Source organism: Juglans microcarpa x Juglans regia, chromosome 1D (genome assembly GCF_004785595.1).
Source record: "Juglans microcarpa x Juglans regia isolate MS1-56 chromosome 1D, Jm3101_v1.0, whole genome shotgun sequence".
Taxonomy (NCBI): domain Eukaryota; kingdom Viridiplantae; phylum Streptophyta; class Magnoliopsida; order Fagales; family Juglandaceae; genus Juglans; species Juglans microcarpa x Juglans regia.
Genome location: NC_054594.1, coordinates 5,187,210 through 5,309,105, shown reverse-complemented (window position 1 = coordinate 5,309,105; position 121,896 = coordinate 5,187,210). Strand labels below are relative to the sequence as shown.

General features: G+C 37.3%; 7 protein-coding genes, 1 long non-coding RNA gene and 1 pseudogene across 8 annotated transcripts; 1 reads left to right on the top strand and 8 right to left on the bottom strand.

Moving 5' to 3' along the window:
- Positions 1–1,749: 1,749 nt before the first annotated feature.
- Positions 1,750–27,504, bottom strand: LOC121251057 (anthocyanidin 3-O-glucosyltransferase 5-like). The gene is made up of 2 exons (XM_041150364.1): positions 27,440–27,504; positions 1,750–3,344 (listed from the first exon to the last, which is right to left on the bottom strand). Exons 1-2 carry the CDS (start codon positions 27,456–27,458, stop codon positions 1,885–1,887), a joined length of 1,479 nt encoding a protein of 492 aa, XP_041006298.1. The 5' UTR covers positions 27,459–27,504; the 3' UTR covers positions 1,750–1,884.
- LOC121251074 lies at positions 25,858–71,120 on the bottom strand (annotated as a pseudogene).
- Positions 25,978–27,458, bottom strand: LOC121251066 (anthocyanidin 3-O-glucosyltransferase 5-like). The gene has a single exon (XM_041150375.1). It carries the CDS (start codon positions 27,456–27,458, stop codon positions 26,040–26,042), a length of 1,419 nt encoding a protein of 472 aa, XP_041006309.1. The 3' UTR covers positions 25,978–26,039.
- On the bottom strand, positions 53,688–55,069 carry LOC121255908 (uncharacterized mitochondrial protein AtMg00810-like). The gene is made up of 3 exons (XM_041156495.1): positions 54,953–55,069; positions 54,705–54,899; positions 53,688–54,605 (listed from the first exon to the last, which is right to left on the bottom strand). Exons 1-3 carry the CDS (start codon positions 55,067–55,069, stop codon positions 53,688–53,690), a joined length of 1,230 nt encoding a protein of 409 aa, XP_041012429.1.
- LOC121251081 lies at positions 55,211–55,524 on the top strand. Its single transcript, XR_005937915.1, has 2 exons — positions 55,211–55,341; positions 55,378–55,524. It is a non-coding gene; the product is annotated as an uncharacterized LOC121251081 (long non-coding RNA).
- Positions 71,121–83,459: 12,339 nt separating the features above from the next.
- Positions 83,460–83,897, bottom strand: LOC121255821 (protein PELPK1-like). Its single transcript, XM_041156387.1, has one exon. The coding sequence runs from the start codon at positions 83,895–83,897 to the stop codon at positions 83,460–83,462; it is 438 nt and encodes a 145-aa protein (XP_041012321.1).
- Positions 83,898–87,049: 3,152 nt separating this feature from the next.
- On the bottom strand, positions 87,050–87,490 carry LOC121255744 (protein PELPK1-like). Its single transcript, XM_041156272.1, has one exon. The coding sequence runs from the start codon at positions 87,488–87,490 to the stop codon at positions 87,050–87,052; it is 441 nt and encodes a 146-aa protein (XP_041012206.1).
- A 16,356-nt stretch (positions 87,491–103,846) lies between these two features.
- LOC121251037 (protein PELPK1-like) lies at positions 103,847–104,776 on the bottom strand. The gene has a single exon (XM_041150344.1). It carries the CDS (start codon positions 104,673–104,675, stop codon positions 104,160–104,162), a length of 516 nt encoding a protein of 171 aa, XP_041006278.1. The 5' UTR covers positions 104,676–104,776; the 3' UTR covers positions 103,847–104,159.
- A 16,145-nt stretch (positions 104,777–120,921) lies between these two features.
- On the bottom strand, positions 120,922–121,801 carry LOC121251047 (protein PELPK1-like). The gene has a single exon (XM_041150351.1). The coding sequence runs from the start codon at positions 121,707–121,709 to the stop codon at positions 121,209–121,211; it is 501 nt and encodes a 166-aa protein (XP_041006285.1). The 5' UTR covers positions 121,710–121,801; the 3' UTR covers positions 120,922–121,208.
- Positions 121,802–121,896: the final 95 nt, after the last annotated feature.

The following is a 121,896-nucleotide window of genomic DNA, read 5'->3' as shown; positions in this document are numbered from 1 at the left end:
TACTTCTACTTCTACTACTACCTCGACTAAATTTGATCTCAGGTTAGAGAAATACCTTCAGAAGCAAGGGTTTATGAAGTTTAGATCAGAACTAGATAGGTATTTGTTGGAGGGATGTGCACAAAAATCACCCAGTTTTGATATTTTGGATTGGTGGAGAGTTAATGCCACAAATTATCATGTCCTTGCTGAGGCAACACGTGATGTGTTAGCCACCTCCATTTCCACTGTTGTCTCGGAGTCTGCATTTAGTACTGAAGGACGCATCTTGGATTCTTTTAGGAGTTCATTGTCTCTAGAGACTGTCGAAGCCCTCATTTGCACTCAAAATTGGTTAAGAACCAAACCGGTCGACATCCGAGAGTTGGAAGAATACGTACAGTCGATAGACCTTGAAGGTAAGTTTGAAACTTGAAATATTTTTTTAATATCTATCTATTTCGATTTATTATCTAACTCATTTTTAATATTTTTTTAGATGATCATCTGTCTTCATCTTCAACAGAAGCTGCTATGAGTCTCTCTTTCCATTCATGCTGAAAAAAATCTAGAGTACGTACTTTTATATTTGTTATGCTAAATTGTTGACTTTAAATTTAACAATAATTCATGTAGATGCACTGTACTTGAAGAATGTGACATTTCCTGAGAATGGTGAAAAATCTTGTTTTCACTGGAATACATTGAATAGCACACTTTTGTTTTGAGTCTTTTTGGAGCTAATGACTTCTGACATTGGAAACATTGATTGGAATCTATGTTTAGCATTGTCACAATTTTTTTTTACATGTATCTATCTTGTAGAGAAAGAGATAGAATCACTGATGGAAAGATTGTACTGCTGATTTTGTAACTCATTTATTATAATTTTGTGTTTGGTAATGTAATTTATAAATATAAATAGTATAATATGTAGTGAATTGCATTGTGATGCATGCATAGATAAATATTTGATTTGTTTTTTTGTTTTACATGCATTTAGTATTTTTAGAACACAAATATTATGCGTTTAATGAACATGACTTCTTAGAAAAAAAATTTAATAAAATAAATGCTTTTACTTCAAAAAAAAAATCTAGGTACAATCCGAAATTCGGATTTCTGAATTTTAAAAATTCGGATCCATTCGGATTTGACCTAGACCAACCCGGTCCCAATTCTGGCCCAAGTTTAAAACCCGAATAATATATCCGGATTGAAACCCAGATAGACACCGCGATTGCTTCTTCAAATTTGATTCGATTCGATGCAAACTAAACAAAAGCAACTCTCTTGCGGAACACCGAATATGTTACGAAAAATCAACGAATTTAGTGATGTCACCAATCCATGGGCCCTCTCCATTAATTTCCAATGCAACTAACTCCGGCCCTCTCCATTATTTTCTCCCAATTGAGTGCTCACGATTTCCTCCTATCTAGTCTCCGTACTAAATACAGCTCGGTACAAGTTGTGGGATATGTGTGGCATTTCTAGGGAGGTGTGGGTGGACAGGACAGATTAGAATGCATGCAGAAATATCTGTCGCACCTCTCCACATTAATTGCCACCAATAATATGCATTCGCGATGCTTTTGGCTAAAAACCCGTATGGCAAATAGTCTTCAGAAACTACAATTTGCTCATGTCGAAGCCATTTCTGCAGAGCTTTCTGGAGTCTATTCTTTGCGTAGTACTCATCCAAATTTAGGTGCTGGCATCTGAAGTATCTTCTTAAAACTCAGTTACTATAAAGACACAAATTAAGCCTGGATAAACCACTCAATCAACTAGAGGACTCATATCATGATTACTGTGATTCGGAAATTATTACAGTTTATGATAAAGAAGGAAAACATTGCATATGGGAAAGAAACACAACAAATTTAAGTGGTGGGAGTACGATCAGTTGGGCTTTATTGCTAAACTCACATAGCCCTCAGTTTCGGTCGGTCGTTGCATGCTAATCTCATTAATCTGCTGTGCCAGCCGGGAAAGTGCAGTATAGGACGAACCACCCTTACACAGAGCTTTCTCTGCACTGTACTTCAGCTCCTTCACCCTCGCCCTTCTCGCATTCTTCCCTTCTTTGTCCTCCATGATCTGTCTCACCGTCTCCTCTATCTCTTCCCTTCCCACCACTTTCTTCGACGGCAACACCTTCGGACGCACGGCTACCCCGAGCTCCTCCGCCAGCAGCGTGGCGTTCATCCTCTGCTCCGAATATAGTGGCCACACGATCATCGGCACTCCGTTGGCGACGCTCTCGAGCGTCGAGTTCCAACCACAGTGCGAGAAGAACCCACCGACAGATGGGTGGCTCAAGACTTCCACTTGCGGGGCCCAAATGGGGACCAAAAGCCCCTTGTTCTTCGTTCGTGTCAGGAATCCGGCCGGTAAGTAGGTTGATGGGTCGTCGCCACTCGACACGGTCCCGGCCGTGAAAAAAGCGTTATCTGCAGCTGTTCTCGTTGGAGGACGCACCACCCAAATAAATCTATGCTGGCTCATCTCCAATCCCCAAGCCAGCTCAGTCATTTGCTCGTATGAAAGCGTCCCCCCGCTTCCAAACGACACGAAAATCACCGACTCGCTCGGTTGCTTGTCGAGCCAGTCGAACAACTCGCTCCTCGAACCGGACAACGGTCTGGTTAATGGACCGATGGGATAAACTGGAGTCTTACTGAACCGACCAAAGAGAGTCTCATCTCTAAACGCTGCAAGTGTTAGGGGCTGCAGCTCCTCCCATGTATTCAACAAAACCCCATCACTCGTAGGGATCTCTTTCCCCACCCGCACGTATTCAATATACTGCTGGTTGGTCCGGTCCAGCATTGGGTCAACCACGTCTTCAGGCCGGACAGCCCTGCAACCCGGGATTCTCAGCGGCTCTGTTTGGTCAACATACTCTCCTTCCACCTCTCTGTCTAGGAATGGCACACGTACAGTCAAAGCAAGGAACCATGCATTCGAAGGGACGAAAACATATTTGAGCAGACCAAGTTCCTCAGCTATGGGAAGTGACTCAGTTCCAAAAAGGTCGACGATCAGCGCTGTCGGGCGGGGATTCATGGAAGATATCGCGGAACGGAGGGCTGGACGGGCTTCCCGCATCATAACGGCGATCTGTGTAACAACCGTGGCGTTGGCATCAACTAGATGAGAGATGTCAACCGGTGGGAGTTGGACAATGTCGAAGAGCTTAGGGCTCATGGAAGACTGGATAACTTGGGACTCTGCCTGCGACATGCGGCAGCTGACGACGAAGACTGTGACGGTGAAATCGTGGTGGGTCACGAGGTGTTTCCCGAGCTCCAGGACGGGGATGAGGTGGCCCATGCCGGGACTAGAGAGCAGTGCTGCATGTGGCTTTGAGATCTCCATGTATAGGGGATCGAAGAGACGAGAGCGAGAGAGGGATCGAAGAGACGAGAGATATAATCAAAACAAGAAGAAGTGCAATATTTTTTAGCTAGATGAAAATAGTTAAAATTAAAGTTAAAAAATTAAATAAAGTATTATTAAAATATATATTTTTAATATTATTTTTATTTTAAAATTAAAAGAAAAAGAAGAAGTGTAATGATTTTTTAACTATTAAAAATTTAGATAAAATGAGAAGAATTGAGATTAAAATTAAAAAGATAAATAAAATATTATTAAAATATATTTTTTTAATATTATTTTTATTTTAAAATTTAAAAAAATTAAATTATTTATTTTATTTTATATATAAATTTAAAAAAATTATAATAGTAAAATGTGATGAATTGAAAAATTTTAAAAAATTTTCAAAGGAGGCTATTTGAGCTACTCTCCGGACACGGCTGACAGTACTGCTGCATAGTTTGAGTGATACATTAATTTTTGTTATAAACTCATGGCTTTTACCCAGACTTTTAACTATCATGTTTTAAGATGTTAAAATCGTGGCAATGGTTTTATATAATATTGAGTTTTATTATTAAAAAATTAATTTTTATATGAATTTTATTTTTATTTATTATTTTAAAAATGATTGCATGCTATTTATCTATTTTATGATTATAAATATTATTTCTCTTTTTATAAATGAATTTATTAAAATATATCATTTTATCAAAATACTCTGATTTTAAAATAAAGTCGTGAAAATAATTATGTATAGCCGGTTTGTTTTTATTATTGCTCTATTTTGTTAAATAGAAATGATATTTGCAGTCATAGAATGTGTACATTCATTCTGAAAAAAGTGAGTAAATATAATATTTATATAAAAAAATTAATTTTTTAATAGGAGATCTCACTCGTTTTCAAATAGAGTGCATAGCGTTTGCACAATCCATGACTGTATCTAGCATCACTCGACTATCCTTTCCTAAAACTAAGATTCTTAAATAAATGTTTAGTTCCTAAAGAGATCTAATAAAATTTACAAAGTAATATAACTTTTTTTTTTTTTTGTAGGCACAAAGTAATATAACTTGTTGTGGTATATCACTGATCTTTTTATTATAAAGTAAATCTAACCTATCGCCATTTCAATTTATAAACTTTTCTTTTATAAAATCTTTGCATGTAGTGAGGACTTGTGACCAACGAGATGACGCCTGAGAGAGACAGGGTGTGTACCCAACTAGATTCCCTAAACAAATTTGAACAACTTAATTTTGAGTGTATTAGTTTAAAGGGATATGGGTCGATATGGTAAGCTTTCTGAACGGATAGTTTGTCCAAATGATCTTGTCATATGGGGCTAGCTGCGCCTACTTCCAAATTATTTTGGAAATAGTTGTCCGAATTCCAAAGTTTATTTGTATGACTTGTGTTAATGTCGTGTTTCGTGAGACCTAGACAACTTCACGCTGGCAGCATTCGAACTCTTCCCTGCAAGGAGGAGAATGGGGGAGCTAGGAGACCGTAGTACCTCTGACGCTCAAGTTAGTTCAAGGTTGAAGATGAAGAGAGAAAGAGAGAGCTAGAATGAATAAACAGAGAAGTGTTCAAGAATATAAGTGTGAATAACTCCCCTTCTTGGTAGAGGGGGGAGGGTATTTATACCTGGTCGGGGTTTGTCCCTAGGTGATGGTGACTAGTGTGCGGTTCCATATTGGGATCCCATGTCCCTGCCAACCTCCTGCTGCCAATCCTACCAGGCCTGGCCAAGGTCGTTGCTGACAACTAGGAGGGCATGCCCGTTGTGTGCCAACCTCGAGGGTGTATTGAATGCAGCGTGGCCCTGCCATGCGCACTTGGTCCTGTGTCATTAATGCAGCGTGACTCTGGACGGGCTCCCTGCTCTCTTATGTCATCCGGACATTAGTGTTAGGGATGGGGATGCCCCTGACGGTCGGCCAGTTTGGGGTGTCAGGCTGTCCCGTTGTGTCAAGGTTGGGGGTACCTCTGTCAGTGGTGCCAGGGTACACATTCTCTCGTCCTCTTGTCAAGACTCTTGCCTTGTGTCTTCCTTTCTAGGCCTTCTCGGCCCATCCTGGTTCTCATACACGTGCCCGGGCCTTATCCTAGGCCCGGCCCTTGGGGATTTCTCCCCTCACAGTACCCTATGAATTCCTAGCACACATGTGTGGTGAGAATTTAAGATCTTCTCCTCCTTGCGCTCAGTGTGATGGCCACGTTTATTGCCCGTCTAATGCTTGACCTTCGGTTTCGGATGGTGTCTACCTCAACTCCTCTCCATCACTCGCTTGTTTTGAGTCACTTGTGCCTCCCAAGGCCACTTGTTGATGTCAAGTGCTGCCTCTATTTTCGTGCCACTTCATCTCCCGACAGTTGGAAAGGCCAGTGCCTGTTGGTCTGCGTGCTAGGCTCATCATTAGTGCTGACGTCGCCCGCTTAGTGTCCCTTCGTACTACGTTATTCCCTGTCGTTTGGGTTTCCCGAGGCCATCTGTCCCACTCATTAACTCCAGGGTTCCCTGTCACCTAGAGTTCCTGATGCTCTTTGGTCTTCGATGGTTATGCAGTGCATGTCACGTTTGCCTACGCCCGAGCCCTTATTGGTTCGTGTACTCCACGAGATTGTCGTCGGATTCCCACGTTCCTACAACACTGCGCCGTTTGGCCTTCCTGAGGTCACCAACCCATAACATCAAGCGGCTCCTTGGTTCGTGCACAAGCCTATATAAGGCCTTCTCCTTCCTCACCCTTCACCATTTGCTTCCTCCTCCATTTTTGCCTTCACTAGTTTTCTTCTTCCTCGTTCTGTTTCTTGCCGTTTAGTTCCTTCACTGTCTTCAGCCGCATCCTTAGTACCTGTTCCTGCTGCTTCAATGGCCCCACGTGGTTCTTCCTCCTTGAAACCATTGTATTTCGTCGTAAATAATTGGGTTTCGTCAGTCACTGAAAACGACCTTCGAGCGTTCAGGGTGAAGTACAATATCCCCTCTTCAGTGGTTTTGGAAGTTCTTGACCGTCGTGAGTCCGCCTTTTATGTTCACTGGATGGTGGGCCGCGTGGCCCTCTATCCCCTCATGTTCGCAAATGGGCTCCAACTTCCCTTCTACCACCCTATCCGCGACGTCCTCCACTTGTTGGGGTTGGCCCCTGCCAACTTCATTCGAATGCTTGGTGTCTATTGGCAGCCAACTGCATTATCTATCGGCGAGTGCTTTGCACCAGTGGGGAGGAGTACCTCGACCTGACAGATCATGCAGAAAAAAATCTACCTTTTAGGTCAATCCACTCATGCAGAAAACAATTACCTTTTCTCTTGCTTTACTTCAGATCAGCTTCTGTTTGAAGATATATATAGTATTCCACCACCACCATCATCATAACTCATGATGATTATTATGGTATCATAATGCTAGTTATTCTCAAAAGAAGATTTCGATTAGTAGGTGCCATATGTGGTGGTCGATGCCAATAATAAAAGATAGAATTGGAACTTACAACTTGAGCAGTAAAATATATAGTGTTGTACCTAACAAATTAAACCCAATGTTTATTTGTATTAACGATCGATCGACTATTAATCAATTAATTAAAGCTGAACAAACGCCGAATATATATATATATATATATATATAGTTTGATTATTTCAACCTGTCAACGTACGTTTGCATGAAGTGGGGCTCAATTGAAAGCAACCAATTGACAAGTACTCCACAAAATGAGGGAAGGAATCATGCAAACTCGATCTAGCCAGTTTCTTTTTACTTTCCTAAACTTTCTTCTTAACTGACAGATCATGAGAGATAAAAAGGATCTCTCTCGTACGTTGAGAAGGCCTAGGGTACAACCAAATTTATAAAGCTTGGTACACACGAATGCCCTCAATAGATAATTATTTGAATTATTGAATTAAATATACCATTTTAAGCTTCATTATCATCAGTAATATTTGCAATTTTGATTGATTGACCAGTCTCTAATTCTTTTTTAATTGATGGGTATGGGAATTAAAGCTCAGTCCCATTAAACATAAATTATAGTAATCCCTAGAGAAGTACTAAAACATTAGTGTGGTGTTAGAAGGGAGATTGTATTGAGAACTGGTCTTAACAAAATATGTAAGAGGCCCGATTCCTTTGCTTCCCTCAAGGCGAATCAAGTCTATGCTTTCGGGGAGGCCTGACGCCTCTGGGATGCGCTGATGGAGTCGGAGAAGAGGGAAGACGATCTCCAAAATGGGGTTTGCACACTCCAGGGGAAAAGGAGTCAAGTGGACTGGAAGTTGGCTGCGGCCGTCAGGCAACGCTCCTAACTCATGTTCAGACACTTTTCCTTTGTCTGGGAGGTCCAGCGCTAGAGGGGTGAAGTTCAGCGGAGGGAGGTCTTGATCCACAACCTCATGGTCAAGCTGCAGCATGCTAGCGATACGATCTCTGACCTTCGAAGCAGCATCGAGCGTATCGAGGAAGTCAAGGCTTAGATTCGGCATGGTCGGGCTATCCGTGATGCTGCTTGGGGTTACGGCTACAAGGAGGGCCTCGAGCAGTTTCGAAACCCCATGAGCCTGAATCCCGACGTGGACCTCGATACCTTGGATCTGATGTCCTTGGAGCCGGACCCTCTAGCCTTCGCGTTTGTTAAAGAGCTTGGGAAATCAGGAAAACCCTCGTTCTTGCTGGGAGATTCGCCTCCGTCTTCTTAGGCTTTCCTTTTCCTTTTGCCCGACCCATCGGCCTTTGTAATCTAAACTTTTGTAACTTGGGTTTGCTTATATAAACAAAGCTAGCTTTCTTTTTATCTTCGCGTTTGCGCTCGTATCTTCTTTGCATTTCCTTTCTTTGTTGTTTTGCTTGGAACCCTCGTTTTAGCGCGTCGAGCCTTACATAGAGTCCCCACTGATGGTCTGCTATCGATTTGTTGGTGCGCTAAGGTCGGCGTGCCAAGGGACTCGTGCCCGACTGGGCTGTAAAGGGGAAAGCTAGGGAGGCTTTGGCCCTTAGCCAACGCATCGTGACCATGCATTGCGCTAAGGTAGGCGAGCCAAGGAACTCGTGCCCGACTAGCTATGAAGGTGCGTGGCTCGGTAGGATCTGGCCCTTAGCCAATGCATCGCGGCCAGTCGAGGGACTGAGCTTGTGGCGCATGAAGGTCGGCAAGTCAGAGGACCTGTGCCCAATTGGCTGTGAAGGGGAAAGCTCAGGAGGCTTTGGCTCTTAGCCAATGCATTGTGACCATGCATGGCGCGAAGGTCGGCGAGCCATAGGGCTCGTGTCCGACTGGCTGTGAAGGGGCAGGGCTCGCGGTGCCTTGGCCCTTAGCCAATGCATCGCAGCCAGTCGAGGGATTGGGCTTGTAGGGCACGAAAGTCTGCAAGTCAGGGGACCTGTGCCCGACTGACTGTGAAGGGGAAAGCTTGGGAGGCTTTGGCCCTTAGTCAATGCATTGTGACCAAGCATTGCACGAAGGTCGGGGAGCCAAATGACTTGTGCTCGACTGGCGGTGAAGGAGCATGGCTCGATAGGTTCTGGCCCTTAGCCAATGCATCGCGGCCAGTTAAGGGACTAGGCTTGTGGTGCATGAAGGTCGGCAGGTCAGGGGACCTATACATGACTGGCTGTGAAAGGGGGAAGCTCGGGAGGGTTTGGTCCATAGCCAATGCATCGTGACCATGCATTGCGCGAAGTTCGGCAAGCAATGGAACTCGTGTTTTACTGGCTGTGAAGGGGCAGGGCCCTGGGTGCCCTGCCGGGGTGGGTCCTAAGGTGATGGTGACCGGTGTGCTACTTCGTACTGGGATCCCATGTCCCTGCCAACCTCTTGCTTTTCGCTAGTCTTGCCATGCTTGGCCAGGGTCGTTGCTGACACCTAGGAGGGCATGCCTGTTGTGTGCCAACCCTGGGGGCGCATTAAATGCGGTGTGGCCCTGCCATGCACACTTGGTCTTGTGTCATTAATGCACACTTGGTCTTGTGTGATTACACACTTTGTAGTTTGGACAACAGTGTCTGGGACGGGGATGCCTTTGATGGTCGGCCAGTTTGGGGTGTCAGGCTGTCTTGTTGTGTCAGGGTCGGGGGTACCTCTGTCAGTGGTGCCAGGGTACACGTTCTCCCGTCCTCTTGTTAGGACTCTTGTCCTGTGCCTTCCTTTTTGGGCCATCTCGGCCATCCCGGTTCTCATATGTGGGCCCGAGTCTTATCCTGGGCCTGTCCCTTGGGGATTTCTCCTCTCACAACTTGTATATGAGAAATTCTTTATAGAAGTCTTACACTACATACTTCCACCTAATCAACATGTAAGTTTTCATTCTATCTTAATGCTTAAATATGTGTGTTTAAATAGAAAGATAAAAATGATAAATCATATGTTTGTTAGGTGGAAGTGTGTGGTGTAAAGCTTCCCTGTAGCATTTATCGTAGATCAGATTATGCCATTGTTAAGGATTCAACTATTAAACCTCTCTTACAAGGGAAAGTCAACCTATGATCCTCCATTATAGCCTCTGTCACAACATGTACAATTGCACCATTAGTGTCCAGATTGTAGCTTGTAAATCTTTCTACATTTAGACTTGAGATTGTAATCCTTTATAAAAATCATTATATAAGGAATGCAAGAGCGCACACCATTTTCAAGATTGAAAAAATCACAGGCTTCAAATCTTTTCATGGTATCCGAGCCCTGAAGGATTAACATCCATTTCCATATGGCTTCCTAATCTCCCAACCCTTCTCCTTCTATTATGTCCTTCAATACCATGATACACATATTTTCTATTAAGGTTACTTCTACAAACTATCTTCTTTGGCGTTGTTGCCTCTTATATGTAGCGAAAACCTCTTAGGCTACATTGATGGTTCCTTCCCTAGCCCATCTCCCACAATTATGAATAACAATCTTCCCATTCCAAATCCAACATATGTTTCTTGGGAACAAATTGATCAGCTCATCCTTAGTCTCATTTACTCCTCTCTCTTTGAAGAAGCAATGAGTGAAGTGCTTGGATTAACTACTACTAGAGATGCTTAGACATCTCTTGAGAATTCATTCTCTCATAAATCCAAAGCCTGTGAACTCAGACTAAACGATGACCTTCAGCTTATAAAAAAGGGATCTCAGAGTGTTGGAGAATACTCTCGAGCCTTCAAAACACTTTGTGATCAGCTTGCATCCATAGGCTACACTGTTGATGACTCTGATAAAGTCCATTGGTTCTTACGTGTGACTGGGACCTGAATTCTTGACTTTCTCTACCACAATGTTATCATTTTACCTTGACATCATTTCAAAGGTAGAGAGTCATAATTTCTTCATTAGATCTCTTGAAAGACATTCAAACACTGTAGTTACATTCACTGCTCAAAGAGGAAGTCGTCACAACAATCGTCGTGGTTGTCGAGGGGTCATCGAGGGAATCGTACCAAAGGTTCTCAAAGTGGACATCGTCATTCCACCAACAATAAAAACTTCTCCAACACCCAACAATCTAAACTTGTTTCTAGATCTGTCGAAATATGGTCACACCACAAATATTTGTTGGGAACAATATAATCAAAATGGACATGAAGCCAATGTTGTTGAAACCTTCTCCTCCTCTGACGATATCTCTGACTGGTATACCGGCAACGGTGCTTCCTCCCACATGACCAATGATTCTACACACTAGATACTTCCACCACCTACACTGGTTCTGATCAAATTCTAATTGGGAATGGAGTTTCACTGCTTGTTACACACAATGGTTCACTCCAACCTACTCTCTCTATTTCTCTTCGTGATGTTCTTGTCGTGCCTCATATTACCAAAAGTCTTCTTTCCATTAGCAAATTAATTGATGACAATCACTGTTACATTAGGTTTTTTGATTTTGGCTTTTTCTTACAGTACCTGCACACGGGAATGGAGTTGGGAACGGGTAAATGCATTGATGGTCTATATGTTCTTGACCATGGACACCAACCCTTTCTTGCTTCTCTAAAAAACAATAAACTCAGTGCACCATTTTCTCTTTGGAATGCTCGACTAGGGTATGTATCAAATCGTGTACTTTGAAAATTTAAATAAAAGTGGTGATTTATCTGTTACATCCATTTTTCCAAATCCAACTGTCTGTTGTAGTTGTCAACTTGGCAAAATTCACAAGCTTCCATTTCTTACAAATGAGCATCGCAGTTCTTTAGTCCTTGACTTAATTCATTGTGACTTGTGGGGGCCTTCCCCCATTCCCTCTTCTTCTGGCTTTAGGATTTATGTGATCTTCATTGATGACCACTCCAGATTTACTTGGTTCTACCATTTAAAAACCAAAGCAGATTTTTATGATACTTTCCTTCATTTTTAGTGGTTTGTTGAAAATGAATTCAACTAAAAAATAAAAACCTTCCAATGTGACGGAGTAACTGAATTTACAAACCTTCACTTCAAACATCACTTAAAAACTCAAGGTATTCACCAACAAATGTCATGTCCATACACTCCTGCACAAAATGGCAGAGCAGATCGTAAACATAGGCACGTCACAGAAGTTGATTTAACTTTGTTGTTTCACACTCATGTTCCTTGCTCTCTGTGGGTTGAAGCATTTTCTACTGCTGTCTTCATCATTAACAGACTCCCAACTCCCATTCTCAAAGGCAGCTCACCTTATGAAATCTTGTTTGGTAAGAAGCAATCTTATTTTTTTTTTTTTCTGAACATTTGGATGTCTTTGTTTTACTTTTTTTTACGTGATTACTAGTCTCACAAACTAATCCCAAAGAGTTCTCCTTGTGTCTTTCTTGGTTATAGTTCTACTCACAAAGGCTTCTGTTGTCTTGATCGTCGAACACATCGTGTCTATATTTCCAAACTTGTCACATTTGATGAATATAATTTTCCCTTTGCAGGAAACTCTCCTGCAATTTCGTCTCCCATTGACTTTGTCTCTTATTTTGATACTCCACAGGTCTCTGTCTCCATCACTCCAAGGTCTCAGTTCTCCCATTCTCATTCATCATTTTGTTTTCCATGTGCACTCAATCCATCCGATGCACCTCAACATTCACAAGTAGCTTACATTCCAATTTCTCGTGACTCTTCTACATGAACAAACTGTTCTAATGAACTAGTAGTCCCATCTTCGTAAAACCTGCCCTCACCATTGCCATATGCTTCTGTTAACACCTATAACATGGTAATAAGATCCAAAGTTGGTATTTTTCGACCTAAAGCTTATCATGCTTTCATTGCTTTGCCTCCATCTCATTTTGTCCATTCCTTATTAGCTCTTAAGGAACCCAAAGGCTTTAAATCAACCTTAAAACATCTTGAATGGATTTTTGCCATGGATGAAGAAATTCGTGCACTTAAATACAATGAAACTTGGATTTTGGCTCCTTGTCCACCCAATTAGAACATTATTGGCTCTCGATGAGTTTTTTGAACCGAGTTTAGACCTGATGGTAGTGTGGAACGCTACAAGGCCTACTTGGTAGCTAAAGGCTAACTACATAAAGCACTCTATGAATTGAAACAAGCACCTCGTGCTTGGTTTCATAAGTTCACCAGCTTCTTAATACAATTTGGCTTTTACTATAGCCATGTTGACCTTTCTCTATTTGTGTATCATAAATCTGCAGTCGTTATTTATTTGCTGCTCTATGTTGATGACATTGTTGTTACAGGGAACAACACTTAGGTTCTTAACAGTTTTATTGATAAACTTGGCCATACCTTCTCCATGAAAGATTATATACACTTGACCTACTTGATCGAGTAGCAATGGTTGACAGTAAAGTAGTTACCACTTCCATGGTTGTTGGGCAGCATTTGTCCAGTATTGGTCAACCCTTCTTCGATCCATCCTTATATCAGTCTATGGTTGGTGTTCTCCAATACCTCACCATCACATTGACTTTTCCTACTCAGTAAACATGGCATGTCAGGTCATGCATGTGCTAACTGATGATCATTTCAAAGCTGCAAAACGAATCCTACGTTACTTTAAAGGAACTTTGCATTTCGGCATCAACAATTTCTCACAAAGCTCTAATAATATTGTAGCTTACTTTGATGCTAACTGGGCTGGTTGCCTAGATACACGACTATCTGCGTATGGATATGCAGTCTTTCTTGGCTCAAATATACTCTAATGGTGTGCTAAAAAGCAACCGATTGTTTCTTTCTAAGTGCTGAGTTAGAATACTGGTCTCTTGCCCTTACATCAGCTGAAATCACATGACTCTTTCATCTCCTTCATGAACTTCATATTGATGTACCACAACCTACTACTCTACATTGTGATAATGAAAGTGCAATTTTTATGTCTACAAATTCGGTCTTTCAAGCTCGGTCCAAGCACATTGTAGGACTATCATTTCATCCGTGAGTAAGTTGCTGCATGAAATCTTAGTGTTAAATTTATTCCATCCCATCTGTAGTAGTTTGCCGTTATATTTACCAAAAGTGTCTCACTCTCTCAGTTTGTTTTGTTTGGTCCAAGCTCACTGTGGCACTTCCCCAGTCAGCTGGGGGGGGGTGGTTTAAACCTCTACTGTAAGGAAAGTCAACCTATGATCCTCCATTATAGCCTCTGTCACAGCATACATAACTGCACCATTAGTGTCTAGATAATCTGTCTACACTTACTCTTGAGATTGTAATCCTTTATACAAATCATTATATAAGGAATGAAAGAGCGGCCGAGCTCAAATACCGGGCACGTAACTGATAGAGAAAAAAATTTAGATAATTAATTGAGATGAGACGATGAAATGGAATGAAAATTAAGTAAAATTATTATTATTAAAAAAAAAAAAAAAACGCAATGAAAGAGCGCACACCATTTTCAAGGTTGAGAAAATCATAGAGTTCAAATCCTTTCAGCTATATATCATCATGGATAATAAATAATTTGAAATCAAGAGCCTGTAATCATTTGTGCTGTTTGATATATTAGGCATGCCATGCACTAAAACCAATGATAACGTTAATGCTAGAAGAGCGAGAAGTATATTACATCAACAATCATTTCAAAAGAAAAAGATAAAATAAATACTGTGAAATCACTTAGTTTTAAAAGTTTAAGCGAATATAATAGGTAAATTTTATATTTTTAACACTTATCCTCACGTGTAAGCTATACTCTCATTCAATAAGTGAATTTAATATATGAAATATTTAATTAATTGAGTGAAATGTAGAGTCACTGTTCAAACTCAAAATCCCTTGATATTATGTGAAATCACGAATTGTTCTAAGAGTTGAAACTAATAAGAAGAGGTAGATTTTATTATGTATATGGAAAATGATATACAAAATAATTTTTACAACTATTTATTTAATTAAATTTTAAATGAAGAACATTTTTTAAATAATTTATAAAATATCTCATTTTATAAAAAGATTCTTATTTTAAAATACAATTAAATTAATATCGTAAAAAGAATTGCAAGCGTATTGTTATATTTATATATCTGCCAATGGAAAAAATGAGATCAAAATAATTGATTCAGTCTGAGTTTGGATTGAGAAACACCTCAACCAATCTCATCTCACCTCATCTTATAATTACAATTATCACAAATTCTCATATAAAATATAATAAAAAATTTAACTTTTTCAAATTTTAAAATAATAATAATATTAAATTTTTTTTAATAATATTTTATTTAATTTTCATCTTTCATCTTCACTCATTTCATTTTAATTCATTATCCTAACCTAACCATATAGTGGGCTAGCTAGCTAGGTGACTGTAGTGAAAGCGATTATTGGGAAGGTGCCTCTGAAATATTTATTGAGAAGGAAAATGCTTGCTTATCATCCAAATGCCTTTTCAAATTAGGATTGTTTGAGATTTCGGGGATTTTAAAGGCATGTAACTAATTAAAGGCATGTCAAGCATTATATATATTATATATATATATATATATATGTATAAAAGAGTTAGTTTGCATACAATCTTTAAATGAAGATTGTTCATGCATTTTTTAAAATAACGTTTTTTTTTATCTCCATTATATTCATCAATAAGACTACATACGTAATCTCTTAGGACTGTAAATAAAATTTATATATATATAATCATATATATTAATATAATATGATTTGTCATTAGCAAGAAAGCATGTGATCAGTATTGGTTGTTCCAGCTGTTCACCGATGCCAATGAAGATCGAAATTCACAACAGATGTCAGTGATCCAAGAGGTAGATCAATTTCTGGAGACGAAGTGATTATCTATTTAATTAGCTGGCTAAGCTTCTACAATCATGTCAATGTCAATTGCCTGGTTGTTTTCAGAATATTATATGTGTTTGATTTTGATGATGATGATCCTTCAAAGAATTGCTGATTAATAAATGTTGTAAGATCTATCTTTTTGGAGTTGGAGGAGTCGATGCCACTTCTACAGGCTAGAACCGAGAGAGATATAATGCAGCACAGTTGCCTCCTAAAAAATATGGAAAGTTGATCTGATGTGTCTGTATATATTAGTTTAAAGGGAATATCGATATGGGTATCTCTTAAAAAAAAATCTAAAGGGAAAGGCTTGTATATATGTATCTGCATGCATTGACTTAAGGCGCGGGGATTGCGTGTGTTACGATACAAAATAATTTGAAATCTTGTCATTTAGCTCTAATCGATCGATCCCATGCAATGCTGTCATGGCATAACTTCAGATAATTCTTTGCCTTTTGTTTTTAATAAATGTGTCAGCCATAATGCCCAAGGAATGGACCCATGAATTGAATAATGTGGAATCTGATTAGCAAAAAATTATAAACTGGATTTTGTTAATATGCTATCACTCTCGAATGTTGATATTATTCTATATATAAATGACGAGTTCGTTTTGTCTTTTACAATCCTTTTAGATCAAATTAATTAAAGAAAAGGTCACTGTATTTGGGTACCTTGTCTTGACCGGTATGCATTGTTTAAATTGAAAGGAGAGGCTGCTTTGGCTCAATCAAAGAGTGTTAGGATCGATCAAACGGCTCTGTAAAAATATTGCTCTGAATTCTATAACGTCTATCTATGAAAAGGACGGGCTAAGATTAGACCAAATATTTGTACTATAAGATCACATGCACGCTGATTGTCCACTTGTATTATAAGAATATTAGACCAAAGATGTGTTAGGAAAAATTCAATTTACAAGTTGAAAGATACAATATTGACTCAAGTGGATGCATGTGGTCACGAAATCTTACCTAAGCCTAATTATATATTTATGAAGCAGAAGGAGAGTCATTAATGGATGCTTAAGTCAAGTATGACCCCCACAAAGGGGCGAGAATTTAGTAATCTGCACTATAATATGCATGCAATTAATTACTGTCAAACTCGCAACTCATGTGCTCATTATCAGAGTAGCATGTGACTGGTTCAAATTCACCACCACCATCGATTTGTAGGATAATTAATTTTTTGTTGAATAAACGCTTAAGATATGGTAAGAAATTGAGAAAAATATTGTAAACATTTGACTTTAATTTAAGAGGAAAGAAGAGTGTCTCTAGTAAATTGATCAACAAAGGATAGATAGTATTTAAAACCATTCTTAGAAACATAAGGGGCTGGGTCCCACAAATGTGCACATAGTAAGTCCAAATGGTTAGTCGCCTAGGCCTGATTAGTATGAAATGAGAGTTGGTGGCTTCCGTGGGGAGAATCGGCAAACAACTTCTATGCAATATTCGAGAGACTAGAATGAGAGATGGGTGACCTAAACGGCGGTGCCACTAAGCCATAGAAGTCCTCTCGTTGACGTGAGTAGAGGGTGATGAAGAGGAAGTCGACGCAGAGGGGAAAACGTAGAGTCCATTACATGTAGGGCATGTGTGGAGTAGCTTCCCTGTCAAAGTGTCCTTCAAAGAGAAATGAGATGCATGAAATTTAAAATAGCAGCCATTGTTAGTACAAAATTTACAAATGGAAATGAGACTTTTGGTGATTAAAGGCATATGGAGTAAATTGCGAAGAGCAAAGGAAGAAGAAGATGAGGAAATAAATGAGTCACCGATGTTTTGTATAGGTAGAGCCGAACCATCACCCACTTGGATTTATTCACCACCATTATAGGGTTCTGAGGAAGAGATTTAGCTTATGCAAATCATTTGTGATGTGGTAAGTTGCCACTAAATTGGGATACCAAGTAACATCAGGGAAGGTGTTTTGTGTTGTGAAATTTGCAAAGAAGGAAGGTGGGGCTTCATATTGATAGGAATGGTCAAAATGGTGACAGCATTGCAGTGCTACATGCCCAAATTTGTGACAAACTTGGCAAGTGGGTCTAGAACTTGAGAACTGCTGCTGGGTATTTGGCGAGGATAAAGAGAAATTTCGACCTCCTCATGAAAATGATTTGATCTGCCTCTACCATTACAACCATGTCTGCACCTCTCATGAAGCCTCTCGACCACATTGTTCACGGCCTCCAGTGGTAGTGAAGTGAGCTAAGGGCTCAACAGGGGAGATAAGACTCCGAGCATTTGTGGGAAATGCGACTCTCATGCACAAGCAATACTTGAAACAATTCATGTGAGGAGATGGGCTCAACTCTTGTGGTGACATAAGTGATGAAAGATTTATAAGCAGGGCTAAGACTAGTGAGTAAATAGGTAACAAATTCTTGATTAAGGGATTACTAGTTGATGCTAAAGTGTTAGCTAGAGAGCGAACTTTGCCAAAGTATGATGTAATGGATTGATCTCCTCGAGTAAGATTCGCAAGTTGGAAGCACACTTGGAATTGTTTTGCTTGTGAATGTGAAGTGAACATAGAGGCTAGGGAATCCCATAGGTCCCAAGAGGTGGTAGCAGAAAGCACATGCCCTATAACAGATTCAGAGAGGGAGGAGAATAAAATGTTGAGAATGAGTTGTTCAATTCTTTTCCAAGAAGAAAAATCTGGGTTAGTTGTTGGGATGGTGGTTGTATGGGTAGTCAAAAACTCTGGTGGACAAGATAGAGACCCATCGACATATTGGTAGAGATCTTGGCCTCTAAGATAGGCACTGATTTGAACTTTCCATAAAAGGATAGTTGTTTGTGGTTAATTTTGTAGTGACAAGATGGGAGAAGGAGGATGCAATAGAAGGATTGGGAGGAGGAAGGGATGAAGAAGAAGAGAGAGCCATGGATTAGAGTACTGGTGGTCGAAATGCTCTAATACCATATCAAAGTAGCATATTTGTTGAAATTCTTCAATGTTTTGTATTGTATTTCCAAGTGTTTTTATACATAGTTTTACAAGAGAATATGGAATAAAAAAGGAATCAATGTGGTTACAAATATTGGAGGGAATAACAGAAAAGTTTCATATGGTTATTTTAGAATGTGTTTAGTGGTATCATCTATGCTAATACTCGTACTCGGAGAAGTGGGCTACAATTCCTTTTTCTATAAGATCATGGCTAATTCCTCTAGGACTTGCGCAAGACTAGGGATGCAAAAAAAAAACCATTGAATCAGACTATCTAATTTAAAATTGGTTTGGTCGGATATCGGTTCCAATTTTTTTAAATTGGCCAAAATCAGTTTGGTTTCGATTTTTTTTCTCTAACACCGTACTGAATCGGACCGGACAGGACCGATTCATTTAAATATATTTTAATTTTTTATATTATATTATAAAATATTATATATATAATTATATATAAAATAATTTTATATTTTATGCCAAATTGCTAATTAATATAACATTAAATTTTAAAATCCTATTATTTATGTGTAATAATAGTCTAATAATATAAAATTAATATAAAATTTGATATAACATAAAATTAATCTTAATATAACATTTGATCATATGTTATTAATATAAACTATATACATATATATATATTAAGGATAAATACATTTTATAGCATAATAAATTATAATATATATTCTTTTTGATAAATACATTTCTATACATTTGATCATATATTATCATATAAAAAATGTATGTAACCATCATATTATCACTAATATATATGTAACCAAGCATATTATCACTAACATATATATATATATATATATATATATATATATATATATATAATAGCATCATATAATGATATAGTATTTGATTATGTATGCTAGTGATAATATGCTAGTGATCATAATATGTTAGTGTCTAACTTATTTATATATTTGATTATATATAACTAACATATATATATATATATATATATATATATATATATAATAGCATCATATAATGATCATATAGTATTTGATTATGTATGTTAGTGATAATATGCTAGTGATAATATGTTAGTGTCTAACTTATTTATATATTTGATTATATATATACACACACACTAATACTAATACTATTAGTAATCCACTATATATAAATAACTATATATTATCACTATAGTCTATAGTATTAGTATAATATACTATAATATATAATATATTATAACATACTGTATATATATATAATATACCGAAAAATCGGACTGAACCGGATCGGAACTGGTAAAATTGGAAGTAATGGTTTAGTGGTGTAACTAGTGCGGAATTAGTTCTTCAAATTTCGAAACCGGTGTATACCGGTTTAATTCTAAAATATGTCCAAAACTGAACCAAATCGAACTGGACTGGCCTTTACACCCCTACACAAGACTGAGTTACTGTTTACGCGCTTCTACAAATTAGTTGTAATAATTTGACATTTTTAATAAAAAGAATTAGCACTTTTAATTAAGTTGCAGTATCATCTAAAACGAATTGAAAAAATAACTTTACATCGTCATTGTTGCTTAATTTTACGAATTGTAGGTTGCATTCGGCATCTTTTTTGGAGTCACAGGAGTTGCATGGGAGTTTCGAACTTTCGAGTCGTTGGGCACAGCTTTGCTTGGTGCCAGATGACTGAGATCCACATGATAAATCTAATCATGCTATCGATGCAGCAAGTACTCGATCAGAAGGCGATTTTGATAATGTTTTTCTCGGTTTTCTACCTGATCAGGACTACAAAAAGTTCCTCACTCAAGTGTAAGATGTTCAACGTTAATTCAACTTATATAGTTGAACTGCTATTAGTATACAACTTTCCTTTTTCCTTGGTTTTTGTGATCTATCTGCAGTGAGTGAATTATTAGTTTTTTCAAATATTTGAAAAAAAGAGAGTGCAATCACAACTCATCTTAACTCACCGAGTTGGCAAAGTAGGCAATGGCGTGCTTGGCAACGGTGGCAATGTGGCTTTAGGCAGCGTTGGCATAGATGGCAGGGCAGACAAGGTGGCCTTGGGCAGGGATGGGATTGTAGGCATGCAGTGTCAATGCTGGCGGCGGAGCAGCTGGTGTATCCAAGAGGTGACGAGCAGCTAGACCCATCTAGGTGCTTGAGAGTAACAATGCCATGATAGTAGACATAAGGAAACAAAACTTATGTTTCTGCATAAATTAAATAACAACTTAATTAAAGCAGCTGCATGTTTCTGCATAAATTACAGCAGCGGTGAGAAGTAAGAGGAGGCAATTTGTTTAGTTTTAATGCAATCTTAATTTGTTAGGGGAATTAAATAACAACTTAGTTAATTACTCGTTAACAAAGTACGTATAAGACATTAGTAATACATGATAGACCAAGTAATATTTCTATATATATATACATATATATACATTTTAGACATTTTGTGCAACTTTTTTTTTTTTTTTAGTTATTTAAAACCGATTTTTTCAGGTTTTGATTGATTTTTTTTTTTTCACATTTAAATTCAATTCGTCTTTTTTCACACTTAGGATTATAAGAACTAGTAACAGGTGTTCTCACCCTTGAAACAAATTACGTTTTCAGCTCTAAGTGCAAACCGGTCAAGTTCACAATAAATTTGGCCTTTTCTCGTAATTTTTTCAAAAAGACACTTGCACACTCCACCTCCTAAAAGCTCGTTAGTATTTTCTTTTTGAGAAGGGCTTTTGTTCATCTACCATATAAAAAAATGCGCTCAAAAGTTGTGGGATTAGAGATCTTTAACTATTGTCTCAAGGCATCGAGTCATCACACACTTTCTTATTGTGGAATCTTTTTGCAATAGATGTTTCAAGCATTCCTATCAATGGAATTCTCTAGTTATGTTATATACAGTCACTTTTTTATACTTCTTGCATATTGATTTACTGATGTGATTGGTAAAAACAGTTATTTTATATTTAAAAAAATAATGCAGCCAATCATGTTAGTAAAGTGCATAAAAGAGTAAGCAAAAGTGACTGCATATAGAAATTTTATTGTCTAAAAATTTTTTCGTGACAGTTTATCAGACCGATTATTTGATTCCATTTCTCAATTAAGTTTTAATTTTAATTTTTGTGTTATATCTAATTTATGTTGGTGTTTTTTGGGATCCTTGCCCCTTTTTATGTATTTCCATTTTATTTAGTAATGAAGTTATCTTGAAAAAAAAAAACAATGATCTATAGATATCTTTGTTTAAATAAAATAAGTAGAATTACGCTTGCAGTTAACTGAAATGTTCCTTGTTTCCTTTTACCTCTTAATGAAATTCTTCATTGGATTTTCCAACTTTTTGCATAATCATATGTTATTTGTTTTCAGGTGAGTTAAACTACAATGATGTATTAGAGATTAGATATTTTAATTTTAATTTTTCCGCTCATTTTTTTCCTGTATATAAAGAGACACGTGTATTTTCGAATAGTTCAATTAATACAAGAAAAATTTTTCTTTGTATGGTATCAGTTGTTTTCTTCTCAAAGCACTAACGGTGGCTTCATCTTCTCTTTCTTCTATCCTCATCTTCCTCATGCGGATGCATCAATTCCTTACTATCTTCATCATGGTGACAGTCCAAACACTTTATTGGTCACTCAAGTTCTCACTAGCGATTATTACCACATTAGGTGTCGTTCCATGTTTATGGCTTTAACTGTGAAGAGCAAGATTGACTTTGTGGATGGATCTATCTCACAACCTTCTATAGATGGAGGAAAAAAAGGCCCCATATATCACAATAAACAAGTCGAAATGAAATAGAATATTAAATTGTCTAGGTCTGATGGTGCCCTTCTTGATGATCCTATAGTTTATAGAAGACTTGTGGGTCGTTTATTATATCTTACAATAACTAGGCTAGGCATTACATTTGCCATTCATACACTTAGTTTATGGACTCCTCTCGGCAACCTCATCTCCATGTTGCACATCGAGTTTTACAGCACTTGAAGTCATCTCCAAGTCAAGGGCTTTTTTTTTTTCTGCTACCTTATCCATCCATTTGAATGTTTTCATAGATTCTGATTGGGCTGGATGTAATGATACTAGACATTCTATAATTGGTTTTGCATTTTTATTGACCTCTCTTGTCTTCTTGAAGTCCAAGAAGCAAGCCACAGTCTCCCAATTCTCAGTTGAGGCAGAGTACCGTGCCATAGCAAGAAGAAAATGTTAATAAAGATTACAATACCTTTTAATTTTTACTCACTAGATATGGATTCCATGCTTCTATATAGCTCGAATCTTTCTCTGTCGTATATTGTCATAGTATTGCTACATGCGCGTATTGTAATGGTTATGCTTCTTTCTTATATTTTTCAGTTCTTGATCATGGGTACCATTCCATTATTGATTTAGTTGATCTATTGGATTTGGAAAATCAATTATTTTCCTTAAAACTTTAGATTCTTCTTTTTATAGTTTGTTTAAAATAAATGAATTTTGGACTGACCATTTCTTGTTGCACATTGCAAGAAAAGTTATTGCGAAATTTAGTAAAATATTAAGAAACACTGATTTTTTGTATCTTCTTTTAAACACTATGAGCTTGTGTGAGCCTGTCTGGAGAGTGAGATGATATGAAAATTTCGTGAATAGTAGTAAAATAATTTGTGAATAGTCTTGAGATAGTTTGAATTGAGTATTTTTTAGATTTTAAAAAATGAGAGAAACAATTAAATAAAAATTATTATAAAATTAAAATATTATAATAATATAATTTTATAATATTATTTTTTGTTTGGAGATTTCACATCTCTTTCTATCTCTCTCCTAATTTATATCTCTAACGAGCGCCTAGCCTGCCCAGCCTTGTGCCACCGAGAAGCACCATCACGCACTCTACCATCAGTTCACATAAGTTCACTTCATGTAGGCCATAAATTGGAGGTTACAGGTGTCACCGGCAACTTGTATAGATGGGTGCAGGCTCGGGTCATACAATAGGCGTTAAGGGCTGGTATGATTGTGTTCTGGGTTTATGCAGTTTTAAATGGGTTATGGACTTGGATTATAGGTGTTATGGGTTGAGTGATGTATAAGGAGTTATGTGAGTTCGGGCCTATGAAGGGTTAGATTATTGTGAGGATACTTATAGGAAACAGAAGTTGGATTCATGAACACGATGTTTATGGTTTTAACGTTGATATTTTAGAGTTAATGTGATTTTAGGGTAATGGTGGTTTTAGACATTTCGAAAAATATATCATTAGTATTTCAGGTCTTAATTGTAAAAATGTGCATAAGCAGGAATTTTCGTATGATTGAAAATTGACAAAGTTATGTGCCTATTTTTAGGTGACAATATTTGTTTGGTAGAGATATGAAGAAATTCAGAAAAGTTAAAAAGTCTAGGTAAATATGGCTCTTTTGCTAGATTTTGTATAAAAAGAATTGAACGGAGATGATTTTATGAAAAACATGCATATTTTTTTATATAAAGAAACTTAAAACAACCTCGGTTATTTGATCTGTAAAAACTCATGAAATCTGTATAAAAGATAAAATTATTTTCTGTTATGACTGGTGTAAATATGATTTATTTTTGGTATTTTGTTCTCAATTGTATAAGAAAAACGAATATGAAATTTGAAAATTTTGCATGATTATGAAAAGATGATTTTGAATCTATTCAATACTTTGTCATGATATGGCGTGACATTTGAAAACTTTTGGCATGAAATTATGTTTATGTTCTGCTTTGACCTTATCACGGGTGTAAACTTGTTGCCTCTGTTTGGGTTAGTATCAACTTTTCTGTTTTTGGTACACCAACTTTGAAAATAAAGTGATTTCTATGTGGTCTTTTTTGTGTGCACATTCGGGGCTCCGACTTCGTGAATAATAAGAGAAGAATTTCACATCTATTTCTACTCGGTTGGTCGTTAGGGTCTACACACCCCTACCATGGGGTTTAAACATAGAATTCTATTCGTATATGATAATGTTTCAGTTATGTTATGCTAAAAGTTTTGAGTATAAATATTTTTGAATTATTAATCTAATATTTTTGAGAACATGTTTCGTTCTGCATTCTATTATAGGCTCATGTTTACACACTGATATATGTTCACTACTTATTTAGTTGTTGATAAACTTGTCCCTTATCTCTACAATATTTTAGATGTTTTGGATATTTCAATTGATGATTAATAATAAAAAGTAGGGTGAGACTAATTGAGTATTGTGGATCTAGTGCCAAATGGTACTACAATTATTGGATTGTGTTATTTAATAAATTTATTTTGTTCTGCTGACTTGGTATTTTAAAAGATTGATGTTTATTTTATGATTTTGTAGAGTCATAGATTAATTATATTAGAGGAGTTGGTTTGAACCAACGAGTTTTATGTTACATTGAGACAGGAGTCTATCATTGTATTATTGAGACGTGATTTCAAGTAACAGAAACAGATAAACTCTTTAACCTTTGAGTACGGGACTTTACAATTTTTGACAAACCCGTATGGCAAATAGTCTTCAGGAACGAGAGTGTTGCTAGAGAATGGCCAGGGTACACTAGCCCTGCAGCGCACCATTTTGACGATCCGGATGTCTAAAGTTTCTAATTCTCTAAATCTTAAAAAATAATTAATTTTTTTTTTTTTTCTAAAAACTCCTCTTCATCCGGTTTCCTATTTTTGGAAAAAGATTTTAGAATGTAAACAGTAACTCTTTAAATATAAAGAGTTATTATTCATTCTTAAATCATTTTTTATAAATATTTTATTCTAACAAATAAAACAAATTTTCTTCCAATCATCTAAACTTTCTCTCATGCTAGTATTTTTATAGTTTTAAGTAATAATTTTAAAAATAATTTAAATTTTTGTTTAAAATATTCACTAGAGAGTAATAGTTTAAAACAAAAGAAAAAATTAAATAGTAAGTAGTTTATAAGTTTTTAAATGGAAGTGAGAGAAAAAAGTAATAAAGAAATAATAAAAAAATATTATTTTAATAGAATAAAAAAATGATAGAGAATAAAATGTAAGAGATTTTTAAAAGATGAATAAGATTTAGGAAGAAATTTTAGAAAGTATATTTTTTAATCAAATTTTAGAAAAATTTATAAAATTATCTAAAAGTGCCACTGCAAAAGTTAACGCCATAACAAAATCTTAAACCATAAAAAGTCAAGAGAATTGCCTCGTTGCACCAAAACAAAATCTTTTGCTCTTTCTTCCGAAAGGCCTTGAGTTTATCTCAATAAGGACGTCTTCTTTTACTTCAAACTTGACATTTTTAAAGCTGCACTCCTGGGCTAATGCACCTGGATAGTTCTCCAGAGTTATTCATTACAGTAAAATACTGATAAAGAAAGAACACATTCCTTGTATAAACCAAAAAAACTGGCAAAGAAACACAACAAATTTAAGTGGCGGAGTACGATCAGTTGGGACTTTATTGCTAAACTCACATAGCCCTCACTTTCTGTCGTTGCATGCTAATCTGTTATCTGCTGTGCCAGCCGAGAGAGTGCATTATAGGACGAACCACTCTTAGACAGAGCTTTCTCTGCACTGTACTTCAGCTCCTTCATCCTAGCCCTTATAGCATTCTTCCCTTCTTTGTCCTCAATGATCTGTCTCACCATCTTCTCTATCTCTTCCCTTCCAACCACTTTCTTCGACGGCAACACCTTCGGACGCACGGCTACCCCGAGCTCCTCTGCCAGCAGCGTGGCGTTCATCCTCTGCTCCGAATAGAGTGGCCACACGATCATCGGCACTCCGTTGGCGACGCTCTCGAGCGTCGAGTTCCAACCACAGTGCGATAAGAACCCACCGACAGATGGGTGGCTCAAGACTTCCACTTGCGGGGCCCAAATGGAGATCAAAAGCCCCTTGTTCTTCGTTCTTGACAGGAATCCGTCCGGCAAGTAGGTTGATGGGTCGTCGTCACTCGAGGCGGTCCCGGCCGTGAAAAAAGAGTCATCTGCAGCTGTTATCGTGGGAGGACGCACCACCCAAATAAATCTATGCTGGCTCAGCTCCAACCCCCAAGCCAGCTCAGTCATTTGCTCGTATGAAAGCGTCCCCCCGCTTCCGAACGACACGAAAATCACCGACTGGCTCGGTTGCTTGTCGAGCCAGTCGAACAACTCGCTCCTCGAACCGGACAACGGTCTGGTTAATGGACCGATGGGATAAACCGGAGTCTTACTGAACCGACCCAAGAGAGTCTCATCTCTAAACGCTGCAAGTGTGAGGGGCTGCAGCTCCTCCCATGTATTCAACAAAACCCCATCACTCGTTGGTATCTCTTTCCCTATTCGCACGTATTCAATATACTGCTGGTTGGTCCGGTCCAGCATTGGGTCAACCACGTCTTCAGGCCGGACAGCCCTGCAACCCGGGATTCTCAGCGGCTCTGTTTGGTCAACATACTCTCCTTCCACCTCTCTGTCTAGGAATGGCACATGTACAGTCAAAGCAAGGAACCATGCATTCGAAGCGACGTAAACATATTTGAGCAGACCAAGTTCCTCAGCTATGGGAAGTGACTCAGTTCCAAAAAGGTCGACGATCAGCGCTGTCGGGCGGGGATTCATGGAAGATATCGCGGAACGAAGGGCTGGACGGGCTTCCCGCATCATAACGGCGATCTGTGTAACAACCGTGGCGTTGGCATCAACTAGATGAGAGATCTCAACCGGTGGGAGTTGGACGATGTCGAAGAGCTTCGGGCTCATGGAAGACTGGATAACTTGGGACTCTACCTGCGACATGTGGCAACTGACGACGAAGACTGTGACGGTGAAATCATGGCGAGTCACGAGGCGCTTTCCGAGCTCCAGGACGGGGATGAGGTGGCCTATGCCGGGACTAGAGAGCAGTGCTGCATGGGGCTTTGAGATCTCCATGGATGGTGTAGCAGCGGATCCAAGGGAAGAGAGACAGAGAGAGATCTTTGTGATAATATTATAACAAGTGATAATTATGGTATGCTTGGATTGAGATGAGATATAAGTACCTAAATAGTTGTGAGATATTTTATTAATTTTTTATGGAATTTTAAAAAATAAGAGAAAAAATTGAATAAAAAATATTATAAAATTAAAATTTTGGTAGATTATTATTTTTTAATATAATTATTATTTGAAGATTTAAAAAGTTGAATTATTTTTTATTTTTAAATTAAAAATTTGAAAAAATTGTAATAATTAGTTTAAAAAAATTGAAATAATTAATTTAAAAATATTTATATTTAAATGATATTTAAGAAGAATATTTAAAAATATAAAATAATACGACATGGGATAAAAATTTTAGAATAAAAATTTTTTTCAAACAAGTCAATCATCGTGACCAACGAGATGAGCTCAGAGAGAGAGACAGGCTGTACTCAACTGCCTTTCCTAAACAGATTTGAACAGTTTAATTTTGAGTGTATTAGTTTAGAAAAATGTTATATATATAAAGAGATTATATAAAAGTAAATTTATAAATTTATGTGATTTTATATAATTTATTAGATCTATTTTATAATAATATTAATTTTATAATTTGATATATCGTATTAAATTATATTAATTTGTAAGTATATTTTTAAATAACCTTTTATGACTAAATTATTTTTTTATTAGTTTAAGAGATATAATACGCAGCAGTAGACAAGTTTGAGTTGGCCTTTTGGTAAGCTTTTTGTCCAAATCTTTTCATATAGGCGTATCTACGCCTACTCCCATATTATATTGGAAATAGTTGTCCGAAGTTTATTTTCATGAATTGTAGATAGGATTATGCTATCATCATCATGGATAATGAAATAACTTGAAATCAAGTGTTTCATGATATATTATGCAATGAAGTAACTTAAAAAAAAATGCAAAAATAAACGTGCATGTCATACACTAAAAGCAATGATCATAATCGAAACGCAAGTTGATTAGATAGTTTTAATGTTGCGGCTTGTATAAGAATAAATAATAATTAAATTTTGTGGATTGTTTGAGATTTCCGGGGATTTTTTTTAATGTGTGTAGTACCGACCAATTATATGATGGTCTCTATTTATCTTGCGTTAACTAATTAAGGCAACTTCCGGCGTAAAAAAACAAAAGGAGAACCCACCAATTTATATCCCGAGAGCTTAATGTATATATTGTTAGGGTTGTCCCACATCGTTTTTGGAAGGGGTTGATTGTCAATTTATAAGTGTAAGAGAAAACCTCACTTCTTGCGCTTTTGAGGTTGTAAGAGGTCTAAGACCACCCAACACTGATATCAGAGCGCAGGTTTACCAACAATCTCAGGCCCAACATAGGTTGTCGCTGCTCCGACTCAAGGCCTAATGTGTGAGGCGAAGATTGTTAGGGTTGTCCTACATCATGGAAGAGACTGGTGGTCAGTTTATAAATGTGAAGAAAAATCTCACCTCATGATGGGGATCAAACAACTTTACAAGGAAAGACTTCCCAACCATCATGAGGGTCTCCCTCCAAGAATGAATGCATCTTCTTAAATCTCTCCTCAACCATATTTCCTTCATTATATAAAGAGATATAGGAGGCTATACGATACATTCATGTGTTGGGGGCGGGGGGGACTTTACACCAGGCCCCGAAGACCAAGCCCATCCCACCTGATTAGGAGCTAGATGACAAGAGGGGACTAGAAGGGTCAGGAGGAATGAGGCTGTCAAGGGGTCAGGGGGCTCAGGAGATCATGTGGGTACCTGAGGGCTGTTAGGGGGCACAGTCAGACACGCAAGATAACTTGACTTTATCACTTCAGGGGTGCACGCATGAAAAACAATTAGATAAATTGGGGGAGGGGTCCGGACGACGCTAGGGGGATCATCTTCTTCTTCTTCTTCAGTTTTCCTCCTTTGACCTAGGAATAGAGAGCTCCATCGAAGACTTTCTCTCTAGTAAATTATATTCATTATCACCATTGTATAGAGAGATATGAGAATCTATAAGAGCTTGTAAACAAAAATATTATAGTAGATTTTTTCTTTTTAAACACCTGTAGACGTAAGCATTATGTCGAATCGCGTAAATCCATGTGTTCATCTCTTTATTTTCTCGACACTTATGTTTTCTATTCACCGCCATAGACCTACGCATTGCCACCATACAACCGTATCGGAATACTGCTGCGGGCTCCAAACAACACCGCTAGAGGCCAAGTCGCTCTAATGGACTGTGAATGACTATTTCTCCTCTTTCGACCTGTTGTACAATTTTTATAGCATCAATAATTCATACCGGAACTATTCGAACTTGTTTCTATGTTCGAATGCGACCTGAACGTTTGGAAACAGAATTGAGGGACGAAATAATTTCATCCTGTATTGTAATACCTGTTCAGATGGTTCAAATGGACAAATTTCTTCACAAAAAATAATTTTTAAGACAAAAAAGTATCTTTTGGAACTAACAAATAATAATATATTTTTGGAATGAAAATTTTCTTCCTAAAAAAGTGTGTTTTGTTGTAGGCGTAGACCCATCTAAATAATAATACTGTACAGTTACTTTCGGCGCATGAATTTGCACAGGTAGCTAACATGGCGTCTTCCTCGGGCTACTTCTTTACCTGTACATAATGTGATTTTGAATTTTTTACTCCCCCCTCAATTCAAGAAATAAATACCGCTAGCATTAAATATTTTGGACGTGAATAAAATTGCGTTTAAATTTTAAATTGAGTTGAGTTGAGTTGAGATGATAAAATATTATTAAAATATTATTTTTTAATATTATTATAATTTTAAAATTTAAAAAAATTAAATTATTTATTATATTTTATATTTAAATTTAAAAAAATTATAATAATGAGTTGAGATCATTAAATATTTTGTTAAAAATAAAATAAAATATTATTAAAATATTTTTTTAATATTATATTTATTTAAAAATTTAGAATTATTTTTAAAAAATTTAAATTATTTATTATATTTTGTATAAAAATTTGAAAAAATTATAATAATAATATAATATAAGATGAAATGAGAAATATAATTTTGTGTATCAAACCGGGCCAGTTTGGTTGTCGGCTAGCATTAAAAAACAGAACCGCTCGTGGTCTTATTTCTTCTTCGTGATTTTCTTCCTCACCACCGCAGTATAGGACAAGGATCAGGACATCTTCCTTATATAATATAAAGATATATATATATATATATATATATATATTTATATGTTAACAAAATCCAATTATTTTTTGTCATAATATATATTCCCCTTAAGTCAATGCATGCAGTCTTGCATATATAAGCTTCCTCCAACTTTCTCTAAAGATTTTTTTAAAAGATACCCATATCGGTAATTCTCTTAAATTAATACAGACAGATCAACTTTCCAACTTCTAGAAAGCCACTGTGCTACCATTATATCTCTCTGGCCTTGTCTCTTTAGCCGTGAGTGATCACTACCTGATTCTGAAGTTCTTTTATTGATTAGCCTAAAGGGTTTGCAATCAGTACTCGTGTAACACTTGGGCTCAAGGCCCAGGCCCAGATGAAGCCCAGCCCGGAAGACTCCAACACAAACGGTGTCGTTTTGGTGAGTCTCCTTCTTCCCTCTTTGTTTTCTTTCCTCCCTGACGGTTTTTCTTTCCTTTCCCAGCTGTCTTGTTTTCCCGAAAACCTCTCCATCCCGTGTGCCTCTTCCCATGTTCCTAGAGCTTATTCTAGGTTTATGACTTGAAAATCTCCCTCACTGCATTTTGAACTACTCAGACTCTCTTATACAGATTTTTTGGTTCATCCTTGGTTAGCGCTGCGTGTTTCGTGAACCCTCGAAATCTTGGTTTCCACGACGGTGAGCCATTGTTCTCTCTCTCGTTCTCTGTTTCTCTTTGCCTCTTAGATAGTTTCGTGATTTTTCTTTGAGTAATGGCACTGTTCAGCTTCCTCGTGGGTCTCGAAATCTTAGTGCCGTCGTCGAGTCCTCTCATTGGGAGTGCTATCGTCGGTAACTATCCCCTCCCAGTCACTGATCTCACTCTTATTTTTGTTCTATCCTCCGTTATTGCACACACACAAACCCTCTTTTACTCTGTTTTTCCTTGGTTTGTTTTTCACGCACACACCCTCTCTGTTTTGGTTTGTTGTGCACATACTTAGACCCCTCAATCCTCCTTTGCACAGACCACTATCTCTTTCACTAGAGATTTCTGTGACTTTTGGGCTTAGATTTTAGTGGGTTGCTTTGATTTGAGGTGGTGCGAAGCTTTTGTGACTCTTTTAAGTAAGTCTCTTCCGAAAATTTTGGTAGTATTCTTGGGTATTACATGGTTGGATTTTGAAATGTGGATAATGTGTAGTTGATATGGTGGTAGTGTGGAATTTTAATTACATGGCTGGTGGGGAATAACAGTGATCAAAGGCGGAGTGGTGTTTTTGTGGTTGACTGTCTTTGATTAAATGCATGTTGGTAAGAGGTAAGCTTTATGAGTTGTATTTGGCTGTTGCGTGAAGATTTTAGTGGCTGTGATGGGGTTTAAAGGCTAATGGTTTGAGGAGGGGACTGTTCGGGTTTAGTTTTATGATAGTTATTGAGTTAAAAATGAGCTATTTTGAATTATTACTCAATAAATAGTAGCTTACTGGATCGGTTTATTAAATGTTGGATATATGTTTTGTTTAGGTGGTGTTTCTACTAGAGTGCCGACTCAAAGCGTAGATAATACAAGGAAGTCAGGTAAGCGGGTTCATATACTAGTTTTGCATAAAAGAAATAAAATGAGTTTGACTTTGAAAATATGCATGTTTGCTTTTGAAAAGAAATCTGAAAACAACATCAGATGTTTGTTCTACATATGCATAAATTCTATATAAGAGCAACTATTTTCTATCATGACTGGTGTAGACATGAGCTAATTTTGTGCATTTTGTTTCTGAACTATGCAAAAAGAGCGAATATGAAAATCTAAAAGTTTTACTATGAATAAATGAAGATCTTTTGATTCTGTATATTTCAAACATGTGAAATGATATGAAGCTATTCAGTATTTTGTTTTGATATGATGTGTCATTTGAAACCTTGGTATGAAGTTTTGATTTTGTATCTGCATGTGATTTGGTTCCGATGATGTTTCGTTCTGTTTCTATTAAGGCTCAGCCACGGGTATAATGGTGGTTTATAACCCTACCACGAGGGTGAAACATGGTATACGGCCTAACCACATGTATAATGATGGTTTATAATCCTACCACGGGGGTGAAACATAGTATACGGCCCAGCCACGGTTATAATGGTGGTTTATAACCCTACCACGGGGATTAAACATGGTATTTATCCCGATGTGATGCTATGAGATGATATGAATATAATGTTTCAGTTTGGATATGCCAAAGGGTTTTTGAATAAGAAAGTTTTCTAAAAATTTCGCTCTGATGTTTTGTACCAAGTTTTGTTTATGCATTTCGAAAGTATATATGTTGTTTCTGCATTTTGAAAGAAAATGTTTTGTTCTGCATATCGAACGTCATAAATGCTCATGTTTACATGCTAGTATATGCTTTCTGCTTGTTGAGTTGTTGATAACTCACCCCTTAATCTTCATAATATTTTCAGATGACATTGAAGGTTCAGCTGAGGATCAGTATCAGAGTTTGTGGACAAGATTAGCTGTGGATAGTTATTGGGTATCTTGTGGTGTTAGTGCTGCTGTTGGATTTTATTTATTTAGTAGGCTGATTTCAATATGTTTAGACGGTTTATGGAGGCTTATGTCAATTCCATTTTATTCTAGTTTATTAATTGAAACATGAAGAGAAGTTAATATTTTATTTTGGTTGTTGTACTGAGGATATGGTATGTGAATATGTGTGGTTTATTAATTTGAAGTATTTACGTTTGTTTTGGAGTTTTGAAAGTATATATTCTTGGATTTGGAAATATATTAGTATTGTTGGAGTTGATTATTAGGTAACATGAGTTAACTCTCCGGACCCTTGGGGTCGGGGCATTACAACTTGCTTTTGTAAACTATAATTGAACACTCATCGACTTCCAGCCTGTGCAAGTGATATCTTCTCACATTTATTAACTCCAAAGATTTTACGTAGAAGTTCATTCTTTCAAAAACTCTGTGCTCAGTACATTTTGCGGATACTTTATGGACGAACTTGATCATCCTAGCATGCCAGCTCAAAAATGAAACGGAACGTATCAATGGAACAACGCGTCTAGACGGAACAGAAAGAAAATGTGGGCAAGGTGAAAATTAATCAAATGAAACGGTGCATTTCTGGAAGAGCACTTTAGAGCATTCACATCCCATTCTCCATAAAATTCCCTATAATTTAGCTAAAAAGTACATTCCCTAACTTTTTTTTTTCTAAATTTTACTCATCTTTCAAAAACCTCATACATCTCATTCTTTATACTCTCTATCCTATTAAAATAATATTCCTCTATTATTTCTTTATTATTTTTTTCTCTTACTTCTATTTACAAACTTAACTACTCAATATTTTTTCTTATATTTTGAACTATTACTCTAGTGAATATTTTAAACAAACATTTAAATTATTTTTTTGTGGATATGATAATATTTTTAATTTTTTTTATATTTTCGTAACTAATTATATTATTTTTAAAATTATTATTTAAAACTATAACAAATATGAGTATGAGAGAAAGTGTAGATGATTTGTGGAAGGTTTGCTGGGAGAGCATGTTTGTTCAGGTGACCCAACTCCCATCACGTCCCTCTCACATGCTTCGAGAGTTAGGTGATGACTATCCATTCCATAGGTGGTGTTAATGTCGTGTTTCGCACACCTTTGGGTCGTGCTCTAACAACTTAGGTTTTCAGCAATTGACCCTGCACAGGGAAGTAAATAATGCGGCAGTGAGGGGGGTGGCCTTAGGGCCGGGAGCCTCTGATGCCAAAGTTGAGAGAGAGTTTCCTCTTACCTGAGATCAGCTATTTATATTGCAAGTCTAAAAGGGTAGATCGTGCTCGTTTCCATGGAGGTCGTATTCCTCGTATTGTAAATTTTGTTAGAAACTTTATATGCGGCGTGGCTCTATGACGGCCTTATTAATGTGACATGGCTCTGCGAAGGCCTTATTAATGTGATATGGCTCTGCAACGGCCTCATTAATGTGGCGTTGCTCTGTGACAGCCCCATTAATGGGGTGTGCCATATGGGTGGCGGAACCATAGATGCGGTGTGGCTCTCCAACTTTCTCCCCTCGCTCTGCCTTTCCCCTAGACTGTTCATGCCCCTTTCGTCAATAGACCGATGGCTTTACGCATATATCGCCTACCAGGCAAGTGGGCACTTGACGGCTGGACACTATTCGAGGGACCTCAGGCCGATGAGTCCCATTGCTTGTTGCGACATTCCTCTAACAGGTCAGGCCATGCATAGGAGAGTCTCCTAATGGGTTGAATCGATGACTTTTGCCCTAGGTTGGGATTAGTTGGGCCTCTTGGGCTTTTAGGGAAATAAAATCCTCCTACAGTTACCCCGCTAATTCTCATCCTACAAGTGCGATGAGATTTTCATAATGACTGATCGTGCCTCCCTCCCACGGCCGGGGACTCTATTTAGGTTTTTTGCTGTTTGGGAAATTCCTGCGGACTGGTTGGTCTTGACGGCGACCTTTCATGATGGGCGTATCATGTCTTTTCACATTCATTGACGAGGGGTGTCTGGGGGCTGTCTGTGCTGATATTGTCTTGAGAACCGCATTTCCCATAATCGAAGTGTTGGGTACACTGATCGTCAGGATTCGTGGGAGTCCAACCATCACCCTTTCTTCATAAAATGCGGGGGTGGGACCTGACTTCGCTCTCTCTACATTGTGATTCTCACGTCAGTCTCGTCTCTTCGATATTCCTTTTCTCCGACCAGCCTTCTGTTACTTTGTGTTCTGGTAGTGATGTCTTCCGAAAATCTGTCCAACACCGTACTCCTTCCGATGTTAGGTCGGTGTTCTTGTGTAGTGGGTGGCGTTCGACTACTGACAAGGCAACCTTGGCCTCATTAGCCTACACCTATCGAGTGCCAGAGTCTGTTTCCTTTGAAATCCGTGGCCCTAATAAAGGTGTCGTGGACGCAAAGGGCCACTCCAGTAAGGTGGCCTTATATCCTTCTATGTTTGTATGCGGCCCGAGATTGCCATTTGCTCGCCCCGTTCATGACCTTTTGGATGGCCTTGGTTTGGCCCCTTCCCAATTGCACTCGAACATCTGGCGGCTGTTGATTTGTTGCTGCATTATCTTGCGGCGGGCTTTGTCAAAATCTTACTCGGATGACACAGACCTTACTGGCCACGAGTTCCTTCTTGCCCATAGGGTGCTACACCTAAAGGGAAATGTATGCAGCTTTAAGGCGTTCCATGCCCTAGTTACTTTGGAGCGGCGATATCGCAAGATAAAAGACTAGTCTCCCAAGTTCTTCTTTGTCTCGGGTCGCGGTTGGGAATTTCCATTGGGCCAGGTGAACCGTAGGGAATTTCCCGTTCGAACGGATTGGGGACAAGTTCCGGAAGATAAGGCTGTGCATCCGACAATCACAACTTATGAATCGAAGCATCTTGCGACCGTGTGGGAATGGGTGCAACAGCATGCCGACAACATTTGTTCTGAGATCCTCCTTTCTGAGGAGAGTGTGGAGGGCTTTCTGCCTCCCATGGGGCACCTTCCTTTGAGTGACAGGCCGATGGTTAAGCGGCCAAAGGAGGCTCCACCTCAGAAGCAATCCTTGGACCTTCATATTTCAGTCACCGAGAAGAAAACCCAGCCGGAAGGTGTTTGGGCCGAGGACCAACCTCCTTTCGGGTTACAGGTGGCCTCCGTGCCGGTTGCAAAGGGAAATTTGATGGGTAGTTCTCTAGCGGTTCCCCCTGCTACAATTGGGGAGGCGTTCAGGATGGTGGCCGAGATGGGTCCTCTCCTTGAGAGTATTCTTATGTTATCCTCTCCTAGTGAGGGGCAAAATCCTCCTTGGATCTCTCTACCTTCTTCGTCTCGTTCGGTCATAGGGAGTCATTCTCTCGAGGTGGCCGATGAGGAGGGAGAAGCCTCCTCTTGCAATCGTGTGGAGGTTGATGATCGCACAGGAGGTAGATCATCTTCGCATGTGGAAGTTTTTGGGAGTGAAGTGAATTCGGTTGTCGGCCCTTTTGCAATTAGTCATACTTAGAGGGCCGAAAATGCAGCTTTAGTGTTGCCACAAACTCCTTCCAATTATTGTAATTTAATATTAATGAGAATTATTCATCAGTTTCAACCATAATCTGAGTATTGGAGGAGAGGCCCCTCGCCTTAATACAATTACTAGCATAAAATAATAGTTACATGTCATGCCCTAACAGTGGTCTCAGAGCCGCATTCTTACGACATGGCTGAGGGAACCCGTCATGCTCAATTGGCTGAGGCAGTAATGACGTTGAAGGGTGAGTCAGTGCATTTGAGAGAAGAACAAGAGAGACAGAAGCAAATGCTGGAGGCAATATTGCAATAATCTGGCAACAAGTTATGATCAACTAGCAGTAGCACCTGGAAACCAAAACATGGGAGAAAACTCAGTAGATAATGCTTTTAAGTTTAGTGGGAACCCATTGTTTGAAAATCAAGGAGAGATTCATGCTATATCCCTTAGAATGGACTTTCCCAAACTTGATGGGTCTGATCATATGGAGTGGGTCCTTAAGGCTCAACAGTAGTTCTCATATTTTCATACACCAGATGACTAGAAATTACAAATAGCCTTTTTCCACATGGAAGGCAAAGTCCTTTCTTGGTACTTCTGGTTAATGGAATCTGGGCCTATAAATAATTGGGAGGAGTTTGTGGCAGCACTTAAGGTGCGTTTTGGGCCCTCTACGTATGAGGATTCAATTAGGGCATTCACTAAGCTTAGACAAACAACCACTGTCGAGGACTATCAGACTTAATTCGAGGTCCGATCTAATAAAATCAGTGGGCTAACAGAGGAGTTCCGTATAAGTACATTCATCAGTGGGTTAAGGGATGACCTACGACTTATAGTAACTATGTTTAAATCCACCACCCTTTTAACTGCCTTCAGGTTGGTGAAATTACAGGAGGAAGAAGTATGTAGAAGAGGCCAGGGAGTAGTAACAAGAACCCAAACATACACCCCACATGCACCTCAGCCAATCCCTAAACTTACTGCACCAACCCCAATGTTGAGGTTACCCCCACCACCAAATAGATCAGACTTTAAACCTAACCCCTCAAATTACAATTCCACAAACCCACCAAGAAAATTTACCATACCCATTAGGAGAATTTCACCAGCACAGATGCAAGAGAGGTGTGAAAAAGGCATTTATTATTATTGTGATGATAGGTTTCAGCCAAGACACAAGTGCAGCAAGCCAATAATATTTTTGTTGGAAGGGATGGAAGAAGAAACAGAAGAAGTGGAAGCACCCGAGGGAGCATTAGCCATTATACAACCCACAGAACCTGAGGAAGAGGGAGGAGAAGCAGGTGAATTGCTTGGCATTTCTTTACATGCCATGTCAGGATCCATTTCACCAAAGACAATGAGAGTGGAAGGTATGATTAACAGTCAAAAGATGTTGATTCTTATTGACATAGGTAGCACTCACAGTTTTATTGTAATACCCCAATGAAAGGCCCAAACCACATGGCCTATACTCTAAAAAGACTAGTCAATGATACAATTGGAGTCACATTGGAACCTTATAAAAAGTAAGAACTTTTCTTTTCCAAACAATGTGAGATCACATCTACTACCTACCATTATCCTTATCATATGGGGTATCACAATCTATCTCCTTAAATTCTCGACATTATTTTAAGTTCTCATATGATGATTTGTTTGGTTATCGTTTGGCTTTTGAAATCCCTTTTAGGATACTGTTAGTTGGTTTGTGATATTTGCATGTTTGGGTGTTCACCTGAGTTTAAAACTTGAGGAGGTGGCCCATAATTACAAATTGACTGTGAAGGGGTTTCTCATACTAAGATTGAGGATTTAACTGAATTTGAAAAGGATTTAAATGGGGAAATGATGGGGTTGTGCGCATAGCATAAAAAATGACGTGTTTGGCTAAACAAAGCTGAAAATCCACCTGACCTGTTCAGGCAGTAGGTTGCACGAATTTTTCTTGTTCTTGCCTTCGCTGCACTTGGTTATGCACCCATCCAAACAAGTAAATAATTGTTACGGAGTTTTTATGTTTCGTGTATTATTTGGGTGTGCTTTTGTGTTTTTGTGTTAGATTGTTTACTTGTAAATATAGAAGGTTGTTGTTTCATTTGTTAGATTGATTTTATGTTGTTGTTTCAGAGTTCTGAAATGCAATTCCTATGTAACGTGTTTGTAATGATCCGCTTCTGTCAGGTCAGCTTGTTGTGCCAATTCCTTGCACTTTTTCTTACTGCTTGTGATTAATTCTCTCCAGTTTCACTATTTTTGGGCTTCCCAACTACTTCCTGGTACGTTCTACTTTTCTTTTGTGCGAGTGTATTATGTTTTGTTCGTTTCTCCATGGTGGTGTTGTTAGTTGTGATGATCGTGTTTTTCTCTATGTAGTGCTGTTTTGTTTATTGGGGAAAAATTAGGAATGGTTTTAGTGTTGTTTACAAAGTATTGAATACCGTTTCAATGGTTGTTTCGGTTAAGGTATTGGAATGAAATATTTTGGTATCAACACCGTTTCGAGTATCGTTTCGGGATAGTCTATATATAATAAATTAATTATATATTTATAAATTATATTTTAAAATAATATCAATACAAGTCTTAAAAAGTTAAAACATATATTTATAAAACTCAATAATATTTGTAAGTTCTCAATCCAACTATTTAAAAAAATAATTACTCATGATCTTCATCACCAAAAGGGAAGTAGAGATCCTTTGATTTTCAGTCCTTGAGAAAAGAATATTAAAAACAATTAAGAAAATAGTCTCCAGATGTGAGAATTGGAGTGAAAATTATAAAAAAGGTCAGAATTTTTACATTAATTACAAAAAAATTAATTTCGGTGGTACGTCGAAATCGGTTGGTATTAACGAAACACACCGGTACGGCCGGTATTTAACTTGGTACGAAACAAATATCTCTCCTATACTAGTCACTATTTTGGTACGGTAAATACTGGCTGTACCGGCCGGTACGGTATGAAATTCAAAACTTTGGTTGTGTATGCAATGCTGTGTGTTCAAGTATTGAAAGAATCACACAATGCAAGGATAGCATAAATTGAACCTATGATAATTTGTCGTTATAAAGTCAACAAGAAATACTTTGTATATTCCTTTCTACATGAATCCATCATTTAATGTCTGATATGCACATAATTATTGAAATTATCAGAAATTTTTATACCGATAAAATGGCATTCGATCTATGCATCACATTCAAACTATGGATCTCTGTCTGATATTTGCAACCCACCGTTTTAGACATTTCTGACGCCCTTTTAATGATCGAAGATGAAGATAAAATATGTTTTAGTTTCTCCTTTCTGCACAAATATTATTTATTCTTTTCTGTATATTTAATCATATATGATACAATTGGACTTGCATAACAATCCACCAGTCATAATTCCTAGTACAAAAAAAAAATATTTTTCTGTGTTGATTCAATAATTTTCTCCTAGCTTTCTCTCATCAATCCAACATTGGAATGATTTATAAGTTCCAACTCTTTAATCTACAAATCCCACATTTAGCTATTCTATTGTTTTTTTTTTCCTGATCTTAATCAAAATTCTATTAACATTTTTTCTATAGTGGAACTACAATTTCTTTTGAAGCAATTCGTAAATACATCTGTCCAATCATGTGGAGATTTCCTTTTATAAACCTTACATCAGTCTCTAAACCGGTTTATATTTGTGTAATTCGTCGTCCCTACTTTCCAAATGTATTTTTCCTTAAGAAAAATAAAAGCATTACCAACATGAGAATCATGTATATTGACATAGCAAAACACCTTGGCTAGCTATTTCGTTAATTTATTTCATTCAAAGTTAATTACTTAACCAATTTTTTTTCTGTTTATACCTTCCGCTCACACTATTTTTCTTGGCCTAACGCACAACAACAATAACCATATTGATGCACTAAATTCATTTCCTGTAGGACCATCTACCATATGATCTCCAAAATATTGCAGAACAAGCTAGCTTCCAAAAAGGAGTGGATCATCCACCTTGGCGGAGAAGTAGATCAACTTCGACAGCAACGCCATAAGAGACGGCCTCGTTTGCATTCAAAACCCACCTCAACTCATCTCAATTTATCTCATCCCATCATTACAACTTTCCTAATTTTCCACACAAAATATAATAAACAATTCAACTTTTTTAAATCCTAAAACAACTTTTTCAAATTTCTACACAAAATATAATAAATTATTCAACTTTTATTCTACTATTCACAAATCATCTCGACCCATCTCAACTCATATTTGAATCCAAATTACTTCTTAATATCCTGTCCATCACCCTATGAAGGAAACAACAACATGAACACTAAATATCGACTCCCACCAAACTGCAAAGTGTTCTATTTTAATGACTGATGAATGAAATATTGGTATGGTATCTACTGTTGGCTGCGAAGACTGCAATTTAAATTGTCATGGTTGCTTATTCACTAAACTTGCATCAATTTTCAATCTGTTTTAACTTTGTATTCTTCCACTTCATACTTTATGAACAAGTTTGAACTACTTTGTATATTTACTTTGCCATCCTACATAATCTGTCGAGTTAAAACATCCACATATTCCTTACCCGCTTGGTGAATTTGAATAAATCCGTTCCAATATTAAGATTGATGTTTCTGTCTATTATACAGTCAATCATATACTATTACCTATTGCTCGTGATATTCATATTTCTTAGTCTATTTTTAGCAATAATTTGCCTTTACAAAGAATATTTAATTTTAGGAAGAACTTCCTGGCCTATTCTTCTAATTGGGCAAACATTGCACGTTGAACTCTTACTAGTATATTATATATATAGCTATCACTGTGGAATGTTGATAGTATATCTATGACGTGGCGGACTTATGGGAAAAGATCGACTATATAATACGTTAAAAATAGGAGAACATTAATATTCATTTCGAGTTGATGATCTTTTGTCTTTTACAATCCGCCATCAATTGTGGGCTGTTGTACTAAGATATCCTCTTTAGATCCGAGAAGGAAAAATCTCCCAGTTTTAGTAGCTTGTTTTGACTATTATCCATTCATTTGGGGTACTAATCATTTGTATAAATTATAAATATATAGGTTTTTTACAGGCTTTTTATAAAAAAAATGTGAATTTCATCGTGAAAAAAAAAATGTAAAAAGATCTCTTTCTTAGTGTGAGGTAATTTTTCTTTTATAAAGATCTTAGAAAAAATTTACTTAAAACTTATAAGTAGTATTATTACTCTCCTACAAATATTTAAATTGAAAAGAGATACTATAAGAAAATTATTTATTTGTTGTCAATTATTTCTTGTGAAAATGACTATTTCTTATTAAAAAGAGTCTATTTTCGTTCTAAATAACTATTATCGTTACAAATAATCTATCACAAATACTCGTTTTTCTTGTAGTGAGAGGATGCTTTGGCTCTCTTGTCCTAAAACATACACACAAACACACAAAAGTCAATTAAAGAGTACTAGTGCAAGGATGAAAGGGCTCATGAGAAAAAAATATTGGTCTGTAAAAATATTGCTCTGAATTCTCATATCATGAATTACAAAATAATTTGAAATCTCGTCATTTATCTTTAATAGTAAAAATTATTTGTAAAGTTTTAGGGTGCGAAGATCTATATTTTCTTAAAAAAATAATAAATCTAAAATTCTTATAAAAAAAACCTTACTTTTTAACGACAAATGCTATTTTTTGTTTAGAACAAATATGCAAAACTTACCTATTCTTGCATTACAACCCTAATCTGATCTAGTAGTAAGCAACGCGGGACCATTTTCTGTCACGGCATCATGATCACTTCAGAGAATTCTTTGCCTTTTTTTTTTTGATAAATACGTGTCAGCCACGATATTGAAGGAAATGGACCCACGAATTGGATAATCATGTGGAATCTAAGAAAAAAAAATAATTGGATTTTGTTGATATATATATGCTATATTGCTATCACTGTGGAATGTTGATTAGTCTCAGTAGTGACGTGGCGGATTTATGGGAAAAGGATTGGTAAAATACGTTAAAAATAGGACTCCGATCCATTATTCATTTCGACCAAACCACCGTCAAGTGTTGGCTGTACTACTAATTAAGATTATCTCTCTAGATCCGAAAAGAAAAAGTCCACTGAATTTGGGTAACTTGTTTTGACCGTTGAGCATTGATTTGGATATCCTGCAAATATTTAAATTGAAAGGAGAGGATGCTTTGGCTGTCACGAAACTTGTATAAACAGTCTATCAAAGAGTGTTGGGATCAAACGGGCTCTGTAAAAAAATATTGCTCTGAATTCTGATAATTACCCGGGGAGGGAATGTTATGGTCAAGATTGACATGGCGAAAACATATGATCGAGTACACTGAAATTTTTTATTTCAAGTGCTCGAGGGTCTAGGTTTTTCTCAAAATTTTTGTCAGCTGGTTCGTTCATGTGTTATCTCTCCTTGGTATTTGGTGATGATGAATGACTCTTATAAATGATTTTTTAAGTCAAACAGAGGGTTTCGGCAGGGTGATCCTCAATCGCCTTATCTATTTATTTTGATGCAGGAGGTTTTATCTCGTCTTCTTCGACAGAAGTTTGAGAGTGGATGTATTGGAAAATTCTACCATCCAAGGGGGACTCCGATGATTTCACACTTGTTGTACACGGACCTGCCTACATTGCGAGGGTGCTCATGGTCGCAATCTTAGATGCTGAGAGTGGTTTTGGTTTTTTTGTACTTTTTGTTTGGTTTGGTTTTTGTTTTTTGAGAAGTTTTCTTTGTAAGTTCGAGTGACTTTGATTTTCTTGTTACATAGTATTCCTCCACCATAAATGAGGGATTTGTTTAATAAAATTGGGTAGGGGTCACTCTTGGAAATGTTGGACCTAACTCTTTTTTTTTTTTTTTTTTTTTTTTTTTTTTTTTTTTTTTATAAATTTCTTAATTTATGAAAAGTATGGTCAGTATTGTTGATGTTGACCATGAGCTAGACGTTCAAAAGTCCAGCTATGATCGTATGAGTTTGGGGTACATGACTTCCCAAGGCAAAGAATCTCTAGCCTCCTCATTTGTTGCCACTACTTCTCAAGCTATTGTTTTTGTTAAAGGAAGTCAAGATGTGGTTGTCCCAAATGAAGCTGTGTCAAAGTCAAATCACTCAAAAACTCCTCTTCGAAAATCAACCTCAAATAAATCGAAGTAAGTTTGGAGGTAAGATTGTACCTATTTGCTATCATTGTGGTATTTCTTGCCATATAAGGCCACATTACTTTAATTTGAGTAAAATGGAAAAATATATAGAGGTGAAAAAAAAGAAGAAGGTAAAGAGCCTTGGAAAGCAAGTCCAAGAGTTAAGCCAACAAATAACACCATAAGTGCCAAGGCATGTGAATTGTCCGAATTTTGTCTTGGCAACAAGGATAAGACCACAAAAAGTTGCGATGATGTAAAGATGGCCTCAAAATTTAAAGCAAAGTGAATGGTCAAAAGAGATGATGTGTCATATTAATTAATAGGACCACTTGCATATTATTTCATTCTTTGCATATCATTAGTTTAGGACATGCATTTCACATTCTTTTATTTGTTTGCATATAGAAAAAATCGGTGTTTCTTCATTGCGAAAAAAAGATAAACACCCTGCACGGATTCGTTCCTCAAGTCCTTATAGAAAAAATCATTGGTCTATTCATTGTAGAAAAAGATGAACAATAAAATGGACATACCAAGGGTTGAGAACCTTATGTTTGGAGGAGATACTTTATCAAAATATCTAAGCCTATTAGGGTTTTACTTTTGAGGAGTTCTTCAAAGGGTTTCCCTTCGTAACCAAAATTGGCAATGCAATTTATTTATTCAACGTTATTACTGAATTATTAAATTAATTGCATATTTGACAACTAACGAATTTATTGAGTGAATTGGTAGATATTTCCATTGCGATACATGGTACTTGGATAATTTCAGTGTATTTGCTAATTCAAGACTCCTACGGCTTCTCGAACACCAACAAAGATTTTATCGGTCTGATCATCTGTATTTATTAATGTTACTACTTTCCTTAAAAACAAAATTCGACATACTCCCTTACCTATATATGCAATCTCTCTCTTGGCATAGTTGCGGGCCACTACAAGAAATCAAAAGATGGCAATAACATTCTATAATTAATTACTTGGACCCATAACCCATCACATGTCCGGAAAAATAGTGAAGTAGTTAGCTTTGGTTAGTTCACTGTTCACCTTTCAAGCGAAGACTCATGTTCGACTCAAGCTAAGAAGCCTATAGGAAAGCAGCAAACATATCTGCTTATATATGGAGTATGATTCATCACACTTAATTTTTTGGGGTCTGGCTATTAGTCATCAAATGTGTACACGAACTAAAATGGGACCCAAAATCAGTCTTAGAGGGTGACTCTCTCATGTTATAGATGTGGCAAGTACTCAATCAGATGGCCATTTTAATCATGTTTTTCTCGGCTTTCTATCCGAGGAATACAAAATGTTCATCACTCAAGTCGTGGATCGACATTTAATTTAGCATAGCTCAAACATATTTAGTTCAACTGTTATTATTATACAACTTTTTCTTTGATTTTTGTGATCTATCTGTTGTGTGGGTTCCCTCCTATATGGAGGATGGCCCATGTGGGTCCATTAAGCCCACATAGAGAGAGGGTTTAGGCCCAGTTTAATTGTTTATTAAAATTTAAGTGTTGTTGCTTCTATTAGCAGAAAAAAGAGTGAAAAAAAGGAGAAAAACGTGTGAGAGATTGGGGAGAGGAAGAGAACCAAAAACAGGGAAGTTCGTCCAGTTTCAATCAGACGCGTTGACCATGTCATCTGTGGTCCGATTGAGCTAAAATTTTGCAGGCATGTTCAGAACTCAAGGTTCTATAATCTCAACGGTAGAGATTGCATTTGGAGCAATATTTATGGTGTTTGAGATCGTAAACAGTAACACATCTCCTTGGTGAAATCTCTTCTATCGCACTATTTGGTTGCCAAGAAAGTGTTTTCTTGAGATTATTGTTGGTTGTATGCCTCTGGTATTATCTAGAGAGAACATTTGTGTACGCATTATTGTTGATAGTGGAAGGTTTAACTGGCCTAGGTCCGTTGATTTTTTCCCTTTGCATTGAAGGATTTTTCACGTAAAAAATTCTTGACTCTTTGTGTGTGTATGATTTTGTTTTAGATTATTCTCTATTAAATTACTTCCTAATAGATTCACACAAAGTGGGAGAGAATTATTTTCGTTGTTTGGTAATTGATTTGATTATTCTAAGTCGCTGTTAAGATTTCTCTCAACAAAATGGTATTAGAGCAGGGTTGTAGACGTTCAATACTTTGTGTTGAATAATGGAAGCTAATTTGAGTAGAATGGTTACTTTGAATGGTTCTAATTATCACACTTGGAAAGGAAAAATAGAAGACCTTCTATTTGTGAAGCAATTTCATCTACTGGTGTTTACTTCTAAGAAGCCTGAAAATAAATCTGATGAAGAATGGATTTTGCAACATCGACAAGTACTTGAATAGTCATATTCTCGAAAGACTGGAAATAATAAAATGCATCTAATCAAACATTTGATGTCTTTGAGATACCAAGATGGAACTCCGTTGACAAATCACTTGAACACATTCCAAGGAATAATTAATCACTTGGCTGGAATGGATATCAAGTTCGACGATGAGGTACAGGGTTTGTGTTTGCTTGGTACATTGCCGGACTCTTGGGAGACATTCATAATGTCATTATCTAACTCAGCCCCAGATGGTGTAATCAATATGGATCTAGCTAAAAGCAGTATTTTGAATGAAGAGATGAGAAAAAAATCACAAGGTTCTTCTTTGTATTCAAGGGTCTTGGTTACAGAAAAGATGGGGAGGAGTAAAAGCAGAGGTCTGAAGAACATAGATAAAGACAGAAGCAAGTCAAACAAGTTTGCTAATATTGAGTGCTTTCAATGTGACATGAAAAAGCATATCAAGAAATATTGTAGAAAATTGAAGAGAGAATATAAGGAGAAAGGGAATGAGAAGAAGAACGATGATGAAAAGAATGATGATCAAGTTGCCGCCACTATTACTGGAGACTTCTTCATTGTTTATGATGATAATGATGTTGTATACATTGCTTCTCATGAAACTAGCTGGGTGATTGATAGTGGTGCCTCAATTCATGCTACATCTAAAAAGGATTTCCTTACAAACTATGTACCCTGTGATTTTGGCACAGTAAAGATGGGTAATAGTGGCTTGGCTAAGATTATTGGCATTGGAGATGTGTGTTTGGAAACTAATAATGGCACAGTGCTTGTTTTTAGAAATGTGAAGCACATTCCTGATATCTATTTGAACTTGATTTCTACAAGTAAACTTGATGAGGGAGTGTATTGCAAGACCTTTTGTAATGGGCAATTGAAGTTTACAAGGGGTACTATGGTTATAGTTCGAGATAAGAAGGTTTCAAATTTATACATGCTACAAGCAAGATCTCCAGTAACATTACTAATGTTATGAAGAATGAGTTCACAGTACAAACGTGGCATAAGAGACATGCTCACATGAGTGAGAAAGACTTAACAATATTAGCTAAAAAGAACATTCTATCTGGAATGAAGAGTGCATCTTTGAAAAAGTGTACTTATTGTTTGGCAGAGAAGCAGAATAGAGTTTCATTCTTCAAGGAAGTCAGGTATACTTGATTTAGTTCATTCAGATGTTTGTGGTCCAATGAAGATAAGAACACTTGGCGATTTTTTGTATTTTGTGACCTTCATAGATGATCATTTAAGAAAGTCTTGGGTTTATACCTTGAAAAGAAAGGATCAAGTATTGGAAATGTTTAAACAGTTTCATGCCTTAGTTGAGAGGTAGACTGGAAAGAAGTTGAAGTGCATCTGAACTGATAACGGGGGAGTGTATTCAGGCCTATTTGATGATTATTGTAGACAACAAGGTATTCGGCATCAAAAGAAGCTTCCGAAGATTCCTCAGTTGAATGATTTAGCGGAGAGAATGAATAGAACACTGATTGAGAGAGTGAGATGTTTGCTTTCACATGCACAATTGTTTGGATCTTTTTGCGGTGAGGCTTTGAGTACAATTGTACATGTTCTTAATATGAAACCTTGTGTTCTACTTCAGTTTGATGTACCAGACAGAGTTTTGACTAGTAAGGATGTTACTTATGATCACTTACGTGTCTTTGGTTGAAAAACATTTGTGCATATTCCAAAGAATGAGAGGTCTAAACTCGATGTGAAGACCCAACAGTGCATCTTTCTAGGTTATGGCTTAGATGAGTTTGGGTACATATTATATAATCCAATTGATAAGAAACTAGTGAGAAGCCAAGACATTGTGTTTATTGAAGATCAAACCATACAAGATATTGAGAAGACAAATAAAGTAGTGATCAGGTGCAATGATGGTTCAATTAACTTGGATCCGGTGCCATTGACAGATTTGCCAACACAGGCTGAACATGCTATTGAAGATGACCAACAGAGTCCAAGTGATGCAGATGCTCCCTTACAGAATGAGACCCTTGGTCAGTCGCCAGAACCAGAGATGCTACTAGATGTTCCACTCAGGAGGTCTATTAGAGACCGACATCATTCCACTTGGCATTCTACAGACGAGTATGTTTTAATGATTGATGGGGGAGAGCCTGAGTGTTAGGAAGGTGTTTGGTGTTGTGAAATTTGCAAAGAAGGAAGGTGGGGCTTCATATTGATAGGAATGGTCAAAACGGTGACAACATTGCAGTGCTACATGCCCGGATTTGTGACAAACTTGGTAAGTGGGTCTAGAACTTGAGAACTGCTGCTGGTTATTTGGTGAGGATGAAGAGAAATTTCGACCTCCTCGTGAAAATGATTTGATTTGCCTCTGCCATTACAACCATGTCTGCACCTCTCATGAAGCCTTGACCACGTTGTTCACGACCTCCAGTGGTAGTGAAGCGAGCTGAGGGCTCAACATGGGAGGTAAGACTCAGAGCATTGTGGGAAATGCGACTCTCATGCACAAGTAATACTTGAAACAATTCATGTGAGGAGATGGGCTCAACTGATCTTGTGGTGACAGAAGTGATGAAAGATTTATAAGCAGGACTAAGACTAGTGAGTAAATAGGTACCAAATTCTTGATTGAGTAAGGGATTACCAGTTGCGGCTAAAGTGTCAGCTAGAGAGCGAACTTTGCCAAAGTACGATGTAATGGATTGATCTCCTCGAGTAAGATTCGCAAGTTGGAAGCGCACTTGGAATTGTTTTGCTTGTGAATGTGAAGTGAACATAGAGGCTAGGAAATCCCATAGGTCCCAAGAGGTGGTAGCAGAAAGCACATGCCCTATAACAGATTTAGAGAGGGAGGAGAATAAAATGCTGAGAACGAGTTGTTCAGTTCTTTCCCAAGAAGAAAAATCTGGGTTGGTTGTTGGGATAGTGGCTATAAGGGTAGGCAAAAACTCTGGTGGACAAGATAGAGACCCATCGACATATTGGTAGAGATCTTGGCCTCTAAGATAGGCATTGATTTGAACTTTCCATAAAGGATAGTTGTTTGTGGTTAATTTTGTAGTGACAATATGGGAGAAGGAGGATGCAATGGAAGGATTGGGAGGAGGAAGGGATGAAGAAGAAGAGAGAGCCATGGATTAGAGTGACCAGTGGTCGAAATGCTCTGATACCATATCAAAGTAGCATATTTGCTAAAATTATTTAGTGTTTTGTATTGTATTTCCAAGTGTTTTTATACACAGTTTCACAAGAGAATATGGAATAAAAAAGAAATCAAGGTGGTTACAAATATTGGAGAGAATAACATAAAAGTTTCATATGGTTATTCTAGAATGTTCTTAGTGGTATCATCTATGCTAATACTTGTACCCGGAGAAGTTGGCTACAATTCCTTTTTCTATAACATCATGGCTAATTCCTCTAGGACTTGCGCAAGACTAAGGATGAAAAAAAAAAACCAGTGAATCGGACTATCCAATTTAAAACTGGTTCAGTCGTTTATCGGTTCCCTTTTTTTAAAATTGGCCAAAATCAATTTGGTTTCGATTGTTCTTTTTCTAACACCGGACCGAATTAAACCGGACCGGACCGATTCATATACATATATTTAAATTATTTATATTATATAAAATATTTTTTTATATATAATATATATAATTATATATAAAATAATTTTATATTTTATGCTAAATTGCTAATTAATATAACATTAAATTTTAAAATCCTATTATTTATGTATAATAATAGTCTAATAATATAAAATTAATATAACATTTGATATAACATAAAATTAATCTTAATATAACATTTGATCATATATTATTAATATAAACTATATACATATATTTATTAAGGATAAACACGTTTTATAGCATAATAAATTATAATATATATATTTTTTTGATAAATACATTTCTATACATTTGATCATATATAATCGTATAAAAAATGTATGTAACCATCGTATTATCACTAATATATATGTAACCAAGCATATTATCACTAACATATATATATATATATATATATGTAATAGCATCATATAATGATATAGTATTTGACTATGTATGTTAGTGATAATATGCAAGTGATAATATGTTAGCATCTAACTTATTTATATATTTGATTATATATATACACACTAATACTAATACTATTAGTAATCCACTATATATATGAATAACTATATAAATGACTGTACTATATCACTATATGATACTATAATATTAGTAATTATACCATATTATCACTAACATATAATATTAGTAGATAACTATACATAATGGGCCGCAATGGGCATGGATTACTAATAGTATCTATATATATATTGGTATTAATACTAAGTATACTATTAGTAATCCACTATATATAAATAACTATATATTATCACTATAGTCTATAGTATTAGTAGTTATACTAATACTATATTACTATATATTATAATATACTACAATATATAGTATATTATAACATACTATATATATATATAATATACCAAAAAATCGGACTGAATCGGATCGGAACCGATAAAATTAGAAATAATGGTTTAGTGGTGTAACTGGTGCGGTATTAGTTCTTCAAATTTTAAAATTGGTGTATATCGATTCAGTTCTAAAATATGTCCAAAATCAAATCGAACTGGATCAGCCGTTACACCCCTATACAAGACTGAGTTACTGTTTACGCGCTTCTGCAAATTAGTTGTAATAATTTGATATTTTTAATAAAAAGAATTAGCACTTTTAATTAAGTTGCAGTATCATCTAAAAAGATTTGAAAAAATAACTTTACATCGTTATTGTTGCTTAATATTACGAATTGTAGGTTGCATTCGGCATCTTTTTTGGAGTCACAGGAGTTGCATGGGAGTTTCGAACTTTTGAGTCGTTGGGCACAGCTCTGCTTGGCGCCAGATGACTCTGATCCACATGATAAATCTAATCATGCTATAGATGCGGCAAGTACTCGATCAGAAGGCGATTTTGATAATGTTTTTCTTGGTTTTCTACCTGAGCAGGAATGCAAAAAGTTCTTCACTCAAGTGTAAGATGTTCAACGTTAGAGAACTGCTTCGGCTGCCGAAAAAATAGTCTGAAAATGTGTCTCAACGTGTATTTTATTTTATTTATTTTTCTTTTTTTTTTCTATGTATTTTTTTAATCATTATAAATATTTTTTAAAAAAATAAAAAATTCACAACATTATTAAAAAATACTTCCTTAATCACTAAGTTAAAAAAAAAAAAAAAAAGAATTTGGGACACAATTTTGAGACCCAAATTCAGAACCCAAAGCATTTCTCTCAACGTTAATTAAACTTATTAGTTGAACTACTATTAGTATACAACTTTCCTTTTTCCATGGTTTTTGTGATCTATCTGCAGTGAGTGAATTATTAGTTTTTTCAAATATTTGAAGAAAAGAGAGTGCAATCACAACTCATCTTAACTCATCTTTAAATCCAAACCACTCCTAAATTTCAAGCCCACTTAATCTTGAAAGGTAATTTTGGCACTTAGATCATTACAGGAAGGAGAGCAGTGCATAAATTCGATACGAATTGGCTAGTGAGACTTGAGACTAACAAACAACGAAAAGATATAATATATTCTATAATTAATATAACACTCTACATAACCAAAGAATGACCTGGAAACATCAAAATCTCTTATACAGACAAATGCAAATTATGACCCATTCAAGACTCTATTATAAATTCCCAATGTAAGAAAAGACAGGTTCTAACACAAGGGACAACATGTACTGGTGCAAAGAAATTCAAAGTAGAAGAACAAAGAAATGAAATGGGATGTCTCAAGGACTAGTGTTTAATTTGAAGGTGGTGGGGAGACGAAAGGAATTGTCGGGATTATTGTTGGAATGGAGGGGATTGAAGTTGGAATATTGGTGGGCAATGGGATGGCTAACAGCGGGGTAGTGCCAACTTTGGGACTGTTGGCATTGTTGGCAATGGGTTTGAAGGCAATGGTGGCAATGTAGGCTTTGGTAGAGTAGGTTGAGTCGGCAAAGTAGGCAATGGCGTGCTTGGCAATGGTGGCAATGTGGCTTTAGGCAGCGTTGGCATAGATGGCAGGGCAGACAAGGTGGCCTTGGGCAGGGATTGGATTGTAGGCAGCGTCAATGCTGGCGGCAGAGCAGCTGGTGTATCCAAGGGTGACGAGCAGCTAGACCCATCTAGGTGCTTGAGAGTAACAATGCCATGATAGTTGACATAAGGAAACAAAACTTAGAAAAAGCCATGAAAATTAGACACGTAGTGAGGTTAAGGAGGTAGCTCACTTATCCAACCTATGATTTGACTATGACTTGTTGGGAGACGGTCTTCCAAAATGTTAATGTAATGTAGTTAAAGTTCCTTAACAAATTTGTGTTTCGTTTATGATGGGATTAAGAATGTACGTAGTTGATTAGTTCCTAACAATGCAGCTGCATGTTTCTGCATAAATTAAACCAGCGGTGAGAAGTAAGAGGAGGCAATTTGAGGATAGTTTATCAGACCGATTATTTGATTCCATTTCTCGATTAAGTTTTAATTTTAGTTTTTGTGTTATATCTAATTTGTGGTGTATTTTGGGATCCTCGCCCCCTTTTTATGTATTTCTTTTTTATTTAGTAATGAAGTTATCTTGAAAACAAAAAAAACAATGATCTCTAGATATCTTTGTTTAAAATAAAATAAGTAGAATTACCCTCGCAGTTAACTGAAATGTTCCTTGTTTCCTTTTACCTCTTAATGAAATTCTTCATTGGATTTTCCAACTTTTTGCATAATCATATATATGTCATTTGTTTTCAGGTTAGTTAAACTACAATGATGTATTAGAGATTAGATATTTTAATTTTAATTTTTCCGCTCATTTTTTTCCTTTATATTAATAGATACGTATATTTTTGAGTAGTTCAATTAATGTGAGAATAAGGAAGGTAAAGGAGAATGAGGAAGAAGAGCAGAGAGAGAGCTGATGAAATGATGCTATTGCATTGCGTCTTTGGTGTACAAGGTGGTGCTGCTTATATAGTAAAAGAAGTAAAAACAATCCTAACAAACTAAAGGACAATCGAATATTCCTAAATCTGTACAGCTATGTAACATACTCTAAAATTACATAAATGTATAATACAACTCAGCTAAGATAAGGACTTTCTAGTAAATGCATTACAAAGGACATCAATAGCAGCAAGTCCATTTGATGATGGTTGTGCCTTCATATCAGAACCATTTGTGATGCCACGAGTATTAGCCAGCTGTATCTTCATGATCTTGTAGCTTTAAGATTGCTGATTCCATATTGATCATGATGCTCTAATATTCCCCCGCAAGATAGAGAATAGATGTTTACTATTCCTATCTTGGAGAGATGAGAATAAAGAAGATAAGATGAAAGAGATTTAGTGAAGATGTCAGCAAGCTGTCAATTTGTTGAGACATGAGCAGTTTGAATACTGCCTTCTATGATTTTATCTCTGATTAAATGGCAATCCACTTCAATATGTTTTGTCCTTTCGTGAAAGACTGGGTTAGCTGTTATATGTAAAGCAGCTTGGTTGTCACAAAACAATTCAGCAGCTTGTGGATGAGGGATAGAAAGATCAGTAAATAAGTGCCTCAGCCAAGTGAATTCAGTGGTAATGGAGGCCATGGCACGGTATTCTGCCTCAGCAGATGATCTTGACACAGTTGTTTCTTTCTTGGATCTCCAAGAAATGAGAGAATGACCCAAGAAAATACAATAACCAGTAATGGACTTTCGGGTATTAGGGCAGGTATTTGAGTCATAGTAGCCCTTCAGCTGGATTAAAGATGTAGATGATAGTAGTATCCCTTGACCAGGTGCATTTTTAAGGTATCTCAATACCTTATGAGCAGCAGCAAGATGAGAGGTGGAAGGATGGTCCATAAATTGACTGAGAACCTGAGTGGAGTAGCTTATATCTGGTCTGGTTATGGTGAGGTAAAGTAAGCGTCCAATTAGTTGTCTATATGGAGTGAGATCAGCTAGAGGAGTCCCTGTGGACTTGCTTAATTTGTGATTTTGATCCATTGGAATCTTTAAGGGCTTAGAAGCCAATTGTCCAGAATCAGCAAGGATATCTAAAGTGTATTTTCTTTGACAAAGATGAATACCAGTAGGAGATCTAGCAACCTCAATGCCAAGAAAATATCTCAAAGGTCCAAGGTCTTTAATTCTGAATTGGTTGTTCAAAACGATTTTGAGGGCAGAGATTGAATCAAGGAAACTACTAGCAACTACTATGTCATCTACATAGACTAGTAATGCTGTAAATGTGGTATTAGTGATGCAAGTGAAGAGGCTGTAATCAGCCTTGGACTGTGTGAAACCAAATTGAATTAAAGAGGTAGAGAACTTGTCATACCATTGGCGTGAGGCCTGTGTGAGTCCATAAAGGCTTCTGAGCAGCTTGCATACTTGACCAGGTTTACCCTTGCAATAACCAGGTGGCTTTTTCATGTATATTTCCTCTTTCAGCTCCCCATTGAGAAAAACATTGTTAACATCAAATTGTTGTAGATGCCACCCCTTAATTACAGCTAAGGCTAATATAGTTTTGACAGTAACTATCTTCACAACTGGTGAGAAGGTCTCATGGTAGTCCACCCTTTTCTGCTGGGTGAAACCTTTAGCAACTAATCTTGCTTTCTTTCTCTCAACAGTACCATTGGAATAATACTTGGTTTTGTAAACATATTTGCAGTCAATAGGGATTTTTCCAAAGGCAAATCAGTAAGGATCCATGTGTTATTGAGTTCTAAAGCCTCAAGTTCAGTGTCCATTGCTTGGCACCAATTTGGGTCCTTGACAGCTTGTTTGTAAGTGTGTGGGTCATTATGTGATGAGATGATGGTAGAAAACAAAGAGAGTGCAGGTGATAAATGTTCATAAGAAATAGAAGAAGACAAAGGAAATGGTATACCTGGTGTATGAGATGCCTTGACCAATGATTGAGTGGGTGAGATTGAAGTAGCTTGCTGACAGTGAAAATCTCTGAGATATTGAGGGGCTTTCCTTGTTCTAGTAGTTTTCCTAAGGGAAGATTTGGATGCAGGTTCTTTATTTTATGGAAGAGTAGATTGTGAGGCAGGTTCTTCATGTAATTCAAGAGGAAAAATGGAGGAAGGAACTACTGGAGCAGAAGAAATGGGTGGTGGAAATTGATTTTCTGGAGGTATGGGCAGAGTTGGTGTAGTGGAGGGTGGAGGATTTGAAAAATGGGAAGAGGAAAGAGGGTGATGGAATGATGATTGTGGGGGTGATTAAGGATGCGATTGATGATGGAAGGGGAAGATATTTTCATGAAATGTAACATCCCTAGAGATGAAAACTGCTTTGGTGTTGAGATCAAGTAACTTGTAACCTTTTACCCCAAATGGATAACCAAGAAAAACACAGTGCTTTTCCTCAGGGATCAAATTTCTTTCTGTTTTGAGATAGAGTAGAGGCAAAGCATAAACATCCAAAAATTTTCATGTGAGAATATGTGGGGGGAGTTTTAAAAAGAAGCTCAAAAGGTGTTTTATTGGAAAGTAGAGGGGTGTTAATTTGATTGACAATATAAGCTGCAGTGAGGATGCAGTCATTCCAATAGAGGTGAGGAAGGTTGGATTGGCTTTTAAGAGTCTGGCCATATTTAAGAGATGTTGGTGCTTTCTTTCAGCTACCCCATTTTGTTGTGGGGTTTCCACACAAGTTCTGTGGTGAATAATGCTTTTTTTATTGAAAAAATATCTCATTTGGAACTCAAGGCCATTGTCACTTCTAAGAATTTGTACTTGGGTGTGAAACTGAGTTTCTACTAAATTGCAGAAAGATTCAATACATGATCTTATATTAGATTTAGCTTTGAGCAAATAGATCCAAGTGCTCCTAGAAAAATCATCTACAATGGTCAGAAAGTATTTGGTACTATCATAGGCTTCAATTGAATTGGGTCCCCATATATCACAGTGAATAATTTCAAAGATGTTTTTGCTCTTATGAGTGCTGTCTAGAAATGAAAGTCTTTTATGCTTTGCAATTGGACAGACACGACATGGATTTGAATCAGAAATGGTGAAAATGTGGTTCTTAATAGATGGATCTGTGATTACATTTAATTTAGAGATGGGTGTATGACCCATTCTACAATGCCAGAGATCTGAAATGACATCAACACCTTTAAAGATTGCAGAAACATAAATGTTTTTATGTAAAGAAACTGAAAAATGATCAAATAGAGCTGTTGAAGAGACTGATTCTGTAAGTAAATAGTATAGACAATTCTTCATCTCACCCATGCCAATCGTGGTCCATGACAAAAGGTCCTGGATAAAACAAATTTGTGAAAGAAAAATAAAACAGCAAGAAAGTGAACTAGTTAGCTGCTTTGCTGAGATTAAATTGAAATGAAATGATGGCACATATAACACATTGTGTAAAATTAATGTGTTAGTGATATGAGCAGTGCCAATATGAGTAACAGGTGCTGTTTGGCCATTTGGAAGTTTAACAACAAAAGAAACATATGATGTTATTGATGAAAAAAGAGAGGTGTTGTAGATCAAATGATCTGTAGCACCAGTGTCAATGATCCATGGTGAGTGTGTGTTTGATTTATGTGTTTGAATGATGGTATTGAAGCAAAAAGGAATACCATTCATAATGGAGGGATGGGGACAATCTGTCTGGACATTATTGATTGAATGATTTGCAATGGAAACTTCCTTGGACTGCAATAGAGATAAAAGTTGTTGATACTGATCCTTGGTAAAGTTGAATTTGGTATCTAATGGGTCCTCTGGCTCGAGTGAGGTCATGTTGACAGAAGAGAATCCAGATGGCTTGATCTTACCATATAACTTGTGCCCAGGTGGATAGCCATGCAATTTATAGCATTTGTTTGCTATGTGACTAGTTATGTGACAGTGAGTGCATACTGGGGCTTGGGCATTCCCTGCCTTGAAGTAGTTCTCTAGAGAATGACCCTGAATCTTGCAATGAGTACAAAATGGCTTGTCACGCTTGAGTTGTTGAGTTGGTTTGGAAATGTAACACCCCGTATTTTAGTATATTTTTACTGAAGGATTATTTTTATTTATTCAAAAATTTATTCTCTTATTTTAAAATTGGTTGATTTTTAGTGGGTTTATTTTATGATTTTTAAAATTTGCAAAAATTAAATTTGATATGTTTTCTTAATATTTATTATTGTGATGCATTTAAATTGTTCTTTATTTTAAATTATTTGATTGTTGGATTTAATTATTTTATTTTCATTGTATCATTACGTTTAAATTATTTTAAATGAGACACTGTTTTGAAATCATTTTCGTTGGATCATTTTTGTGACCCAAGATATGAGGATTGGATCTCATTTCTTTCCCTTCATTTTTTTTTCTTCCTCTTTTTCTTTCCTCTTTCTTTCTTTTCTTCCTTTGTTTTTCCCTTCCCGCGCGACCTACTCTTCCTCTCTCCCTTGCGTCCGCGTCGTTCGTCCACCAGCCGTCGCCGTGCGCCACCTTCCGGCGACACCGTCCGTCCCACCTCCTTCCCCACACTCCGGCAATCTCCCCCACCCCGAATTCCCTTCCCCACGCTCTCGCTCTCTCTCTCCCTCTCCTCGCTGGCTGTGTCAAACCCATACGGATTGTAGATTTTCTACGCCGCTGTGCACCACCGTGCACCTCACCGCCCCTTCCTCCTCCTCCTCCACCCACTGGAGCCATTCCCCTCCATTCCTAGCTCCTCCCTCGCCGCCATTACCTCCCTCGCACGATGCAAAGCTGCGGTACCCTTTGAGCTCCCGCGCCGCCGCCGCTCCACCTCCGGCCACCATCTATTCACTACTTCATCCTTGACCTCCTAGCAACCCAATAGACCCAACCCCAGCTCCGATCCGTCACCGGTGAAGCACATCCAACCCCATTTCCGATTTGGGTATTTTTGGTCTTCAACCACCCTTTGCGCCGCCACCCACGGCAAACCACCACCACTATTGGTTTCACCGACCTCTCTAAGCCCTACTCTATCAATTTCGGGTCTTGGTTTTTCTCCGTTCAAAAGTGAGTTTTTGAGACTCACGGCCACAGTGCATTTGGCACTGCTCTGTTGCTGTGTTGCTGTCTCTTGCACCTCCGTGATCCTTCGGAAATTATAATATAGCAATGTAAGTATTTTCCTAAAGAACTTTCATGATTTAAATGTATTTTTGCACTAACACATATTATCTGTGAACTGGTTGGTTATGCCGGACTGAGTCTGAGGAGTTCGAGGGTCGGATGGATTGTGGATGGGGTTGTTGTGTGTTTGGTTTGCATTGTTGGTTATTGTTATGGCGTTGTTCATGTACATGACGTATTACACGCATGATCATGTTTGTAAGTGAAACTGAGTTTTCGTGTACATACATTCATGTTCATGTGTTTATTAAAAATTAGACTTTTATGTGAAATGATTCTGAGTGTGTTTGAAACAACTGGATTGACTGGTTTGAGAAAAAGGAAAAGAGACTGTAGGGATGGTGGTAAGCAGGGATGGTGGTAAAGTCCCACCTGCGATTCCTGCCTACAGTGCACGCGGTAGGGATGGTGGTAAGCAAGGATGGTGGTGATGTTCTGCCTGTGATTCCCGCCTACAGTGCACGCGATAGGGATGGTGGTAAGCAGGGATGGTGGTATAGTCCCGCCTGTGATTCCCGCCTACAGTGCTCTAATAAGTATTCATTGTGTGTGATAAATATTCATTGTGTGGAAAGGAACTGTAGGAATGGTGGTAAGCAGGGATGGTGGTAGAGTCCCGCCTGTGATTCCTGCCTAAGGTGTACGCGGTAGGGATGGTGGTAAGCAGAGATGGTGGTTGTGTCCCGCCTGTGATTCCCGCCTACGGTGCACACGGTAGGGATGGTGGTAAACAGGAACGGTGGTAGAGTCCCGCCTGGGATTCCCGCCTACAGTGTCCGATAAATGGTTTGTTTTGTGTGAATCATTTTCTAGAAAAATGACAGACTATGTTTTTAGGCCAAAATGAGATTTTGCCTGTGTTGGAAATAATCATTTTTGGGGAAAAATGGTGTTTTATGGCTAAGTGGATTTTGTCGTATGAATGCATGTTGGTTGCATTAATATATTTTTATCCCGAGAGTTGTTTGGTTTCTACTTACCTGTGGTACCATTTTATGGTATCGCAGATTTTGATGCAGATGAGGATGATGAGCCTTAGCTTGGCTCCGTTGGTGGAGTGATCTGGGATTGCTCCTGTTTATCGAGTTTCGTTTTTATCAATTTATATATTGTCTTTGTAATATATTTGGGATGACTGTATAACTCTTTAAAGGTAATTTGTTTTGAATATTTGTATTTAAACTTCTGGTACTTAGATGACTTATTTATATTATCCGCTGCGATTTTTATTGTGCATTTTTGCATGTCGCACACACTTGAGCACATTTTGTTAGGATGCGTAACCCGTGTTATCATCATCCTGACGTCACGATTCTCTTATTTTTTGTACGTGGGAGTCGGGGCGTCACAAGAAAAGGTTTTATATGGAGCATATGGCTGTTTAATAGCAAGGGCCATAGAATCTGGTGAAGGGATGGCAGAAGTTATGGTATGTTGCATCTCTTGCTGCTGGATCATGGAGAAAATTTTGTTAATGGCAGGCAATGGATCCAGTAGCATGATTTGGTCACGACTGATACTGTAAGAATCATTTAAGCTCATGAGGAATTGTATGACACAATCCTTCTGGTACCTATCAAGTAACACAGAAAGTTTGCCACATTTGCAATCGGGCATTGGGTCATATATAAGAAGTTCATCCCATAGAGTTTTAAGTTTGCCAAAATAGACACTGACTGGATCATTTTCTTGTTGCATACCTGTTAGGGACTTCTTGGGCTGAAAGATTCGATGCCCATTTTGTTGAGTGAATCAATCTTTGAGCTCATCTCATATTTGCTTAGCATCATCCACCAAAACAATACTGGATTTGAGGGTTGGATTGATTGAGTTGTGAAGCCATGACACAACTAAATCATTACATTTTTCCCAAGCTTCATAAAGAGGGTTAGAAGTCTTTTTGGGTTTGGACAAAATGCCATTAATAAAACCCAGCTTGTTTTTTGCACGAAGAGCTCTGCACATAGCTCTTGACCACGTGGTATAGTTATCTGTGGTAAGAAGGTCAGGGACCAAGGAAAAGGAAGGATTATCCCCATTATCAAGTCGATAGGGGTTAGTAATATTGGTAAAATCCAAAAAAAAAATCGTTTGAAGGCATGTTGAAAAAAAAAATCTCACTCTGTGGCTCTTGATACCATGTGAGAATAAGGAAGGTAGAGGAGAATGAGGAAGAAGAGCAGAGAGAGAGCTGATGAAATGATGCTATTGCATTGCGTCTTTCATGTACAAGGTGGTGCTGCTTATATATTAAAAGAAGTAAAAACAATCCTAACAAACTAAAGGACAATCGAATATTCCTAAATCTGTATAGCTATGTAACGGACTCTAAAATTACATAAATGTATAATACAACTCAGCTAAGATAAGAACTTTCTAGTAAATGCATTACAAAGGACATCAATAGCAGCAAGTCCATTTGATGATGGTTGTGCCTTCATATCAGAACCATCTGTGATGCCACGAGTATTAGCCAGCTGTATCTTCATGATCTTGTAGCTTTAAGATTGCTGATTCTATGTTGATCATGATGCTCTAATAATTAATACAAGAAAGATTCTTCTTTATATGGTATCAGTTGTTTTCTTCTCAAAGCGCTGACCATGGCTTCATCTTCTCTTTCTTCTATCCTCATCTTCCTCATGAGGATGCATCAATTCCTTACTATCTTCATCATCGTGACAGTCCAAGCACTTTACTAGTCACTCAAGTTCTCACTAGCGATAATTACTACACTAGGCGTTGTTCCATGATGATAGCTTTAACTGTGAAGAACAAGATTGGCTTTATAGATGGATCTATCTCACAACCTTCTGTAGATGGAGGAAAAAAAGGCCCCCATATATCACAATAAAAAAGTTGAAATAAAATAGAATATTAAATTGTCTAGGTTTGATGGTGCCTTTCTTGATGATCTTACAGTTTATAGAAGACTTGTAGGTCGTTTATTATATCTTACAATAATTAGGCCAGGCATAACATTTGCTATTCATACACTTACTTAGTTTATGGACTCCCCTCGGCAATCTCATCTCCATGCTGCACATCGAGTTTTACAGCACTTGAAGTCATCTCCAAGTCAAGGTCTTTTTTTTTCCTGCTATCTCATCCATTCATTTGAATGCTTTCATAGATTCTGATTTGGCTGGATGTAATGATACTAGACGTCCTATAATTGGTTTTTGCATTTTTATTGGCACCTCTCTTGTCTCCTAGAAGTCCAAGAAGCAAGCCACAGTCTCCCAATATATTCTCAGTTGAGGCAGAGTTCCATGCCATGGCAAGAAGAAAATGTTAATAAAGATTACCATACATTTTAGTTTTTACTCACTAGATATGGATTCCATGCTTCTACATAGCTCGAATCTTTCTCTGTCGTATATTGTCATAGTATTTCTACTTGTGCGTATTGTAATGGTTATGCTTTCTATTTTTCAAATCTTGACCATGGAGGGTACCGTTCCAGGTTTAGCCTATGAAGCTAGATAAAATTATTGATTTAGTTGATCTATTGGATTTGGAAAATCAATTATTTCCCTTAAAACTTTAGATTCTTCTTTTTATAGTTTGTTTAAAATAAATGAATTTTGGACTGACCATTTCTTGTTGCACATTGCAAGAAAAGTTGTTGCGAAATTTAGTAACATATTAAGAAACACTGATTTTTCGTATCTTCTTTTAAACACTATGAACTTGTATGAGCCTGTTTGGAGAGTGAGATGATATAAAAATTTTGTAAATAATAATAAAATAATTTGTAAATAGTCTTGAGATAGTTTGAATTGAGTATTTTTTAGATTTTTAGAAATGAGAGAGAAATAATTAAATAAAAATTATTATAAAATTAAAATATTATAATAATATGGTTTTATAATATTATTTTTTGTTTGGAGATTTCACATCTCTCTCTATCTCTCTCCTAATTTATATCTCTAACGAGCGCCTAGCCTGCCCAGCCTTGTGCCACCGAGAACCACCATCACGCACTCTACCTTCAGTTCACATAAGTTCACTTCATGTAGGCCCTAAGTTGGAGGTTACAGGTGTCACGGGCAACTTGTATAGATGGGTGCAGGCTCGGGTCATACAATAGGCGTTAAGGGCTGGTATGATTGTGTTCTGGGTTTATGCAGTTTTAAATGGGTTATGGACTTGGATTATAGGTGTTATGGGTTGAGTGATGTATAAGGAGTTATGTGAGTTCGGGCCTATGAAGGGTTAGATTATTGTGGGAGTACTTATAGGAAACAGAAGTTGGATTCATGAACACGATGTTTATGGTTTTAACGTTGATATTTTAGAGTTAATGTGATTTTAGGGTAATGATGGTTTTAGACATTTCAAAAAATATATCATTAGTATTTCAGGTCTTAATTGTAAAAATGTGCAAAAGCAGGAATTTTCGTATGATTGAAAATTGACAAAGTTATGTGCCTATTTTTAGGTGACGATACTTGTTTGGCAGAGATGTGAAGAAATTCAAAAAAGTTAAAAAATCTAGATAAGCATGGCTCTTTTGCTAGATTTTGTATAAAAAAAAATGAACGGAGATTAATTTTATGAAAAACATATATATTTTGTTATATAAAGAAACTTGAAATAACCTTAGTTATTTGATCTGCAAAAATTCATGAAATCTGTATAAAAAGATAAATGTATTTTTTGTCATGACTAATGTAGACATGATTTATTTTTGATATTTTGTTCTCAATTGTATAAGAAAAACGAATATGAAATCAGAAAATTTTGCATGACTATGAAAAGATGACTTTGAATTTGTTCAATACTTTGTCATGATATGATGTGATATTTGAAAACCTTTGGCATGAAATTATGTTTATGTTCTACTCTGACCTTACCACGGATGTAAACCTGTTGTCTCTGTTTGGGTTAGTATCAATTTTTCTGTTTCTAGTACACCCACTTTAGAAATAAAATGATTTCTAGGTGGTCTTTTTTGTGTGCACACTTGGGGCTCCGATATGCCAGAATAATAAGATAAGAATTTCATATCTATTTCTGCTTGGATGGTCGTTAGGGTCTACACAAGCCTATCATGGGGTTTAAACATAGAATTCTATTCGTATATGGTAATGTTTCAGTTATGTTATGCTAAATGTTTTGAGTATAAATATTTTTGAACTGTTAATCTAATATTTTTGATAACATGTTTCGTTCTGGATTCTATTATGGGCTCATATTTACACACTGATATATGTTCTCCATTTATTGAGTTGGTGATAACTTATCTCTTATTTCTACAATATTTTAAATGTTTTGAATGTTTCAACTTATGATTAAGAATAGAAAGTAGGGCAAGACTAATTAAGTATAGTAGATCTAGTGCCAAAGGGTACTACAAATTTTTCTTCCAATCATCTAAACTTTCTCTCATGCTAGTATTTATTATAGTTTTAATTAATAATTTTAAAAATAATTTAAATTTTTGTTTAAAATATTCGCTAGAGAGTAATAGTTTAAAACATAAGAAAAAATTAAATAGTAAGTAGTTAAGTTCTTAAATGGAAGTGAGAGAAAAAAGTAATAAAGAAATAATAGAAAAATATTATTTTAATGAAATAGAGAAATGATAGAAAATGAAATATAAGAAATTTTTAAAAGATGAATAAGATTTAGAAAAAAAATTTTAGAACGTATATTTTTTAATCAAATTTTAGAAAAATTTATAAAATTATCTAAAAGTGCCCACTGCAAAAGTTAACGCCATAACAAAATCTTAAACCATAAAAAGTCAAGAGAATTGCCTCGTTGCACCAAAACAAAATCTTTTGCTCTTTCTTCCGAAAGGCCTTGAGTTTATCTCAATAAGGACGTCTTCTTTTACTTCAAACTTGACATTTTTAAAGCTGCACTCCTGGGCTAATGCACCTGGACAGTTCTCCAGAGTTATTCATTACAGTAAAATACTGATAAAGAAAGAACACATTCCATGTATAAACCAAAAAAACTGGCAAAGAAACACAACAAATTTAAGTGGTGGAGTACGATCTGTTGGACTTTTTTGCTAAACTCACATAGCCCTCACTTTCTGTCGTTGCCTGCTAATCTGTTATCTGCTGTGCCAGCCGAGAGAGTGCATTATAGGACGAACCACCCTTAGACAGAGCTTTCTCTGCACTGTACTTCAGCTCCTTCATCCTAGCCCTTATCGCATTCTTCCCTTCTTTGTCCTCAATGATCTGTCTCACCATCTTCTCTATCTCTTCCCTTCCAACCACTTTCTTCGACGGCAACACCTTCGGAAGCACAGCTACCCCGAGCTCCTCTGCCAGCAGCTTGGCGTTCATCCTCTGCTCCGAATAGAGTGGCCACACGATCATCGGCACTCCGTTGGCGACGCTTTCGAGCGTCGAGTTCCAACCACAGTGCGATAAGAACCCACCGACAGATGGGTGGCTCAAGACTTCCACTTGCGGGGCCCAAATGGAGACCAAAAGCCCCTTGTTCTTCGTTCTTGACAGGAATCCGTCCGGCAAGTAGGTTGATGGGTCGTCGTCACTCGACGCAGTCCCGGCCGTGAAAAAAGAGTCATCTGCAAGTGTTATCGTGGGAGGACGCACCACCCAAATACAGCTATGCTGGCTCAGCTCCAACCCCCAAGCCAGCTCAGTCATTTGCTCGTATGAAAGCGTCCCCCCGCTTCCAAACGACACGAAAATCACCGACTCGCTCGGTTGCTTGTCGAGCCAGTCGAACAACTCGCTCCTCGAACCGGACAACGGTCTGGTTAATGGACCGATGGGATAAACCCGGAGTCTTACTGAACCGACCCAAGAGAGTCTCATCTCTAAACGCTGCAAGTGTTAGGGGCTGCAGCTCCTCCCATGTATTCAACAAAATCCCATCACTCGTTGGTATCTCTTTCCCCATCCGCACGTATTCAATATACTGCTGGTGTTCCGGTCCAGCATTGGGTCAACCACGTCTTCAGGCCGGACAGCCCTGCAACCCGGGATTCTTAGAGGCTCTGTTTGGTCAACATACTCTCCTTCCACCTCTCTGTCTAGGAATAGCACATGTACAGTCAAAGCGAGGAACCATGCATTCGAAGCGACGTAAACATATTTGAGCAGACCAAGTTCCTCAGCTATGGGAAGTGACTCAGTTCCAAAGAGGTCGATGATCAGCGCCGTCGGGCGGGGATTCATGGAAGATATCGCGGAACGGAGGGCTGGACGGGCTTCCCGCATCATAACGGCGATCTGTGTAACAACCGTGGCGTTGGCATCAACTAGATGAGAGATCTCAACCGGTGGGAGTTGGACGATATCGAAGAGCTTCGGACTCATGGAAGACTGGATAACATGGGACTCTACCTGCGACATGTTATTGGAGGATCATCACGATGGAGAGGCAAAAAGTGCTGTCTAATGGAACCTGCCATGCTGTTTATAGGAATATTTTGCATTCTGTTATTTCTTTACTTTTGCTGAGTTGTATATAAAAGGGCATTCATGTATTTCTCTATTAGATAGGTAGTTAGAATATTCTTTTGCTGAGTTGTATATATTTCAACTTTCTTTTAAAGCATTTGATCAAGCAAGTGATATACACGAAATATATTTTTCGTTCCTCTTCCAGACTTCTTCTTCAACCTTGCTTCCTTACATGGTACCAGAGCTCCCTCGATCCAAATGACGACCAACACTGAAGAAACTCCAAATTCAACCAACGCGAACAAATCTTCTCAGCGTTACCTAAATTTTTCAGACCCATTCAATCCTTTTCGAATTGAAACTGGTGACAATCCTGCTGCTGCTTTGGTCTCTGACCTTCTCGATGCTGAAAACTATCTCAGCTGGTCGCGTGCCATTAGTCGAGCTCTTCGTGCGAAGAACAAGCTCGGGTTCATCAATGGTGCTCTTCTCAAACCTGTGGATATTTCAGATCCCCTTTTGAAGCCTGGGAGTGTTGCAACGATTTAGTGGTGTCTTGGTTGCAAAACTCTGTAAGTGCTTCTGTTAAGTCTAGCTTAGCTTTGGTTGATGATTCCAGAACCTTGTGGGTTGAACTCAAGGATCGATTTACTCATCAAAACGGTCCCCGTATATTCCAACTTAAACGTTATTTGGCTGGTTTATCACATAACTAGGATTCCGTTAGCTTGTACTTTGGCCGCTTGAAAGCCTTATGGGATGAACTTGCTATCTATGATCCACTTCCCGATTGTGACTGTGGGAAATTGAAAATCCTTCATGATCGTTATGATCGTGATTGTGTCATTCAATTTCTCATGAGACTCTCTGAATCCTACTCTAATACTAGAGATTAGATTATGCTCCTTGAACCATTTCCACCCCTCAACCGTGTTTTCTCCATGGTCCAACAACAAGAAAGACAACACCAAGTAATTTCTACTTCCGCACCCTCTGATCTTATGGCCATGATGGCCAAACCAACTTATTTCACCACCAAACATAATCTCAAATTCTCCAATTCCACCAGTCCTAAAGGAAATAGACCTTATTGCTCACATTGCAAAATTCCCGATCATTTGCTTGAAAACTGTTTTAAAATTGAAAATGCTGAAGCTCCTGTGTGCTCACATTGTCACATGACTGGCCACAATGTTGAGAAGTGCTACAAGCTCCATGGTTACCCTCCTGGTCACAAGCTACATGGAAAACCGAAAAATATTACAGCAGCTGCCACTTATGGAACTCCTTCTCCAGATGTTGATCATGACCCTAACTCTACTGAATCTGTGGCACTCACCAAGGATCAGTACTAGCAGCTTCTTGCTCTTTTACACTCTACTGACACCCGCACACCTATGGCTTCCATTGCTGTTGCCCAACCATCTTCTTCCTCGCCTCCTATTCCTATCAACCCTTCTCGTGTTTCTGGTATGGCTCTTTGCTCATCAACACACACAGACACACCACCTTGGATAATTGACATAGGTGCAACAGATCACATGATCTGTTGTACCTCTCTTTTCACATCCATCACTGCTACTGTTTCTTATCAAGTTCAACTACCAAATGGAGAGGCAGTTCCCGTCACTCACGTTGGTGTTGTGAGACTTTCTGAACTCCTCACCCTTACTCATGTTTTGTGTGTACCTTCATTTCATTTCAATTTACTCTATGCCAAAAGACTTGCACAAAACAATTCCTGTTGTCTCATTTTCCTATCCAACTCTTATTTTTTTCAGGACTTAGCTTCTTGGACAACGATTGGGATAGGTGAAGTAAGAGGTGGATTATATCATCTGCTTAGATCACGGGTTGCACCTTCTGCTCTAGTAGATTTCTTTCCCAAATTCACCAATAAAGATCAATTCCCTTCCGCTTTTGCTACTCATTTGATGTCTGATTTATGGAACTGCCGTCTCGGCCATATATCTCCTTCTAGAATGCTTTTAATTTCTAATCCTATTGTAAAAAGCAATCTGAATTCTCATAATCAAACACCTTGTTCTGTTTGCCCTTTGACAAAACAACATCGTCTACCATTTCCTAATTCTCAGCATTATTCTCTATCTTTATTTGATATTGTTCATTGTGACCTTTGGAGACCACACTCCACCATTGCTCATGATGGGTCTCGGTTTTTCCTTACCATAGTTGAGGACCTTTCACGAACAACATGGGTTTATATGCTTCAAAATAAATCAGATGCTAGACCTTGCATTATCACTTTCTTCTGCAATTTGATTGAAACACAATTCCAAAGGAAAATAAAAACCATTCGAAGTGACAATGGATCCGAATTTCAAATGAAAGATTTCCACCAACTCAAAGGAATTATTCATCAAAGGAGTTGCATAGAAACACCTCAACAAAATGGCATCGTAGAGCGCAAACACCAACACATCATGAATGTGGCTCGTGCTCTTAAGTTCCAATCAAATATTCCTCTCATTTTTTGGTCTGATTGTGTTTTAACAGCAGTATACATTATCAATCAGACACCCACCCCTCTCCTTCATAACCAAACACCCTATGACATCTTGTTTCACACCCCACCTCAATACAAACATTTTAGAGTTTTCGGTTGCCTTGCATATGCCTTTACTTTATCCCATGGAAGAAAGAAATTTGACCCTCGTGGAAGGGAGTGTGTGTTTTTAGGATATCCTTTCGGAGTCAAAGGCTATAAGTTACTTGATTTGAACACTCAATAGATTTTTCTCTCACGAGATGTTCAATTCCATGAAACTGTGTTCCCCTTCCATTCTCGCATTCCAAACAGCATTTCCCCTTCCTCTTCCATTTTTAATTCCATGCAAATAGACACTACACAACACTCCATTCCAGCCACTTCTTCTTCTCCAACCCCTTTTCCAAATCCAACCCCAAATAACCATTCTAACTCACATTTTTCAGATCTTACCATTCCCTCCCCTCCCATTTTTCCAATAACCTCTCATGTTTCTTCATCACCCACTCTTTTCTCTCTTCCTATAGAATCACCTTCACTTCCTCCTTTTCCTGTTTTCCCTCGCAGGTCAACTAGAACTCGAAGTGCACCTCGTTATCTGCAGGATTTCCATTGTCATCAGACTTCTCTTACTGCTCCCACTTCAAACTTGGACAAGCAGCCATTGTCCTCAGGTACTCCTTTTTCTTTACATAAAACATTATCTTATCATTCTTTTTCACATTCATACAAAGCCTTTTCCATCAGTATTTCCACTCACATTGAACCTAAGACCTATAAACAAGCCATCAAAGATCTGGGTCGGTGCAAAGCAATGGACCATGAGCTGGCTGCTTTAGAAGCAAACCACACTTGGGAACTCACAGATTTGCCACTTAGAAAAATTCCCATCGATTGTAAATACGTTTACAAGATAAAATACCATTCAGATGGTAGTGTTGAAAGGTTGAAGGCCCGTCTAGTGGCTAAAGGTTATACTCAACTTGAGGGGGTGGATTATCAAGAAACATTCTCTCCCGTTGCTAAGTTAGTCACTGTGTGATGTCTCTTGGCAGTGGCATCGATTAAAGGATGGCATTTACATCAATTTGATGTAAATAATGCCTTTCTAAATGGGGATTTACATGAGGATATCTATATGAATAAGCCCCCAGTTACACCAAGGGATCACCTCACCAAGTTTGCAAACTTCTCAAAAGTTTATATGGCCTCAAACAAGCGTCGAGGCAATGGTATTCTAAATTCTCATATGTTTTAATAGATTCTGGTTTTTCCCAATCGAAAGCTGATTACAGCCTCTTCACCCGAGACATTAATGGCATTTTTGTTGCTCTTCTTGTGTATGTTGATGACATACTTGTGGCAAGTAATGATCTCAATACAGTGACTGATCTCAAACATTTTTTGCATAGCAAATTTCAGATTAAAGATCTCGGCACACTAAGATACTTTCTTGGCATTGAAATTGCAAGATCCTCCAAAGGAATCCACTTATGCCAACGAAAGTATACATTGGACATCTTGGTAGATTCGGGTACTTTAGGCAGCAACCCCACTAAGATTCCAATTGAACAGAATCTTAAAATCACAAAGTCCTTAAGCACACCCCTGTCAGACCCGAGCATATTCAGACGTTTGATAGGTCGACTACTGTATCTCACAGTATCTCGACCTGACATTTGTTTTAGTGTCCAGACACTAAGTCAATTTATGGCTACTCCTACTGATCTACATCTCTTGGCTGCCCATAAAATTCTTCGATATCTTAAAAGTGCTCCGGGGCAAGGTCTTCTACTGCCTAGTTCTTCATCTCTTCAGCTTGATGCATATTGTGATTCGGACTGGGCTTCTTGCCCTGACACCAGAAGATCCATCATTGGATATTGTATTTTCCTCGGTTCTTCTCTAATTTCTTGGAAGTCCAAGAAACAATCCCTTGTCTCTTGCTCCTCAGCCGAAGCCGAGTACCGTTCAATGGCAGCAACTTGTTCTGAGCTAACATGGTTACGTTTCATTTTGATTACTCTTCAGGTTCCTCATCCCCAGCCATCCTTCCTTCACTGTGATAATCAAGCAGCACTCCATATAGCTGCAAATCCGATTTTTCACGAACGGACCAAACATATCGAGCTCGATTGTCACTTAATTCGTGACAAAATCCTGGAAGGCAGTATCTGCACTCGATATGTTCCTAGTTCTGCTCAAGTTGCTGACATTTTGACAAAGGCTCTACCTTCTCATGTTCTTCATCATCATTTATCCAAGATGGGTGTCATAAACCTTTACGCTCCATCTTGTAGGGGGGTATTGGAGGATCATCACGATGGAGAGGCAAAAAGTGCTGTCTAATGGAACCTGCCATGCCGTTTATAGGAATATTTTGCATTGTGTTATTTCTTTACTTTTGTTGAGTTGTACATAAAAGGGCATTCATGTATTTCTCTATTAGATAGGTAGTTAGAATATTCTTTTGCTGAGTTGTATATAATTCAACTTTCCTGTAAAGCATTTGATCAAGCAAGTGATATACATTAAATATATTTTTCGTTCCTCTTCCAGACTTATTCTTCAACCTTGCTTCCTTACACATGTGGCAACTGATGACGAAGACTGTGACGGTGAAATCATGGCGAGTCACGAGGCGCTTGTCGAGCTCCAGGACGGGGATGAGGTGTCCCATGCCGGGACTAGAGAGCAGTGCTGCATGTGGCTTTGAGATCTCCATGGATGGCGTAGTAGGGGATCGAAGGGAAGAGAGACAAAGAGAGATCTTTGTGATAATATTATGAGTTTTGTTATGTACAAGCAAGTTTGCGTACCAATCTGCGTACTAATATTGTTGCCTTCATATTCTAAATTTAAATTAGCACTGTTTCCAATAAAATCTATTTTTTGACCAATCATATTGAGTGTGTGCGCGTATTAGTGCGTAAAATCGCTTACAATTAGATTTTTCCTAATATTATAACAGGTGATAATTATGGTATGCTTGGATGGAGATGAGATGATAAGTTGTGAGATAGTTTATTAATATTTTATGGAGTTTTGAGAAAGGTGAGGGAAAAAATTGAATAAAAAATATTATAAAATTAAAATATTGATAGAATATAACTTTTTAATATAATTTTTGTTTGGAAATTTAAAAAAATTAAATTATTTTTTATTTTTAAATTGAAAGTTTTTAGAAATTTTAATGATTAATTTGAAAATATTTATGTTTGAGCAATGTTTAGAAAATAGATGAGATAATTTGATATAAGATAAAAATTTTGAAATGAAAACTTTTTCCAAACAAGTCAGTCATCGTGACCAACTAGATGAGCTCAAGGAGAGACATGTTATACCCAACTGCCTTCCCTAAACAGATTTGAATAGTTTAATTTTGAGTGTATTAGTTTAGAAAAGTGCCATATACACTAAGAGATTATATAAAAATAAACTTATAAACTTATGTGATTTTATTCGATTCGTTAGATCTACTTTACAATAATATTAATTTTATAATTTGACGTATTGCATCAAATTATATCAGTTTGTAAGATTATTTTTAAGTAGTCTTTTATGATTAAAATATTTTTTATTAGTTTAAGAGAAATAATATGCAGAAGTAGACAAGTTTGAGTTGGTCTTTTGGTAAGCTTCTTGTCCAAATCTTGTCATATGGGCGTATCTACGCCTACTCCCATATTATATTGGAAATCGTTGTCGGAAGTCTTTTTTCATGAATTGTACATAGGATTATGCTATCATCATCATGGATAATGAAATAACTTGAAATCAAGTGTTTCATGATATATTATGCAATGAAGTAACTTAAAAAAAAAATGCAAAAATAAACGTGCATGTCATACACTAAAAGCAATGATCATAATCGAAACGCAAGTAGGTAGATAGTTTTAATATTGCGGTCCGTAACAGAATAAATAATAATTAGATTTTGTGTATTGTTTGAGATTTCCGGGGATTTTTTTTTAATGTGTAGTACCGACCAATTATATGATAGTCTCTATTTATCTTGAGTTAACTAATTAAGGCAACTTCCAGCCTACAAAAAACCAAAGGAGAACCCACCAATTTATATCCTGAGAGTTTAATGTATATATTGTTAGGATTGTCCCACATCGTTTGTGGAAAGAATTGGTGGTCAGTTTATAAATATGAGAGAAAGCCTTACCTCTTGAGCTTTTCAGGTCGGAAGAGATCCAAGACTACCCAACACTGGTATCAAAGTACAGGTTTACCAGCAGTCTCAAGCCCAACATAGGTTGTCGTTGCTCCGACTCAAGGCCCGAAGTGTGGGGGAGATTGTTAGGGTTGTCTTACATCGATTGTGGAAGAGACTGGTGATTAGTCTCTAAGTGTGAAGAAAAACCCTACCTCATGATGGGGATCATACAACTTTACAAGGAAAGGCTTCCCAGCCATCACGAGAGTCTCTCTCCAAGAATGAGTGCATCTTCTTAAATCTCTCCTCAATCATATTTCCTTCATTATATAGAAAGATATAGGAGGCTATACGATACTATTCATGTGAGGCTGTCAGGGGGTCGGGGGGCTCAGGAGATCATGTGGGTTTAGGGGGATGTCAGGGGAAAGGGACAATAGGAGGCATGGGGCTGTCCGGGGGGCACGGTTAGATACATAAGACAACTTAGCCTTATCATTGTAGGGGCGCACGCGGGAAAAGCAATCAGATAAATTTGCGGGGGGAGGGGGTAGGATGACGCTAGGGGGATCATCTTCTTCTTCTTCAATTTTCCTCCTTCGACATGGGAACAGAGAGTTCCATCAAAGACTTTCTCTCAGTAAATTTATATTCAAGATCACCATTGTATAGAGAGATTATGAGAGACTGTAAGCAAGAATATTATAGCAGATTTCTTCTCCCCAAATGCCGGTGGACATAGGCGTTATACCAAACCACATAAATCCATGTTCATCTCTTTATTTTCTCGACACTTATATTTTCCATTCATCGCCAGAGACGTATGCATTGTCACTGTACAGTCGTATAAGAACACTATGGCTCCAAACAACACAGCTAAAGGCCAAGTTGCCCTAATGGATTGGAAATGACTTTTTCTCCCCTTTTAATTTGTTGTGTGATTTTTATAGCATCAACAATTCATATCAGAACTACTCGGAACTTGTTTTTATGCTCGAATGCGACCTGAACGTTTGAACAGGATTGAGGGACGAAATAATTTCATCCTAGAATGTAATAACCGTTCAAATGGACAAATTTTTTCACAAAAAATATTTATCAAGACAAAAAAGTATCTTTTGGAACTAACAATATATTTTTTGGAATGAAAATTTTCTTCCGAAAAAAGTGTGTTTTGTTGTAGTGCATGTAGAAAAAATAATAAGGAAAAAGCTATGCTACCGCTGGTAATTTTTTTTTTTTTTTTTTAACTTTACTTCGTGATTAAGTAAATATTTTGTAATAATATTGTCAATTTTTTTTTTAAAAAAAATTTAAAGATGTTAAAAAAATCATGTAAAAAAAGGGAAAAAAAAACATAGAATGCATTAGCGGGAGCTCCCAGCGTGGACGCAGACCCACCCAAATAATAATACTACTACGTATAGTTATTTTTGCGCATGAATTTGCACACGACGCTTAGAGCATTAGCATTAGCTTAATCAAAACTATCTTAAAAATTTGATGAAAAGTACATGTTTTCCATAAATTCAAAACCTCTCTATCCATAACCCCACATTGGATTAACCATTGGATTCATCAAAATAATAATATAATATTATTTTTTTAATAATAATTTTTTTAATTTTTTTTTTCATATTTTACAATTAGACTATCAATATATACATTAATAACTTAATTTGATATTAAATTACTAATACTAACCAAAGGGTCATTCATATTGAAAATGCATCAACACCCACCATGCAGTTGTGTTAGTAAAAAATGTACTCAAAGGAAAATGTGAAAGAATTACATTGCACGAATTAAGGAAATGTAAGAAATACATCTACTTCATACATACAAGCTTAAAATTACACTATAGAAAGTAATACCAACCAATATTTTTGAATGAACACGTCATGAATAGACAAATGCCAATCATACTATATGCATATATGATACATCTCTCAAGGAAGAGGGCAGTTCCAACCAAGCTCAACCATAATGTCAAAGCCACCTAGAGAGCCCTACTGTTCTCAACTCCACTAGGAATGAGAGAAAGGGAAGCGGGAGAAAAAGAAAGGAAAGAAAGAAAAGAATATAAGATGAAGAAAGAAAAGGAATTACGAGCGAAAAGAGGAAGAGCAATTAAAAGAAATGATTTTGTAATAAAATAATCATGATAGAATATGAATAGTGAGTATTCAAATATAAAGATGATATAACTCAAAGTTTGAGTTTTTATGTTGACCAAATTCAATGCGAGCATTTTAAACTTATGATTCATCAAATTTTAGAAATTCCTTCATTTTAATGAGACGAATGTGACTGCTCTAACATGACGTCTTCCTCAGGCTACTTCTTTACCTGTATATCATGTGATTTTGAATTTTTGATACTAATTTGTCAATGGGCCTCACCTTCTACATCCATTAAAGAAAATCAGTACCGCTAGCATTAATTTGTGATGTACATCATGCTATTTTAAGCCTAATTTAGTCACACAATTTAATGGAGATGAGATTAGATATTTTATTAAAAATTAAATAAAATATTATTAAAAAATAATTTTTAATATAATTTTTATTTTAATATTTAAAAATGTTAAATTATTTTTAAAAAAATTAAATTATTTATTATATTTTATATAAGAATTTAAATAATAAGATAAAATAAAATGAGATAATTTTGTGTATCAAACCGGGTCAGCTTTGGTTGTCGGCTAGCATTAAAGAAACAGTACCGCTCGTCGTCTTCTTTCTTCTTCGTGATTTTCTTCTTCACCAACACAGTATAGGACATGGATCAGCACGTCTTCCTTATATAATATAAAGATATATATATATATATATATATTTATATGTTAACAAAATCCAATTATTTTTTGTTTAGATTCAACAATTCGTGGGTCGATTTCCTTGGGGCCTTAGGCACGTGTCTGCCATGGAATAGATATATTATGACACGTTTATTAGAAAAAAAACAAAAAAGGCATGCAAATAATTCTCTGAAGTGATGCCGTGGCAGAAAATAATCGCACAATTAATATTGCTTAATATCAAAAGCGTATGATTAGAGATAAATGACAAGATTTCAAATTAGTTTTTGATTCATGATATGATAACATAATATATATTCCCCTTAAGTCAATGCATGCAGTCTTGCATGTATATATAAGCTTCCTCCAACTTTCCCTAAAGATTTTTTTAAAAGATACCCATATCGGTAATTCCCTTAAATCAATACAGACAGATCAAGTAATTTCCAATTTTTAGGAAGCTACTGTGCTATCGTTATATCTCTCTGGCCTTGTCTCTTTAGCCGTGAGTGATCACTAACCTTTTTTTTTTTTTTTAATCAAACAAACTTCATTAAAATAAAAGATAATACATGTTAGAGGGGGTGAGATTCCCTAACAAAATGCCTCAAAACTATAACTACAATACTGAAAATGTGGTGAAAAAAAAAAAAGAAAAAGAAAATACGGGTTATGGGATCAATTTCTTGATCACTATCCAAGCCCTAGTAATGGGGAACCGTCTTAAAAGACGTTTTGAAAATAAGCCACCGCTAAAAGTGATGCAAGCGGATGCACTATAGTTGAAAGTCTTGAGATACTTGTTGGTGAGGTCCTTAGTCTCTCTCACAAGGTTACTGGTTAGGAAAAATAATAATCTGGATAGACTGATAGGAGAATGATAGATCTACAGTAAAGGAACAGTCAACCCATGCCTCTGGAGTGAGTGATCGCTACCTGATTCTGAAGTTCTTTTATCGATTAGCCTAAAGGGTTTGCAATCAGTACTTGCTTTCGTAAACTATAATTGAACACTCATCGGCTTCCAGCCTGTACAAGTGATATCGCCTCACATTTATTAACTCCAAAGATAGATATTTACGTAGAAGTTTATTTTTTCAAAAACTCTGTGTTCAGTACATTTTGCGGACACTTTACGGACGAACTAATCCTAGCATGCTAGCTCAAAAATGAAACGGAACCTATCAATGGAACAACGCGTCTAGATGGAAGAGAAAAAGAAAACGTGGGCAGGGTGAAAATTAATCAAATGAAACGGTGCATTTCTGGAAGAGCACTTTAGAAAAATCTTCCATCGACTAAAAAACATAAGGAATTATTGTGGTGAACAGTGGCAAATGGAATGATGGTCATCGACGGTGGTATTGGTGGTCTTTGTGGAAGGTTTGTTGGGAGAGCATGCTTGTTCCGGTGACCCAACTCCCATCATATCCCTCTCATATGCTTCGAGAGTTGGGTGATGACTGTCCATCCCATAGGTGATGTTAATGTCGTGTTTCGCACACCTTTAGGCCTAGCTCCAACAACTCAGGTTTTCAGCAATTGACCCTGCACAGGGAAGTAAATAATGTGGCAGTGAGGGGTGCGGCCTCACGGCCAGGGAGCCTCCGATGCCAAAGTTAGTAAATGTTATTGGAGTTTAGCAAATAAGTGATGAGTTCTAGGAATCAGAGAAAGTTTCCTCGTACTTGAGATCAGCTATTTATACTGTGAGTCTGAAAGGGCAGATCGTGTTCGTTTCCGTGGAGGTCGTATTCCTTGTACTGTAAATTTTGTTAGAAACTTTAAATGCGGCATGGCTTTGCGACAGCCTCATTAATGTGGCATGGCTTTGCGACAGTCTCATGTGGCATGACTCTGTGATAGCCTTATTAATAGGTGTGCTATTTGGGTGGCGAAGCCATAGATGCGATGTGGTTCTCCAACTTTCTCCCCTCGCTCTGCCTTTCCCCTAGATCGTTCATGCCCCTTTCGTCAGTAGATCGACAACTCTCCGCATATCTCGCCTACCATGCAAGCGGGCACTTGATGGCTGGAGACTATCCGAGGGGCCTCAGGCGGATGAGTCCCATCGCCTGTTGCGCCCTTCCTCCTACAGGCCAGGCCATGCACAGGGGAGTCTTCTAATGGGCTGAATCGGTGGCTTTTGCCCTAGGCTGGGATTAGTTAGGCCACTTGGGATTTTAGGGGAAAAAATCCCCTTACAGTTACCCAGTTAATTCTCACCGGATGAGAATTTCATCATGACTGATCGTGCCTCCCTCCCAAGGCCGGGGACTCTATTTAGGTTTTCTACTGTTTGGGAAATTCTTGCGGACTGGTTGCTCTTGATGGCAGCCTTTCATGCTGGGCCTATCACGTCTTTTCACATTCATTAACGAGGGATGTCTGGGGGCTCTCTGTGCTGATATTGTCTCAAGAACTGCATTTCCCGTAATCAAAGCGTCGAGTACACTGATTGTCACGATTCGTGGGAGTCTAACCGTCACCCTCTCTTCATAAAATGTGGGGGTGGAACTTGACTTCGCCCCCTCTACACTGTGATTCTCTTGTCAGTCTCGTCTCTTCGATTTTCCTTTTCTCCAACTAGCCTTCTATTACTTTGTGTTCTGGTAGTTATGTCTTCCAAAAATTCGTCCAACATCGTACTCCTGCTAATATCAGGTCGGTGTTCCTGGGTAGTGGGTGGTGTTCGACTACTGACAAGGCAACATTGGCCTCGTTAGCCTACACCTATCAAGTGCCAGAGTCTGTTTCCTTTGAAATCTTTAGCCTTGATGACGGAGCCGTGGACGCAGAGGGCCACTTTAGTAAGTTGGCCTTATATCCTTCTATGTTTGTGTGCGGCTTGAGATTGCCATTTCCTCGCCCCGTTCGTGACCTTTTGGATGGTTTTGGTTTGGCCCCTTCCCAATTGCACCAGAATGCTTGGCGGCTGTTGATTTACTGCTGCATTATCTGGCGGCGAGCTTTGTCGGAATCTTACCCAGACGACGCGGACTTTACTGGCCACCAGTTCCTTCTTGCCCAAAGGGTGCTACGCCTAAAGGGAAATGTATGCAGCTTCAAGGCATTCCATGCCCTAGTTGCTTTAGAGCGGCAATATCGCAAGATAAAAGACTGGTCTCCCAAGTTCTTCTTTCTCTAGGGTCACGGTTGGGAATTTCCGGTGGGCCAGGTGAATTGAGGGAGTTTCCTGTTTGAAAGGATTGGGGACAAGTTCCGAAAGAAAAAGCTATGCATCCAACGACACAACTAATGAATCGAAGCGTCTTGCAACTATGCGGGAATGGGTGCAGCAGCATGCTGACAGCATTTGTTCTAAGATCCTCCTTTTCTAGGAGAGTGTGGAGGGCTTTCTACCTCCCTTGGGGCACCTTCCTTCTAGTGACAGGCCAATGGTTAAGCGGCCAAAGGAGGCTTCGCCTCGAAAACGATCCTCGGACCTTCTTATTTCAGTCACTGGGAAGAAAACCCAGCCGGAAGGTGTTCGGGCCTAGGACCAACCTCCTTCCGGGTTACAAGTGGCCTCCATGCTTGTTGCGAAGGGCAATTTGATGGGTAGTTCCCTTGCAGTTCCCCCTGCTACAATTGTGGAGGCACCCAGGATGGTGGCCGAGATGGATCCTCTCCTTGAGAGTATTCTGATGTTGTCCCCTCCTAGTGAGGAGTGAAATTCTCCTTCTTGGATCTCTCTAGCTTCTTCGTCTCGTTCAGCCGGCGGGAGTCATTCTCTCAAGGTGGCTGGTGAGGAGGGAGAAGCCTCCTCTAGTAATCGTGCGGAGGCCAAGGATCGCACAGGAGGTCGATCATCTTCGCATGTGGAAGCTTTCAAGATTGAAGCGAATCCAGTTGCCGGCCATTTTGCTCAGATTGACGAGGGTGTGTTTTTGTGTTACTACTAAAGACAATGTGTCACCGTGCTCTGCATGTCTCCAAGCCAAATCTCATGCTCTTCCACATCCACCATCATCAACTCGGTCTACTCAACCTTTTCAACTTTTATTTTTAGATGTTTGGGGACCAACGTCTGTGCTCTCCTCTAGTGGTTTTCGCTTTTATTTGTCTATTGTTGATGATTTTAGTAAACACATTTGGTTTTTCCCTCTTCGTGTCAAATCTGATGTTGTTCCTATATTTCTAACTTTTACTAAATATGTCTTAAACACTTTTTCATCCAAAATTACTTAAATACAAACTGATTGAGGAGGGGAATTTTGCCCCTTTCCAAAAATACTTCAAAATTTTGGAATCTCCCATCGCATCACATGTCCATATTCTCATTCTAAAAATGGTAGTATTGAATGGTGTCATCGTCATATTGTAGAAATCGGACTGTCTTTACTATCTCAATCTTCAGCTCCTATCAAATATTAGGTTGATGCTTTTCAAGCTGCTGGGTTTCTTATCAATCGTATGCCAACTCCCATTTTACAACATCACTCTCATTTTCAAACTCTTTTTCATAAAGTCTCTGATTATTCATTTTTACGTTTTTTTGGCTCCGTTTGCTGGCCTAATCTATGTCCCTTTAATCATCATAAAATGGACATGTGTTCTAAATTGTGTTTTTCTTGGCTACACAGCTGATCACAAAGGGTATAACTGTCTTCATCCACCCACAGGTCGCATTTACATTTCTCGGAATGTTTACTTTGATGAAAATACGTTTCCCTTTGCTACTAGCGCAAGTCTCCCTTCATCTACTTTTTTTGCTCAAACACTGCTTAATTCTGGCCCCTTACATAATTCTGGGCCTTCCTCAAACCCACGGCCCGCGGGCTTAACTTCAATTTCTGCCTCTTTCTTAAACACTTCACCTCTTCATATCTCTCAAGACCCACCTTATTCTCTCAGCCCAACATCCCACATCCACCAAAACTCTTCAACTCGGCCCGATAGTCCACATCAAGCTCCCTAAGCTTCCCTACATCCTAGTCAGCATCTCTTTCCTCAAACCTTAATGTTTCCTCTCTGTTATCAGTGTCATCTCTCTCATCTACTCACCTTATCTCACATTCTCACCCACATCGAAACCCGAGTCACAAAAACCACATATCCCAACCTAATACTTCTTCTCACAGCTCGGTCTCACAATCTCTCGTTGCATCGTCGACTGGCAATACCCATCCCATGATTACTCGAGCCAAAATAAACACTCACTGCCCCTTGTTGTGCTCCGACGGTATTATACCATGGCCCTTTCCGAAACCCACCTCTTATCTTACAGAATCAACATCAATTCCTGAAGAACCCCACACTTACACTGAAGCCTCCAAATTTGCTGACTGGCTTGCTGCCTTGGCCAGTGAATTTAAGGCTCGCCTACACAACCACACATGGACCCTTGTTCCACCTCACCCAACTCAGAATATTCTTAGTTCAAAATGGATTCTCAAGACTAAGTGGCATGCTGATGACACCCTAGAACAACATAAAGCTCGTCTGGTTGCTAAAGAGTTTTATCAGCAAGCTGGTCTTGATTACTCTGAGACTTTTAGCCCTGTTGTCAAACCCGTGACGATTCGGTTGCTGCTCTCCATTGCTATTTCACTTCACTGGCCTTTGCATCAACTGGATGTTTAGAACGCTTTTCTTCATGGTGATCTAGAGGAGGACGTCTTTATGCAGCAACCAGTGAGGTTTGTAAATCCTGACTTTCCTCAGCATGTTTGTAAACTCAAAAAATCCATTTATGGGCTTAAACAAGCCTCATGGGCTTGGTTTTCCAAGCTCAGTTCGAAATTAATTGATATGGGTTTTCATGCATCTGTGTTTGATTCATCATTGTTCATATACACTTCAGATTTGGTTCCATCTATGTGCTTGTTTACGTAGATGATATCATAGTTACTGCCTCTAAGTTATCTCTCATTTCTAATTTCAGCACTACCTTACATTCTACAATTCCTGTAAAAGACCTTAGAATGTTACATTACTTCTTAGGAATACAAGTGTCGAGAACCTCTGCTGGTTTATTTTTGTCACAATCCCGTTATATTTCTGATATTCTCTCACAGACTAATATGCAAAATTCCAACCCCGTATCTACGCTCATGTCTACCTTCACCAAACTTAGTGCTCTTGATGGGTCTACATTTGAGGACCCACAACTCTATCGTAGTGTTGTAGGGAGTCTACAATATCTCTCTTTCACAAGACCTGATATCTCTTATGCTGTGAACAAGCTTTGCCAATTTATGTATTGTCCTCGTCTCTCCCATTGGCAAGCTGTTAAACGCATACTTAGGTATCTCCATTTAACAACTTCCTTTGCCTTACATTGCCAAAACTTCATTGCCAAAACTTCCGTTTAACAACTTCATTGCCAAAACTTCATGCCTTCTCTGATGCTGATTGAGCTGGTTGCCCTGATGACTGAAAATCCACTGGTGGTTTTTGTATCTTTTTTGGTTTACACTTAATATCATGGGACTCTAAGAAGCAACCTACAATTGCTCGCTCTTCAACAGACTCTGAATACAAGTCAATAGCAAATACTGCATGTGAACTATTATGGTTACAATCTGTCCTAAAAGAGTTGGGCATTTTTCTTACTGCTCCTGCTACTTTACTATGTGATAACCTTAGTTCTACTTATCTCTCTGTAAATCTTGTTTTGCACTCTAGAACAAAGCATGTGGATTTGGATTATCATTTTGTATGGGACCGTGTGGCATCCAAGATACTCACTGTGTCCTTTGTTCCTAGTCATGATCAACTTGCTGATATTCTCACCAAGCCCTTATCATCAGCTCACTTCTCCTTGTTGTGATCAAGTCTTTCCATACTTCGTATGCTGCTTGACTGGAGGGGGGCTAATAGAGCAAATAGTGACTCAGCATCAAAGGAATCTTCTCCAACAAACTCGTACAGAGGACGTGCTGGAATAAGTCCAGAAAATTCTACTGTACAGGAATCACTTTCTTTCCGTCTGAAATATTCTAGAAAACCCTATTGTACAAAAATCATTTCTTGCCATCTGAAATATAAAGTAAATGAAGTCTATAAATACTGCACTGTGTTGGTCATTTTGTAAGAAGGAAATACGAGTTATGAAATGGATTCCTTTTAGTTCAAATTCCTCTATGTGGCATTTTATCAAATAGATATAATGCAACTCTGTTTTTATCTATTTAACAATGATCAACAAATAATAGCAACAAGAAAAAAGAAAAACTTTCCATCCTTCAATTAACATGCGTTTACAATTTGCATCGATCCCAAACACCAAAACTATAACACAATGTACGTCACACTAGACAAATAAAAATGTGCACCTCCTCTAAGATCCGACAGCCAAGAGTACACAACATCACTTTTTCTTACCTATTTTTCATCCATCTCGATGTTCAAAATAAATAATGATATTTTTTCTCACTTTCTTATAATTGGAGGGTGTACGTAGTATATTGCTTTTGATTCATTTAGAGTGTAAAGTGTAAAATAATTATTAGTTGAGAAGTGGAGAGTATTTTCTGAAAAAATCTTCAATAAAGATTAGCATACATTTTTAGTTTTTATTCGCTAGATATGGATTCCGTGCTTCTATATAGCTCGACTCTGTCTGTGTGTCTTTTGTATGTTGTCATAGTAGTGCTGTTACCTCAAATCAACATCTCATGGATTGGCAATGAAGATCGAGGATAGAATCTCGGTTTTGCACCCACATCGACTTGGTTTTTGTGATCCGTCTGCACTCTGCAGTGAGTCCCTTTTTGCCCAAATTGTTATAGAAAAGATATATAATACATGAAGTAGTACGAAAATCCCAAGCCCAATGAACTCTTAAGGCAATTCACAGACACCATTATAGAGGAAGGAGAGGAGTGAATAAATTCGATGGGAAGGTATTAAGAGTTGAGGCTGATAGAACACAAAAGATATAATATTTTCATTAGTCATATGGACGATTACAATACAATAACACTCACAAATGTTGCTGACATGACCAGAAAATTATAGAAATAAAACATCAAAATCTATTGTACAGATAAATGCAATTGAATCCCTCAAGACTGAAAGCTCTCAATATAATAAGAGAATCAGGTTCTAACATAATCCAGAATAACATGAGTACTAGCACAATCAACGTAGAAGAATGAAGAATGGAAATGTGGCATCTCAAGAACTAGTGTTTATTTTGAAGGTGGTGGGGAGAGGAAAGGAATTGTCGGGATAGTAGTTGGAATGGTGGGCATTGGAATAGCTGGTAGTGGAGGTAGTGCCACCTTGGGGACGGTGGGCATTGTTGGCAGTGTTGGGAATTGGGTGCTTGGCAGCGGCGGCAACATGGACTTTGGAAGAGTTGGCTGTGTTGGCAGTGGGTTTGTGGGCAATGGTGGCAATGTGGGCTTTGGAAGAGTAGGTTGAGTCGGCAAAGTAGGCAATGACGTACTAGGCAGTGGTGGCAATGTGGCTTTAGGCAGCGTTGGCACAGAGGGCAGTGGAGGCAAGGTCGCCTTGGGCAGAGATGGTATTGTAGGCAGTGTCAATGCTGGGGGCGGAGCAGTTGGTGTATCCAAGAGGTGACGAGCAGCGAGACTCATCTCGGTGCTTGAGAAAAACAATGCCATGATCATAGACAGAAGGAAGCAATACTTGGAAAATCCATGGTTTAAATGCTAGGAGAAGAATGTTTTTGGAGCTGGTTCACTTCTGGTATTGGCTTGTGGCGTTGATTGAAGACAACGTATACCAGGTGGCATTTATAAAGGCCTGATTTTGAGGGATATTGAGGAATAGAAGGAATTAATTTGAGTTTGATGAGATATGGTTGTTGGAAGTGGAAAGAAACATTAGTTCGCTCACCTTCCAAACTGTGATAGATTGGAGGTAAAAATAAAGCGGCTAACTAAACCAGAAAGATGACTCTTGACATCCCACCAAGAAGCCTCAAGGAAATCAGACCTACAAGGGTTATGACTCATTAAAATATGTCCATGAGTTATTGAACTAATTTGGGAGCAAAAGATACGTATTGGGGTGGAGAGGTAGTTCACTTGTCCAACCTATGATTTGACAATTACTAGTTGGGACAGAGTCTTATTAATGTTGTAGTGTAGTCAAATTTTTTACGTGGTTTACAGAACGTAGTTGGTTAATCTCCCAAAAAACAGACTTGATCACCTGAATCGGGTGGCCAAGACCGGAAAAAAAAGCACATACTCTGCATAACAGCAATGGTGAGATGTAACACAAAGCACTGTGTTTAAATTTAAGAAACTACTTTAAAGATAAACAGATTATATAAAAATAAATGTATAAATATAGTTTAAAATATGTTAAGATATGTGTTTGAACATATAAAATAGATTGAAAAGAGTCTAACCTTTTTATATGACTGTACAATTTAACCGCATAATTGGCCCGACCCGACCCGACCCTATTTAGCCGAACCGAAAATGGAAAACGGGTAAACGATTATGTTTCCGCTTTTGCCGTACAAAACGATTTGGTATCGGGTAATTTACCTGTTACCCTTTCGTAACTCTTGATTTTCAAACAACACTATCTAGAGAAGGATAATAGGAGTAGGATTCAGAAAAATTTTGTACTTTCGTGCTGTATGATTAGCTTCCGTAGAGGGAGAAAAAGTTATCATCTTGATCTATTATTATTATTATTATTATTATTATTATTAAAAAAATTATTTTTGTACCTTTGGTGTAAGTTGTCTCTGAATCTCTGACAAACAATCCTCTAATGGTGCATGTGGGCCCCGCACGTCTAAAAAGTCTGTCATAATTTAATACCCCTTAATCTTTAAAATAATTATTTATCTTTAAAATAATTATTTATCGTCTCAATTCTCATTATCATTTCATTACCGTATAATCTAATATCATATCATAAAAAAATGATAAAAATAGATAATAAATAAATTTTTTCTAATTCTTAGCCCAACTGCCTAAAAACAAGGTTTTATAGTTTATTGTAAAATGAAATACGTGTTCCCTTATACATGATAAATGATAAAATAGTTCACTATAAGAAAAATAGATTTTTGTGATTAATTTATTGTGACTAAAAGACTATTCGCAATTAATTTTAGTTATAAATAATCATTTCGTTGAAATTAACTGGTTGCAAATAATCAATTTTCTTGTAGTAGTATTACTTTTTTCACAATTTTTCTACAATTTTCTAATAAAGTAATATTTTTTTAAAATATATTTTAGTTTTAGTTTTAATTTGGTATGTTTAAAATTTTTAAAAAATATTATTTTATTGATAAATTATAAATAAAGTGTAGTGGAATTGTAAAGCTATGGTCACTCTTCTTCTTTTTCTTATTATTATTACTTTTTTTTTAATTTGATAACTAATTAACCTTCACGTGATTTCTTAATCTGAATAATGATTTTGTTTCCTATATTCAAATTTTTTATATAGGATGACAATTAAATTTTTCTCGATTATTACCCAAAAAAAAAGTTTTTATAGAAAGTTAAATAAATAGTTGATTCTATCAATAATTAATTTAAGATAGATTAAAATGATCAATTTGTGTTTCAAACATAGCCTAAAGGTTGCTTGCGGGGTTGTCCACCTAGGCATGCACGAAGTTAGTGCCTGAGTTGCTAAGCAACACCTAAGAGCACTCTCATTGAAATAAGTAAAGACAAAGTCATTATTTGGCTAATATCACATATTTTATCTTTTATTTATTCCATTTAAAACTAATTCGCACATTGTATTAGCCAAACACTCTTTATATAATAATAAATATTATTATTGTATTATTATTTTTTGTATCTAATAACATTAATGCATGAAGACTTCATTTTTCATCAAATCCCTTGCTATCAATACAAGCAACCCTAGCTGGCTACCTTTTTTTTTTTTTTCTTTTTTCTTTTTAAAATTTTTCGATTATTTTTTTTATTTTTCATTGGTTTTTAATTTTAGTTATATAAATGTTAAATTTTCAGGTTTCAATCTATTTTTTTATTTGTATTTTAATATTATTTTAGGTTTTATATTATTTTATTTGTAGATCTTCATATTTTGGTTATTGTTCTTTGCCATGTAACATGCCAAGTCAAATTCTGTTATATTATTTAACTAAAATATGGCTGATGGTCTTATTAAACAAAATTAAAAATCCAATAAGTGAAATACTAAGATTATAAATTCTAGGAGAAGACAGTTACTGTGCGAATTAACTCAACAAGTACTACTAGCTTTTGCACGTAACCCAAAATTATTCGTAGTAACCCGAGAAATTAATTCTCCCTTGAAAATTTTCCCTTGTTAAGATCTTCATCCTTATTTTTCCCTCAATATTTATGTAATTCATTAGGTTTTCCAACTTTTTGTGTATATATATATATATAGAAGTCCCAAGCACATGCACTTAACTCTTAATGAAGGTAATATAGGGACTCGATAACAAAGGAAGGAGAGTTGAGAGTAAAGAAAGAAAGAAAAAAAAAGCTATAGTATATTGAATACTCATAAGATCGGTTACAATATAATAACACATGCACAAGCGTCGCTGACATAACTAATTAAGAATGGCTCGAAAACTATAGAAATTAAGCATCATATTCTCTTATACAGACCAATGCAAATGAACCCCTCAAGAGTGTGAAAACTCTCAATATAAGAAGAGAAACATGTTCTAACATAATCCAGAATAGCACAAGTACTGCGCAAAGAAACATCCAAACTGAAGTGGGAAAACGTATGAAGAACGAACATGAGGCATCTCAAGAGCCGGTGTTTAATTTGATGGTGGTGGGGATAGGAAAGGAATTGCTGGGATTGTAGTTGGAATGGAGGGGATTGAAGGGATTGTGGTTGGAATGGTGGGCAACGGAAAAGCTGGCATCGGAGGTAGTGCCACCTTGGGGATCGTGGGCATTGTTGGCAAGGGGTTTGTAGGCAATGGTGGCAATGTAGGCTTAGGAAGAGTTGGTTGAGTCGGTAAAGTAGGTAATGGCGTGCTAGGCAGTGGTGGCAATGTGGCTTTAGGCATCGTTGGCATAGAGGGCAGTGGAGGCAAGGTTGCCTTGGGCAGGGACGGGATTGTAGGCAGTGTCAATGCTGGAGGCGGAGCTGCTGGTGTATCCAAGAGGTGACGAGCTGCTAAACTCGTCTCAGTGCTTGAGAATAACAATGCCATGATCATAGACAGAAGGAAACAGTACTTGTAAAAAGCCATGGTTTAAACACTTGGAGAAGAATGTTTTGGGAGCTGTTTCACCACGGGTATTGGCTAGTTGTGTTGATTGAAGATAACATGTATCCGGTGGTATTTATAGAGCCCTAGTTTTGCTTGAGGAATAGAAGGAACTAATATGAGTTTGATGAGATGTTGTTAGAGGAAGTGTGAAGAAACGTCATTAATTTGTTCGCTCACCTTCCAAATTAGAGCTAACTAAATGGTCACGACTCATTGAGATACGTCAATGACTTATTTTTTAATGAATTTGGAAACAAAAGACACGTAGTGGGGTTGAAAAGGTAGCTCACTTGTCCAACCTATGATTTGACTTCTACTTCTTGGGACAGTTTTATTAATAATGTTGTAATTTAGTTGGAGTCTAAGAAATTTGTGTGTGGTTTCTAATGGGTTTAAAGAACATAATTTAGTTGGTTAATTAATTCCCAACAAATCACATATGATCGCCCGAATTGGGTGCAGGCCCAGACCAGAGAGAATACATCATCTGCTCTGTGCATGACAGCAGCGCGCGCGCGCGTTGAGAAGTAATAACACAAAGCAATGCGTTTAATTTTAATGCAATCTTGATATGGAGACCAACTCTACACATGTAGGAAAATGGGACCTTTATGCCTTTGTATGACAGTCTTTTGAGAAAATTCTTTAGCTCTTCAAACCATCACTATAATAAGCCATATCACATTATTGAAACTGATCTTATTCTCCTTACTTGAAATATTAGTTGAAATGTTAAGATCCCATGACATCTTGTTAAAATTAATTAAAAAAATAAATGAAATTATAGAATGTTAATATATATAAGTTGAAAATTTTAGTAATTTGTAAATTTGTGATGGTATTACAAACGAGAAGCAATATTTATTTGAGGGAAGAAAGTGCAATTCTTTTTTTCTTTCTCCGTAGATTCCAATAGTAGTACATACCTATTATTTCGTCAAAAATCAAAGATCGAGTAAAACTCCTTTTCCTTTGACAATCCTTAAAAAACTTAACGGTATTATCATATCTAGCTACTAGGGTGTGAGTATAAAACATCAACTCTTTGAAGCTTATATCGAGTCCCCAAAGTATTAAAACAGATCATACCAAAAGGCTCAACGTTAGCTTAACTGCTTAAGATACCATCAATAATATTGCTTGTAAAACTAAAACAAAAAACAAAGAACTGTAAAGTCCGTTTGGAAATACAACTGTTCTCAAGTATTTTTAGATATTTCATTTCTCACATAAAACACTTTTCGATTTCAAACTTCTAAACAAAATACAAAATCCTATAAAACTTTCTCAAACTTCAAAACAAAAATTATATTAAAAAAAATATATTCAAACAATTTTTTTAACTTTATAATATTTTTATTCAACTTTTTCTCTCTTATTTACTATTATTCACAAACCATTTCACTTCTATTTATAGAAATTCTGAGATATTCTTAGTATCCAAATGAGCCCCTATATTTGGATGTTGAGGTTGTAATACCCCGTATTTTAGTGTATTTTTTTTTAGTGAAGGTTTATTTTAGTTAATTAAATATTAGTTCTCTTGTTTTAAATTTATCAAATTTTTCGTTGCATTTATATTATATTTTTTTGAGTTGTGAAATTATTTTGATGTGCTTTCTTGATATCAATTATTGTTTGCATTTAAATTTGCTTTTTACCTTAATGAATAATTTTTTTGTTGGACTTTAATTATTTTTATTGTGCCTTTTTCTTTTGTTGGACTCTTCTATTTTCGGATTGGGCTTGTTTGAGTGTATTTTATTTTTCTTTTGAGCCCAACCCATTTTGATCCCCAGCCCAACCCGTGAGATTTCAACCAAGTCCATGAAGCCAGGAACCACTTCACGTAAAATGTTTGATGCCATGCACGTCTCACAGGCACAGTTACCTTCCTTTCTATTTCGCATCTAGGGTTTTAATCAACTATAAATGCATGTTTTTCTCTCAAAAGAAGTTGCCGCAGCAACCCATGCATGGCTGACTCCACACTGCCGTCAACAACTACACCAACCTCCGCCCCACACCGTGCACTTCTGCAGTGCACCACCCACGGCCAGCACAGGTCGAACTCGACCACAAGTGCTCAGATCATGGCAAGAGACCCACCTGCCGTGAGCCACTCCATGAAAGCCAATCATGCGTAGGTCCACCGCACGGAGCCACCTTGCCCAAACCTAACAACCACCACCGAAGCTCTTCCACCCCGCAACCCACACGGCCAGCCCCCTGCACGACGTAAGACACCGCCTCACCACCTTCAAGTAGCCACAACCCAGCCACCGCAACTCCAGGCACGGAAACCAGCAGATCACTGTAACGCGAGAGGATCCTTGCCGCTGCTGCCCTGCCACCCGAACTCACAGACAGCATCTCCTCTATGCAACAGCGCACCATCCTCCAACCGTCCTCACCACCATGGAAAGCCAACAACCGTCGTCCAATCGTTGAAGGAGAAACACACACGGCATACTCTATTTTAGCTCCCGAAAATAGAGCATTTGGTTGCTCCTCCAAGCACGGCAAGTATTTCGCTTTGACCAACCCTTTCGGACGTCTCCTCCACGGCGCAAAGGGAACCCATAGTCCAGCACCTCAGCCACGCCTAGCCGTGCCACCGTCGATAGCCACCCAGGCCGTTGCGCGCATAACACTCTCGGTAACACCTCCATGCACGCCGTGTTTCACTCCGTATATCATGACTTTGTCCCTCTCTCACGTGCATCTCTCTCTCTTTCTCGTCCAATGCATAGCCACCAACTGCACCACCTCCCATCGCACATTGCACCGTCGCACATTACCTTCTCGGTGAGTCCCTGCCGCCACTGCATTTTCTATTATTCATGTGTAAGTTTATCGTTTGTTTTATTCATAAGGTGTATTTATATATATATATATATTATATATATGTATGTATATATATAAGTAAAGTTTTAACTTGGGAACTTATTAGTTTTAACCTAATATGTATTTATATATATATATGGAAGGTAGTTTTAACCTAATGTTTTTGGGTGAATAGTTTTTTTTTTTTTTTGGGTTTATATTTAAATGGGATTTTACTTTAAGTTTCAATAAATGTTATATTTGTATTTTAATAATATTGTTAATTAAAGGAAGTAAACCTATTTTTTTTAAGGGATGAATTTTTCATGACTTATTTTATGGAAAATTTTAGTAACCAATGTATTCTTTTTATTTATAAAATATTGTTGGTAATTTAGATATTGTGAATATTAATTTTTATTGAGTTATATAATTATCATAATACTTATTCGATAAATTTTCTTCTTCAGTATGAATTCGATTAAGTGGATATTGATGGTCTTAGAAAATGATGGTATTTTAAGGTTATGAGAATTTTTAGGTATTGACGGATTAAAATAGGTACTTCAGGTATAATATGAGATTTATTTGTTCACTGGAAATTTATTTAAGTTACATGAATTTTTATAGGTGACGAGTGACAATTGTTCAGTACTGTTGTGGAGAATTTTTGAATAAGCTAAGAAGACCAGGTAAGCGAGGTTCCTATGTTAGACTTTGCATAAAATAAAATGAACTGAGGTCATTTTTGGAAAATGTGCATGTTTTATTATGAAATGAAATCTGAAAACAACCTCAGATATTTGTTCTGCATAACTCATGAGATTCTATTTAAGAAAAAAGTATTTTCTGTCATGACTGGTGTAGACATGAGCTTATTTTTGACATTCTGTTATTGAACTGAGAAAAATGAGTGAATATGAAAATTTGATAAATTTCACATGTGACGTGAAGAAGTTCTGAATCTGTTTTGGAAAACATGAAATGATCTGAATATCAGTACTCTGTTTTGATATGATGTGGCATCTGAAAAACCTTTGGTATGACTTCCTAATTCTGTTCTGACTCTGATTCTGATTCTGATATGGTGATTCTGATTCTGTTTTACTCTGATATGTGGCCATGTCACGGGATGCAATAGTGACCTCTGGCCCTGTCATGGGATACAATAGTGACTTCTAGCCCTGTCACGGGAGATAATAGTGACCTCTGGCCCGCCACGGGATATAATAGTGATTTTCTGTTCTAAGTGCAATCGCTTTGGTAACATGGTGATTTATGTTCTGCTTAGCTTTCCGCAGGATGCACAACCCTACCACGGGGGTTAAACATGGTCTCTGTTCTGATATGATATGATAAGATGAAGATGTTCAGTCATGTTGTGCCAAAGGAGTCGTTGAATATGAAAAGTTGGTTTCTAAATATAAAATGTTTGAAAAGTCACTCTGATTTTCTGATAATATGTATTTTTTAGATTTGCATATTGATACTGAAATGTTTTGTTTCTGCATTCTGAACTCTGTGAAAACGTTCATGTTTACACACTAGTATATGTCCTCTACTTACTGAGTTGTTGATAACTCACCCCTTATCTCCATATATTTTTCAGATGATTTTGAATAGTTCAGCTAAGGATCAGGATTATAGAGCATCGGCGAGATGATTATTTAAGCATAATGGATTACTCATCGAAGATTTCTGAGAATCGGCGGATTTTATTTAGAGATTTTTTTGTAGTATTCTGATGACTTTATATTTTTGGAGTCTTTAAATGTATTGAGGAATTGTGAGTTTTAAGTTATAGGGAGTAACTCTTCGATCCTTGCGAGATCGGGGCATTACAGAGGTGATCTCATCTGATCTGTGAATATTAGTAAATCTATTTCACTTACCAAACACAGCCTAACTCTTTATGTTTTTTAATAGAACCAAATTGGTAGAAGAAAAGTAGGAATGCGAATGAATATCAAACTATGAGGTCTTGTTTGATTATACAGATGAGATGAATTTTTTTTTAATAATAGCAAAATAGTTTGTGAATTGTAGTGAAATAGTTTGGGTTAAGATGTTTTATAGAGATTTGAGAAATGAGAGAGAGAAAGTTAAATAAAAATATTATAAAGTTAAAATATTATTTTGTAATATTATTTTTATTTTGAGATTTGAAAAAGTAGAATTATTTTTTTTTCTTAAAATTTGGAAAAAATTGTAATGACTAGGTAATGATTAGATGAAAATTTTAAAATTTTAAAAATTTGAATTTGAAAAGTATTTGTATTTGAATGATATTTGGATGTTGAGATGAAATAAAATGAGATAAAATAAGTTAAGTTGAGATGAAAACAAGCGGGTTAGTCTATCAAGTTATTACTTCTATTTGTTGTAATTGTTATACCACTTTTTCCCTTCATTTAACCCTCCGGCAATATAGTTTCTTTGAAATTGTTGATGTAGAATATGCATTAATGGTGCATTCATGTGACAAAACCTAATTTTATTTGAGTTGTACTTTTCTAATTTAAGTCACAAGATAAAATTAGAAAATTACATGAATAAAATACAAAGAAAAATCACAACAAGGACTGTTCTCAATAACCGCTTGAGTGAATATCATGTTGGGGTATATGTGGAAATTGGTTTTGGGGCTGAAAAAGGTATTTGATGAAAGTTGGCTCGACAATTGGCTCGAGCCAAATTTCGCTCGATATATCGCTCGAGCGAAGATCAAGTCCGAGAGTTCGCTCGACACTCCGCTCAAGCAAGACACAAACCCTAGTGTTCGCTCGACACTCCGCTCGAGCTAATGTTTATTTTGTTGTTCGCTCGAGGCGCGCTCGACACTCGACTAGAGCGCAATATGCAGGTTTTGCCAAATTAGGTTTCCAGCGCCACTCACTATAAATATATCATATTAGATTTGTGTTGGACGACCTCAAACATATTTTGAGAGAGAACAATTATCTAGTGAGTGCATATTGTGTGAGAGAGCAAAAAGTCCTAGAGAGTGTGAGTTGAGTTTGAGTGATTGTAATCTCCTCTGATTAATAAGATTTTTGTAGCTCTGTGAACGTAGACAATTTGCCGAACCACGTATATTGTGCGTCGTGTTCTTGATTGTGTTGCTTTTACTTTATTTGCCATCATTGGTGTGTGTGTGTTTGCATAACATTTCACAACATATCATACAGAGTTGGCTTGACTTCAGCTTGTTAATGGCTCAAGTCAAATTCGACCAGAGAGTTTAGTCAACATCTTGCTTGATATGTACTTAAGCGAACTTCATATAGAGAGTTTACTCGGTTGTTTTAGTGATAGCGAGCAAAATCTTAGTAGTCAAAACACTCGATGTGTGAGCGACAATGGCTTGAATAAAAAATTAGCGGGTTCAATAAATGAAGTCTGATTTGGACTCTTTAAGTGCCCTAAATTAACGCTACCTATATACATTGTTATACATGAATTATAGGGTTAAGTGAGAGGCCAAAGCTGCTGATTTTTCATGGTATTCTTGAGAAAAACTTCAAGGAGGAGATCCTCTAAGTATTCAAGCCACAATCTCTTTTGATAAATAAACCTCCATCACTTCAAGTTTGTGGAGTCTATTGGTGCGGGTGTGTTCATTGGCCAAAAGTTTGGAGCCGCCATGGTTGCAGAGATCGAGTTAATGTTAATGGAGAAACTATAGAAGGGCCGGAGATTCAGTGATTTAGAGCTGCCAAAGTGCATATATTAAGTGGCTTACTAGTAGTGTTGCAAGCCAATTACTATAAAAATCTTGTAAGTGTTTATAAATAGATTATAGCAATTTTTCATTTTCAAATAGTTATAAAAAGGAGAGTACATAAGGCCAAATAAAAATCCCAAGCCCACTCAACTTCTAAGGTAATTTAGGGAATCGATTATTAGAGGAAGGAGAGGAGTGCATAAATTTGACGATAAGCTAGTGAGATAGACTAACAAAACAAAAAAGATATCATATATTCAATAGTCATAAGGACGATTACACTATAATAGCACTCACAAGTGCTGCTGAGATAACCAAAGAATAACTTGAAAGCTATAGAAATCAAACATCATATTCTCTTATACACACAAATACAACTAACCCCTCAAGATTGTGAAAAGTACTCTCAATACAAGAACAAGGGGTAGGTTCTAACATTATCGAGAATAGTATAACAACTAGCCGAGCAAAGAAACATACGAACGAAGAATGACAGTGTGGCATCTCAAGGTCCAGAGACTAGTTTGATGGTGGTGGGGAGAGGAAAGGAATTGTTGGGATTGTCGTTGGAATGTTGGAAGGGATTGTGGTTGGAATGGTGGGCAGTGGAATAGTTGGCAACGGAGGTAGTGCAACCTTGGGGACGGTAGGCATTGTTGGCAGTGTTGGGAGTTGGGTGCTTGGGAGCGGCGGCAATGTGGACTTTGGAAGAGTTGGTTGGGTTGGCAATGGGTTTGTGGGCAATGGTGGCAATGTGGGCTTTGGAAGAGTAGGTTGAGTCGGCAAAGTAGGCAATGGCATGCTAGGTAGTGGTGGCAACGTGGCTTTAGGCAGCGATGGCACAGAGGGCAGTGGAGGCAAGGTCGCCTTTGGCAGAGATGGGATTGGAGGCAGTGTCAACGCTGGGGGTGGAGCAGCTGGTGTATCCAAAAGGTGACGAGCTGCAAGACTCATTTCGGCACTTGAGAATAGCAATGCCATGATCATAGACAGAATGAAACAAGACTTGGAAAAAGACATGGTTTAAACGCTAGGAGAAGAATGTTTTTGGTGCTGGTTTTTTTTCGCTTCTGGTAATGTCCGGCTAGTTGTGTTGATTGAAGAGAACATGTAGCCGGTAGTATTTATAGGGTCCAAATTGTGAAGGATTTTGAGGAATAGAAAGGAACTAAAATAATGTGAGTTTGATGAGATGTGGTTGTAGGAAATGGCCGGAAAGAAACATTAGTTCGCTCACCATCCAAACCGAGACCAAATGTACTAGGTTATATAAAAAAACTGCTAACTAAACCAGAAAGATAAAGTCTTGTACATCACCCACTTAGAAGCCTCGAGAAAAACAGACCGACATGGTTACGACTCATTGAAACATTGCACTTTTGGGAGCAAAGGACGCGTATTGGGGTGGAGAAGATAAAGATAGCTCACTTGTGCAACCTATGATTTGACAATTACTTGTTGGCTTGGGACAGAGTCTTATTAATGTAGGTTGTAATGTAGTTGAAGTCGCTTATAACATAAAGCAGTCTATCCAATTTTTTTGTGTTTGAATGGAATAGAGTTGGTTCATTACCAACAAAACATATATATGGTGGCCTGAATTGGGTGGCCAAGACTGCATGCATAACAGCAGCGTCGAGAAGTAACGTCACAAACCAATTTGCTTTATTTGGATGCAATCTTACTTGATTAAAACGTTAAGTTACATAACAAATTAATTAATTACATCATGTTAGCTGGAATTAGGTACAAGCCCAAATGCATATTAGTCAAACTTTTAGATAGAACTACATGATATTATTGCCCGTTTAACTTATTTTATTTAGATATTACAAGTGTCCTTAAGGTTGATCCAAATGTGCTAATTACATGATGATATACCTCCTGGAGTTTATAATTATATATTGTCAATAACAACATTTATCCTATTTTTGCTAAATAAATGAATGAAAATCTAACATCCACGTGGCATTCCGCATATCAAATCTATAAGATTTGAAATGGTTGATAAATAGCCAAGGTGATTGTGCGGCCACCTAAAATGGAACCAGCCATACTTGGGTAGCCCATACCGATGCTTGGATTGTTCACTTTGAGCATTAGAATTGATTTCATCAAAGTAATATTTAAAATTTGATAAAAAATACATGTTTTCTATAAATCAAAAACCTCTCTAACCATAACCCACATTGGATTAGTCAAAATAATAATATATATTATTTTTTTAATAATAATATTTTTTATATTTTACAATTACACTACCTATACGGTAATTAATAATAATATTTCTTTCTTCACATATTTCAAAACTATCACATATGTATTACAGAAGAAATTCCTGTTTATACACATCTAATTGTATTACTAAAAGGAAAGAGCAATTAAGTTGCTCTGTTGTACATATTAATACAGATTGATACATGAGCTAGAATTATGGAAAATAAACAGAGTTGACTGCGCAAGGTTTGCTCGAAGGAGATCAAGGAAGACTAATTTTTTGGGATCATCTATTACTCCCCCGCAAGATGGTGCTCCCTTCAGCGACACCAATCTTGGAACGTAGAAGCTGAAATCGCGGACGGGATAAGGCCTTAGTCATTAAGTCAACAAGTTGGTCTTGAGTAGATACATGTGCAACTTGAATTATACCTTTGCTGACATAGTTTCGCACAAAATGTAAATCAATGGCAATATGTTTCATCCAATAATGAAGCACTAGATTGAGACTTAACTGTGTAGCACCGATGTTGTCACATCGAATTTTGGGTTTAGACGGAATAATGACACCGAGCTCACGGAAAAGGGATTGGAGCCATGCAATTTTATATGTGGCAATTGCAAGTGCCCTGTACTTCGCTTCGGTGGAAGAGCGAGCAACAGCTCGGTGTTTTCTAGTGCATCAAGAGATGGGATTTACACCAAGGAAAATGATGTATGCTGAGGTAGATGAGTGATCATCAAGGTTCCCTCCCTAGTCGACATCAGGGTAGGCGAGTAGCTGAGGAGTAGATGAACAACGAATGTGGATGCCATAGTAGAGAGTATTTTTGAGATACTAGAGTAACCTCTTAATTGTAGCCCAGTGAATTTTAGAGGGTGAGTGCATGAACTGAGCAAGCTTATTTACTGAGAAGGAAATGCCGGGTTGAGTTAGGGATAGGTACCAAAGAGCACCTATAACTCTTCTGTATATGGTGCTAATTGCTGCACTGGAACCATTAGCCAGCTGGAGACGACTTGAAGTGGCCAGAGGAGTGGTGACATCTTTGGCACTATCCATTCCTGTTTTAAGGAAAAGCTCGTGCACGCATTTGTGCTGTGTGAGAAATAAACCATCAGATGTGGGGATGACTTCAATGCCCAGAAAAAAAAAAAATGGAGGGACCCAAGATCTTTCAAGGAAAATTGAATGCCAAGCTAGTGGATGACTTTAGAGATGAACTCAGGGTCATTTCTAGTAGGGTTGGGCTCCGACTCCAACGGAGTCGGAGTGCTCGTTTTTGACCTCCGACTCTGACAAGAGTCGGAGCCAAATTGGAGCTCCGACTCCGACTCCGAATTGGAGTCGGAGTCTGACTCCGATCGGAGGTCGGAGCTCCGACATAAGATCGGAGCTTGACGTGCACTCGACGTGGCGCTCGAGCGGAACTCTTTCAAAGAGGTTCGCTTCACTTCCGCTCGACATGTCGCTCGAGCCAATGTTCAATACAACGTGTGCTCGACTTGCGCTCGACACCTCGCTCGAGCGTAAGTGTACAGTAAAAAAAAAATTGGAGTCGGAATCGAAGCTTCTTGGAGCTCCGACTCCGACTCCGAATATCTATTCGGAGCTACTCCGAATTCCAACTCTGAATTCCGATGACTCCGACGAAGTCAGAGTCGGAGTCGGAGCGGAAGTCGGACGGACGGAGTTGAAATTTTCAGAATTTTGCACACCCCTAATTTCTAGTGAGAATCAAGTAGTGGATCTTTTGTAGCCATGAAGAGTCGCTTGGGTTGGATTAGCCATGGAAAGCACTGACAGCCAAAAATTTGAAGTTTATGGTAATTTGGACTGGATTTAAACAAGATCTCGAAGGGAGATTTGAGAGAGAATAAAGGTGTTGGCATTCTATTGATCAAGTAAAAAACGGCTTGGAAAACCAAATTCCAGTAGGAGGGTAAAAGCTTAACTTGGTGACTCACTAAAAAATGAGTAGCACAAAGGCTATTCCAAGTGCAGAAGGATGTCGCGTAATAATTAGGAATAAATTCTTAGATCGTCTCCTCAGGGAAAGTTACTTAAAATCAAACTCGTTTAAAATTGTAAAAATATTCACAAAGAGAAAATAAAAATGATGGTATCTGCAATAAATGGAAGAGTGCAACGGGAATGAAAATGGCACTAGTCATAGATTAGATTCATATTTTTAGATTTTTTTGTGTCGAAATGAAATGTAAAAGATTAACAAATTGAAATTAACAATCAAAGAAACAACTAAACTAAACAATTTTAATTAATCTGAAAATTAAATAATAAAACTGAAATTATTTAAGTCTAATTAAACTTTAATCAATCTAATATGCAATGAAACTAAGAGATTAATAAAACTAAGCTAAGAATTAAACTAGATTAGAAAGTAATTGACAAAATACGAACTGAAAATTGAAAAGTCCCAAAATCAAGATTCTAGGATTCATCCTTGTACTCAAATCACAAATTCTCAAAATCAATCTATAGCAATTGTAATCACTGTTAAATGAAAGCTTAAAGAAGCGAGAAAAATAAATAACATGAAGTAAATAAACAGCAAATAAATTGCCCAAACTTCTAAGCCAAAAATCTCAAAAATATTCCATAAACTTTAAAATGAAATTAAATAGAAAGTATGAAATGAAAAGAGCAAGCCAAATGAATGGAGATGGATGTGGGAAGTAGTGGAGGCAGCAGCATGATGTTGGAACCCAGAGAAGCTCTTCAACAGCGGTGCTTGAGAGTCTTCTAAAAAGTCTCCGTCTATCCCAAAAGAAAGGAAGAAGCAGTGAAATTTAAAACTCCTTTTCAAAATGCCCCAGCCTCCCTTTTTTCTTGCGTGTGTGCGTGGGTTTCTCCTCTCTTTTTTTTTTTTTTCTTTTCTGTCTGTTGCCTTTGCTTCCGTCCAAATAAACTTTTCAAACCCTTTAAGCTTTGACTTTTCTCATTTGCATTTATTGGGTTGAAAAGATAATTAAATAAAATAAAATGAAAATTAGAGATAAACAAAACAAAATAAAATAAAATAAAAAGAAAGAATAGAATATATAAAAAAAATTTATTGTGCATGTGAAGAAATATTTCCCAATTAAATCACAAGTTATAAAATTAAGCAGAAACTATGCTATAAATCAATTTAAATCACAACTCGGATTTATTCATCTTAACTATTTTTCCATCTAAAACCAATAATAATGTAATGAAATAAATAAAATATATTGGTTCGAAATGTATAAAATATACAATAACTCAGCTCATTCACTTGGTGAATTAAGGACATGCATGTTTCCACTATATGCCGGTGACGGCATTCAACCACTCCATTTTGTTCGGGAGTGTGAGGAGCAGTCGTGAGATGACTAATTCCATGTTGACTAAGATAGCCTTTAAGAGCAACAAATTCACCCCTATTATCTGAGTAAAGACTTTTAATGGATAATTAAAATTGTTTTTCAAGAATGGCCTTTAGTTGGGGAAAGATAGTTGAAACTTCATATTTTAATTTCATGGGAAAGTACCAACAATACTTCGTAAAATGATCAACGAAGAGAACATAGTAGCTATAGCCTTCAAGGGATGTGTAAGGGGCAGAACCCCAGACATCTGTGAACAAATACTCAAGAGGCAAAGAACTAGAAATACTAGAAGCATGAAATGGAAGTTTGTGACTTTTATTAATAGAACATGCAGAAAATAAAGATTCAAAGATGCGATTATTTGCGGGTAATTGAAACTTGTTGATGAAATGGTGAACGAGAGGCCGAGAGGGATGACCCAAACGGTTATGCCAGATCTCTGAAGAAACACATTCAGTGGAAAAGACTGCCTTCGATGTGCCAACATTGCAAGAGGAAGCAAGTAGTTTATAGATGCCATTGTCACATTGACCTTGCATTAGTGTCGCCCCCGATGTCGGATCCTTCACAAAAAAAAATGATAAGGGTGAAATTCAAGAGCAAGGTTATTGGTCTTTGTGAATTGATGAAGATAGATCAAGTTTTTATGAATGGCAGGTACACAAAGAGTGTTGGTGAGAGTAACATTTCTAGTTGGTAATCGAAAGTTCACAGTGCCAACATGAGAAATTTTCAACCCTGATCTGTCGCCTATGATGACCTCGTTGATTCCATCATATGCAGAGTGGATAGAGAGCTTTGACACATCAGAAGTGTTATGATGCGAGGCTCCTGAGTCAACTACCCAAGATTTATATGTGGAAGAGTCAGTGGCTACATAATTGGCATTTGGTGAAGATGGAGTCCTGAATTTCTTGCATTGGCGAGCCGTGTGACCAGGGATAGCACAGAACCGACAAACCACTGAGTGTTTGTTGGAGAAGTGCGCAGGATTCTGTGGCTAGGAGGACTGTTGGTTAGGCCGTGAGTGATTACTAGCGCGGTTGGACTTGCCTCTATGCGAAGGAGAAGAAGAAGGTTCTTCCTGGTGATAGTTTGCAATGGCAATAGTTGTTTGATGCAGTGTCTCAAGACATTTGAGATAGGTCTCATGACTAACAAGCAAGTAATGAAGTTCTTCAAACGTGAGAGGAGTTTCGCGGGTGCAAATGGGACCCGCCATATCACAAAAGTCAAATCCAAGGCCATTGAGAATGTAGAGTGTGAGATCATCATTCGTGAGAGGAGAATCAACCAATGCAAGTTCATCAGCAGTGGTTTTGACTTGCTGGAGATATTTAGTGACACTTTTAGAGCCACGAGTTAGAGAAGTGAGAGTATCCTTGAGTTGCATCACTCTCGTGCGAGAGCAGTTTGCATAGAGACGAGTCAATTTGAGCCAAGCTTCTCTTGAAGTGCCTTAGGCAGCGATCAAAGGCATAATGCTTTCAGATACGGAAGCAAAAATACCATTAAGCAAAAGTTTGTCTTGACGGATCTAGCGACTACGAGTAGCAAGAGCTTCAGCAGTTGGGTTAATCCCAAGTATAGGACACGGGTTAGATCCATTAAGAAAACCCTGAAAATCATACCCAATAACAAGGCTGTCAAGCTGGGCACGCCGTGCAGAAAAATTAGAAGAATTTAGCTTGTATGGGTTGGGTCGGGCTAGGTTGGCACGCAAATAGTATCGGGCCGAGTCGGACTGGGCCCAGACCTGATTAAATTGTATTAGGTTGCAGGCCTAGTCTAAAGGTTGCTTGTGGGGTTGTCCACCTAGGCATGAATTTTTCCTTGATAGCGCCTACGTTGCTTAAGCAACATTTAGAGCACTTTCAATAGATTAACTAAAACCAAACCTCCCTTTTAGCTAATATGAGATGAATTTAGCTTTAACTATTCTTTTCACATCAAATTTTCACATTGGATTATTCATTTTTTCATTATATAAAAATAAAATAAAATGAGATGAATTTGACTTAGGCTATTCTATTCATATCAAATGCTCACATTGAATTATTTACTTATTCATTATATAGTAATAAAATAATATTAATTTTAAAAATATTAATTTTTTTAATTATTAATTTTTTTAATTTTATCATATTATGATTCTATCTATTATATGTTAATTAGTAGTCATATTCTAATTTATTTAAGTGGTTAATGGGCATGTACTGCATAATTCATCAAAATATGGGCACTTGATGCAGGATAGTGTGCTCTGTATAAATCGAGAAAATTTTTGGCCGGAAGGCAAATTCAACTAGCAAATTTACAATAGGTGCATATACAGAGCAGATAACATTACATAAATATTCGCCATATTAGATATAAGAAAAACTACCCAGAACACAAAAGTAAAAAGGAATCAAAGCATGCACAAAAGCAACGGCAAAATGAGGTACCTAGAAGAGGGAGAGTTATAAAAGAAATAATAAAATAAAGATTTGGTGGTGCTACAGTATACATCAAATTTGATTTTAGTTTTAGAATTACTGTAGCTAAAAGTTACTGTAGCTACACTTTGCCTAATCCATTGTGGATAGTTTTGTTGTCCTAATAGCTAAAAAGTAAATTTATTTTACATTTAGTTAATCCATTGAAGATACTCGAGCACTCTCATTAGAATAGGTAAATGCAAAGTCATTATTTGGCAAATATCACATGTTTTGCCTTTTGCCTATTCTATTGAAAACTAATTCTCACATTGGATTAGCCAAACACTCCCTATATAATAATAAAATATTAATATTTGTTTGTTATTATTTTTTTTATCGAATGACAATGCATGAAGACTTCATTTTTCATCAAATCCCTTGCTCTCAATACAAGCAACCCTGGCCACTTTTTTTTTTCTTTTTAAAATTTTTCGATTATTTTTTTATTTTTCATTGGTTTTTAATTTTAGTTATATAAATGTTAGATTTTCAGGTTTCAATTTATTTTTTATTTATATTTTTAAATTATTTTAGGTTTTATATTATTTTATTAATTAATTTGTAGATCTTCATATTTTTGTTATTGTTCTTTGCCATGTAGCATGCCAAGTCAAATTCTGTTATATTATTTAACTAAAATATATATGGCAGCTGGTCTTATTAAACAAAATTAAAAATCCAATAAGTGAAATAATAAGATTATAAATTCTAGGAGAAAAAAATTACTGTGCGAAACTCGATTATAAGTACTGCTTCCTTTTGCACCTAACCCAAAATTATTCGTAGTAACACGAGAAATTTCTCCCTTGAAAATTTTTCCTCGTTAAGATCATCATCCTTATTTTTTTCCCTCAATATATATGTAATCTTTCATTAGGTTTTCCAACTTTTTGCATAGTCATACATATATATATATATATATGCTTCATTTTTTTAGGTGAATTAAACTACAATGATGGATAAGGGATACTAAAAATATATTAGAATATTTATAAATAGTAATGAAATAACTTAAACTACAAACATTGATATGGAACATTTGAATGGAATCAGATTTAAACGTTTGAACAACATGTGAAACCATTCGAATGAATCATCGAACGTGAACTAAATGTTCGTACGTCTACTAATATGCAATCTTTCGATGCTATCATGGTCTGTTCGAAAGTCTTACTGTTCGACTACCAAATTGTTTGTTCGAACGTTTCCTCATGCCTATTTGATCAAACGAAATGTATCAATCAACCACTTATGAAGGACACGTTCGAACAGACAATACATTCGAACATCAATTTTGTAACGTTTGAATGTGATTTTGGGATGAAATGCAAGCGTTCCGAAAAAATATTCCATTTGAATGTGATCGAACGGTTCTGCTCAATTTCGTCACAAAATATATTTTTTTTAGACGAAATTGGTATTTTTGTCTCAAAATACCTTTTGAGACATTGTAATTGGAACAACTTTGGGATGCTTTTTTTTTTTCATTCTAAGAAGTATTTTGGGATGAAATCCCAAATTTTTAGGACAAAAATTGTTGTCCCAAAAAACCTTATATGTTGTAGTGCCATAAGCAATGAGTGCATTTTTTCCCAAATGATTATAGAAAAGACAGCGCACGATAAGGCCAGGTCTAATAGAAGTCCCAGGTACATGCACTTAACTCTTAATGAAGGTAATATAGGGACTGGATCGCAAAGGAAGGAGAGTTGAGAGTAAAAAACAAAAAAGATATCGTATATTGAATACTGATAAGATCGGTTACATTAATATAATAACACGCATGCACAAGCGTCGCTGACATAACCAATTAAGAATGGCTCGAAAACTATAGAAATTAAGCATCATATTCTCTTATACAGACAAATGCAAATGAACCTCTCAAGACTGTGAAAACTCTCAATATATATAAGAAGAGAAACAGGTTCTAACATAATCCAGAATAGCACAAGTACAGCGCAAAGAAACATCCAAACTGAAGTGGGAGAACGTGTGAAGAACGAATATGAGGCATCTCAAGAGCCGGTTTTTAATTTGATGGTGGTGGGGAGAGGAAAGGCATTGTTGGGACTGTAGTTGGAATGGAGGGGATTGAAGGGATTGTGGTTGGAATGGTGGGCAACGGAAATGCTGGCATCGGAGGGAGTGCCACCTTGGGGATCGTGGGCATTATTGGCAGTGTTGGGAGTTGGGTGCTTGGCAGCGGCGGCAAGGTGGACTTTGGAAGAGTTGGTTGAGTTGGCAGTGTTGGCAAGGGGTTTGTAGGCAATGGTGGCAATGTAGGCTTAGGAAGAGTTGGTTGAGTAGGTAAAGTAGGTAATGGCGTGCTAGGCAGTGGTGGCAATGTGGCTTTAGGCAGCGTTGGCACTGAGGGCAGTGGAGGCAAGGTTGCCTTGGGCAGGGACGGGATTGTAGGCAGTGTCAATGCTGGGGGCGGAGCTGCTGGTGTATCCAAGAGGTGACGAGCTGCTAAACTCATCTCAGTGCTTGAGAATAACAATGCCATGATCATAGACAGAAGGAAACAGTACTTGGAAAAAGCCATGGTTTAAACACTTGGAGAATAATGTTTTGGGAGCTGTTTCACTTCGGGTATTGGCTAGTTGTGTTGATTGAAGATAACATGTATCCGGTGGTATTTATAGAGCCCTAATTTTGCTTGAGGAATAGAAGGAACTAATGAGTTTGATGAGATGTTGTTACAGGAAGTGTGAAGAAACGTCATTAATTTGTTCGCTTACCTTCCAAACTAGACAAATAGGATGTTCCAAAAAAACTGCTAAATTAAATGGTCACGACTCATTAAGATACTTCAATGAGTTATTTTTTTAATGAATTTGGAAGCAAAAGACACGTAGTGGGGTTGAAAATTAAAGTAGCTCACTTGTCCAACCTATGTTTTGACTTCTACTTCTTGGGATAGTTTTATTAATGTTGTAATTTAGTTGGAGTCTAAAAGATAAAGTACTAATGGGTTTAAAGAACATAATTTAGTTGATTAATTAATTCCCAACAAATGATCACATATGATCGCCCGGTCAATTGGGTGCAGGCCAAGGCCAGAGAGAATAATAGATCATCTGCCATCTGCTCTGTGCATGTCTGCAGCGCTCGGAGAGAAGTAATAACACAAAGCAATGCGTTTAATTTCAATGCTATCTTGATATGGAGAGCAACTCTAGATATGTAGGAAAATGGGCCCTTTATGCCTTTGTTTGGCAGTCTTTTGAGAAACTTCTTTAGCTCTTCAAACCATCACTATAATTAATATGCCATATCACATTATTGAAACTCTTTATTCTACTAACTTGAAATATTAGTTGAAATTTATGATCCCTTGTTAAGATCTCATGACAACTTGTTAAAATTAATTAAAAAAATAAATGAAATTATAGAATGTTAATATATAGTTGAAATTTAAAGAAATGACCATGTTGCCATGCACTTCAGTAATTTGTGAATTTGTGATGGTATTACAAACGAGAAGTAATATTTATTTGAGGGAAGAAAGTGCAATTCTTTCTTTCTTTTTCCGTAGATTCCATTAATAGTACATACCTTTCTTTCGTAAAAAATCAAAGATCGAGTAAAACTCCTTTTCCTTTGACAATCCTAAAAAAACTCAACAGTATTATCATATCTAGGGTGTGAGTGTTAAACATCAACTCCTTGAAGCTTGTATTGAGTCCCCCAAAGTATTAAAACTGATACCAGAAGGCTCAACGTTAGTTACTACGTTTGCCTGTACATTAATTTTGGTACTTTTATAATTTCGAAGTAGTATATATATTCTTGTTTTATGGTTACAACTAGTGACATATGTTTATATGAACTCTATATTTTGAAACATTTATTAAAAATCCAAATTCTCGGGATGTCAACTCGTTGTCAATTTCGTCAATTACGAAACATCTCATATCTAAATGCGACTGAGAATGAAAGACTATAAATGAGTGTGCATGGATTTGGGAGACAAGAAAGCGAGTTGCTACCAAAGTGTGGTAAGAGTCATCTTTATAGGTACTAAAATCGATTAGACTCCTAGTTTTAAGCATTTTTGGCAAAATCATCAGAGTGCGTAGCGGAAGCGTGGTTTTTGGTAATATGATTTTGAGAGTAAGCTTCCTAAAGTCTGGAAATTTGTTAACTTGAGATCACTTAGGACTTACCTTGTGGCCATAGACTTTCAATTTTTGAGGATTATCGAGAACTTTCAACTTTTAGAAATCATGAGTTGAATATCTTCATGAATCAAGTATTAGACAAAAGGTCACGAACTTTGGAGAGTGTATTTTGATATTAGTATGAAGTTATTATATTATGTGGAGAATTCGAAATTTATCATTAGGTTTTTAATTATGTTGTTGAGGTTTATATTTTACACTTGATTTAGACTTTTGAGGTGCATGATAGGCAATATAATAAGTGCGAATGTGTATGTTTAGAGAAAATATGTGAGGCATCGGGTTTCAATATTGGAGGGTTAGAATTTTGAAATATTAGGTTCGATAAAATGATCAAAGATTGGAAAAGGCATGGAATGGTGGGGGCGGATAAATATTTAAGCTTTGTATGAGGTACTAGCAAATTTCGAGAAAGAAATTTTTTAAAGGGGGAGGATGTAACAACCGGGTCTAGCAACAAGCCGTTTTTCAAAATTTTTGTTTTTGGATTTATACGTATGAAGAGTCCAGTTAATTTTTTAGTATTTTTTTTATATATACTGATTGCGGGTCCTAATTGTATTTTGACGGATAACAAATTTTTCTTTTTCAATAGGCTTGCTATTTTATTAACTTCCTTAGATATTTTTTAGTCAGATGGAAAATCTTTTTATGGGCCGATGATTTTTTTGGAACAAGTATTTTTTTTAAGATGAATCGAGGCCCAAAATTCCAAAAGAAATGCATTTATTAATAGTTTTTTTTTCACTACTAAACATGGGCCAAATATTTAGGTTTTTTTTTCATCAAGCCCAAGCCCATGAGAACAAGAATAGAACCCACGTCGTGCACAATTCCTTCAACTAGGGTTTTCAGCAGCTCCTGTATATACCACACGTTAGAATATTACACAACCGTCACTTCTCGATCCCAAGAGTAGCCACTGCCCAGCTTCGCGCAGTTCCTCCCAAACCACTCCAACCGTGCACTATCTACCCAATCCTGCACCTCCACATAGCTGTCGCCAGCCACCACCCAGTTTTTGTCATCCCGTAGCACCACCACCCCCACCTTACGGAAAATACCTACCCAAGGCCTAGTGTACTGCTCTGTAGCCCTCCCTCTACCGTCAATGACCATCATTGAAGCCAAAGCCCCACCGTGCACCATGCAATCCCCCAGCAGACGTTGCACTGTAACACCCCTGCTTAATCATTACCCAGCCCACACGAAGCCGCGCGACGCCAGCACTTCCCTGCACCACACACACGACACCAACTGCGGGGAACCAAGAAGAAGGCAACTCCTGTTTTAGACACCCGAAACAGAGCCACACTTGTAGCCACCCCAACTCCTCGGTGCCACCAGCCTCAGCAAGTTTACACAGAAAACCATCAGTGAAAATTCTGTCACCCCCAATCCGCCACACTCCACTTTGTTTCCCCACGTGAGCTACCTCTCCCTACCTCACGCCGAACTCCTTTCCTCCCGCTCATCTCTCTCTCTGCCTCCCTCGCTCTCACTGCCACACGCCCTCTTCTGCACTCCAGTCGTGCCACCACAGTTCCTCCAGCCCAGCCCATCCCACCTTGCCCCTCCACACATATCTCGGTTTTAGTTGTAAGTCCATGTCGCCGCACTTCTATTCTTTTTTTTTTCATGTTTGCTAACTTAAATAGTTACATACATACGTGTATATATATATATATATATATATATATATATATGGGTAATTCTGTAACCTAATAGAATAGGAGTTATTACCGTTATGCCCTTTGATCATGTTTTCAAATGATAAAGTATTACAGAAGCTATTGCATAGTTGGTCTATTAAATAAATAAAATTACATTATTACCTTTGAGTTACGAGTTACGGGTTGCATTATTGTGTTTTAAACTTTTAATATGTATTTGTAAACACTAAGTTTTCCATTTTTATAGAAATTATTTTGGTAAGTTAAATTTATTTTAAGTAAAGTTTTCTTTCAAAAGTAAGTGATAATGTTTTAATTTTATTATGATTTAGTTTGTTAAATAATTATTGATGTATACTTTAAAAAGAAATTTTGGTATAATTATGTTATGTAGTATTAAATCTGATAGTCTGATTTTCAATAGTAAATAAATTAGAGTTTAATACTTTAGTAAGAGATTTAGTTGGAATTTGGGAAGTATTAATATTTTAGGATTTTGTGAATTTAGGTTTTTGAGGAATTAAAATAAGTTAATTTAGCATTTTAGGCTTAAATATTGAAACATGTGTTCAATTGGAAATTTATGAAAATTTCGTGATTATGTTATAGGTGACGATTAATATTTGTTCGGCATTTTGAGAAAATTTTTGAAGAGCTAAGAAGTCCAGGTAAGCGGGGTTCCTATGCTAGACTTTGCATAAAATAAAATGAACTGGGGTCAATTTTGAAAAATATGCATGTTTTGTTATGAAAAGAAATTTTGAAACAACCTCAATTATTTGTTCTGAATGACTTATGAAATTCTGTATAGGAATAAAGTATTTTTTGTCATGACTGGTTTAGACATGAGTAAAGTTTTGGCATTGTTTCTGAACTACGCAAAAGAGAGCGAATATAAAAAATTGTGTATAAATTATATTTTTGTGATCTAATTATGTTATGTTCTGAAAATGTTCTATACGTTGATGTGATATGATGTGATTTCTAAAACCTCTGGCATGACATTCTGTTTCTGTTCTGTTCTGACCTTACCACGAGTGTAAAATTGTGACCTCTGTTTGGATTGGTACTAACTTTTCTGTTTCTAGTGCACCCTCTTGGGAAACAAAGTGGTTTTCTGCGTGGTCTTTCCTATGTGCACACTCGGGGCTCCGAGAATGATAAGGGGAAGATTCACATTCTGTTTCTGCTTGGTTGGCCAACAGGGTTTGCACAACCTTACCACGGGGGTTAAACATGGAATTATGTTCTAATATGATATTTCAATTATGCTGTGTCAAGGGAATTTTGAATAAGAATATTTTTGAACGATCTGATATTTTTGATAACATGTTCTGACTCTATATTCTGAAAATAAAGTGTTTTGTTCTGCATTCTGAACTCTGTAAATGCTCATGTTTGTATACTAGTATATGTTCTCTGCTTACTGAATTGTTGATAACACACCCACTTTATCTTCACAATATTTTCAGATGACTTTAGATTTTTCAGCTGAGGATCAAGACTATAAAGCATTGGGTGAGATGACTTAAAAATAGTGGATTAAGAATAGAAAGTTTTCAATAAGTATTTGTGATTTTTATTAATTATATTGTTGAAATGTGAATTTAAGTGACATGTAGAGAAGTTGATTTTTTCTTTTTCTTTTTTTTTTTTTGTGATTACTGTTTTGAGGATTGGATATATGAGTATGTGTGGTTAATTAAATTTGAAGTGTTTACGTTTGATTTAGAACTTTCAGAAGTACATTAGCAGTGTTAGAGTTGATTATCAGGTAACATGAGTTAATTCTCCGGACCCTCAGGGACGAGGCGTTACAAAGCAAACTGTTGGGGACCCCGGTCTTGTCCCTAATACTAAGGTCCACTAGCTTGCCTTAGTGAAGATGACGACCGAGTGACCTTGCCAACTTGCTTGGCCTTCTACAAAATGGTGGTGTTTGGGTGATGGAATGATTATGTAATTGGGTAGGTTAAGTGTTTAGGCTAAGACAAATCAACGTGGGTGGCTAGACTTGTTCTTGAGTGAAGTGCCAAGATGATGGAGGCTAGGGTGAAATGGATGAAATGAGGTTAGGGTTTGGGTTGGAAGCAACTAGGGTTGCCGTGGACTATGAGGAAGATTGGCTTAGGATTTTGGGTGTGTGATGCAATGGGAATGGCCTAAAGTTTACCCTTGATGTTTGGGCCACTTGGATGGTGATTTGGGTGAGTATGGTGTAGTGTAGCTAGGGTTTTGTGGGGTGGCTAAGATGGATTTCGAGATTAGCAAGAGATGGCTTAGGGTTTGAGCTTAGGATGATGCTAGGGTTTGGTTGGCTTAGGAATGGATAAGGTAAGTGGGTAAGATGGAAGGAATCTTTGAGTGATGAGGGAAGTTTGAATTTGAATTTGAATTGGATGAAGTCAAGTCTCCTAAAAGGAAGGAATCACCTTAGGGAGTCTTGGGAGATTTTAGGGATTGGATGAGTGATTGGAGGGATGGAGTGATTCTAGGGAAGTTCCTAGAATTATGGGATTGGATTGGATTTTGAATTTGAATTGGAATTGGAATTTGAATTTGAATTTTGAATATGGTAAGAGTTGTATAGGGTTAGGGTTTGATGGATGGCCGACTTTGGTGTGGTTGGATGGGTCAACTAAGGTTCCTAAATTATAGGAACACAAGTTTGGCAAGTGGAATGGGCAGCTAGGTCACTCCAAATATGGCAAGTAGTTGCCGAAATTGAGTGGGACTTGGCAAGGGTTATGTGTTTCGGCTAGGGCAAGTTTGATGGAGGGAACAATTTATGGAAGGTTTGACAAACTTATGGAAAGGATGACAAACACTAAGGTGGTCGAAATTTGTGTTTGGTTTGAATTGAATGGATGTAATGGAATGGATGACACCAATGAACAATGGATGAACACTATGAATGAATGGACTCAACAAAGAATATGAAGACTCTTTTTATGATTTAAGGATATTTTGATATGCAAGAAAATATATGAACAAGATGAAAAACATATATGGACAATGATAGATAATGGATGAACAAGATAATACTTCAACTATTGATTCACGGATTGCACAATAATTGAAATAAACCTCATATATTGATGAACACAACTTGGATTCACAAATTGCACCAAGTTGCAAGAACAAGATAGATGGAATAAACCACACCTATTCACGAATTGCAATGTGTGATCCTCTCTTTGGGATTCACGAATTGCACCCAAAAAACCCAAGTGCTCTAGCACCGAAATATGATCTCAAGAACAAAAAGTCTACCCACTAGGGAATTTGCCAAAAGATGTGAATGCAAAGACTAAGGGTCTTATTTATAAGGATAACAAGTTGGAAACCTCCAATAGGTCCCTTGGAAAATAAATAATTAAATAAAAATTAACATAGTTGGCATGGGTCAAGTTGACCCATGGCATGCATGAGCCCATGGGTGGGCTAGGCTGGCTGACATGGCCCTGGGCTGGTCTGGGAGCTGGGGTGCTGGGTACTGGGGCGCTGGGCGCTGGGCGTGCTGGGGCGCACGCGCGTTGGGCATGCACGCGGGGCGTGCTAGGGTGCGCGCGCGGGCGAGACGTGCGCGTGCGGGGCGCGGGTGAGGCGTGCGTGCTGGGCGCGCTGTGCGCGCTGGGCTGCGCGTGCTGTGCGCGCTGGCCATGCTGAATGGGCTGGTTTGGTCACCAACCTCCTTGGGCACCCTGGGCATGTCAAGCCAGGCCCTATGGCATGCCCGTGGGCCTGTTTTGGGACTGTCCAACCTCGTCTTGACTTGGCTAGTGGCTTGACCATGGGCCACAAGACATGGGTTCCTACCGCAAACCTCTAACGCGTAGGGGTAAATCATGAGAACGCACATATCTACAATTCAAACCCTCCTCCCCCTGTCTTGCTAGGAAATTCACCACTTTATTACCTTCCCGAAACAAATGAGAAATTGTGTAATCAAATCCATGAAGAGCTTGAAGAAGCTCCTCCCAAAAATCCCATAAATGTCAAATTATTCAAGCTTTATTCCTAATCCAATATTGTACAACCAAAGTTGAATCACATTCTATCTCAACCTTTGAAATCCCCATCTCCCAACAAAGTAACAAGCCAGAAATAAGTGCTCTAAGCTCTGCTTCATTATTAGTACCAAAACCAAAGTTAGAAGAGAAAGGCAGCCAGCATATGCCCTTCATCATTTTGCAAAATACCAACCCCTCTACAACTCCCTGGGTTACTTCTACAAGAGCCATCAACATTGAGCTTAACCCACCCTTGTCTTGGTCGATTCCATTTTACAATCTGTAGTCACCGCACTACTATATTCAACATGGGGATATTCAACTCAGCTATAATTAATCTGTCTAAACATGTAGCGTCTTCGCTGCTTTTCGCCAAAGGAAATAATTGCCTTAGACAATAAACAATCGAGCACCACACGGCCTCAACCGATTCCAGTTTTCCTTCCATTCTAGCACCACATTGGCGCTGCCATAACTTCCAAGAAGTCACACACAAAGTAATACAATCAGCAACCACTTAATATTTTATTTTTTGGCATAGAGGAACCAACAACATACACGAGCCCACTAGCTACAACATGCATGCAACGGACACCAAAAATCTAAGATGCCTTCCTCCACACTGCTTGAGCAAAATCTCTTGAACACAAGACATGATCACGAGTTTCAATCTTGCCTCACATACAACAATCACAACGAGAAGCCAATGGAATACCAACCGACCACAACCTTCCATCCATTGATAAATAATTAAACCGAGCCTTCCAAATGCAAACATACATTTTTTTTTTTGGAGCTTATTATGCCATATCCACTCCATCCCTTCCAGATTTTGAGTTTTCACTCTGGTAGCCTACCAAGCCAACGTCGTAGTGAAACAACCATCACTGTTCAGCCGCCAAATCATTACATCATGCTCTGCTCTGCGAGCTGGCAATTCAGAAATAATTTCCCTCATTTTAGTCGTACCAACCAGTTCCTCAAGAAACCCCCTATCCCATGAACTATCCACCCAACAATCCTTCACTTGCAATTGTGGAAAGTAAATATCAGACATATCAGTTGCAAGTGGACCCCGTGATAGCCATTTATCAAACAGAAAGGATGCATTTCCCTTTCACACCCAAACATGCATATTCTCCAAAACTTCTGGCATTACACGTACCATGGATTTCCAAAATCGCGAATCCGAAGCTTTTGCGGAAACCTCCATAACATGCTTTTTACGAAAGTATTTTGCCTTAAAAAATCTTGTCCATAAATTATCCATCGACAATAATTTCCAAGCAAACTTCATATGCATTGCCTTCTGGACCTTAGAAAAATCCCTTACACCAATACCTCCTTCCATAGTGGGCTTACATAATTTTTACAAAGCCAACCATTTTCTCTTGGCTTTACCATGACCTTCACCCCAAAAATATGTGGAAAGAATAGAATTCAACTTGGATACCACCAATTTCGAAAAATCAAGACCAGCCAATAAATTGGTTGCCATGCTAGAAAGAACATGCTTTAACAAACATAATTTACCCCCTTGCGACAACATGAGTTTAAGCTTCCACCTTGCCACTTTCCTTTGAAATCTCACCACCAATGGTTTCAAAGCTCGAGATGTAAAACGCCTCACAAGAATAGGAGCTCCCAAATACCAAGTGGGCAACCGCCCCTCCATAAAACCAGTTATACTCAGCAAGATAGACTTCCTCACAGAACTTATTTTATTAGAGAAAAACAGAGCAAATTTTTCTTTATTAATAAGTTGGCCAGACCAACTAGCATATAAATCCAATGTCTTCATGAGTAACTTCATCAACTCACTATCGCCATTGGTAAAAATGAAAATATCATCCGCATATAACAATTGTGAGACTAAAGGCGTGCCACATGGATGCGCAAAACACCCAATCCTCCCCTCCTCAAAATTAGTCTTCAGCAATCTAGATAACACATCCTCTATGATAATAAATAAATATGGCGACCTAGGATCACCTTGTTGCAAACTTTTCGAAGGTTGAAAAAATCTCTTGTACGTCCCATGCAAACAGAAAGGAAAATGCTAAGGAGCCCTATTTGGGGTCCCATTTGCTTTTCTCGTTTGACGTGGGAAGGACCTTCCCGTCCTTTTTTTTTTCTTCTTCTTCTTTTTTCCTTTTTCTTTTTTCTTTTTTCTTTCTTTCTTTCTTTTTTTATTTTTTTTTGTCTTTTTCCCTCCCTCACCCAGATCTCTCTCACGAAGACTCCCCCCTGCCCAGTGAAACTCATTCGCCATCTCCCATCTCCCCCACGTCTCCATGTCCCCTCCCTCACGTCTTCGTCTCCATCTCCTCTACCTAGTGAACCCGTCTCCCCTACCTACCGATCACTGCCCAGTTCTTCTCCAAGGTAAGATGTCGATGCCCATTTTTTTTTTTTTTTAGTTTTGTTTTCTGGCATTGGTTGTTTTGGATTTTTTTTTTTTTTTTGACTCAGTTTTGAGTTTTGTTTACCAATTTGAGACTCATTGTTGGGTTTTTTTTTTTTTTTTTTTTGGACTCGATTTTGAGTTTTGTTGAGTTTTGGAATTTTTTTTTTTTTTTTGACTCAGTTTCTAGCTCTTTTGAGTAGTTGAAGGATTAAATAAGGTGAATTAGGGAAGTTGGTATTTTGAGTGTTGGTGGGTTCGGCTATGGCAGTTGGTCACAGTGGTTGGTGATTTTTTTAGCACGAAGTGCTCAACAAAATGCCACAAAGAACTACAAAATGAAATGTAGTTATTTCTTGGTACTAAGTTTTAGGTTGCAACAACAACTGGAATATAAAGTTGTTCTTTCCTTTTGGAGTACTAGATTTTGCCTTCCTGTTTAGTGTAACCTTTTCTACTAGTTTATTGTTTCCCTTGCAGACATCATTATTACTACCTGTAGTTTTCCGGATTTTTTTCTTTTTATTGTATTACTTGGGACAGAATTGTTTTTATGATTGTAAGGGCATACATCAAAGTGTTGGAAACTGATATTACGGCATACATTATCTCCACCACCTTTTTGTTTTAATGTCTTAAACTAGTTGAAGAAAATGTGCTAAATTCCATCATAGGCTTTTTGAGAGAATTATGCGGTTGGGATATAATGTACATTCGTATGAGGGCAGTGAAAATGTCAATACACAAAACTGATATATGATCCATCCATTTTAATAATGAGAGAAAATGACATTTCAGGACATCCATTTTAGAGATAGTAACATAATAATTGTAAATCTTAACACAATGTCTGAAGCATGTAGTAATACTAGTAATATCTCAAGCTCAAAGAACTCTTGGCAAAATGAATACCCAATATACTTTTGTGGTATTAAAGCATGTCGACAAACTGCGCATACGGAGGATAATGACGGATGTCGATTTTTTAGTTGCCAAAACATTGAGGTATGTTATTTCACTCTTGTTTGCTAAGAAGTGAATAGTAATCCTTCGTTGCTAATGTGTTGATTGTTTTTGTAGCCTAGGCGTTCTCGCGGATATTTTTGTTGGTTTGACCCGAAAATTCTACCATATGGTAAGAAGAGAATCAACCATTTAAAACCCTAGATTCAAAAGATACAACTAGCAATAGATGTACAAACAACTTGACATTGACTAGAAATAGAGATTGAGAGGCGCAAGAGAAATGTTGAGAAAGTCATTGTAGTTTTAATAATTTCAATGTCGTGGGTACTTTGTTTAGGCATGTTTTTTGAAAAATTATAAGACAATATGTAATCTATGAAGTGAATTTAATGTAATCTTGTTACTTCGTGTAGTACTGGGTACCTTAATAGCATTTCGCAATTCAGTATTTTTATTGTAATCCAAATTGCATGATTGTGATTATGATATTCCATCAACAAAGAGTTACAAAAACTACGAGTGCTTGCATCAATTGGGGAAAACCACAAATGCTTACATTAACAAAGAGTTACAAAAACATGTTCAATAAAATCCCAAGATTTCAAAATTACAAAACAAGTAATAATTGACACAAATTTGTCTTATGGCCTCTACCAATCGGAACGCACTGAAATCCTGATGAAAAGCCTCTGAAGTCAACTCCTATAGGGGCATAAAAAAATGTTAAAAGTGGTAACGCAATTCACTAAAAATATTACCAAAATAAGTTAGTTTTATATTACCTGTGAGTGACGAGCAGTCGAAGGAGTTGAAAAAAAATCTGACGCATGTGTCCAAACTTGACTTTGTTGATCCTAGTGTTAAAAATATAATTTTAACATAACTGAAATAAAAAATTGCAAAAAAATAAATGAAAAATATGTGGAATCATAAATGAATTAATAAAAAAGTACCTTAGATTCGTTGTAGTGTAATCATCATTTCATACTAGATTTCTTATAACTCTTCTCAGCAAGGTGCACTTTTCTCTTAAATGGTGGTCTTTCCTTACTCCGAACTACCAATGGACTAAGAACTCTACCTGTCGTGCTCTCTATGGAAGTAGTTGTATCAAATGTGTTGCTAGTATCATGATCAGCAATATCAGGGTAGGGTGTCTTCAACTGTTCTATCTAGCTAATCAATTTAATACAACTGTTCTCGGCCTTTGAAGCATTGGAACACAATTCATAGAAGCAATTTTGGATTCTATCGTACCTTCACGTATTGTCGATACTACTAGTGTCATAACTACTTTTCACGAAGGTGTATTTTCGCTTAACAACTTCCCTCCACCGATGCAAGATGTATTTTGATGGTATTATATGTTGGCCCATCTAAGTTAAGATACAGAGTGTGTGCATGCACAAAATATCCCTAAACTCAAATAACTTACAACTGCATTTCACATCAAGGGGATCTTGAACAACTTTGACATTAAAAGTTACACATTTTAAAAGGTCATCATCAACTTGAACCTCATCCACAACAACAAACGTATATATATCATCCTCACACCCCATCTCCTTAGTAGTCAAATATAGAAATTCTCGCAATTCCTCTTATACTTCTTTGAACTTAGTAAGAGTATATGCACTTTGAAATTGCTTCTCAAGAGGATTGTGACTGATGCAAGGAATGTCCATGTTAAAGGATTTGAAGTTAGCAATTGCTTTATTCTCTACCTTCCTCCTAAGGGCAAATCATACTGGTTAACAAATTGCTTCAGAGTAGTTCTAAAGTTAACGTAGTTGTCAAAAAATGCATTCATTCATTTACTTCGCTGTGTTGTTGACATTCCTGCTCAGAATGTGCCTCTAACATAGGCCGGGACCCAAAAATGATGATCACTATACAGTGATATCAACCATGCTTTCTCATGCAAATCATATGTATCGAGCATACAACACCAATGTTCCTCAAACTCATGCTGACCGAAGGAGTCATAAACGCACCTATGTATAGTACTCTTGATTTCTCCATATCGACAATGTGATCCAAACCTCTCAAGAAACTTTTTCATTATATGCCACAAGCAGAATCGATGCTTAGAAGTTGGAAACACTTTCGAGATTGCAATTTTCATGGCCTTGTCTTGGTCTGTGATGATTGCATTTGGCGGTTGGTTATTCATACAATGCAACCATGACTGAAATAACCACTCAAATATATCTATGTCCTCACTGGATATCAATCTGCATCCGAGTAGGATTGACTGCCCATGGTGGTTCACACCCACAAACGGTACAAAAGGCATTTTATACGCATTAGTCAAATATGTTGTATCAAATGTAATCACATCCCTGAATGATTCATGCACAGTTCTACTTCAGGCATCTATCCAAAACACATTATTTAACCGCATGTCATTATCAACGTCTATCTTATACTATAACTCTGAATTTCTTTTTGCATATCTTCGAAATAGTTACATAGAGTTACACCGCCTCCAACCCAGAGGCGAAGTCGTCGTGCATTGTCAATGTAGTCAAGACATTGTCAATGTGGTTGTTGAGGCGGGCGGTTACATTCTCATAACCGCCCGCCTTAACAACCACAGACTTGAAATTTTTGGACAACTTATTCCTGTCTCGTCATTTATTTCAAGTATCTTGGCAACACGAGCATCAACCTTCTTAAAGCATCTGAAATATCTTGACTTTCCCAGACTACAGTCGTGTGTGTGATCCAATATCACCTTAGATATAGTATATCCACCTTCATTATTGAATACCGCATTAATCCTAGCCTTACACCCCATTTTTATTGTTTGTCTTGGTTTCATAACATTAGCAGCCCTACTCTTTGATGTGCATCCTCACGCACATGCCAAGCAAAACCATTTTACCGTTCCATCGTTATCCTTACTAGAATTTCTTTTGGATACTACAAACCCCTTCTTCTTACTATACTTTATATAGTATCCATGCACTTCTTCTACAGATGAAAATTGCATTCCAACCTTTGGTTCTCCAATAATTTCATCACCTCCAATCTCCTTATCAATTCCTACCTCATCATACTCATTATTTGAACATTTTATATCGGCATTCATTGCAATGTCCTAATTGTCTACAAAGATACAACATGTGAAAAGATATTAAAATAAAGCTTTTTATGTTGTAATATATTAGTAGCCAAACATGAAGCAATGGTGCTTAAAAAAAAAAAAAAAAAAATCCTATTGTAATGAACAACTACATTACATTTTGTACTTCTTAATCGGATCAGTTTTTTCTTTAATATGCAAAGACCAAAATTTTTGTGGAATTTTGTCGAGTACTTGGTGTTCAAAAAATCACTACAGTGACCAACTACATTTCAAAAAATCACTTTGTTCTCTTTTTTTGTGGCATTTTGTCGAACACTTGGTGTTCAAAAAATCACCAACCACTATGACCAACTACCATAGCCGAATCCACCAACACTCAAAAGACCAACTTTCCTAATTCACCTCATTTAATCCTTCAACTATCCAAAAGAGCCAAAAACTGAGTAAAAAAAAAAATCAAAACTCAACAAAACTCAAAATTGAGTCAAAAAAAAAAAAAACCCAACAATGAGTCTCAAATTGGTACAACAAAACTCAAAATTGAGTCCAAAAAAAATTCCAAAACAACCAAAGCCAAAAAACAAAACTTTAAAAAAAAAATGGGCATCAACATCTTATCTTGGAGAAGAATTGGGCAGTGATTAACGGGCAGGAGAGACTGGTTCACTAGGTAGGGGAGATGGAGACAAAGACTTGAGGGAGGGGAGATGGAGACGCAGGAGAGATGGGAGATGGCGAATGAGTTTCACTAGGCAGGGGGAGTCTTCGTGAGAGAGATATGGGTGAGGGAGGGGAAAATGACAAAAAAGAAAGAAAGAAAGAAAAATAAATAAAAAATAAGACGAGAAGGCCAGCTGGCCTTCCCACATCAGACAGGAAAAGCAAACGGGAGCCCAAATCGGGCTCCCTAGCATTTTCCTAACAAAAAACCAAGGCGACTTAATACACCTCTCAATCAAGCCACAAAATTTTTTTGAAAAACCAAACACATCCAAAACTCTTAGAAGAAAATCTCAATCCACCATATCATATGCTTTGGCTATATCTATCTTCATCATTACATTTCCCCCACTCACTTTTTTATTAATGAACTGTACCATTTCTTGAGCCAAAGAAATATTCTTAAAGATACTTCTACCACGAATAAACGCTCCCTACTCGGGAGAGACCATCCAAGAGAGAAACGAAGACATAGGCTTCACAACGATCTTCGAAAAAATCTTATAAGCAAACAAACAAAAACTGATGTCTAAGTTTTGTTAGAGTAATGCCATGAACAAGTGTTTTATGTTAGAGTAATGCTTGAGAGTAACAATGTCATGACCATAGATGTGAGTTATACTTTTCTAATTTAAGTCACAAGAAAAATTAGACAATTACATTAATAAAATACGAAGAAAAATCACAAGAAGGACTGTTCTCAACTACCGCTTGAGTGAATATCATACATAGTTGGCTTGGCTTCAGCTCGTTAATTAATGGCTCGAGTGGAACTCGACCAGAGAGTTTACTCAACATCCTGCTCAATATGTGCTTGAGCGAACTTCATATAGAGAGTTTACTCTGTTGTTCTAGTAATAGCGCAAAATCCAAGTAGTCAAAGCACTTGATGTGTGAACGACAATGGCTTCAATAAAAAATTAGCGGGTTCAACAAATTAAGCCTGATTTGGACTCTTTAAGTGCCCTAATTAATTAACACTACCTACATATACATTATTATACACTATTTATACATGAATTTTAGGATTAAGTGAGAGGCCAAAGCTGCTGATTTATCATGGTATTCTTGAGAAAAACTATAAGGAGGAGATCTTCAAAGGCTCGGTTTGGTTACACAAAGCCATCACATTTCATTTCATCTCATATAATCATTACAATTTTTCTAAACTCACACACAAAATATAATAAACAATTCAACTATTTCAAATCTCAAAATAAAAATTATATTAAAAAATTATATTATAACAATATTTATTCAACTTTCAACAAAACATATCATCTCATCTTATCTGAATTGCGTAACCAAACGGGGCCAAGTATTCAAGCCACAATCTCTTCTGATAAATAAACCTCCATCACTTCAAGTTTGTTGAGTCTATTGGTGTGTTCATTGGCCAAAAGGATTTTAATTTGGAGCTGCCATGGTTGCAGAGATCAACTTATTGTTCATGGAGAAACTATAGAAGGGCCGGAGGTTCGGTGATTTAGAGCTGCTAAAGTGCATAAATTGAGCGGCTAATTACTCATAGTGTTGCAAGCCAGTTACTTTAAAAATCTTGTAAATGTTTCAAAATTGATTGTAACGATTTTTCATTTTCATATAGTTATAAAAAAGAGAGTACGTAAGGCCAAATAAAAATCCCAAGGCCACTCAACTTCTAAGGTAAGTTAGGGAATCGACTATTAGAGGAAGGAGAGGAGTGCAGAAATTTCACGAGAAGCTAGTGAGATCTGAGACTAACAAAACAAAAAAGATATCGTGTATTCAATAGTCATAAGGACGATTACAATATAATAGCACTCACAAGTGCTGCTGAGATAACCAAAGAATAACTTGAAAGCTATAGAAATTAAACATCATATTCTATTATACACACAAATACAACTGAACCCCTCAAGATTGTGAAAAGAACTCTCAATACAAGAACAAGGGGTAGGTTCGAACATTATCGAGAATAGCATAACAACTGGTGCAAAGAAACATACGAACGAAGAATGACAGTGTGGCATCTCAAGGTCCAGAGTCTAGTTTGATGGTGGTGGGGAGAGGAAAGGAATTGTTGGAATTGTCGTTGGAATGTTGGAAGGGATTGTGGTTGGAATGGTGGGCAGTGGAATAGTTGGCAACGGAGGTAGTGCAACCTTGGGGACGGTAGGCATTGTCGGCAGTGTTGGGAGTTGGGTGCTTGGGAGCGGCGGCAATGTGGACTTTGGAAGAGTTGGTTGGGTTGGCAATGGGTTTGTGGGCAATGGTGGCAATGTGGGCTTTGGAAGAGTAGGTTGAGTTGGCAAAGTAGGCAATGGCATGCTAGGTAGTGGTGGCAACGTGGCTTTAGGCAGCGATGGCACAGAGGGCAGTGGAGGCAAAGTCGCCTTTGGCAGAGATGGGATTGGAGGCAGTGTCAACGCTGGGGGTGGAGCAGCTGGTGTATCCAAAAGGTGACGAGCTGCAAGACTCATTTCGGCGCTTGAGAATAGCAATGCCATGATCATAGACAGAATGAAACAAGACTTAGAAAAAGCCATGGTTTAAACGCTAGGAGAAGAATGTTTTTGGGGCTGGTTTTTTTTTTTTTTCACTTCTGGTATTGGCCGGCTAGTTGTGTTGATTGAAGAGAACATGCACCCGGTAGTATTTATAGAGTCCAAATTGTGAGGGGTCTTGAGGAATAGAAAAGAAATAAAATAATGTGAGTTTGATGAGATGTGGTTG

What these genes read in the sequence shown, in the direction of transcription:
- LOC121251066 (XM_041150375.1), bottom strand. Translation starts at nt 27,458, where the DNA reads ATGGAGATCTCAAAGCCCCATGCAGCACTGCTCTCTAGTCCCGGCATA.
- LOC121255908 (XM_041156495.1), bottom strand. Translation starts at nt 55,069, where the DNA reads ATGGACACTGAACTTGAGGCTTTAGAACTCAATAACACATGGATCCTT. An exon ending in AACCAAGTATTATTCCAATG is followed by an intron (nt 54,900 to 54,952) that starts GTACTGTTGAGA and finishes TTCACCCAGCAG; the next exon opens with AAAAGGGTGGACTACCATGA. An exon ending in GCAAGGGTAAACCTGGTCAA is followed by an intron (nt 54,606 to 54,704) that starts GTATGCAAGCTG and finishes GGTTTCACACAG; the next exon opens with TCCAAGGCTGATTACAGCCT.
- LOC121255821 (XM_041156387.1), bottom strand. Translation starts at nt 83,897, where the DNA reads ATGGCATTGTTTTTCTCAAGCACCGAGATGAGTCTCGCTGCTCGTCAC.
- LOC121255744 (XM_041156272.1), bottom strand. Translation starts at nt 87,490, where the DNA reads ATGGCTTTTTACAAGTACTGTTTCCTTCTGTCTATGATCATGGCATTG.
- LOC121251037 (XM_041150344.1), bottom strand. Translation starts at nt 104,675, where the DNA reads ATGGCTTTTTCCAAGTACTGTTTCCTTCTGTCTATGATCATGGCATTG.
- LOC121251047 (XM_041150351.1), bottom strand. Translation starts at nt 121,709, where the DNA reads ATGGCTTTTTCTAAGTCTTGTTTCATTCTGTCTATGATCATGGCATTG.